Raw genomic sequence first — 121,298 nt, 5'->3', positions numbered from 1 at the left:
CATTGTAAGTAGTGTATCTAGCAGTGTAAGTCACCTTGGGAAATAAGGTGTGTGGGCTGGTAACACTACATACAGTAGTATCCATTGGAAGAAAAGTGTCTGTTAGATAAATAAATGTGAAGAATACATAAAGATAGGATAAAATAAAAATATACACACACACACACACACACACACACACACACACACACACACACACACACACACATCTTCAGAGCCGCTTGTCCCATATGGGGTCACGGGGAACCGGAGCCTACCCGGCACCACAGGAAGTAAGGCCGGAGGGGGAGGGGACACACCCAGGACGGGACACCAGTCCGCCGCAAGGCACCCCAAGCGGGACTTGAACCCCAGACCCACCGGACAGCAGGACCGTGGTCCAACCCACTGCACCACCGCACCCCCAATAAAAATACAGTGATCCAAAAATGTGGAATAACACAGAAATATAATATAATAAAAATCTATTTGAAATATATAGCAAAATAGAACATATTTGAGGAGAAAAATGCAATACAGTACAGATCTATTCAAGTGTATAAATGGAATGAATGTAAAGCCCAATATTAAAGCTTAAATAAGAAAAAAGTGCATGGTGCAAAGTTGTGCAAAAAAAATGCTGTGCAGTATTTGGCTGAGGTAGTGATTATTGTGCACACAAGTCCAGTCTTTACTCCATGGTGTTATCCTGGTTAAGAGCCCAAATAGCCTGTGGGAAGAAGCTCCTCTTCATTCTCTCCGTGTTGGCCTTCAAGGAGCGAAAACGCTTCCTGACCGCAGCAGGGAGAAAAGTGCGTTGTTTGGGTGGCTGAGGTCTTTCATTATCTTCCTGGCCTCGGTCCGGCACCACTTGCTGTAAATAGATTGCAGGTCAGGGAGCTCAGGGCGGATGATGTGCTCAGCTGTTCGCACCACCCTTTGGAGAGCCTGCCTGTCCTGCTTGGTGCTGTTCCCAAACTAGGCCGTGATATTTCCCGGCAGGATACTCTCGATGGTGCAGATGTTAAAATTCCTCAGCTCCTTAAAGGCCTGTTTGAATTCTCTTAATCGTCTAGATGATGAAGACGTTGATGGGCCTTCTTTGTCAGCGTGTTGATGTGAATGTGAGGTTACAGAAACTGTCCACCCTCTCCACTGGGGCCCTGTTTAACAGGGTGATGGCTCCTCTCCTGCTTCTTCATTTATTTAGCCTTTTATACAGCTGGATAATTTTACTGGTGTAATTGTGTGGTGTGTGCGTGCGTGTGTGTGAGATTTAGGGTAAGAACCTTGCTCAAGGCTACTGCAGTGAAAAGTGGGGTTCAAACCTATCATATTGATATTGGCATCCAAAGGCAGCAGCGCTAAGCATTATGCTACGAGCTGTCCCTACTCATTTTTTGCCTTATTTTTCAGCATTGCGAGCTGTGCCCTTTTGACCAAGGTATATTTGTTCTGAAGTGTGATCACAGTTGTACCACTGTACTGTTTCCATTGTCATACGTGTCCATGTAACACGCTCATTGTACTGTACTTTTCCTCAGAGATGTGCAGATGTATGTCGCTTTGGAAAACAGCATCTGCTAAATGAATACATATAGTTGTCCACTCACATTTGCATTTGCACTTGGAAAAGCTGCTATAGAAAACATTTGAAAGGGAATTTTCTAGGACATTTGATCACCAGCAGGGTTAAGGAATGATTTCCAATGGTAAACCAGGGTTCTCTCTTTTTAAAATGTCACTGTTATAAATGTTATTTTCAGCACGTTGGGCAATGTGGAAGAAAATTAATAGTACTTTATTGATTCTCAGTGAAGACTTGTCCAAGCCACTTACAGTAACAGTGAGCAATGGAAGTAATTTTGGACTGTATTACATTGCCTGAGGACATGACTATAATAGCGGAGCGATTCCGTTGAAATTATTAAGAATAAAAGTTGCTAGTGACCGGTGTTCGACTGCAAATTCGATTCTTGGGAACTTCTTGCTTACCGCCTGCGATTAAAACACGAGGTGAATTCGCAAGTATGACTGTAATGGCGAAGAGCAAACTACACTACAGTACTTTCGCCTCAGTTTCCACTCGCTTGTTTTACGTGTGAAGTGGAGCACCGAGCGAAGACACGCGGTGACTCCCGAGCTTAAGAAAAAGCAGAAGCGCCACGGCCCCAAAAGGCAAAACTTTTAAGTGCGGCTCGAAGCGCGCGACCACGCACGGGCACGCGCTCCGGAGTCTCCCTAGCGCTGCCGCCGCGCGTGTCGCGTTGTCGGATTCGCTGATTCGCGAGCACACGCCGCGGAGAAGCTGTGGCTGCCCGCTCGCGGAGGCTGGAACGAGAAGCGCGGCGAGCCCCACACGAGGCTGTTGCAATTCGGACATCATGGCGGCGGCTGGAAGCAGCGCCCACAGCGGCAGCAGCGACATGTCGAGCATCAGCGAAGAGGACAGGATGAAGCGGCTCTTCCAGAGCTGCGACGGGGACGGAGACGGGTACATCAGCAGGTAAATACACCGCCGAGGTTGGAGGGACGGGGGATATACATACACACAGTGCGCTCAGAAAAGAGCGGTAAAGCTCAGTTTTATTTAACTGGCTAGCTAGCCGTCCCGGTAGCCCCACAACTTGTTCTCCGTCCAGCGTGCGGGACTCTTGAGTCGCCCCACTCTCGCTTACTTAACTTTGCCCACTTACTGTGGACAGGAGCAGTTATGGAGCTGCGGGGCACGAGCGAGCTCATCAGTACGCGTCGCTCCCCTCGGCGCGCGCTTCCCAGTGCGTGGCGCCACTTTCCGCCTCTTCGGCCGCGCGACCCCTTCACGGCGGCACTGCGTGCGCGCGTACGCGCGCGCGAACAGGAGTTGCACCGAGCAGGGGACCGAATCGAGCCGTACCGAGGGAACGGACCTGTTGAACGCCGGACCTTGGAAGGGCACTTTAGCCAGTGTTCACTCGCTGCACGGCGGGGGCCCCACAGCCCTGTGGCCCCCGTGAAGTGGGGTCCCGGGCCGGCCTCACCTGCTCTCAGCTCCAGAAAGTGTCCACAAAGCCGCGCGCGTTGGGTGAGACACCAGCAACAACACAGCGCACACTGTGCACTTATTTACTGACACACACTTCAATTATCCTTACTTCATGCAAATGAGGCAGCATGGATCATTCATAAACCGTTTTGAATGCATTACAAATACATGGCTATGAAGACAAATGTAGCAGAATACATGAATTGTGATAGACTGTTGATGGTGTTTATTGAGGTGTGTGTTGTTTAGTTGGATGTGTCTGTGTGTTATTCTGTCTCTTTTTCTTGTTAATAAAGACAAACAATCCCAGTTGTGAAGTAACGTTAATAAACTTGGAACACTGTACTTACACACTCACATTGTCTGGGCTAGCTTTCTCTCTGAAACTGGCACCTTTATACGAAGGTGGCTGAATGTGTTCTTGTTCTCGTTGTAAGGAAAAGTGAGAGAAGCATGTTAAGATGGGATCATGGGTGTTTTTTTCTCAATCTCTCAAGGAAGACTGTTTTATCTAACCAGAACTGAATTCTGGTGTGGGCTCTACTGTTTAGATAAGATACTGTTAATGTTGCTTTCAGATCCAGCAAAATCCCAGGTTTTTTGTTTTTCTGAGCAGGAATGTGGGCTTCCTTATTTAATTCCCTTTACGTTTCTTTTTCAGCAGATTTTTTTCTCCAAAGCAACTTACAACTCAGAGTAAACAGATGTACATTTCACCTACAGATTGAGCGATACAGATGTAGACGCACAGTTCTCAAAATACAATTAATCATCCCAATTAATTTGTTTTCCCAGCATTCATTACTTGAGTAGTTTTTTAAATTCATACGGACATAAAAACATATAAACAGATAGACCAGGACGGAAGTGAGGCCAAAAGAGATGTTTTGAGATGCCTTTTTTTTTTTTTTTTTTTTTTTTTTTTTTTTTAAGTGTTGAGAGGGATTCAGCAGTTCTGAGTGAGAGCCAGAACCAAAATCCTTTTTGTTGTTGTTTTTTTTTTTGTCCTCTTATGTGTGCCACCACCAAGCAGGCAGAGGTGGAGGAGTGTATCAGTCTGATTGGGGAATAGCAAGTGATCAGATCCTGTAGATATTGGAGAGGAGATCTGTTGAGGGTTTTGTATGTTGTAACCAGAGTCTTGAAATTGGTATGTGAAGCCAATGCAGAGAGAGAAGGAGGGGAGATGTTTGACCTGTAAAGCGTTCCCATGCAACTCGTGCAACAGCGTTCTGTATCATCTGAAGAGGTTCAGTGGTAGAGGCCAGAAGGCCAGACAGGAGAGAGTTGCAGTAGTCCAGGAAGGATGTCACCATGGCCTGTAAAAGGAGTTGTGCAGAGTCTGTTGTTAGATAGGGCAGATCCCGTGGATGTTATGCAGGATGTGCCTACAGTTTCGATTTGTGGCTTTGATGTATTGAAAGAAAGGTAGACTTGAGTCGATTGTCACTCACAGACGCTCAGCTGAGGAGGTGGGTAAATTCAGTCAATTGTCCAGTTTTATCGAGAGATCATGACAGGAGGATGGCAGTTGGGATGTGTAGGATCTCTGTTTTGGAGAGGTTGAGTTGTAGGTGGTGATCAGACATCTATGCAGAGATGTCTGACAGGCAGGCAGCAATGCACGCAGAAATATCGGATGATCCAGGTGGAAATGAGAGGAAGAGCAGGGTATCATAAGTGTAGCAGGGGTTGTTGAATCCATGAGAGGCAATTTCAGGGCTGAGGGAAGAAGTGTAGATCGAAAAGAGCAGAGGGCCCAGTACTGACCCCTGTGGAACGCCAGTTGAGAGAGGCAGAGGAGAAGAACTGGAGTCCCTCCAAACCACTTGATAGTATCTGTCTGATAGGTAGGACTCAGACCATCTTAGTGCCGTTCCTTTGATGCCAAGCTGTTCAGTAGAGGAGAATAGAATCTGGTGGTTGACAGTGTCAAATGCTGCAGACAGGTCGAGGAGGATGAGGACCGACGAGAGGGAGGCTGCTCTAGCCGTCTGGAGAGCATGTGATACTGCCAGGAAGAGCTGTCTTGGTGGAATGTCCAGCTTTCAGTCCAGACTGATATCCGTGGAGGAGATCATTCTTAGTGAGGAATGCAGGTTGTTAATCACAGGTTCCCCATTCCAGAGTCTGTGACAGAGGGAGACAGGCCAGTGGCTCTTGACTGAGTCAGGATGCAGAGAGGTTGTCTTCAGCAGAGGTTGAATGAGGGCAGTTGTGAAGGCAATGAACAATGGCAGTGAGATGGATATGAACCTACAATTGAGGAGCCCTGTGCAGCTGCCCTCCCTGCCTAAAGCACAACCAGAGAATATCTCTGTACTGTTACTTTTGTGTTGCTGCTGTCTCGTCATGAAAACTGAATTTTATTCCATTGTTCGTTTAGTTGAGATATTTGCAACTTTATTTCCAGACGGGCATGAGCCCCTCCAAAAACTTTTTTGTTTGTACATGTTTGAAATATAAAGTTACTTGAAGCTAAATAAAAGCACTGATGCAGTAACATTGCCAATATTGTAATATTAAGGGAGAAGAAAAAGGTAGATAAATGCCGGAAATTTCTTGAAGCAATTTTGAAGGTCTGTCTTCAACTTAGATTAAAGGTCTGCAGAGCAGCTCTCACTTTTGAGATGCTATTTTGATTTAGATTTTCTCTATGTTGAAAAGATAAGACAGGAATTTTACATGTTTTGGGCTGTCTGTGTGCATGAGCTGTGAGACAAACTTTAGCATACTGGCACATTTTCAACAAATAAATAGTAATTGTATGTTAATGTGCAGAAATATTTCATGTATATTACCAGTCAAAAGTTTGTGTACACTACTTTCCAGCAGTTGAACTCAGATGTTTGACTGGTGCTTAAATTAGTGGTATCATGGTGGTATGGTCTGCAGCACTGCAAGTGGTGTATAACTTGAAAAGTAATACTGTAAAGTTTGCTTCTTTAGTTGACAGTTTTATCCAGTGTGATTTAGAATGTTAAGCTGCATGTGTTTATGGTGATGATGTTTAATAATAATTATTTCCACCCTTTAGAAATGATCTGCTGATGGTATGCCAACAGTTGAGGATGGAGGACTCTGTGACCGAGATCATGGACCAGATAGGAGCGGACAAATCGGGCAAAATCTCTTTTGAGGATTTCAAACGCTGCCACATGAAGCTGCATACTGAAATCCGCAAAGAGGAAGGAGAGCTTTCGCTTAAATCAGACAATTTGGATAAGAAGGCTCTCCAGGATAACACCTCTTGCTGGCCTGCAAGCAGCAACAACAGTTTGGGTGAGTGTTAAGTGAATGGTAAGGGGCGTAAATTTCACAAAATTACGTGTGTAAATGATATTGTTTTAAAATGTCTGTATGAAAAAATATTTTTATTAAATGAAGTTGCTTCAGAAAACTTCAAGATCCCTCCTCTTGTCCTGCAATCCTGTGTGTTGTGTTGTGGACTTATTGATACATATATTTTTTGTTATTAATCAGTATACAATACTCCATAATCACAAAATGGAAAAACACATTTTTAGAAATTTTTGCAAATTTATTAAAAACAAAACTGAAATCTCCTAGGGGCTTGGCCAGGCCCCACTCTCTTGTGGGTCTGGGGTTTGAGTCCTGCTTGGGATGTCTTGTGATGGACCGGCATCCCGTCCTGGGTGTGTCCTCTCCCTCTTCAGCCTTGCGCCCTATGTTGCTGGGTGAACCTCCGGTTTGCTGCATTCCCCTTGGGACAAGCGATTTCAGCCTCTCTCTGTGTGTGTGTGTGTGTGTGTGTGTGTGTGTGTGTGTGTGTGTGTGTGTGTGTGTGTGTGTGTGTGTGTGTGTGAGAGAAATCTCCCATTTATATAATAATATTCACTTCTTTGTGAGTCTTCTTGGATTTGCTTCTATCAGATATGCACACCTGGATTTGGGCACTCTCTCCCATTGTTCCTTGCACATTCTCTCAAGCTCTGTCAAGTAGGGTGGAGGTGTTGGTAAACCGCCCTCTCTATTTCTCTCCAGTTTTTCTTAAGGATTCATATCTGAAGTTTGGCTGAGCCACTCAATGACATTCAGAAATTTGTTTCGAAGCCACTACAGTGTTGTCTTGGCTGTATGCTTTGAATTGTCATACTGAAAGGTGAATTTTTACCTAGACCTAGGTTGTGTATTCTCTGGAGCAAGTTTTCTGCTACTGAGGCTTATCCCACAGCATGATTCTGCCACCACCATACTTTACCAGGTGATGAGTGGTTCCTGGTTTTTGACAGATGGCATTCAGGCCAAAGAGTTTAATTTTTATCTCATCAGATCAGTGAATTTTTTTCCTTGTGCTCTGAGTGCTTCACATGCCTTTTGGTAAACTTCAGGCAGGTTTTCATGTCAGTGATGGAGAGGTGGTTGTCCTTTTAAGTGGTTTTCTTATCTGTGCACAGGAAGTCTGAAGCTCTGTTATAGTGGTCATTGCATTGTTGGTTGCCTCCCTGACCAAGGCCTTTCTGTTTGAGTGCTTAATTTGGCCAATTTGGTGGTTCCATACTTTTCTCAGTTGACAATAATGGAGGCCAGATCTGTGTTTTTACTTTGTTGTACACTGTCAACTGTGGGACCTTATAAAGACAAGGGTGTGCGTTTCTAAATCATGTCCAGTTGGAGGAGTTTTTCACAGGTATGCTAAAGTCAATGACACAATAAATCAATCAATCAGTCAGTGACATGATGATTTTACAAATTAGTCCTGTGATCAATTCTCAAAAGGGTTCTGAAAATTGAGATACCCCCCTCCCAAGGTAAAACAAAGCAAAACCATTATTTTTCATATCTTTGATCTTTATCATAAATGGATTGGATGGTTATGCAAAACAACATTTATGTGAAAGTCAAAATAGCCTCTTTTTGATACCTACCCTTAGACATGCTGGGGCCACCACATTGGCTTGTTTTAAAAGTGCTTAGAAAGGAACTAGAAATATCTTTCTAATACATGTGCAAAGAAACAAAATCATGCTGTAGCCTGCCAGAGATTTTTTTATGTCTCACAATGAATAGAATTTGAAAAAATATTACTGAAGAAAAACACCTCTAGTTAGTATCTTTTATATAGGCAATAATTGTGTATAGAAGTATTATATTTCTTTTCTTTGCCAAAATATATCATTTATACAACCATATTGGCGTAAACAGTTCTAGACAATAAACATTAGTGTCCATGACTCAGGATAAAACTGCTTAGAACCCTTCTGGCTCTTTATAGTTTGGGGTAATAATGATTATGGCATCATAATTGCTTATTACATAATTGCTCATGCCTACTTCCTTATGCAGTCTTTCATATAGTGTCTATAAACAATGACTGCTGCTATTGTGGCTTCAAATGCCTCAGAACATTGACATGGTCTTGTTACAAAAGACAGGCAACCAATGAAATTAACAAGTCAGTATAACCAACAGCTTTATTTTATTACTGATTATTTGTAAAACTTCCAACATTCTACCATGTCTGTGTTACACTGGTATCAGTGCATAGTTTTCTTATCCTCTTTTTCCCCTTGGATATGTTTCTGTCTGCATGACATTTTAAAATTCTTTAAAATTCAGTGCTGCATTGCGGAGAAACTTGGAGATATGTGCCTTGGAGATAGTTTGCCTGCCTGTCATGTATTAACTGGATGCGATTCCACTAGCAGCCTCTATAAAATTGCAAAGAAGCAAGCTAGAAAAGAATGTAAAAGATTTCAAGGATTTGAAGGATCTTGGATTTTCTGGATCTCTTGAGGAAGTACTCCCCGTAGCCAGGAAATTTGCTCTCCTCTTGTATGGGAACAAGAGGAGAGATACCGAAACACTAGATGAACTCAGGTATATCCTTGCATCAACAACAGACACTTCTGTAACTAATCTGTCACCGACAGAAGATGCATTTGCACAGCATGTTCAGCGAGACATGAACCAAACTGCAGCTTGGTGTCACTGCCATCTTGCAAATCCTGTCCTGTGGAATCCAGTTGGAGAAAGGTGGAAACTGAATGATGATAATTGCCTGGAGCCTGTGACATATTGCAAGGATGCAGCATCCTTAGAAGTCAGAGACCTGACACACTTGTACTGCAAGGATGAACAATGCAAGGAAAGTGCAAAGTGTCAATATACGGTATGTCAGCAGGAGTTTTGTGTGTGTGACTTTCTGATCTGTACAAAAGTATCACATACTACAACACAGGAAAACACAGATGAGTGAATGTCCAACCAGCATATTGAACATTTCGCAGAGCACCATTCTAACAGTTTTCTGTGCCAAAGACTTTGTAGTGTTGTACTATTTTCAAGTATTTTGTAATGAATGAGGATTTTCACTTATACAACAAGGGTCTTTACAGCATAAAACTGCTACAGATCAGAAAAGGAAACAGAAAAAATGTAATTGATAGAAAAATAATAAAAATGTCAAACTGTGTATCTTGTATATTTATGGTCTTCAGATGTTACAAAGTAAAAGAAAGGTACTGAATAAAAGAGTAGTTTTGTAACCAGTAGGCTTAATTTCTTTTGTTTTGCCAAAAGATATCTCTTAATACCCACAGTGTTTGAAATAAACAAGTATTAAGTAGAATGCTGTTAATAACAGTTTGATTGGCATGTTTTTATAACAGTATTGCCTCTGTGGCTGCCCAAAAAGAGGCTATTTTGACTTTTGCATAAACTGTGTTACACAACCACAACCATCCAGTCCATTCCATTAATGATAAACATCAAAGATATAAAAGATAGCGTGGTTGTGCTTGTTCCATCTTGGTGGAAATAAAATAATTCAATCCATTTTGAAATAAGTCTATTGCAAAACAAAGTGAAAGAAGTGTAGTGCTCCGAATACTTTCTCAAAGCACTGTAGTTAAGTCACTTTGTGATGGACTGGCATCCCGTCCAGGGGTACCCTTCTTGCTGGTGCTTTATTACTAAACCTTCAAGTAGCTACTGTACAGCACATGACTTAATTATGTAGAATTTACTAATTCTCCATGCTAGAGAGTTTAAGATTTTGAATTACGGTGCATTCAGAAAGTATTCGGAGCACTTCACTTTTCACTTTATGTTGCAGCCTCATGCTAAAATTGTTTAAATTTTTTTTATCTCATCAATCTACAGTCAGTATCCCATAATGACAAAGCAAAAGCAGGATTAGAAATTTTAGCAAATTTATTAGAGTTAAAAAAACTGAAATATCACATTAATGCAAATATTCAGACCTCTTACTTTATGCTTGAGGGGGCGCAGTGGGTTGGACCGGGTCCTGCTCTCCAGCGGGTCTGGGGTTCGAGTCCCGCTTCGGGTGCCTTGCGACGACGGACTGATGTCCTGTCCTGGGTGTGTCCCCTCCCCCTCCGGCCTTACGCCCTGTGTTGCCGGGTAGACTCCGGTTCCCCGCGACCCTGTATGGGACAAGCGGTTCAGAAAATGTGTGTGTGTGTACTTTATGCTTAGTTTAAGCTCCTTTGGCAGCACTTACAGCCTTGATACTTCTTGGTTATGATGCAACAAGCTTTGTACACCTGGATTTGGGTTTCTGCCATTCTTCTCTGCAGGTCCTCTCCAGCTCTGTCAGGTTGGATAGGTGGACAGGTGTTTTCAGGTCTCTTCAGAGACATTCGATTGAATACAAGTCCGGGCTTTGGCTGGGCCACTCAAGAACATTCCCAGAATGGTCTCTGAGCCACTCCTGTGTTGTCTTTGCTTTGTGCTTAGGGTCATTGTCCTCTTGGAAGGTGTACCTTCAGCACAAAGCACTTTCATTAAGGATATCTGTATTTTGCTCCATTGCTCCATTCAGCTTTCTCTTCACCCTGAATAGGCTCCTAGTCCCTTGAAAACAACCCCACAGCATCATAGTGCCATCACCATGCTTCGCCACTGGGATGGTATTGCACAGGTGATGAGCAGTGCCTGGATTCCTCCATACATGACACTTACATTTGGTTTCATCAGACCAGAGAATCTTGTTTTTCATAGTCTGAGTGTCCTTCAGGTGCTTTTCTGCAAATTCCAAGCAGGCTCTCGTGTCTTACTGAAGAGAGGCTTCCGCGTAGGCACTCTGCCATATAGCCCAGTACGGTAGAGTGCTGCAGTGATGTTTGTCCTTCTGGAGGCCTCCCCCATCTCCTCATAGGACCTCTGAAGCTAAGCCAGAGTGACCATTGGGTTCTCCCTCAATTGCTCAGTTCCAAACATCTTCCGTTTAAGAATTTTGGAGGCTACTGTGCTCTTGCGAGCCTTCAGGACTACAGAAATTTTTTGTAGCCTTCTCCAGATCTGTGCCTCAACACAGTCCCGTGTCTAAGCTCTGCAGGCAGTTCCTTTGACCTCATGGCTTGGCTTTTGATCGAATACACATTGACAACTGTGGGGCCTTATATAAACAGATGTGTGCCTTTTCAAATCTATTAACTTTATCACAGGATAACTCCAAACAAGGTCTAGAACTGTCTTTAAGATGATCAGTAGGAATGTGATGCAACTGAGCTACATTTCAAGTGTCATAGCATAGGGTCTGAATATTTATATCAATGTGATAGTTCCATTTTTGTTTTTAATATTTTTTCAAAAAAATGCAGTTTTTACTTTGTTATTATGGGGTATTGAGTGTAGATTAGTCTTAGTCTTAGATCCTCCCATGCTGTTGGGCACATCGGGCGACGAGGTCTCTCCACTGCTGCCGGTCCTCTGGCAGCGCTTCAGCTTCGTTCCAGGATACGCCAGCGAACTTAAGATCGTTGACGAAGGTTTGACGCCAGGTGGTGCCGGGACGGCCCCGGCCACGCCTGGCCCCTGGGGGGCACCAGTGCATTGACACCCGGGGAATGCGATGTCGTTGCATTCGTAGAATATGCCCGGCTAGCCTGAGTCATCATTGCGTGATTGTTACTTGAAGGCTGCTGGAATTTCCCCGGCGCAAGGCTTCTTCGTTGGTAGTGCGGTCAATGTACTGGATATTGAGAATCTGCCAGAGACATCGTTGGTGGAATGCGTTTATCCTGCACACAGTGTTCGCTGTTAGCTTCCAAGTTTCGCATGCATAGATTGCAGTTGGGACGGCAATGGAGGCGTATAGTCGTAACTTAATCTTGAGGGAGATTGAAGCTGATGTCCAGATGTGCTGGAGGCGACGGAACACGGCCGAAGCTTTCCCGATCCGGCTCCGGACATCGGTCTCAGCATCACCATCGTGACAAACAATGCTCCCCAAGTAGGTGAATTTCTCTACCGTCTCCAGTCGTGTCGCGTCAATAGTGATGTTGGCTGGCACGCCTACGGGTCCAGTCTTCATGATCTTCGATTTTTTTTGAGCTGATACGCAGGCTGATCTTGCTGGCTTCGTGGCTGAGTCTCTCGGTTGCGTTTTGGAGCTGGGTTTCGTCTTCGGCGAGCAGGGCCACGTCAGCAAAATCTAGATCTGTCAAGTGATCTTGATCCGTCCAAGGGATGCCTGCTTCAGCATACGCAGTTGCCTTTTTCATGATGAAGTCAAGGGCAACAAGAAAGAGGATCGGTGAAAGGATACAGCCCTGGTGGATGCTGGTAGTGATCTCGAAAAAAGCTGTGTGCCCTGCGTCGGTCCTTACACGGCATGAGGAGTTTAGATATAGAGAGTGTAGATTAATGGGGGAAAATTGATTTAAAAGTTTTAGCAATAAGGCTGCAACACAAAATGAAAGGATCTAAATACTTGTCCAAATGCACTGTGTTCTTAAAGGTGGCACGATGGCACAGCTGAGAGTACTGCTATCTCCCAGCATCTACATTGTGAAAGAATTGTAGTTTGATAACCTCAGTCTATGTGGAGTTTGCATGTTATCCCATGTTTCTGTTCATGTAGGTTGTCTATGGGTGCTCTGGTTTCCTCCCGTAGACATGCATTTGGCACTGTCACAACGTATTGATGTTTTCTGTTTATTACTTTGTCTTGATATACACTAAACAGAGTGCACCTTCTTATCTAAAACATGTAATTTAATTACTGCTCTACAAGATTACACTGTGTCCTTAAGAAGAGGACACTGCCTTTGTCTTCTGCTGTCTGAACGCAAAACTGATTAGTTTTACCTTGCACTGTTCTGCGACTAATGCTAGGTCATTGATTTTTGTATTTTAAACGTGATTCGAATGGCAATTCAAGGAGGAGCTATCGAAACCCCATACTAACAAAGGGAAGACATTTATGCCTGTAAAAACGTCTGGTTCTTAATAATATTTTCTTCTTTTAACCTACGCCAAGAAAGCCTGCTTCAAACCATGGTTCTCATTTTGCAGAAGTGCTTCCCTCTTTTCATTTTTTTCAATTAAAAACAATTGACCGCCTAGAGGATCCTTTTCTGCTGAAGCTGTGGAGTACTATATTGGTTTCATCTGGTTTTAAGACGCACCCTCTTTCTTGCTTTGACACTTTCTTATTAGTACTATGGTCTCCATGGTAACAGTATGCCTCTTCTTACTGATACTTTACTAGAATATCTGACACTCGCAAACAGCAGGGTTGAACTGTCAATACTGATAGTGTGTTGAATTGGAATGTGTCTCATACTCCTGCTTTAGATGAGCTCTACTGCTTTCTGTTAGCTGCCCTGTACAGTACATGGTAAAACAGGTCACTATCGTTCTTCCATGTTTACAAAGAATGAACTGAAAAACATCTATCCATCCAATTTCAATAACTGCTTGTCCTGAACAGTGTGGCATTGAACCGGAGCCTGCCCTGGATAGGACGCCAGTCCATCGCAGGGTAGCCACAAACACAGTGACTCATGCACTAATGGCAGTTTCGAGTCACCAATTCACCTGAAATTCATGTCTTTGTACTGTGGAGGGGAACCCATGCAGACACAAGGAGAACATGCAAACTCCACACAGATGGAGCGGGGATCATCCAGCTCATGTTCTCCTGCACCACGCTGGCACTGAGAGGTGGAGGCACTACTCACTGCACCACCCTGAAAAACATTTATGTTTTCAAAAATTCAGAGTTTGATTATCACTGACTCGAGAAGGCATTGAATAAAGTTAGACACATCTTCCCAAAGATGTCTAGTGTTCAAAGCACAGCAGAGATCCATAAAATAAGATGGACTAAGGCTTAAATCTAGTCATATGTGAATTTCTGGCACATATAATATCAGTGCTGAAAATCAGGTTATAGAAATGACAGTGGTGTCATATAACATAGTGACCGCTGGCATCATTGTTTTTCTCTCCAGAAGTCAAGAATGTCTCAAAAAGTTCTTACTGCTGGGGGGGGGGGAGGAATGTGCTTAATGTTTTCCCTTTTCTTTTCCTGAATTGTATTTAGCATAGCATTCTTCTTAGTTTGAATCATTCAAGCGCTGGTAAATATTATTTTTGACAGAAATTTCAGCTTCAGTAAATAAAACCATCAGTTTGAGGCATCAGTTTGTTTTCATCTAACAAGTCACTCTGCTGCTGATGTGAAATTGAGTCAAAATTTTGGTAGAGAATCAGTACCTATTTCACTTAGTTGACAATGAACTGCACCAGTGCATTTTGCTGCTGACCATTTAATTTTAATAGAGAATTTCTTGTAAATATGTTGTAAAGAGTTTATTCTAATGTTGCAAAGAAAGCTTGAGGGGTACTGTAGTTTTTATAAAAATTCTAAATTTTAAACGTGTATTCAAAGTTCGAGCCCCCCAAAAGTTGCTCCTTTCTACAAGGAGATGTTTCTCTGATCATTTCCTCACTGTCTGCATGCTTTTGTGACGTATTGAACCTTTTCTTTTTGCCATCCACAGGAGTGTTGTCTGGGATGACTGACAGGTGGAAACATGATTTTGTCGCTCAAGACCTGCAGAGTCCAGACCTTCAACAGCAGCAGCTGTGGCCGCAGTCGAGCTTCCAGAAGTTGCTGGAACAACAGGGCCATGTACAGGAAGAACAGTGTGCCCTCCACAAGCTCTTGTCTCCTCCCAGCATCTGCTGCCCCTCTTTGGAGACTAACTACATGGAGCTAGGAAGCACCGTGAGTTCACTCTTCTAACTGGTCTTGCCAGATGCTGCTAGGGTTTTGGGTGCTTTTAAAGCACTCTGTCATGAAGAGTGACACTGACCTTTCCTAAGGTTTTAGGACTTATTTAGGACAGGGTTCTTGGATTCCATTTAAGGTGTTTTGAATGGTGGAGGAACCAGTTTCCTAGAATGTCTAAACACCTTAGCATCTTAGTGTCAGTAGATTGAAATGATGATCTGAAGATCCAGTTTTTTTTGTGTTATTGTGGGTCTCAGTTAGCATCCATGTGGTGAGTTTGGTGTTGATATGCTTGATGAAGGTACTATAATTAGCAGGATTGACGAAAATGCTGCAGCTTTTCTTTTTTGCATTATTGCATTAGCGTTTTTCTCATTGCTTTTCAAGAAGCAGAACACGGATTTTGAACTAATGGTAACTGCTGTATCCTATATCAAGTGTTGTGTTTCTTTTTCTTTAGCAGTTTTGCCTAAAGACAATTGCATTTATTCATCCAGGTGACACTTTTCTCCAAAGGGAAATACAATGTTAAGTTATTTTCACATTTATACAGCTGGGTAATTTTTACTTGAGCAAGTTAAGGTACTACAGCCAGAGGTGGGGATTGAACCTGTGACTTTTGGATCCAAAGGCAGCAGCTCTAACCATGACACTACCAGCTTTCCCCGTTTATATAATTTATGAATGATACAGTCACCATTGAAAAGCAACGTGTAGTCCTTATGGACAACATCAAAAATTTTCAGTTGTGCTTTTTTAGCTCAAAGCTCCCGTGCAATGTGAAAATGTTCTGGATAGCTAGCTGGTATTTTCTTTTTCTTATCTTTTACAAATGCTGATTTTCATAAGGTATATTTATAATGAAGTTTATAAATATATCTCTGTTGGTATTAATCTTAATTTTAAAGCATCTATAAAAAAAATCAATCTCTATAAATCTATAAAACATTTTAAGCCAGATTATCAAAAGTTCTCCATCCAGAGTGTACCATTTGCTTTCTGGGTAGACTCTGGACCATGCCTTTAGCCATGGCAGAGATGGAACTCCCAACCTAGGAGGTAGTAAGAGGATGAGGACTGCTCATTTAGTTGCCAGACACTCATTTTCGATCTCACTGTATCTCCTCTCGTTGGGAACCAGCTTCCTGCTGATACAGAGATTTGGACGATACACCCCCATCACGTCCTGGGAGAGAACTGCCTCCAAACCATGGTCTGATGCATCTGTCTGTAGGGAGAGGGAAAGTAGAACGTGCCAATGCAGGCCGCCTGCAGAGTGTTTTCTTAATCACCTAGAAAGCAGTCTGCCACTGCTCCATCTGCTACACCAGGTCTGGAGCCCCTTGTCAGGTGAGGTCTGACAGGGGGCCGTGAGAGTGGAAAACCCTGCAATAAACTGGCAGTAGTAATTCCCCAACTCCAGGAAGGACCTCAGATGTTTTTTTTTTTTTTTTTTTTTTAAATTATTTTTTGTCTTGGGGACTGGACAGATTGTGATAGCAGTTGTTTTGTCAGTCTGGGTGCCAAATGTGACCCTTTACCACGAAGTATGTAAATACTGTACCTTGCGCCTCACAGTGGCACACTTTGCTGAGTTCACCATGTGGCCCACTTGTTGTAGGAACTGCAGGACTGCCTGAAGGTGGACTAGATGTCATGCTCAGTCAGGGCTGTAAATAATAACATTGTTAAAGTAGGCCACAGTGTAACTGGCATTGGGCTTAAGGACTTTGTCCATGAGCCTCTGGAAGGTGGCCAGGGCCCCACGTAACACAAATGGAAGTGTGAAAATTTGATGTAAACCAAAAGGAGTTAAAAAAAAAAAAAAGCCCAGATTTCCTTGGACTCTGGAGACAAGGGAATCTACCAGTTGCCCTTGGTAAAATCTAGTGTCGATGTAACAAGGAGCTGTGCCAAACCGATCCAACAGTTCACTCACCTGTGGCATGGAATACGCATCAAATTTAGTGACTGCATTCACCTTCTGGTTATCCATCTGGTCTGATTTTGGTACAAAAACTGCTGGGGTACTCCAGTTGCTGTGAGATTCCTTGATGATCCTCATTTGCAGTATTTTGTCAGTCTCCTCACAGACCACATTGTGCTTGTGCACAGGAAGACAATATGGGCAGTTACGAACTACTTCACTCTTCACCGGCTGTAGTGTTGTACAAGCTGTGTATGTACCATAGTAGGGGAAAACACATAAGAAAAATCCTCATGAATGTGCCCTGTGTCCCATTGCTGGTCCTCCGAAATTCGAGAACCTTTGGAACCAGAAGGGCGTGGCACAGGCAAGGATCTCTGTCCCCAACTTGTTCTGCATAACATCCCGTGTACGTGGTGAAGCATCTGCCACGTTGCTCCACTGTCTGAGGGGACTGAGGTGGTAAATTTGCTGGGCATTACCCCTATCAGAGCGAACTACCTTGTAATCAACATCCTCCACCTGCCGTATGACCACAAACGACCCTTGCCACTTTGAACTTCGAAGTGAGGAGCAGCACCAGAACTTTTTCCCCAGGTTCAGAGTGTCACAGTTGGACACCCCTGTTGTTAGAGCAGGCTTGTTGTTCCAAGGCCTGGAGTAGGTATTCTTGTGACAGATGCCTCTACGCATGTAACCTCACTCTTAGGTCCAAGATATATTGGACTTCATGCTTCTTGGGGCTGGGACTGCTTCCCAGTTTTCCCTAATAATTTCCAACATGCCCCTTGGACCTCTACTGTATATTAATTCGGTTAGGAAAACCCTGTGGAGACCTGGTGCACCTCCCACACTAGAAACAACAAAGGGTCCCACGTCAAATCCCAGTGACAGCAGTCCTCTGCCATGAACTTACACATAATTTTCACAGTTTTAGTAAAGTGTTCCACCAGGCCATCCTTTTGCAAATCAAAGACACTAGTGTGAATAGAACTAACGTCCAACAGACCACAGAGTTCAGACGGTGTACGGGACAAGAACATTTTGCGTTGGTCTGTAAGGATTTCCTTAGGGATCCCCACTCTCGTGAACACCTGAAACAGTGCATCAGCCACAGGACTGCCTTGGGATGTCACGCGGCATAATCAATGATCACCAACATAAACTGATAACCCTGTGCACATGCAAGTTCGATTCACAGAACGAGATGCGCTGGCCCGCACGGGGCCACTAGCGGATTTACCCATTGACACTCGGGAGAGGCTGCCCACCACCTTCGAACATCCCCGCAACTGAGATTGCCATCTTGCAGATACAAAAAAAGTCAAGTCAAAGTCAACTTTATTGTCATTCCGCTATAGGTGAGTTTCCTGTACAGGGGAACGAATTTCATTTCTCTTGAACCTTTGTGCCACGTAAGACCTATAGTGCAAGACAGCAGATATGTTGATGTGGTTAGAGGCATGTGTTGCAGTGCAGTCACAGGTCAGAAATGTGAACAGGAGTGGACTGAGCACACAGCCCTGTGGGGTACCTTTGTTCAGTATGGCGATGCTGGAGGTGTGTCTGCTGATCTGGACTGACTGTTGCCTCCCAGTCAGGAAGTGAAGCACACAGTTGCACTCAGAGATGTTCAGGCCCAGCTGGCTCTGCTATGTTATTAGGTGCTGTGGGATCCAGTGCCCTGGTGGAACTAGGTGTTGTCAGACAATTGTCTTCTGACAGCCTGAGCCCAACAAAGCTCACCACAGAACCACCCACATCCTCACTGGAACATGGTATTTGTGGACGTTACACTTCTGGTGGACTAAGAGCGGCTCTACTGGCAGCATCCATAAGAGGGCACTGGCGGTGGAGATGGCCACATTCCCCGCACTGCTAGCACTCCCGTTATTGCTGCCCAGCCACCTGGGGAAGTTGTTGTGGCCTGGCAAATGTGGGGGCTGAGGGAACAGAAGGGGATTTCCAGGGCAGGGAGGAAGGGGAAAGGATGGGGCTGGACATGGAACGAAAGAGAGGGGTCGTTAGACGAAGCCCAGAAGGTGTCAGGGTCCAAGAGGAGGGACCACAGTACCCATAGTAGCTGTCAGGTTGTTTTTCACCTGCTGGATTGCTTCCCCAAGGGATTCCAAGCAGTGGCACTGCTGCCAGTTGGCAGTGGCTTGTGGCATTGCCAACGTGAACTGCTCCAGTGCAAACCACCTCTGCAGTCTTCTCCGGTTCCTGCCGATATGGCTGCAGCCACCACCAGGTGGAGCCAAGGACATGTTTGCGTGAATTGGAATGTTGGGTTGTTTTCTCAAAGCCCAGGCTGTGTGGCTGCTTCTGATGTCCCTCAGGAATGAGCCAGACCTTTTCCATAATGGTCTCTTTGAGGGCGCCATAGTCTGCTGTGGTGCTCCTCGCTGGTACTGGAAAAACAAGAAAATAAATATTGTTGACAGGTTGAGAGGTAAGCTGAAGGGCTGTAGGGTGTTTGCTATATGATGCACCTACCTCAGTTTAGCTTATAGGAAATGTAGATAATTACGTGACATCGGCATCACCTTGCCCTGTTCGCACTGGACTTCCCTCCCAAGATGTGCTCTCTGAATTCAAGCCGCTCTCAGAATCTGAAGTCTCCAACTTCCTGATATCACACAGACCCATCACCTGCCCGCTAGATTCGATCCTATCCTCACTCCTACAGACCGTCTCCCCGCAACTCTCCACCTTCATCGCTAAGATTATCAACTTCTTGCTCTCCTCTGGCTGTTTCCCACCTGCCTTCAAAACTTCTCTCATTTCACCACTGCTAAAGAAACCCTTTCTGGATCCTAACTTGGCCTATAATTATAGGCCGGTCTCCCTCCTCTCCTTTCTGTCTAAAAGTTTAGAACAAGTGGCCTGTGATCAACTCTGAATTCCTCACCCGGAACCATCTCTTCAATGGATATCGGTCTAGATTCAAAGTTGCTCACTTCACGGACACGGCGCTCCTGGGAGTGTCTGATGCTCTCCAGTTAGCCAGAGTGGCCTCCCTCTCCTCGGTCCTTATCCTCATCGATCTGTCTGCAGCGTTCGACAAGTTTTCCACAAGGAAGTAGAGTCCACATCAAACAATCCCTACGAAGTTAAGTCACTTTGTACACCTCAATATCTGCCCTCTAACACATCTGTCTCCTATCTTGCTGGTGAAGACTATGCCCCATTCTATAAAGGTCAGAGTCCATCACAAGATGATTTTTGACATGCACCTCACCCATCCATGCTTGGGCTCCCAGCAAATTTGTCTTACACTGATGGTTCATAATTGAATTGAGTTTAATTGAAATCAAGACTTTATTGTCATTGTACTGTTGTGCAATACAATGAAATTATAGTGGTACTCCCTGAGTTCTTTAGACAACAGTATAAAACACAAACACTTAAGTATAAAAACAGAAAATTAAACAGATAATACAGTAAATAAATTGATAATACAGTATAATACAGTAAAAATCAGGCAGTGTTCAGCTGTTTCGCAGGTCTGGGGAAGAATCTGTTTTTCATCTTTGCAGTGTGTGTGTGTGTGTGTGTATGAATTGTCCTGTATCACCTGACAGAGAGGAGAAGTTTAAAGAGGTGGTGTGCAGGGTGAGTGGAGCCCCTGATAATTTTGGAGGCTCTGCTCTGACATGTGGACAGATAAATGTCTTTGACTTCCGGTAGCTGTGTGCCGATGATATTTTGAGCCGTCCTGATGACCCGTTGCAGAGCCTTCTGTTCTTCTCTTGTGCAACTGACCTACCTTGCTATAATGCAGTACGTCAGTACACTCTCCACTGTACATCAATTGATTCTCACAGGAAGATCCTGGGGCAGTCTCGCTCTCCCCAGTCTTCTCAAGAAATAGAGCCGTTGTTGTGCCTTTCCAATGACAGTAGAGGTGTGTGTGGCCCAAGAGAGGTCTAATGTAGTGCTTACCCCTAGGAATTTGAAAGTGGGGACTCTCCACAGCCTTGCCATTTATGGGCACAGAAGTGAGGTCAGTTCTCTTTTTCTTCCTGAAGTCCACCACAATCTCCTTTGTCTTCCTGATGTTAAGAATGAGATGGTTAGCGGAGCGCCAGGCTGTCATGTTTCGTACCTTGTCCCCGTATGCAGTCTCATCATTGTTTGTAATCAAACCGACGACTGTCGGATCATCTGCGAATTTCACAATGGTGTCTGTTACATGGGCAGGTAGACAGTCATGGGTGAAGAGTATATACAGCACAGGACTCAACACACATCCCTGCGGAACACCAGTGTTCAGGATGAGAGTCGATGATGTGTGCTTTCCTAACCTAACGTTCTGGGGATGGTTGATCAACAAGTCCAGAGTCCACCTACAGACAGCTGTGCTTAGGCCTAGGTTGTGGAGTTTGGACACCAGTACATTTGGGATGACTGTGTAGAAGGCCGAACTGAAGTCAACAAAGAGCATTTTGACATATGTGTTTGGCCCATCCAGGTGCCCCAGGGCAGCGTGGAGGACGAGGCTGATTGCATCCTCTGTTGATCTGTTTGCCCGATAGGCAAACTGATGCTGATCCAGAGGGGCAGGGATGATGCTTTTAAAATGTGCCAGAATCAACTTCTCAAAGCACTTGGATATCAAGGGTGTAAGTGCAATCGGGCGATAGTCATTCAGGCAACTCACATTTTGCTGTTTGGGAATGGGGACAACCGTTGTAATTTTGAGAGAGGTAGGGACAACGATGCTGGTCAGGAAGAGGTTAAAAATGATGGCGGAAACCTCTGTCACCTGGTCAGAGCAAGTGTGAAGTACACGGCCTGAGACACCATCAGGACCAGCCGCTTTCCTCACATTGACACTGTCCAGAACCCTTCTAACCTCCTTTGTACCCAGTGTCGGCAGTTGATGTTGGTGAGGTGGCAGTGCAGGCTGAACTGTTTCCCTACTATAATTCTCTTTGTCAAAGTGGGCAAAGTGTGAATTAAGTTCCTCTGCTGTGGATAAATTACTATCTATAGGCAAATAGTTTAATTGAAAGGAATAACAATCATTCATGTGGTGGAATGTGATAAATTGTGTTGTAGAATCACGTGTCTGCATCCAAGTCTCTCTCTCTGTTGATGTAATGCACTCGTTTAATTTTTCTGTGATATGTACTGTACAGGCAGGTGCAGTGGGTTTGGCCGGCTCCTGCTCTCTGGTGGGTCTGGGGTTCGAGTCCTGCTTGGGGTGCCTTGCGGCGGACTGGCTTCCCGTCTGGGGGGTGTCCTCTCCCCCTCCAGCCTTGCGCCCTGTGCTGCCTGGTTAGGCTCCAGTTTGCTGCGACCCCCGCTTGGGACAAGCGGCTTCAGCCAGTGTGTGTGTGTGTTTGTGTGTGTATGTGTCTATGTAAATGTAAATCAGAACTGGGTTATGGGTTGCTGGGTCATGTCACCTGTTACATAATCATTAACATCTTGGAAAGTAAAGGAGGTAAAATGATCCTTCATAAGACACAAAACAGCATGAATTCAGCATTAATGAAACACAGGTTCCTTATTTCTGCTGTTTGTAGGGGGTGAGCTACACAGGGCCTTGGCTGGTGTGTTGCAGTGTTTGGTGTTGGGTCACTCACTCTTTGCCATGTACACTGCTTCACTGGGTCTGATATTACCTTTCACAGCTTCTCCTGTCTCTGCAACATGGATAATACACAGCTGTTTCTTTTCTCTTTCACCTTTACCAAAACAGATACAGTATGTTTTCGGTCATCTGATGTCTCCATTTGGAGACTTATTTTAAACTCCCTCTTTCTGGGATGGAGATCCTCCCATCTCCCTATAGGTCCATCCACCAATGCAGAGCCTCAAACAGCATAGTTTGTTTATCTCATCTACTGTGTGAATTGTACCTTGGAAGTACCTATGGACTAATGTCTCTACTTCGGGAACGCTGAAGCCCGTAACCCAATCTTGCAGATGCTGTACTTCTTCTAAATCATAGTCAGGGTCTGCCTGTATCTCAAAACACACTTTACATAACTTATTGTCTAGGTTACGGTGATGTCTCATCTGGAGTACTACCGTTCCCTCTTGTCTGGTCTTCAAACCTCTGCCTTCTAGCTTCTACATGTAATCCAGAATGCTGCAGCACGAGTTGTATTTGACTTGAAAAGGTATTCTCATGTGTCTTACCTCCTTGCATCTCTCCACTGACTCCAAATTCAAAACACTGGTTGTAACATAGGAATCTGTTAAGGGATCAGCATGAGTTGTGCAGCCAGCTAGTGTTCCCATTCATGTTAGGTCAAAGAAAAGGAAAAAGTTAGCCTGTTTTCAATTTTGGGTTTGTTGTGCTGAGGTGAGCTCTCTCCCCCATATCTCCCCCAGTCTTGTAGCATATACTGAGTAAAGCTGCATGATACAATATGTCATGATCATATGTGCAATATCTGCCTTACTCTGGTTTATACATGCAGCTGCTTGAGTGCATCAGAGCAGAGGTATCCAACAAGCTGCCCTTCGATGTCTGTCTGTATGTAAAGCTCTTTGTCTCTTGTGCAATGCAGTTGAGTACACCCTGAAAATACATCTTCTGAAAGAATGAATGAATGAATGTAAATTAATCCATCCGAGACCTTGCTTTCAATTAATTGAGCTCGCAGTCAAATATCCTGGCTCCTTGGATTACGAGTGGGTTCTTTGTTCTGTGTACAGAAATGCTCATTGTAGGGATAAGGGTTATAGAGCTGTGGCATCACAGATATGCCCAGAGATGAGGACTGGTGGGCTGCACAACTGACAACTGGAAAAGTTAATATTAAAATGTTAATGGTAACAATATTACCCATCATATTGGTTAATATTAAAAGGTTAAGGTAATAATACAATAAAAAGAGTAAATAACAGTAGTATCGTAAATAGCAATATTTATATAGTACAAATAAAAAGTTTATAGATGTTTCTCAATTTGTTTAGGTTTTGAGAAATTGTAAGGTATAGCTATAAAAAAAATTAAATTGACTTATTTTGCCTTAAACTACGCACGCACGCACGCACGCACACATTTTCAGAACCGCTTGTCCCAGACGGGGTCGCGGGGAACCGGAGCCTACCCGGCAACACAGGGCGTAAGGCCGGAGGGGGGACACCGAGGACGGGACGCCAGTCCGCCGCAAGGCACTCCAAGTGGGACTCGAACCCCAGACCCACTGGAGAGCAGGACCCGGTCCAACCCACTGCGCCACCGCCCCCCCATATGATAATATTATATGTAAATTAAATTTAAAATGACTGAAAATAGCAGTAAGTGGTCTCCCAATCCCCACAAACTGCTATGCCACGTGTTCACCGATGCATCCAGTAAACATTACATTTTTCACCCGGTTAATTAAGTTTACTCTGCTACTTGTGCTTAAGTTGCTTAAGTAACTGTAACCACATTGGAATGCTCAAGAGTGGTTGGCAACCCCAGAGGTTTACTTTTCTTCCCTTCATTGTGGAAGTTTCTTTTTTCCTCTGCTCAGTAGCCAGTCAGACCATCTCATCCATACATTGTTGTTGTTCACCCTGTTTGATCTTCTGTTTAACAGTCTACATCACTGTGCTAAGAACACTCTTTAAAAATAAATTAGAACATTGTACTAAGTAAAATTTTGGAGAAATTGTACTTTTTTGAGTAGTTTTTGGCACTTTTTACTGGAGTACTTCACTAAAGAAATTACACAAAATGTTTGAACTTTTTTTTATAATACACCTTTTTAAACCCAGAAGTACACTATGCCAGTGACATGCAGCTCTTCCTCTCCGTTCCAGGAAGTATAGACATTTCTTCTTGTATCGTTGCCACCTGCCTCTTAGACAACTCTGCTTGGATGTCTGGTTATCTTTTGATGATAAATGTACCTTTCCCACCTTACCTACCAGATAGATCCTACCAAGTGGAGTGGTGGGGCTCCTGATCATCCCTGCAGCCTCTCTCAACTGGTGTCCTACAGGGGTCAATACTGGGCCCCCTACTGTTCTCAATATACACCTCTTCCCTTGGCCCTGGCATCTCCTCCCATGGATTCTCCTACCACTGCTATGCTGACAGTACCCAGTTGTTCTTTCCTTTCCATCTAGCGCTACAGACATCTCCTTGCACATCGCCGCCTGCCTCTTGGACATCTCTGCCTAGATATCTGATCACCACCTACAACTCAGCTTCTCCAAAACAGATCCTTCATTTCCCAGCTGAACCAGCCTCCTTTCGAGAACGCTCTATCAAACTGGACAAGTCACTCATTTTGCCTTCCACTTTGCTTTAGAGCCTTGGAGTAATGATTGACTCAAGTCTGCATATACTGTATATCAACATACTGAAGCCACATCCTGGTCTTACAGACATATCCTGCGTAACATCTACAGAATCTGCCCTTATCTGACACAACTTTATGCAATTCCTGGTTCAGGTCTTGGTGATATCCCACTTTAGCAATTTGTTGCCTGGCTTTCCGGCCTCTAGCTGATACACAATGTTGCTTCAAGAGTCGTGTTCGACCTGCTGAAGCGTTCCCATGTGTCTCCCATCATCATCTCTTTGAACTGGCATCCTAGAGCTGCCCAGATCAAATTCAAGGTCCTGGTTGCGGCTTACAAAACCATCAATAGATCTGTTCGCCAATATCTACATTACCTGATCACTTGCTACACCCCAACCACACTGCCATGCTCCTCCACCTTGGTGGTCCCTCGTACTCACCTCTGGCGGACTCACTTCTCCCCTGATCTTATGAGTGCCCGAAAAATGTGTATGTGTTATGTTTAATAATAACTTGTTCATCAACCCATAACTACAAACATGTGCATTGCTCAGGATACATTGCTTCTCAAGTTTAACATCGTTTGTAATGCTATTTGCCATCTTTTTGCTGTAAGGTAAAGATCTCCATAGTTGTTAATTGTGTAGTTTTTTTTTTTTTTTTTTTGGGGATTTGTCTTAGTGTAGAAACCATCCTAGGAATTGTGTTGTCATTACTGATCTCCATATACTAGTATTTCTGTGTGTTCTGAAATTTTGCCTGGCATGTCTGTGCATGTTTTCAGGTGAAATTAAATAAGTCTTGATGGAGTCTTGTTTCTCAAACCCTTGATTAGTACTTAAACAGTGTGGTCAAGGTGGACTGTGCAGACTGTGTTTGTAACTCAGGTGAAGACCGGACAATTTCTTATGAATAATTAATTTAAAGATTCAGGCAGTTTCAAAGGTTTCTCAAGCTTTTTTCTTGCAGCTATGGTGGATATAGCCTTCATAACTTGGATATAGCCTTCATCACTCTGCTAGTCACCGTCTCTGTTGTCTCTGTGAGGCTGCAGCAGGCACCATTTCATTGGCAGGGAAAGAATGTGAGTTGAAATATGTTTTAATACATTAAGCATTTTTTTTTTTTCTGTGATGTAGGAGTTTAACTGTTGAAGACTTAAACAGGTTTTGAGCTGTTTTGTTAGTTGCTGCAGTTTTATTAATTTCTAAGTTTGGAATGACACTACATTTTTGCATACATGTTTTTAATAGTAAGTTAAATATTTCAAAAGAGCTCTATAAATTATACAGGTTAAGAGAATTGTTTTATTAATAAACTATGGTGTGATGGTCAGCAAGCACAACCCACAGGTATTTTTTTTTGAAAGTTAACTTGTCTGTTAAAGGCTAAATTCTTATGGAAAAGACTGGGGTCACCCGGGGTCATGTTATGACACATTTTCACCTATCATTATATAACAAACGTTTCAGTAATTGCTCTGTGAAGTTATTTGCCTTTTTGTTGTAATGCAGTGTTGAGCATAATTTTATTAATACAGTCATCCATTCACGTTCGCAAGGGTTAGGGGTGGAAGACCCCCAAGAATTTAAAAATTCGTGAATAATGCTTGGGCCCCCCAATCTCAATCCATAACAGTCTGCTAACCTGACCCACAACATAAAAAGTCTATTTCCAGTTTCTAAGCAAACAGTACTGTACTGTACACTTTGCATGTCAAATTGCTTTATTTCCTATCTATACCTTTTTATATAATATGCAAACCATCTAAATTATGCCCATGTATGTAAGTTACTACTGTACGCATAGATGTGTGTGTACTGTCCAGTACAGTATGATCTATAATTTATATATTGTATGATTATATGTGATACCAGTCATTTTCAGTATTGTTTGTATATTTTTGGGTTATGTGTTGTCTGGGAGGTTCTGCGATCTTTCCGCAAGCTCCGGAAATATTCCCATTTAATTGTTCATGGCTAACTTGCGAATAACTGAAACCGCGAATGTCAAATCTGCAAATCTGGAGGGGCGACTACTATAAAAAGATTTCAGGACTCTGAAAAAAATAAGATGCTGAATTTACTTTATTTTTATTATGTCAAAGGGTTGCACAAAATAAATTTATCTAAATCCAGACATTTTTTAAGTTTACTGTAATTAGTTAAGTAAGATCTTCTCTATTTTATTTGTATTTTTAGCTTAACTATTTTAAGTAGAGTTTACTCTAATTTCCTTAGTATTGCCAACTAAACCTATGTTTAGTATACTAAAATTCATTAGATTACGGTTATCCAGGGTTCTTTGGTACATTAAAATCAATTTAATACTTCTTTTAATACAGGAGCTGCATAGTAAGAGAGGCGATCAAAATAGAGAAGCACCCCGACAATTTCAATCGGGAGGAGGGCTTCAATTTTTCTAGAACCTTGACACCTCTCATCTCAAGTCTCTGCGCCAGTTCTGCAACAACCCGGCCGCCTCTCATTAAAACTCAGTTCAGAGAGCCAGCCTATAATGTGAAAGGAACAGCGCAAGTGGAAAACACAGCAGGGGCACCACCTATCAGGACCACCCGCTATGACCTCCGATCCCGTTCCCGCCCATGAATACACCCTCGTCAAACACTCCATTCCACATCTAAACTTTACAAGATGTTGCAGCTCCTTAACGATGCTTCCAACAGGAGAAGCGAAACGTTGGAACCAATGTCCCACATGACGCGGTTTAATCCAGGAGTACAAAACTCCCAGTCAGTTGACACCAACCGCGGAAGCCTACGGGTTTTAATATCAATTTAATAGTTACATTTTTACATACTACAATTACGTTTAATCTAATTAAACATTTTTAGGTATTAGTAGCTTAACTTTGACCACATTTAATATTCAGGCAAATAAAGCAAACAAAATACATTTAACAACTGTGACTTTATTGTGCCATCTCAATTAAGCAATTCAGAAACATCTGTCAGAGTGAAGTCTAATAAACCAAGACTGCAGAAAACATACAATTTCTTGTAGAAAGTACAACCTGCATTAACTGTAATAAAAATAGAGAGAATATACTACCCAATTTCTCAGAAAAACAAGTGCCTTTGTCAAGGGTTGCAATTTTCATTTCTAATGAATAGTCCACAAAATCCCTAGTACAGCTTTAAATGTTTTTTTTTTTTTTTTTTTTTAAATTGGTTCATGTTTACAAGATCTTCTGAAACTGCATTTCACCATTTCAAAGTATTGTACGTGTCCCCCCCCCCCCGAACAAAAAAACATAAATAGCAGTGCAGCTTTACAGGGTGCGGCTGACAAAATCTTACAGTCCAGTGCTGATTTTGCTCTTTAGTCCAAGGATTTTGGGGGACAGCCTTTCACTATCCAGCCAAAAGAGCACTTTCTGAATGAATTCATAGTAGTACTTCAGATGTTTGGGGTCAGCCATGTTCAGTGCATAGATGACTCTGAGCATCATTGCACAAGCTCGGGGTACAGATCCAGTGTCCTCCAGAATATCTGCTCCTTCAAGGTAAATGCCAATATCATCATAATGACCAGTTTCTGGACCCTGCTTGGTGATGACATATATGCCCATGGTAGATTTTTGCAGGTTTCTTAGGATGTCTTCTCCATTAATATCATGTATATTTAAAGATAATAGGAGAAAAAAGAAAGCATGTGTTTAATTTAATGTTAATGACATACACTTTCTTACATATCTATCAATCCCTAAAGATAAGTCTGAGGATATTGTGTATTTTTCTTATCAAATCTTCTGTGCAGAGCCAAACCGATGAAGAATGTCTCCTACTAACAAATGTTATGTGTGTTTTGTTCAAATTGTTTTAAAGAGGCGGTAATTCAACTGTATCATCATTTTGGAGGTGTAAGTTTGTGGTGCTGTTGAATTCTATTGATTTAACTTACAGGTGTTTCTATTATTTTGACCACTCCATTTATATCAGTGAAACTAGGCTACATTTGCATTTATTCACTTAGCAGACGCTTTTTCTCCAAAGCGACTTACAATGGATACTATGTAGTGTTGCTAGCCCACACACCTTATTCACCGCGGTGACTTACACTGCTAGATACACTACTTACACTGGGTCATTCATCCATACATCAGTGGAACACACTCTCTCTGTCACTCACACACTATGGGGGAACCTGAACAGCATGTGTTTGGACTGAGGTGTTCAATTGTTCACCGAGCTTGGCATTTAGGTTGCAAACATTTCATCACCAGTCAAGGTGACATAATCAGTGTACAAGTTGTGTGATTTGTGTTGGATGCTTCCTCCTTTATATGTTATTTGATGGGTGGGATTGCCTGAAGCTTGGACATGATTGGTTGGTTTCATGTGACCTTGAGCATGAGCGGTTCTTCTGATTTCTCATTGGTCGGTTGCTGGTTTCAAACCAGAACCGGTTCAATACCGGTTAGGTCCTCGTTGGTCCTTGCATCGTATTTTCTCATAGATGGGGTCCAGATCAATATGTTTGTTTATGGAACTGACTGAAGAGTACCAGGCCTCAAGGAACTCCCTCGAATGTTATGTATCTGCCTGGGATAAGATTTCGGCATTGTCCGTATTGAATGTATGTCCTTCTTGATCCTGGTGTACGGATATTATGAACAATGGGTCATGCCTCCTGGTGGCCAGCTTGTGTTCATGGAGCCGAGCTGATAATTTTCTTCCGGTTTGGCCGATGTAGTATTTGTTGCAGTTAATTTTGTAGATCACCTTCATTCTATCTTTGTTCTTGAGTTGTTCCTTTGGTTCTGAAATGATGCTTCACAGAGTGACTGTTGGCTTGTGTGCTACTGTAATTCCATGTGGATGGAATAATCTGGCTGTCAGTTCTGATACATTTCTTATATACAGAGAGCTACTCTTTTGTTAGACTGTTCGTTGGAGCTTGTTTGCTTGTCTTGGTGAAGTAAGCATCTTCTGATAAAGTTACATGGATAGCTGTTGCAAGTGAATAACTTGAAGAGGTAGTTTTCTTCTTTGGTTCTGAGGGCATTGCTGTTGCAGTGTGTTTTTGCTCTTCGAAATAGGGTTCGGATGCAGCTTTTCTTGTGACAGTTCGGGTGATTGCTGTGGCTGTCCCTACTGTACATCAGCCGAAAGTTAGTGTGTGTTTGTTTCCGGTAGACTGATGTTTCCAAAGTTCCTCCAGTTGTCCGTCTGACTAGTACATCGAGAACAGCCAGATTGTTATTTTCTTTCTCCATTGTGAACTTTATGTCCTCGAAGATGTTGTTGATTTTATTGTAGGCTTTGTCTATCGCAGCTTTTCTTAAAATTACTAAAGTGTTGTCGACATATCGTACCCATAGCTTCGGTTTGATCTTCGGTATGGCAGTTTTCTCCAGTTTTTACATGATGGCTTCTGCAATGAATCCAGATATAGGTGATCCCATCGGCGTTCCTTTCACACACACACACACACATTTTCAGAACCGCTTGTCCCATACGGGGTCACGGGGAACCGGAGCCTTCCCGGTAACACAGGGTGTAAGGCCGAAGGGGGAGGGGGACACACCCAGGACGGGACGCCAGTCCGCCGCAAGGCACCCCAAGCGGGACTCGAACCCCAGACCCACCGGAGAGCAGGACTGTGGTCCAACCCACTGCGCCACCGCGCCCCCCGCGTTCCTTTCAGTTGTTTGTAAATCTGTCCATTGAATTTGAAGTATGTGCGTAGACATAGGCACAGAATTTCGTATACACTCTTGGTTTGCAAATTCTGAATTGGTCCCGCCTGTTCCAGAAGGTCTTTCAGTGTTTCTTTGGCTAGATCCATATTGATGGATGTGAAATGCACTGTTACATCAAAGGAAACCATGATTTCATTTTCTTCCATTGTGATGTTTTTCAGTTTGTCCAAAAATTGTTGGGCATTGTTAATTGAGTGCTCTGCTCCCACATGAGGGTTTTCAGTCGTTTCCGTAGCTCTTTGGCGAGATTGTAGGTTGGTGTTCCTGGCAACGAAATTATTGGTCGTAAAGGAGCTCCTTCTTTGTGTACTTTTGGTAATCCATAGAATTGTGCAATATTCGAATCGTCGGTTCTCATTTTCCAGCGTTCTTGTTGACTTATTTCATGTGCGTCCCGAAGTTTCTTCAATGTAGTGTTGATTTTGTTCATCAGCTTAGAAGCTGGATCCGTATCAATGGGTCAGTATGCAGTAGTATCGCTGAGCAACTCCTTGGCCTTCTTGATGTAGTTATTCTTGTCCATGACCATAGTCATTCTTTTCCATGACCACAGTCATCCGTCCTTTGTTGGCTGGTAGAATGATGATATTGTTGTCCTGCTTCAGGGTTCTAAGCGCTTGCTGAGAAAGTGTTGAATGGTCTGTTGCGAAACATAGCCGGGACAATAGTTTGCCTCAGTTGTTCTCTCGTGTCTTCTGGAAATCCGGAAGATTAAAGAATGTGTGAAACCGGTTTGAAACCGGCAACCGACCAATCAGAAGAACCGCTCATGCTCAAGGTCACATGAAACCAACCAATCATGTCCAAGCTTCAGGCAATCCCACCCATCAAACTACTAATAAAGGAGGAAGCATCCAACACAAATCACACAACTTGTGTGCTGATGATGTCACCTCGACTGGTAATGAAACGTTTGCAGCCTAAATGCCAAGCTCGGTGAACAACCGAACACCTCAACCCGAGCTACGGGGACCACCAATATTCTCTATGATCTTCATGTCTTTGGACTGTGGGAGGAAACCAGAGCACCCTGAGGAAACCCACACAGACACGGGGAGAACATGCAAACTCCACACAGACTGAGCTTGGATCGAATCTACAATCTCTCGCACCACCCAGGTGCTGTGAGGCAGCAGTGCTACTCGCTGAGCCACCGTGCTGCCCAATAACAGGTTAAATAAAAGAAACACCTCTCTGTATCATACTGTGAAAGCTATTTTATCTTCCCATTCAACAGTTTTGAACCAAAGTATTTGGTGCTGATACAACAGCTTGTAACAACTAGTGGGCAAGTGACGTTAAATCATAAAATATTTTCTATAATAGAAGACGGTACATGTGACACTGACTTACCACATACTCCTGAACAAGATGTCTATCATCCTCACCAAAATAGATGCAAAGTGCTTTGAAGACTGCTGCCCTTTTACGGTTAACCTCACTTCTAGCCTGTGTAAAAGGATTACAATTATTGAAATATTCCTAAATACATAAAAAAAAAAAAAACTGTAGTTACCAGAAAAAACTGTACTTTGACTTCATTATACATGCTGCAAATGAACTGCCCTCCAAGTACAGCATGTTAGTGAACTGTGACTTAATTTTCACAAAATTTCAGAGGTCTGAATGTGTAGAGCAACAGACCTATTTTAACTTTTGTTTCTTCCACCTTGTAAATAATTAGACAGTTGAGGCAAAATGGGATCTATAACAGGGGTGTCCAAACTTTTTGCAAAGGGGGCCAGATTTGATGTGGTAAAATGTGGGGGGCCGACCTTGGCTGACGTTCTTTACATAGAACAACAATATACTTAAACAAATTTTAGCAAGCCATTCTGTGTTTCACATTTGCCTTTTTATTTTAATTTCAACAATCTTAAGCATGTCTTTTGGTTCATTTGAAACATGCATATCACATGCAATTGAATATTCACTTAACTTTTTTTTCTTAAACAGAAGTAATTGTACTCTTGAGTGCAAATTACATTTGAAACATGAAATATATCACCATGGCTGTTCAATGTTCACAGAACTTTTGAATAAAATAACAGAGAAATGAGCAAGCAATAGACATATCCACAAGTGCAGGGCTCATTTGAAATATGACATATCAGTAAATATAAATGTTGATTGAACTTTTAAAAATTTATTCTGGAGTGAAAACTGACAACTTGTCTGAATTTATGACTGATTTTGATCTTAACAAAAATTAATTCAGAGACTTATTGTAAATGACAAATGACTTGCCTGCATTAATGTGACGGGTGATACTGAGATCTGGACTGCAGCACAAAGGCCAGGTCTGGCTCAAAGGCAGTGGTATTGATGCGCAAGGTGTCTCGCAGGTGAGAGTCCGTTAGCCGTGTCCTCACACGGCTCTTATTTAAGTTCATAACCGAGAATGTCTTCTCACATAAATACGTCGACCCAAACAAGCTTAGCATTTTCTTAGCAAACGCTCGAATCTCTCGAAACCTGTCCTTATCCAGCTGTCGGTAAAAGTTGGCGAGAGAAAGCTGCTGGTGCCGACTGCGGCTCTCGGCGTCACACTGCAGCTCAATGAGCTCCAGCTGCAAATGGTCTGGAACATCATCTGTGTCCACGGAAAAAGGTGAGGGAAAAAAAAGCGATCTCCTTCTCGATAGCTGCAAAATCCCGAAAGCGTTGTCTGAACTCTTCAGCCAGAGATGAAATATCTGATGCGTACCTCCTCGTTTGCGCACTGACATTGCTCTGTGGGAATCTGGTCATGATTTCTTGCAGCGCTGAAAAGTGTGCAGTATTGGGTTGGGTCTGCGACAGGTGTCTTTCAAACAGTTTCAGCTTGGTTCTAAAGGCTTTGATGTGTGAATTTAGTTGGCTTATGACTGCGTCTGGTTCCTGGAGACTGGTGTTGAGGACATTAAGGTGCTTTGTAATATCAACTAGAAAACCCAAATCAGCCAGCCACATAGGGTCACTTAGTTCTTGCATAGGTTGTCCCTTTTCAGCCAAAAACTCACCGATTTGCTGCCTAAGAGAGTAGAAGCGCGACAGTGCAGAACCCCGACTGAGCCATCGCACGTCAGTGTAATAGACAACATCTCCATATTCCGCATGAATCTCGCTTAGAAACTGTTGAAACTGACAGTGGCATAGCGCTCTGGAGCGGATATAGTTAATGGTTTTTATCACCGGTTTCATAACATGTTCGTATTGGAGATGTTTGGCACACAGAACTTGCTGATGAATGATGCAATGGAGTTTTACAGCTTTACCCCCTTCTTCACTTACTTTGTTACTTATTAGTGTTGCTAATCCACTTCGTTCGCCAGTCATGGATGGTGCGCCATCCGTAATAATCCCAGAAATTTTATTCCACGGGAGTTTCATGTCATCCACGGCAGCGCAAACAGAAGAGAATAAGTCTGTTCCTCTCGTTTGGGTTTTCAGGCTCTGGAGGTCAAGTAGTTCTTCAGTAACGTTCATTTCATTGTCCACTCCCCTCAAAAAAATAAGTAACTGAGCAGTGTCCGAGGCGTCTGTGCTTTCGTCGCAAGCCAGCGAAAAAAAGTCAAACTCCTTTCCTCTGACTCTCAATTGTCTTTTGATGTCTGATGACACTTCTTCAATCCTGCGTGCCACAGTGTTACGTGCCAGGCAGACTTTGGCAAACTCTTGCTGCTTCTCAGGACAGATTTTCTTCACCATAGTCATCACGCAGTCTTTGATAAATTCACCCTCAGTGAAAGGTTTGGAATGCTTTGCGATCAGCGCTGCTACCTCGTAACTAGCCTTTGTGGCATTCTCATTTGACTCTCGGGCTCTTGCAAAATACTGCTGCTGTGAGATTAAACTAGCTTCAAGCTGCTTCAATTTCTCGCTGCGTTCCTTCCCTGTAATCTTGTCGTACATGTCAGCGTGTCTCGTTTGGTAATGTCGCTTGACATTGTACTCTTTAAAAACAGCCACTGTCTCTTTGCAAATGAGGCAGACACAGTTGTTGTGTATTTCAGTGAAGAAATAGTCCAATTTCCATCCATCCTTGAAGCGTCGACCCTCGCAGTCAACTTTCCTTTTTTTGTTGATTGTCGCCATTTTAGAAAATTGGCGGCAAAGGGTCACACGGGGTGATGTCGCGTAGAGTGCTGCTGCCCTACAGTGGGTAAATGAGGAACAGCATTTAGTGTGCAAGCTGCTTCATATGCTGGTAACAGTACTGCTGCCCAGTGTTCCCTCTAAGCTGCGCGCGTGCGCAATTGCGCACAACGTGCGGGCCAGACGTTACTGATTTTATGACAGAGGCCGAGGGCCGGATGAAATTTGACCACGGGCCGCATTTGGCCCCCGGGCCGGACTTTGGACATGTCTGATCTATAAGGTACGAGACAGGTACATTTCATGAAGTTACACAACAGTGTATGTGAAAATTTCTATACAGCAATGCATACACATACCTCTTGCAAGATCGCTAGATGTTTAGCTAGTTTCTGGCCAGAAACACCTCCCTTCTTCTGGAAAACAGATGTCAGCTGGGGTAAATGGCGGTCCAGCTGCTCCATGAATGTTGTTTCCAGAGGGACTGTTGTGATGTGTTGGAATTCAGCATTTATCTCATCAATAGAGAGAAATGCAGGCCATCTGGCTTGTAACTCTCCAGCACCTGGACTTTCCTTCACCACCTCTTTTCTTCTGTAGGAGAATGTTTTCGACATCTTTACGTGTGGTGCACTGTTTCTCCGTCTGAAATCATTTAACAGTTCAAGTCTTACATTTTCTAGGCTTTTATCTGTTTCTCTGGCAGGGAGTGAAGGACAATAGTTCACTTCAACCTTTTCAGGTTTCTTCACATTTTTTGCTGGGAGGCATTCATCACTAGATTTTTTTTTTCAAAGCGTTTATCGACACTTCTGGACAGTCAATGTTTCTCATCTTTGTCCTGTAATTAGCCATGTTCTATTTTAGGCTAATCATTCAGCCATAGTAACCAGTGGCAGATGTTTCTTTCAAACAGGGAATTTTTTTTAATGAGTGCCTCTTCTACCTCATTTATTTGGTAATTTTGTGATATGCTGTATACTGAAAGATCTCCTCTACGTACTTCTCCAAAATATCAGACTTCAGCCCTGGAGTAACCTTCAGGCGAGTGCCAGTTTCTCTGAAGCTCTCATTTCCACGTTGAAGCTGCACCTCTACATTGTATGGAAAGCGAGGAATAGGGAACTCACGTGGCCAAGCACAGGCTCTCAGTTTGGTCTCTGAATATGGCAGAATGATGTCTGGTGAAGACAATGCGGAGAATGAGGACACATTAGATGTTGGGCTGCCTTTTAGTGCTCCAGTGATCTTGAAATGCTGGGAGCATGTTGCAATGAAGGAAGATGGACTTACACCCAAATCATTCAGCATGTACACCAACATGATTGTACTTCTGTCCTGTATGTGTTGTACTGATGTAACATTCATGAATTCATTATTGAAGTCAGGATCCGTGAACTGAATACGAAAGTCTCTTTAAGTTCCAAATGGCGAATCAGCCTGTGAAACTCCTTAATGTTTCTGGCCTGCCCAAATGGAGATCAAGTCTTCTAAAGTCATCATCATCCACAATGACTCTAAGCATCATATGCTGTGCCATTCTTCAGCTAATTGTTGGAGTGTAACAGACGGGACGCCAGAGCCTGCTGATGCAGTGCTCGTCTGTTTTATTTGCGGTTCCCCTGTCACGGGGAAGGAAGGGGAGGAAAAGTGGAACAGGTAACAGGTAGAACGGGGCTTCTCCGGGATCATTCAGGACAGGGGCTGCGGACCGGTCGCTCTGACACCGTCCACGTACTCGTAGGCATGCTCGTGTGCGTGCTCTCCTCCTCCGTCTCTCTCTCTCTCTCACTGTTAGAGACAGGCGAAGAAATAGGGTGCGTGATTAGTCCCAGCTGTGGCGACTTTGTCCGTCTCTCCGCCCCCTTCCCTGGCCACCTTGGCGTGCTGCAGTTCTCCACCGCTGCTTTCAGGCCCCCAACAGGGGGGGGCCGCGGGTCGCACCGGGAGGGGAAGTTGGGGACCACCAGGTCCCGACCCAGTCGGTGGACTACCCGGAAGCGATAGGGTTACAAGGCCAAATACCACCGGGTGAGGCGGGGCTTGAAGTCCTTCATGGAGTGCAGCCGCTGCAAGGGGGCGTGGTCCGTGCACAGTTGGAATTCCTATCCCAGGAGGTAAAAGTGGAGGAAGTGGACAGCCCACTTAATCGCAAGGCACTCCTTTTCAATGGTGCTGTATTTGTGCCCCGGGGGAGTTAACTTGCGGCTGATGTACAGTAGGGACCGCCACTCCCCCTTTACTTCCTGGGAGAGGACCGGCCCTAAGCCTCGATTGGATGGCTCCGTCTGCAGGATGAAGGGGAGAGAAAAGTTTGGACAGGCAAGTACAGGGCCCCCACACAGCGTTTCTTTAATCTTCTGAAAAGCCCTCTGGCACTACTCCATTCACTGGACCGGAGGCAGGTGAGATGCATCAGGGGGGCGGCTAAGGCCGAGAACCCCAGGATAAACCGGCAATAGTAATTCGCCATCCCTAGAAAAGACCTCACCTCTTTTTTTTGTCTTGGGGACCGGGCAAGCCGCAGTAGTGGCCATTTGTTGATTTTGTTTTGTCTGTCTCCCAAGAGGAACCCCAGATACCATACTTCACTCCTTCCAGTTGCACACTTTGCCGGGTTTGCTGTGAGGCCTGCGCCCCTCAGAGACTGGAGGACCACCCTCAAGTGGGCCATGTGTCGCGGCCAGCCGGGGCTGTACACAATGACATCATCCAAATAGGCCACGGCATAACTGGTGTGGGGCTCAAGGACCCGGTCCATGAGCCTCTGAACGGTCGCTGGGGCCCCATGTAATCCAAACGGGAGTGAAACAAATTGGTAGAAGCTAAAAGGAGTGGAAAAAGCTGAGTTGTCCTTGGACTCTGGAGACGAGAGAATCTGCCAGTAGCCCTTGGTGAGATCCAGTGTCGAATAAAAGCGAGCAGACCCCAGTTGGTCCAGCAACTCATCCACCCGGGGCATGGGATAAGCATCAAACTTTGTGACTGCATTGACTTTTCGGTAATTCACACAAAAGCGGACAAAACCGTCCAACTTTGGTACCAACACCACCAGGCTGCTCCAGTCGCTCTGGGATTCCTCAATGATTCCCAGCTGCTGCATTTTTTCGAGTTCGTCCTGTATCATTTTGCGCTTATGGAGAGGAACACAATACGGTCAGCTACGCACTGCTTGAGGCACCTCTCGCACTGGTTGGTCCCAGTGTCTGGGATCTTCAGCAACGAATTTCGAAATCATGTTCCTTAAGGTCCTATTGAACCGCTCCAGCAAGCTGTCCATTTGGGGGTGAAAAATGCTGGAGCGAATGGGCTGAACTCCCAACAGTATGTACAAGTTCATGAGTGCACATGACATAAATGTGGTACCCTTATCCGCGAGAATTTCTTTTGGGACGCCCACCCTTGTGAATATTTTAAATAGTGCCTCTGCCACCGTGCGCGCTGACATACTCCGCAGGGGAACTGCCTTCGGGTACTGTGTGGCATAATAGACTATAATCAGCACAAAGCGAAAACCCTGTGTGCTCCGCTCCAAAGGGCCAACGAGGTCTATCCCCACCCTGTCGAATGTAATTTCCACAAGGGGAAGCGGACTCAGCAGTGTGCATGGGACAGCGGGTGGATTCACCCGCTGACACTCTGGGCATGTGGCACACCAGCAATGGACATCCCCGTGAATACCCAGCCAATGAAATCGAGCCTGGAGCCGCCATAGTGTTTTATCCTGCCCGAGGTGTCCTGCCATGGGGTTCAAATGGGTTGCGGGGAACTAACAGCTGGAGGCTGTCCTCCATAGTGTCCGGGTTGCAATGTACGTGGTAATACCTGTTGTTTGATACACAAAAATAAAGGTAGCCGAGCAGCTGTCCAGACCGACTGACACCCCAGCTTGCGTGCATGCCGAAACGTGTCGTCTCGTGACTGCTCAAGGGGGAGGTCACTTACCTCTGCAAACCGTGCGATGCCTGCCGGGGGGGCCAACGCCTCGGCCTCCGAAGCGCTGGATCTCGCAGTGGCCGGGAGGCAGTAGGCCTCTGCTTCCTCTTCGCTTCTGCTAGTACGAGAGCCCTGTTGAAACCCCCCAGTCCCCAATATTAGCAGAAAAGGGGCCCGCGCACTATGAGTTCAGCCTTCCACCCAGAACGTAATCCTCGTGGTGGGATAATGGTGTACATCCCCATGAACACACCGAACCTTCACTGTGCAACGCGTACGCCATGCCCCTGGCGGTACTAGGCTTTGATGGACCATTGTTTGCTGGCACTTGGAGTCCAACAAATCCCAGCAGATACCCCCTCATAACCTTACTGGGACTTGGTATTGAGGAGCCGGGAGCGGCTGCACCAGTGGCATCATCGGTGGCCTCCACCACGCCGACATCCCTAACGGGACAGTCCCGTTGGAGGTGGCCCTGGTCTCCGCACCGCCAGCACTCCGGTCTCTGCATTTCGGCCGCCCGAGGAGCCCCCCTGGGGAGAGGAAAAAGAAGGGGTAAAGGGATAGATGGGCGCCGATTGGGGTGGGGTGGGCCATGGAAACGGAAGGACGTATCGGGGTAGGGGCGGCAGGCCGGGACTCCAGTGGCCTCGGGCCGCAGGGAGGGAGCTGTGACAAATTGGGGGGAGGGGGCCTCATGGGCTGGGGCCAGCTGTGTCGACTTTTATTTAATTTTAATATTGTTAACCATTTGTCTTCACAAGTTAGCTAATTTAGCCGCTGTAATGCTAATGTTAACTAATGCTAGCTAACCTATCAAAAAAAATACACAACAGTGTTACTGTTAGCTAACTAATTTTTTTTTTAATCAGAAAAATATTTTGACGTGTAAACAGAAGCCTATTTAAGTAAAAAATATAACACACCCATGGATACAAAGTGCTTAATTACCAAAAATGAGGATCCTTGGATAGGCCTAAACCGAATTTAAGGAGTAGCCAGTACTGTTGAAAATCCTTGATAGTGGAAAAAGATCCCCACCTCCAAGACATAAGAAAGCGGGAACATGTGTAGACATGCGCAGAGAGGACAATGTGTGGAAAGTTCATTGTACATGTTTTTTTTTCTAATTTCCTTTTATTGAATGAAATTAACTTGTTTTATACATAGCCAGTACATTTTTAACTTTATTAAAAAACATTAGTATTAAATTACACATTAAACTCCATTAGTTTTTCCTCAATTGTTTTGACACATTTTTCCAAATGAATGTAATTGCTCTCAAAACAATTAACACAGCCAACTAAACACACTCTTACCTTGACCAAACAGTTCAATTCCACTGCATGAAGTACTGCCTTTTCTTCTACTAATGCATTTACTAAAATTAAATACTAACATCAAACGTACAATTGTGTGGTCTATTGATTGTATAACGTAGTCTGATGTACACACACAAATACATTAATGCAAATACACGTTTATCTTGAAGTTCTCCACTGATGAGTTCTGTTGTATAACAGAAGCTACTGCCTCAACATCTCCACAGGCCTCTTCCATTGCTTGAAGAAGACTGTAAGGGTTGCGATCATACACTTTCCATCTCCAACAAGAGAAGAACTCAGGAATTCAGGAAAGGAGAATATGGTGGAAGGAACACCATCCTGAAATGTGGGTGATGTTCAAACCACTCCCGCACCAGCGCCAAATGGTGGAACGGCACATTGTCCCAAACAACCACAAAATCTTGATTTATTTGCTTCTGGTCAACCTGCGGGAAGAGGATTTCATTGAGGGAGTTCAAAAAAATTTGTATCCTTTCGGTCTTGTATGGCTCCAAGACAGCATTGTGTGCCACAGCACCAGTAGTTGAAATTGCGGCAGACATGGTGATGTTGCCTCCCCACTATCCAAGGACATTGACTGGGGCACGATGGCCAATCACATTCCTCCCTCTTCTCCTTTCTTTGTTACAGATTGAAGCCAGCTTTATCAATATACTGGTACTCAAAATGAGTATCACTGCTACCCAACTCCAAACTCCTCTAGAGTAAGAACACAAAGTACAATAAGTAATGCCATTGATTGCAAAGTTTATACTGTAAGTGTTGTAGAACAGTCTGGGTTCCCCCTTTGACACAGCACTATGCCCAGAGACGCCTGAATTTTTCCACTTACAGTGGAATAATATATAGACAATATCTTTGTTTTTTTTCCCATTACATCTTCCTCCGCTATCCGGGGGCAGCAGTCCAAGCAGAGTTCTCCAGACTTCCCTCTCCCCGCACACCTCCTCCAGTTCCTCTGGGGAAACCCCAAGGCGTTCCCAGGCCAGCCGGGAGACATAGTCTCTCCAACGTGTCCTGGGTCTGCCCCGAGGCCTCCTCCCAGTGGGACATGTGCGGAACACCTCCCCAGGGAGGCGTCCAGGAGGCATCCGGAACAGATGCCCAAGCCACCTCAGCTGGCTCCTCTCGATGCAGAGGAGCAGCGGCTCTACTCCATGCTCCTCCCGGGTGACTGAGCTCCTCACCCTATCCCTAAGGGTGCGCCCAGCCACCCTGCGGAGGAAACTCATTTCTGCCGCTTGTATCCGCGATCTCATTCTTTCGGTCATGATCCAGAGTTCATGACCATCGGTGAGGGTAGGAATGTAGATCGACCGGTAAATTGAGAGCTTTGCCTTACGACTCAGCTCCTTCTTCACCACAATAGACGGGTACAATGACCGCATTACTGCGGACGCCACACCGATCCATCCATCAACCTGCCGCTCCATTTTTCCCTCACTCGTGAACAAGACCCCGAGATACTTAAACTCCTCCACTTGAGGGAGCAACTCCCCCCAAACCCGGAGGAGGCAATCCACCTTTTTCTGACTGAGGACCATGGCCTCGGATTTGGAGGTGCTGATTCTCATCCCCGCCGCTTCGCACTCGGCTGCAAACCTCCCCAGTGCACACTGTAAGTCTTGATCCGATGAAGTCAACAGGACCACATCGTCCGCAAAAAGCAGAGACGAGATCCTGCGGCCACCAAAACAGACACCCTCCGCTCTCTGGCTGCGCCTAGAAATTCTGTCCATGAAGATAATGAACAGAATCGGTGACAAAGGGCAGCCCTGGCGGAGTCCAACATGCACCGGGAACAGGTCTGACTTACTGCAATGCGACCCAAGCTCCTACTCCGGTCATACAGGGAACGAACAGCCTGTAGCAGTGAGCCCCGAACCCCATAATCCCGAAGCACCCCCCCACAAGATGCCACGAGGGACACAGTCGAATGCCTTCTCCAGGTCCACAAAACACATATGGACTGGTTGGGCAAACTCCCACAAACCCTCCAACACCCTTGCGAGGGTATAGAGCTGATCCAGTGTTCCACGGCCATGGCGAAAACCGCATTGCTCCTCCTGAATCCGAGGTTCGACTATCGGTTGGATTCTCCTCTCCAGTACCCCGGCATAGACTTTCCCAGGGAGGCTAAGGAGTGTGATCCCCCTGTAGTTGGAACACAATCTCCGGTCCCCCTTCTTAAAAAGAGGGACCACCACCCCGGTCTGCCAGTCCAGAGGCACCGTTCTCAAGCTCCACGCAATGCTGCAGAGGCGTGTCAGCCAAGACAGCCCCACAACATCCAGAGACTTGAGAAACTCGGGGCGGATCTCATCCACCCCCGGAGCCTTGCCACCGAGGAGTTTTTTGACTACTTCAGCAACTTCAGCCAGGGTAATGGACGAGTCCCCCTCCAAGTCCCCAGCCTCAGCTTCCTCTACGGAAGGCGTGTCGGAGGGATTGAGGAGATCCTCGAAGTACTCCTTCCACCGCCCGAGGACATCCTCAGTTGAGGTCAGCAGCGCACCACTTCCACTGTAAACGGTGTTGGCGGAACACCGCTTCCCCCTTCTGAGTCGCCGGACGGTTTGCCAGAATCTCTTTGAGGCTGACCGAAAGTCTTCCTCCATGGCCTCACCAAACTCCTTCCAGGCCCAAGTTTTTGCCGCGGCGACTACCAGAGCCGCGCTCCGTCTGGCCCACCGGTACCCGTCAGCTGCTTCAGGGGTCCCATGAGCCAGCCAGGCCCGATAGAATTTCTTCTTCAGCTTGACGGCATCCTTTACTTCTGGTGTCCACCACCATGTTCGGGGATTGCCGCTGCGACAGGCGCCGAAGACTTTATGGCCGCAGCTCCGAACCGCCGCCCCGACAATGGAGGTGTGGAACATAGTCCATTCGGACTCAGTGTCCCCAGTCTCCCTCGGGACCTGGTTGAAGCTCTGTCGGAGGTGGGAGTTGAAGACCTCTCTGACAGGGGCCTTCGCCAAACGTTCCCAACAGACCCTCACTATGCGTTTGGGCCTGCCAGGTCTGTCCAGCTTTTTCCCCCGCCATCGAATCCAACTCACCACCAGGTGGTGATCAGTTGACAGCTCAGCCCCTCTCTTCACCCGAGTGTCCAAGACATATGGCCGAAGATCAGAAGAAACGACTACAAAGTCGATCATCAACCTCCGACCTAGGGCGTCCTGGTGCCAAGTGCACTGATGGACACCCTTATGCATGAACATGGTGTTCGTTATGGACAAACCGTGACTAGCACAGAAATCCAATAACAACTCACCACTCGGGTTCAGATCAGGGAGGCCGTTCCTCCCAATCACACCCCTCCAGGTGTCACTGTCGCTGCCCACGTGAGTGTTAAAGTCCCCCAGTAGAACGACAGAGTCCCCAGTGGGAGCGCTTTCCAGCACGCCCTCTAAAAAGGCCGGGTACTCTACACTGCCGCTAGGCGCATAAGCACAAACGACAGTGAGAGACCGTTCCCTGACCCGAAGGCGCAGGGAGATGACCCTCTCATTCACCGGGATAGACTCCAACACATGGCGGCTGAACTGGGGGGCTATTAATAAGTCCACACCCGCCCGCCGCCTCTCACCCTGGGCAACGCCAGAATAGTGGAGAGTCCACCCTTGGTCGAGAAGAGTGGTTCTAGAACCCAAGCTGTGAGTGGAAGTGAGCCCGACTATATCTAGACGGTGTATCTCAACCTCCCGCACCAGCTCAGGCTCCTTCCCCACCAGTGAGGTGACATTCCAAGTCCACAATATCTTTGTATTTACGGTAAAAGTGCAGTAACTGTGTGGCTTACATGTACTTGAACAAACTGGAATCGCAACTCCTTCACTCTGATGAAGTTCCTCTCAAAGGGTACTTTGTATACTTGCTTCATTCGGATGGCATTTCTCCTTACAACACGATCAATTGTAGCAAGACTGCATTGCTGAATATTCTGGAATACTTGGTTGTCCTGTATTACTGTTTGCTTTGAGGTGGATGGTGTTGTTTTGGACCACCATGTCAACAATGGCATGCTCTTGTTCAATTGAAAAGAGTCTTTTGTCCACCTGAATGTTGTCGAACTTCCATTCTGACAAATGTTTGGATGAGTACGAACATTTATAGTAGAGAACTAGAGTACTAGAGTCTAACCATAGCAGTACAATGGTATGGTTACTTACCAGTTTTCACTCTGAAATGTGCGGATAATTGAAGTAACTGTGTATCTGTTTATGTTGGGCTGAACTCTCTGCCCAGCTTCTCTGAAGGTGAGACCATGATTTATGACATGGTCAATTAGGGTGGCCCTCATTTCATTTGAAACCTGTCTGTACCCAATCCTTCAGCCTCTCGTCCTTCCTCTTCCACCCTGTCCTCTTCATCTTTGCTCATATCTTGTTACATTTTCTTTTCTTGCTTTTTCCACTACACCATTGCCCTCCACACTACCCATCTCTCCTCTTTCTATTCCTTTCCCTTCTCCTCTTCCTCCATCCTCACCTCCTCTTCCCTCATTTCTCTCTACCTCTTCTACTCTTCATCTTCCTCTACCCTCTCCACCACCTCTCACTCCTACATGTCTTCCTTTTCCCCTTCTCATTCTTGTTCTTATTCTTTGTCTTTTTTCTTTTCCCCTTTTATAGCTGTAGGTATTGTGATAACTGTAATCAATTTGGAAATTTACATTTCCTGTGTTGTGTATTACTAAATCAGCAGATATCAATTTGGGGCTCATTGAGAACATATCATGTGTAACTGAGAATTGAACAAATGGCAGAGTTTTGCTTGTTGTGTTTGGCAAAATGGTACATAAATGTTTGTGATTTGTGTTAAACCAAGACATGCAATTGCTTTTTTCCTCATATAGTACAGTTCTGGTTGGCTGTATGAACTGTTGTGCAAACATTGCAGAATTTTGTGCACAGTGTTTTGGGAAAAGTATGCATGTCATTTGAAAGTAGTATGAGATAGATAAGAACTTACAATCTATTTAGGACAATGAATGAAGTATTCAGATGGCTGTGTTAATTGTTTTGAGAGCAGTGACCAGAGTTTGGAGTAATGTGTCAAATCGATCGAGAAAAACTGTAAATGAGGTAGATTATAACATGTACCATTTACAAGGGGTCAGAATCATTTTTTTCAGTGTAGTTTTACTTTAACGAACGAACGAACGAACGAGCTTTATTGCCAAGTATGTTCGCACATACAAGGAATTTGTCTTGGTGACAGGAACTACCACAGCACAGACAGAATGACAGTGACAAGACAGGTGAGAAGATAGAGTATGTGAGCAAGGGATAAAAAATATTTAAAAAAATATAAAGTACCCGGGGGTGCGGTGGCGCAGTGGGTTGGACCGCAGTCCTGCTCTCCGGTGGGTCTGGGGTTCGAGTCCCGCTTGGGGTGCCTTGCGACGGACTGGCGTCCCGTCCTGGGTGTGTCCCCTCCCCCTCTAGCCTTACGCCCTGTGCTGCCGGGTAGGCTCCGGTTCCCCGTGACCCCATATGGGACAAGCGGTTCTGAAAATGTGTGTGTGTGTGTGTGTGTGTGTGTGTGTGTGTGTGTGTGTGTGTGTGTGTGTGTATGAAGTACCCAATATACAAAAATAGTCACTAGATACAAATGCAAGGGAGTGTGGGTAAGAGATATGTGATAAATAGTTATAAATATAAATAGCATTATGTATTGCACGGTTTACTCTCTAGGGGAGAGATTTAGGTGTTCATGAGGTAGATGGCCTGAGGAAAGAAACTTTTCTTATACCTGGCTGTCCTGGTGCTCAGTGCTCTGTAGCGCCGCCCAGATGGCAAGGGTTCGAAGAGGAAGTGGCCTGGATGTGAGGGGTCTAGAATGATTTTGCTCGCCCTTTTACTGACTCTGGACGAGTGCAGTTCTTGGAGAGCTGGGGGGGATGTGCCGATGATTCTTCCAGCAGTCCGAACTATCCGCTGCAGTCTTCCGATGTCTGACTTCGTAGCTGAGCCGAACCAGACAGTTATAGAGGTGCAGAAGACGGACTCAATGACTGCAGAGTAGAATTGCATCAGTAGCTCCTGTGGCAGGTTGAACTTCCTCAGCTGACGAAGGAAGTACAACCTCTGCTGGGCCTTCTTCACAATGGAGTCTACGTGGGGCTCCCACTTCAGGTCCTGTGAGATGGTGGTGCCCAGGAACCTGAATGATTCCACTGTTGCCACAGTGTTGTTCATGATGGTGAGTGGGGATAATGCTGAGGTGTTTCTCCTGAAGTCTACGATCATCTCCACTGTTTTGAGCATGTTCAGCTCCAGGTTGTTATGACTGCACCAGACAGCCAGCTCTTGGACCTCCTGTCTGTAAGCAGACTCGTCGCCATCCCGGATGAGGCCGATGAGTGTGGTGTCGTCTGCAAACTTCAGGAGTTTGACAGAGGGGTCTTTTGCGGTGCAGTCGTTGGTGTACAGGGAGAAGAGCAGTGGGGAGAGCACACATCCCTGGGGGGCTCCAGTACTGATTGTGCGAGTTTTGGATGAGAATTTTCCTAGCCTCACTATCTGCTGCCTGTCTGTCAGAAAGTTGGTGATCCACTGACAGATGGAGGTGGGCACAGAGAGTTGGGTTAATTTGGACAGGAGGAGGTGTGGGATGATGGTGTTGAAGGCCGAACTGAAGTCCACGAACAGGATCCTCACATAAGTCCCTGGTTTGTCCAGATGTTGTAGAATGTAGTGCAGTCCCATGTTGACTGCATCATCCACAGACCTGTTTGCTCGATAAGCAAACTGCAGGGGGTCCAGCAAGGGTCCAGTGATGTCCTTCAGCTACACTTTAGTCCTTTACTTTTGCACAGCGCTCCATTACAGTACATCCCTTTGGAAGCAGCAGGGTTACCTGTGAACTGTCCAGCCTAAAAGTGATATTGACTACACGCCTAACACGTGTGCTGTCTTCCTTGTCTGATACCGGATGTAAATCTCGGTGTACTTGAATGTCACATCGACTCTGAACAAAAGCTACGGTGATTTCTCTTCACCTGTTGTGTAGATGGCTTGCACATTATTCACTGACTGGGTAACAGGTTCTGCTTGTTTTCTGGTCAAAAAGTCAGTGTCCTTGTTAGCAGTGGAATATCATTTAAATAACTGAGTTTAGCTGCCTGCAATAAAGTTGCTGTATCAAAATACAGACTGACTGACTAAAGTGGGTTCACAGAATGTAACTAATCCTATCTGTCTTTACCTTATTTTCGGTTTTGAACACCTGGACTGATTGGATATTTGGATAGTGCTTCCTTATTATGGACAACAGAAAATGTAGTGGTTAGATCTGCTGCCTTTGGACCCAAAGGTCACTAATCAAACCCCATCTCTTGCTGTAGTACCCTTGATCAAGGTACTTACCCTTCAGTTTCACCAGTAAAATTATTTAGCTGTCTAAATGGGTAAAGAATTGTAAATATCTTAACACTGGAAGTGGCCTTGGAAAAAAAAAAGTGTTGGCTGAATGAATAAATGTAATTGTAAGTAGTGTATCTAGCATTGTAAGTCACCTTGATGAATAAGGTGTGTGGCCTGATAGCACTACATAGAGTTCATTGAAAGTCGCTTTTGAAAACAACGTCTGCTAAATGAATAAATGTAATTGTATTGAGATAGTGAGCAGTGTAGCAGTTATAGTGATGACTTGTAACAATTCTTGGTTCAAATCTTGCTCCTGCCACAGCGGTTCTGCCCTTGAACAATCCATTGGCACAGAGCTGCTCCAGCTCCAACCCAGTTTTTTTTTTCTTTTTTTTTGGCCATTTTCATCAAACACTATGTTGTGTGGGTACCTCACAGCGCCTGGGCTGTGAGTTTCGATGTCAGTTCACATCTGACTCTGTCTGAACTTTGCTTCTCCTTCCTGTTTTCACATGCTTTTTTTTTTTTTTCCCCCCACCATGTTCTCTTGTTTCCTCCCACAATTCGAAGAGACATGTTTCAGGTGATCTGGCTACGCTGAATTGCGTGTAGTCTATCTGGATATGTAGACTAAAGTGAAACTACAGGCTACGTGCATCCTGTACATGGTTACATGTAATTTATGGCTTTTTATCACTTGATCAAGCAGCACATTTGTACTGCTATGAAATACTCATTTGGATATGACTCTGTGTGGTGAAATGAGTACAAAGGAGTGCACGTTGTTTAATATATAAGTAATTTTTCATCTCAGTGAAGAGCTTGTTTTCCAGCTTTGCGATGTCGCTCCTCGAGAAGTTATCATGCACGTCTCAGACTAGAGCTCAGCTTTGTAAACACTGGGTGGGGAACTGTTTCCTGCAGGAAATCTGGAAAGAGCAGCAGTTCTTGTCAGAGTGTTTCTTTCAGACACACAGTCCTCCTATGTGGCTGGAAAGATAAATAGTAGCTGAATGTCAAGGTAAGGTTCAAAATTGCAATTTGAATTGCTATTCCTCCGTTAAGTAGCTAAATGTTACTCTAATTTGCCATACGTCCTAGGGGGAGAAAGAAACATTTTAAAACTTTATGCTAGCCTTTGTTTGAGAATGGCTCTGCACCAGTTTGTTGAGAAGAATGCATTATAAAAATAAATTGAATTGAAAGGAAATTTGTACAGTGTGTTCTTGTTCAGTACTTTAAGTAATGGTAGATGTATGCTTTTAAGGATGTTTTGATAATCCTTAACATTTAAATCTAAACCACTTTTCTTTCTAACATTGGAATCATGGATGGATGAGGTCAGCTCCATAACATCTAATATGTGAATTGTTTAACTTATAATATGCTGTGTACAGTAACATGTACATTTTAACCAAGAATCGTAGCCTTGACTGCCTTAATGCAATTTTTTTAGTTCCACAATTGATTTTGTTCATCTTTGTTTCCAGAAACTGCTGGAAGTGCACTTAGAAGTACATTTACGCTGCCCTGTAGAGTTTCACGATAAAATATTTAACCTTTGCACTATAGATGTTCAATGCTCTTATGATCCATAATGCTACATTCCATCAGAGGTTTTGCCCACCGCGAGTTGGCTGCTGGCACTGTCTATGATAGGATGCATTGTACCTAGGAGCCCACATAAAGGTACAAAGGCATTTTGCACATGGTGGAGTTTTTTAATTGACATTTCAAACATATTCTCATCTTGGATTTTGGCTCCATTTTTTAGGCTAGAAGTTTCATTTTTTAAAAAGTATGCGTTGATAACTTGATAAGATAGACTGTAAGGTCTTGTTTTGTGTCATAACAGCAGTACGCCATGTAATTTGTTAAACTTTGTCAACTCTTAGTTGACTCCCACAGTATGTTCTTGTCACATCGTGGAGAATTGCATTGTGGAAAAAATTTTGATCATATTGGGGCTTTGTGCGTGAAAAATTTTTGTCAAGCCGTTGGTTTGTGTGTTTAAGTTCATACCATTCTGTTCAAATCATTTTGCATTTCTCAGCTTCAAACAGTGATCAGAAAAGTTCTCACAGGTTGAGACTTGGATGGAAAGTGCAAATATTTTACTCAAGAAGGTTGTGCTTGATCATGTTTTATGTCAGTTGATTTTTTGCTTGTGAAATAAACAATCAAGTTAAATGTTAATTCATATTCAAAGGAAGAAATACTGCGAGGCATTTCTCTGGTAGGGTGAGTTCGCTTGGCTGTGCCATGGAGTGCACATATCGCTTCATACTCCTAGACTGTTTTTTCACGACGAAAACAGTAACGTACTTCTCCAAGGGCGTTTTCCACCTGAATTTTCCAGTCTTAGCATACTACCACTAGCAAGATAAGTTAGGTCACTTGTAGCAGAAGCGCACGCGGTCAGGGCTGTTGGCATTCATTCTGGAGGAAGGACACTGTTGTAGTGTCACATGACAGCACATGCTGAGTTCAGCTACTAAATGAAGGTGCTAACAAGTGCCAAGAATCAACAGGTGGAAGATGGCTGGACACTGGATCTTACTCAGTCGCTTCCTGTGTGGCTGTCAGTGTGTGTTGAGAGTGAGTGGCTGTCTGTGGAGTGGAGACTGCCACATGAGCAAGGCTGTCTGCTGCAGCAGGGGCATGCTGTGGGCCAGGCTGTGGGGGTTCACTCACACAGAATTCACTCTGAGACAGGGTCAAGGAGATCAGGAGCATGAGAAACCATCAGCGTCGTTCGGTTGGGCTGGGGCAGGATCAGGTTTGGGCGATCACCAGGTTTGGGCCCGGGACCTGCTCTGGCTCCACCTCTGGCTCTCGGATCTGCTCTGATTGCTCAGGTGACCCCTCTTCACCACAAAACACAGAACAATCTCAAAGCTTGAACCTTTACAGTAGCCTGGTTTAGAAGCTGGGGAGACAGCTCTCTCAGTTTACTGGAGTCTCATGGAAAACAAGCTTCTCAAGACCCAGGAGTTCAACTACAAAGTTGGATTCAGATGCTCATGGTGGTGAATCCTAGTTCTGAGATGTGAAGACTTGGATTCAGTAGATTTTATTGTACTCTTGCACCCTGAATCATATAGTTATCTCGCGTTGCAGCCGCAGTATAGCCCAAACCTTCAGCAGTCCCTGTCCATTCCAGAAAACACTCTCACCCCCCTGCACACGTTCTTCGAAGTCCTGTCCCCTGTGACACACAGTACACATACAGTACAGTACCATCATAACTGTCAGCATATTGGAAGAATATGTTGTGTATCAAATAGGAAATTCAGAAGTAAAAAGAAAAGTAAATCTATTTTCTCATCTTCTTTATGTAGAAATAGACAGTATAAAAGTCCAGAAAAGGTGTGTAAAAGTGTCGACATGGTTTGAGAAGGATGTAGAAGGAGGACAACGAAAACTACGTAGGAGGTGTGTGAGATCTCAGTCTTGGGTGTGTGTAGGTCCCACAAAGACGAGCGCATCAGAAGTTTGGAAAGATCACACATTTTACAATTCATCTGTGTGTGTGTGTGTGTGTGTGTGTGTGTGTGTGTGTGTGTATTTTAGCATTTAGTAATAAGTGCTCTATTCCTAGAGATGTTTGGTTTGTTATAAGCACTAGAACCTGGAATATTTTGCCTGAACTTTTAAACATTTTATTTATTGGTCTGTTTGGCTTGTTTTTATTATTACATGTGTTGTTTACTTTGCATGAGGGAGGGTGCAGTTACGGAAGTGGCTTTTGGATGCCTTAGCAAACTTTATGGTGACATATGAGGAGAAAAAAATGTCGCACGGGTTGTTCTTAGCAACTTGAGGTCAGTAGGTGAACCCATTGAGGACGCAGTGCCTTCAGCTTGTGAAGTGTCAGCGTCCGTCTCTTCGGCCGAAGTTGCTGTGGCAGTGACACAGGGACACAGTTCCTCAGCACGACTGCTTTTGTTTCATACCATCATGGTTGTAACACACGACTTTAATACTTGCTTGTACAAGGGACAAACACTAATAAATGTGTAGACAAAAGGAACTGATGGTATACTCATTTACAAAGGTTTCGGGAGACTGTAGTCAGTTCTGATGGAGAGAAGGATTTCTTTCCATTATTTATTTATTGCTTTGTGTGTTTCTTTGTTTCTTGCAGATGCACTTGTAGCTCAGCCTATTAACACAATTGGGAAGTCACCGTGCTGCCCTTTACTACTGTCTAATGTCGCTGAAGAAATATTTTAATTCTTCTCCAGGGTTGTTAAGGTTTATTCTCTTTAACTAAATCTATCAACTTAACTAAATGCTGCATTGTGTTCATTCTGAGTTGCTGTGGGAAAAAAAATGTGATAAATGAATATAGTATAGTATAGTTCCCTTTTTGTGGCAAAGGTCAAGAAGTGAAAGACTGCTCCTAACAAGAAAACTCTTATGTATGTCTATTGTATGAAAGCAGCTATTATGGCAAAGTATGACATGAAAACTGACCATTTCAAACTGAACTCAAAAATGGAAAGACACTGAAAGAGCTCACATATGTCTTAAAGCACAATCTTAGAAATAAATTCATTTGTACTGTATAGTATTTTAGATATTACTGTATTTTTATCATAAATTAGTTTAAAAATTTAATGCAGCTTAAAGGTAATAAAATGTTAAATCAAAGTATTTCAAACTGTTTTCTTTCCTGTATGTAGAAATATCCAACATTTTTCACATCCTAACCAAATAAATCCAGGGACGTGTGTATTATTAGACTTTTATTTATTTTGTGTGAAGTGGATGAACACAATGTTCTTATCTCTTGAGTCAGCCGTAAATCTGGGATTTGGTGGGTTTTTATTTTCAGTAATACTGAATGAGTTTAATTTAATCTACACTTGTAACCCAAAATCTTAATTCCGCTAAATACTACATAGTGCTCAGTCTAAGTTGTTGTGGAGAGAAGCATCTGCTAAATGAATAAAGTAAGCAAAGTATATGTATTTATGAGGACTGAATTTGGATTTCATGAACCTCTGGAGAGCTGAAGTGTAAGAAGCAAACAGATGGTGAACAAGCTGTAAGTGATCCTGTCCTCCTGTATCTTCCTTGTTTTGGGCCAATGAGTGAAGTGCTGCCTCTCCATCATCCTTTACTTCAATGTAATACTCCTTCCTCTGAGTAGATGTGCAGTTGTCTGTGCTTCAGGGTCAGCATCATACAACCTACATTATTTTTAAATATCTTATAATTCCACTTTTTTTCTGATTGATTATACTTTTGTTGGGTGTTTGTGAACTTTGTGTGATGTGTGGGGTAAAGCAAGGGATCATGGTGCTGCAGAGCAGCAATAGCCTGGTCTAAGTCTGAGCTGCGGTTATTTCTTGGGCTTTGTTATTTACAACGTGCTGTAAATACTTCTTCCAGGGGACTTAAAAAAGCAGAAATAAAAACACACTGACTCTGAAAGGAACAGCAAGACAGTCCATTGAGCCACTGTGCTCATGTCCGGAAAACCCTTGTGTTTCCTTCCCCTATACCGTTTATGCTTTGGGTTAATGAGGAAATCCATCTCAGACACAGCACTCCAACTCAACCCTTGTGCTGGACATTGCACCCCTGAAGCTTTCTGGTTGCTGACATTTACTGTGTTACATTTATTCACTTACCAGCAGAATTTCACAACAGGTGAAAAGGTACAGGTGCAGATGTGTGATTCTGGAAGTACAGTCACTTAGTCCCATTCCACAGGTTTTGCTGGCCCACATTACACAAAAAACTCTACTTAAAAATTAGTCCTTTGCCTGCTTCATGTCACATTGGACTTGTAAACCTTCTAGTAACTTACCAACTCAATGTCCCATTAAGTTGGGGAGCAACTGTAGTGTGATGTGGATGATTCTTCCAGAAGGAAAGTTGTGCATTCAGGGAGAAGAAGGTGAAAATTATTCCCTTTCATTCCACAGAAAGGTCTGATTATGTTTCAGTCTGCTGGTAATGGAGAGCCATGATATTTCTCTGTTATCATCCTGGTGTTCACGAAACAGCTAGAGCAATGGCTTTTGTACTTCATGGTGTTTGTCAGCAGTACAAGGGTACGTTGTTTGCACCATGTGTTCTTGCACCAAAGATGACCTTAATTCTTTTGCTGTTATGCCACTGTGCATAGCAATCATCATAACTCCAATGACTTGACTGCATACCATGAGAGGTTCTCCAGTGAGGCATAAACATGCGCTGGTCTGTGAGGGAAAAAAAGACTGAAACATGACCATGTTGCTTATTCTGCTGGTCAGGGTTCTGGTATGGTAGGCTCTCTGCTGGGCTTACCTGGTCTCCCATGTTGACAGCCACATTACTTCATTAAAGGGTAAATGAGTACCAGGTGCAGCCAGTCAACTAATGAAAAGCTGTCTGTCAAGGGCTAGGCTGTAGGAGTCTGAAGAAAAGCTGCTGGAGTATGCAATTTTGAATTTAGAAGACTTTAGAGAATTTAGAGGGTTTTACAGAAGTTTTGGGCATAGGTTTCTTTTTATATCTGCAGTAAAAACACTTGAGAGTTTGGGTTTGTCTACCTCTACAGCTAAAAGGCACTTTCCTTTTTGTTTTCATAATTTCATAACAGTTTTCTCTTTGTGTTTTACAAAAATGGATGCTATTAATAAAATTTATGAGAATTCCATTTCTTGTTACTCTTTGGATGTGACATGCCCTAATGTGCCACACCAAGGTTACGTCATTTTGTGGCCTTGGATAAAAGCATTTTCTGAATACCACATATACCATATATACCATTTTTTGAATCTCATGAAATACAGTTATTGCATTACAGAGGTGTTGAATCTGATGTTCTTGCATTTTTTTACCCTTTGTGCATTTTCAACTGACCTATTAAGGGCTTGCATACCACAGTTTTTTCCTTACAATAAGCTATCACTGTGCTCAGCACCATTCTTCTTGTCAAATTAAATAATTTCCAACATAAGTATCCCTTTCCCAGTCAACTAATTGTAATCTTTTTTGGTTCTAGAGCAATCATTTGATCCATCTCATGGCTGAACTGTATCAGCTGTTGAAGTGGCAAAATGTTAGAAGAGATTCCACAAGCAGAATGACCTGCTTGATCTGGGTAGGAAAAGGCAGAGTGAGCGCTCACTGCTTGTTTATTCAATTAGGTACTGTGTCCTTGTAGATACACCTGGCAGCCCTTGCTGTACTGAAGGGGGATGCTGTGGACCTGAACAAGCGTCTTTTGCAGAGCGACAGGGAGCGGGTCCTACTTCGAAAAAAGCTGGCTAAGTCGCAGGTAAAAGTCACGATGAAAAACCTGCCCAGCAATCAATCCACTGAATTTTCTCGTAAAGATTAAAAAAAAAAAAAATTTAATACTGTTCACGTGTGGCAGAAAATAGGCATCGTTAATTGTTAAATTATAATTACTATGTGAAATTAATAGTACCAGTCTTTGGTGCTAGATTGGTCTACAATACATTCACACAGTATTATATCTCTCAGTGTAGAGATGCTACGTGTCTATCCCTTTCTTGTAAATAAAAGCAATAGAACACAATATCATATAAATGTTAATGTTTAAAATCATGGTTGTGTTCTGTTTTAACCTGCTATGGTGTAAAACAGTGGTAGTGTTGTGGAAATTGCTGGTACCTCACAGTCCTGTGTGGAATTCATGCTTGCAGTCATGGACATAAGGAAGCAGTGGTAAACCATTTCCATACCCTCTTTTACCATGAAAACCATTTGAGTGGGTCCCATGTGTTGAGTTTGACTATATGATATTTACCCCACCCCTACCCTGCATGCATAACAATGGTCATCCATTTGCAACACACAAGCCAGCTCTGGCTTCTGAATCCCCGGGGTACCTGTATTTAAATTATGAAATTCAATTCAATTTAGCTGAACAAAGGATCAAAGCCATCATACAAATAAATAGTTGACTATACAGTAAATTACTACAAAAACTCTGTGATTATTAAAGCTTTAAGTAAGCCAACTGGCTACGGAGAAAAGGAACAAAAAAACTACCAACCAGAAAGCAAGGAAGAGAACAAACCTCTGGGGATCCAAGTCCCAGTGGCTGCCCATCCTTCCTGGGAATTCTAGTTTAAAAATAAGACTTTTAAGTCAATTCACAGTTATTCATGACATTGCCGCTAGATGCTAATAAATCGATGTCTTGATTTACATCGGCAGATCTTGTCCACAGTGACATGCAGCCATAGGCTTCTGTCAACATGGAGTGCTCATTTCATGGCTGACCTCCTCAGGTCTGCTCATGGGGAATGCTCAACAAAAAAGAAAGGGTTAGTAACTTATAACAAAAGTAGAGTTTTTATACCGAAACAACAAAGCTAACAGGAATCATATCAGCCATGGACACACTAGAGTGAACGTATAAGTCTTAAGCCTGGATTGAAAGGCTGACATGGACGGGGCATTTCTAATAATATAACTGGCTGACTATTTTAAAGCTTAGGTGTTCCATAGCCACAGTGCTGTGGAAAAAGTATTTGCCCCCATCCTGATTTGTTCTGTTTCTGTGTATATCTCATACTAAATTGTTTCAGAAATTACAACAAAGGCAACCTGAGTAAACACAAAATACAGTTTTTAAATGATAATGTTATTTATTGAAGCACAAAAGTTATCCAATACCAACCAGGCCTATGTGAAAATGTATTTTCCCCATAGTAGATTTCCCCAAATCTATGAAATTGCATTCATAATGGGGTTCAGCTGGACTACACGCAACCAGGCCTGATTATTGCCAGCCCTGTTCCATCAAATCAACATTTAAGTACAACTTTTTCAACAGCATGAAGCTGGTTGAAAGATCTTAGACAAGAATTGATGAGGAAGAAGGTGCTTCAAATACATCAGTCTGAGAAGGGTTACGAAGCTATTTCAAAGGCTGTGGGACACCAAAGAACCACAGTGAGAGCCATTATCTCCAAATGGAAAAAACTTGGCACAGTAGTGAACCTTCCTGGAAGTTGCCGACCTTCCAAAATTCTACCAAGAGCACAGCGACGACTCATCCAGGAAGTCACAAAAGAGCCAAGGACAACATCAAAGGAGTTACAGGGCTCTCTTGCATCAATAAAAGTCTTTATTCATGAGTCCACTGTCAGAAAGACACTGGGCAAAAATGGTATCCATGGATGAGTGGTGAGGCGAAAACCACTGCTAACCCAGAAGAACATTACAGCTCATCTGAATTTTGCCAAAACACACCTTGATGATCCTCAAACCTTTTGGGAGAATGTTCTGTGGACTGATGAGTCGAAAGTGGAACTGTTTGGAGGGCAGGGGTCCTGTTACATCTGGCAAAAACCGAATTCCACAAAAAAACATCATACCTACGGTCAAGCATGGCAGTGTGATGATTTGTGGTTGCTGCTTCAGGGCCTGGGCAGCTTGCAATAATTGAGGGAAATATGAATTCTGCTCTCTACCTGAAAATCTTAAAGGAAAGGACTTCAGTCCATAAGTTAAACGAACTGAACAGGTAGTTCATGCTCGAAAACCCTCCAATGTGGTTGAACTAAAGCAATTCTGCAAACAAGAGTGAACCAAAATTCCACCACAGCGCTGTGAAAGACTGACCTCCAGTTATTGCAAGCATTTGGTTGCAGTTATTGCTGCTAAAGGTGGCACCACCAGATTTTAAGTTTAAGGGGGCAATTAATTTGATGATAGGTGTTGCATAACTTTTTTTGCTTCAATAAAAAAAAAAAAAAAAAAAATTCAAAACTGTTGCCTTTGTTTTATGTTGTATTTCCTTTGAAGATCTAAAACTATTTAGTATGAGATATACACAAAGCAGAAGAAATCAGGATTGGGGAAATACTTTTTCACAGCACTGTAAAGGCATGCCCTCCTTCTGAGCTCATACTGATCACCAGTACTTTAAGGTTACCCGCATCCAGTGAATGAAGACAATATTCTAGAACAGGGGTCACCAACATGGTGCCCGTGGGCACCAGGTCGCCCGCAAGGATCACATGAGTCGCCCGCGGGCCTGTTCTAAAAATAGCTCACCATAGCGCCACTTACCAGTAAACTGCATCTAATTTTTTTTGTTGCTATTCTTTTTAAATCACACTTGCATTGGTGTAAATTTGAAAATGACAATATTAAAAAAAAAAACTTTAAAAAATATTTCATATTAGATTAGAGCTAGCTGGTCTCCACGGCAACCGTTGCCGTAGAGAGCAGCTAGCGGGCGCAGTGAAGGGGAGGAGATGATTTACCCCCGAAAACATGGCAGAAAAAAGAAAGAAAACATATCATTTTCACAGTGAATGGGAGGAAGAGTTCTTTTTTACCACTGTGAAAGATTCCTGCGTGTGTCTCATTTGCGGGGCGACTGTGGCGACGGCAAAGCGGCACAATGTTGAGAGACATTTCAGAACGTGTCACGCAAGCTACCATGCTAACTACCCACCGGGCAGCGCATTACGAGTGGAAATACTTGTAGAGGTTTATAGAAATAAAGTGTTGCATATTGATATTTATCTGTTTCCTACCTTGTTAAATCATTGTTGATAATTATTGAGAAATCATTAACATGATCAGTCTTCACATAGGTGAATATCATTAATTATTAATAACATATAATTAAAGGTAAATTGAGCAAATTTGTTATTTGAGAAGTGTGTATCAAACTGGTAGCCCTTCACATTAATCGGTACCCAAGAAGTAGCTCTCAGTTTCAAAAAGGTTGGTGACCCCTGTTCTAGAACATAAAAATTAATTATCTCACTAAGGTAAGCCAGAGGAATGCCATTTTTGTCTTTTAGGTCAAGAGCCAATGCAGCATTAAAGAAACTGATGTTTTATGGTCATACTCCCTAGTTCTTCTAACAATTCTGGAAGCAGCGTTCTATACTAAATGTAACCTGGATACAGTTTGGTATGGACAGCCTATCAACAGAGCAATATAGTAGTCCAACCTACTCAAAACAAAAGCATTAACCTCCTTCTCAGCATCCTGGCCACATAGACATTGCTTTCATTTAGCTATTTTTCTCAGTTGAAGGAAGCACGACCTCATCAGTGTAGTAACATAAGTCACAAATGACAGGTTTCTGTCCAACAAAACACCCAAGCTCTTAACACATTGCCTGCATTTGATTCTTAATCCATGAGTTTTAAAGATTGACGTGACTGTTTCAAGGGTTTCGGCATCACAACCTGCCATAAGTACCTCTGTTTTCCTGGTATTAAGAGAGAAAAAACTATTACTCATCAACAGTTTTGTATTAGTAAAATATTTTGTTAAAGACACAATATGTAATGAGTCATCAGGCTTAAACAAAACATATAGTTGAGTGTCATCAGCATATGAGTGAAAACTAGCATCATGCTTATGAATAATGTCACCCAATGGTAACATATAGAGTTTCAATAATAATATACTGAGCACAGAGCCCTGAGACACACCGTACTGAAACACAAACGAGAACGAAGGGATGCAGTCATCAACTGTTTACAGAATCAGAATCAGAACGAGCTTTATTGCCAAGTATGTTCGCACATACAAGGAATTTGTCTTGGTGACAGGAACTACCACAGCACAGACAGAATGACAGTGACAAGACAGGTGAGAAGATAGAGTATGTGAGCAAGGGATAAAAAATATTTAAAAATATAAAGTACCGAATATACAAAAATAGTCACTAGATACAAATGCAAGGGAGTGTGAGTAAGAGAAATGTGATAAATAGTTATAAATATAAATAGCATTATGTATTGCACGGTTTACTCTCTAGGGGAGAGATTTAGGTGTTCATGAGGTAGATGGCCTGAGGAAAGAAACTTTTCTTATGCCTGGCTGTCCTGGTGCAGTGCTCTGTAGCGCCGGCCAGATGGCAAGGGTTCGAAGAGGAAGTGGCCTGGATGTGAGGGGTCTAGAATGATTTTGCTCGCCCTTTTACTGACTCTGGACGAGTGCAGTTTTTGGAGAGCTGGGGGGGATGTGCCGACGATTCTTCCAGCAGTCCGAACTATCCGCTGCAGTCTTCTGATGTCTGACTTCGTAGCTGAGCCGAACCAGACAGTTATAGAGGTGCAGAGGACGGACTCAATGACTGCAGAGTAGAATTGCAGCAGTAGCTCCTGTGGCAGGTTGAACTTCCTCAGCTGACGAAGGAAGTACAACCTCTGCTGGGCCTTCTTCACAATGGAGTCTATGTGGGGCTCCCACTTCAGGTCCTGTGAGATGGTGGTGCCCAGGAACCTGAATGACTCCACTGTTGCCACAGTGCTGTTCATGATGGTGAGTGGGGATAATGCTGAGGTGTTTCTCCTGAAGTCTACGATCATCTCCACTGTTTTGAGCGTGTTCAGCTCCAGGTTGTTATGACTGCACCAGACAGCCAGCTCTTGGACCTCCTGTCTGTAAGCAGACTCGTCGCCATCCCGGATGAGGCCGATGAGTGTGGTGTCGTCTGCAAACTTCAGGAGTTTGACAGAGGGGTCTTTTGCGGTGCAGTCGTTGGTGTACAGGGAGAAGAGCAGTGGGGAGAGCACACATCCCTGGGGGGCTCCAGTACTGATTGTGCGAGTTTTGGATGAGAATTTTCCCAGCCTCACTATCTGCTGCCTGTCTGTCAGAAAGTTGGTGATCCACTGACAGATGGAGGTGGCCACAGAGAGTTGGGTTAATTTGGACAGGAGGAGGTGTGGGATGATGGTGTTGAAGGCTGAGCTGAAGTCCACGAACAGGATCCTCGCATAAGTCCCTGGTTTGTCCAGATGTTGTAGAATGTAGTGCAGTCCCATGTTGACTGCATCATCCACAGACCTGTTTGCTCGGTAAGCAAACTGCAGGGGGTCCAGCAAGGGTCCAGTGATGTCTTTCAGGTAGTCCAACACGAGTTTTTCAAGTGACTTCATGACCACTGACGTTAGGGCGACAGGTCTGTAGTCATTAAGTCCTGTGATTTTGGGTTTCTTTGGGATGGGGATGATGGTGGAGCATTTGAAGCAGGAAGGAACTTCGCACATCTCCAGTGATCTGTTGAAGATCTTTGTGAAGATAGGGGCCAGCTGGTCAGCGCAGGTTTTTAGGCAGGCCGGTGAGACGCCGTCTGGGCCTGGTGCTTTCCTTGTCTTCTGTTTGACGAAGACCCGACGCACCTCCTCTTCGCAGATCAAAGGTGCAGGAGGGGGGAAGGTGGGGGTTACTGGAGGTGTTAATTGATTCGTGGAGAGAGGGTCTGAATGGGTGTGGGGTGTGAGACAGGGTTTATCAAACCTGCAATAAAACTCATTCAAATCGTCGGCTAGTTGTTGAGTTGACACGGTGCCGGGGGGTGGTGTCTTGTAATTTGTGATGTCTTTCATGCCTTTCCACACCGACGCAGGATCAGTTAGATATATGAACAGTTAGATATATGAACAGAACCACTTCAGAACAGTGCCCCTTAGTCTAACCAGGGATTCAAGTTTACTGAGTAGGATACTATGGTCAAAAATATCAAATGCACCACTCAGGTTCAGTAACGTAACAACTAAGGTATGACCAGCATCAGACGAGATGAGAATATCATTAACTACACGGATGAGGGCCATTTCAGTACTATGACCACAATGGAAACCAAACTGAAAATTTTCAAATATGTTATGATAATTTAGGTACAGTATTTTACAATTTAGTAAGCTATATTATTTTCTAAAAATTTGGGTTAAAAAATGGCAGATTAGACATAGGTCTATAATTTAGTCTTTGCTTGCAAGAGCCGATTCCTTTTCTTGCAGTCTAATAACGGCAACTTTAGAAACGTTTGGAACACAGCCATTAAGTAACAAAGTATTAACATATCATAATAAGCTCCATGGGAACAGAAGTAGCAGCTTTAAGTAATTTTGTAGGGATTAGCACAATGTTTATTTTGATATCTTCGCATTCTACCTTATTTCAAAGCTGGTTTGTTGGTTTTAGAGGTGGAGATTTTACAGACCACTGGAGTAAAGGCACTGGTATGTTTCTTGGACCATCCTCAGGTGGTGTGTGCTTTATGGTATGACGTATTCTCCTACTGGAAATATTCATTTGACAAAGGTAGTCTGGCCAGAAAATGTTGCACCTGTTCAGTAACAGGCTTTCCAGCTGTGCTAAATGTTTTCATCTGATGTGTTCCAAGTGGTCAACCCTTCAGAGCACAATACAGTTTTTGAGTGTAGCAAATGATCAGGTATCATAGATATTGGTTAGCAGGTCCGTTCATGGTTTTGTAGGCCATCACCAGGGTCTTGAATTTGATTTGGGCGGCTATAGGAAGCCAGTGCAGAGAAACGAGTAAAGGAGATACATGGGAACGCTTCGGCAAGTAAAACACAATTCGTGCAGCAGCGTTCTGTATCAGCTGCAGAGGTTTGATGGCAGTAACAGTAAGGCCAGACAGAAGAGAGTTGCAATAGTCCACATGGGATGTCACCATGGCCTGGACAAGTAGTTGAGCAGAGTCTATTGTGAGATAAGGGGAGATCCTGCAGATGTTGTCTAGGATGTATCTGCAGATCCAAGTTGTGACTTTGATGTGCTGTGAGAAAGATACACTCACCAACCACTTTATTAGGTACACCTTGCTAGTACCAGGTTGGACCCCCTTTTGCCTTCAGAACTGCCTTAATTCTTCATGACATAGATTCAACAAGGTGCTGGAAACATTCCTCAGAGATTTTGGTCCATATTGACATGGTAGCATCATGCAGTTGCTGCAGATTTGTCAGCTGTACATCCATGATGCGAATCTCCCGTTCCACCACATTCCAAAGGTGCTCCATTGGATTGAGATCTGGTGACTGTGGAGGCCATTTGAGTATAGTGAACTCATTGTCATGTTCAAGGAACCAGTTTGAGATGATTTGAGCTTTGTGACATGGCACGTTATCCTGCTGGAAGTAGCCATCAGAAAATGTGGGTACACTATGGTCATAAAGGGATGGACATGGTCAGCAACAATACTCAGGTAGGCCGTGGCGTTTAAACAATGCTCATTTGGTAGTAAGGGGCCCAAAGTGTGCCGAGAAAATATCCCCCACACTGTTACACCACCACCACCAGCCTGAACCGTTGATACAAGGCAGGATGGATCCATGCTTTCATGTTGTTTATGCCAAATTCTCACGCTACCATCTGAATGTCGCAGCAGAAATCGAGACTCATCAGACCGGGCAACGGTTTTCCAATCTTCTGTTGTCCAATTTTGGTGAGACCGTGCGAATTGTAGCCTCAGTTTCCTGTTCTTAGCTGACAGGAGTGGCACCCGGTGTGGTCTTCTGCTGCTGTAGCCCATCTGCTTCAGGGTTCAACATTTTGTGTGTTCAGATATGCTCTTCTGCATACCTTGGTTGTAACGAGTGGTTATTTGAGTTACTGTTCCTTTCTGTCAGCTCGAACCAGTCTGGCCATTCTCCTCTGACCTCTGGCATCAACAAGGCATTTTCGCCCACAGAACTGCCGCTTGTTGGATATTTTCTCTTTTTCTCACCATTCTCTGTAAACCCTAGAGATGATTGTGCGTGAAAATGCCAGTAGATCAGCAGTTTCTGAAATTCTCAGACCAGCCCGTCTGGCACCAACAAGCATGCCATGTTCAAAGTCACTTAAATCACCTTTCTTCCTCATTCTGATGCTCAGTTTGACCTTCACCAGATCATCTTGACCATGTCTAAATGCCTAAATGCATTGAGATGCTGCCATGTGATTGGCCGATTAGATATTTGTGTTAATGAGCAGTTGAACAAGTCTACCTAATAAAGTGGCCAGTGAGTGTAGACTTGAGTCAATCATCACTCCCAGACTCTTAGTCAAGAAGGTAGGCAAAATAAGTGAGCTGTCCAGTTTGATAGAGTTCTCAACAGGAAGACAGGCTAGCTGGGAGGTGAAGAATCTCTGTTTTTCAGAAGGTCACTTGTAGGTGGTAATCAGACATCCAGACAGAGATGTCCGAGAAGCAGGTGGCATTGTTCAAGGAAATGTCTGTAGCTTCAGATGGAAAGAAGAGGAAGAGCTGGGTATCATTGGACATAGCAGTGGTAGGAGAATCCGTGGGAGGAGATGTCAGGGCCGAGGGAAGAGGTGTATATTGAGATGAGTAGGGGGCCCAGTACTGACCCCTGTAGGACGCCAGTTGAGAGAAGCTGAGGGGATGGTCTGGAGTACCCCAGACCACTTGGTAGGATCTCTCTGATAGGCATATTATTTAAATAAATTTAAATATGTGCTGACCAAAATACATTACAACAAACACAATGAAGACATTTAAAGCTGCCGTTCTTACAGATACGGGGAATTTGCTGTAAGGAAGGTTACGTTTCAAAGACGGCAATTTTAGACGTCTTAATTGTTTTTGTTCAAACGCTATGGTGACGGGGGACACCAATAAACACCCTCATACTGATCACCTCCTCAAATTCATGGACAGGATCACCTTCCTCACCATATACTATGCAACATTTTTGCTATTATTCGGCAAGACAAAAGGGCCCCTCCAAACAAGAATTACGAATGTATCATAAGGAATAATGACCTCAAATCCCCGGTAGCAAAACATTTCAGTAATTGTTAAGCAGCAGTTGTCTTAATGTGTTTCATGAGAATTGAGGCTGTAGCCAGTCACAGGCGAGGCGGTGTTGGAGAATTAATTATGCTGCCTGTTGCACGCTACATAGGTCCCATACACAGGGCCACTGTGTCCACCCTGCTACCAGACACTCTGGCTCTATCTTGTCTTGTATCGTGTGTCCCTGTCCTGTACAAGATGTTCATCTTTGGATGTTTTGTCTTCATTATGTCTTTAGAAACACAATATGTCCTCATCCTAAGTATCATGTTTTGCAAATTGTTATATTTGTTTTAATAACTAAATTTATGTCACCAATGATAAGTTGTTAGTAAATGACAGCCACCCTAACTGTTTTTAAGGAGTGTTTTGTTTTTGTTCGGGGAGCCCTGCCTCTGGTTTGAGTGCTGAACTGCTATCCAGTGGTCTGCTGAATGAAACTCTACTACTGTTTTTGCTGAGTGGTGTTAAGTGTTCATGGAATTCCCCGACCGGGTGGCAGAGACATATGCCTCCTCCAACAAGAGGAATGGTGTATAACGATATGGTATGAATATGGTTTCCCCACTGGGAATCACCAAGGATGTCTCTTTCACTTCTTTTCTGTCATAAACACTTCCAATGTTTAAATGTTTTATTTCTCTATTGTTTTTTTTTATATATGTTTCACTGAGGCTTACAATTAATATCTTTTTTTCTGTGTTTGGATTGGTTCTTATGGGCACTTACATGGTGTATTGTGTAAGTTATCGATGGTGCATGTTTTTGTTTTTCTCTTCCTCAGTTTTGTAGTTCACGTATACAATATTGCAAAGGTTACCTCCAGCATCAGTCCCAAGAGTCTGTGTCCTGCCATGTAAGGGACGACAGTGTTATTCCAAGTGGTTCCTCCATTCCAGGGGTGTCAAGCTCAATCACAAAAGGGGCCAAAATTTAAAACATGGTCTAAGTTGCGGGCCAAACAGGATTAACATTAATTCAACAGTTTAAAACTGACTATGATTTAAACAGAAATGTGAATTTGAACAGCCAGGCTACAATAACTTTTCTCAAAAAATAAATAAAATTTAAAATAATTGTGTTTTTCATTAACAGTTCCTTCAAGCAAAATAAGAATATTTCAAATATGAACAAGCTGATGAAAATTTGAAAATCTTTCAAATAAAAACTGTGTTTTGATTTCAGGAAAAGTGCAAAAAAAATTAAAACAACAAACATTGCACACTTTAATCATGCAGCGCTTCAAAAACTCCCCCTCGGTAAATGGCCGGGCTGATTTGGCTATCTCTTCTGCCACTATAAAACTAGCTTTCACAGCAGCTTCACTTTGTGATTTTGCTTTTGTGAACATATTCTGTCATGACATCAGACTCTTTTTAAACTCTTCTACGTTCTGTAGCTTCTGCTGTGTGTCCAGGTTTTTGTACTTGTCCTGATGTTTCGTCTCATAGTGCCGTCTTATGTTATATTCTTTAATTACAGCCACATAAGCTCCGCAAACAAGGCACACAGGTTTACCTCCAATGTCAACAAACAGGTACTCTGCCTCCCATCTCTTTTGAAAACCCCTGTTTTCAAAGTCCACTTTTCGTTTGGCCATTTTTTGGGGGGCGGCTAGCTCAAATGTCACTGTAGGCGCTGACCCACGCATTCACCGCTGACCACTGATGAGTGTGTCATTAAAGCAGCAGGGAGGAGGGGCTGGCGCTCATAGCTCTTTGCTGCATGGCAGATGTTGCAGTGTATTGTGGGATTTGTAGTATGAGTGGTGTGAGTGCGATTTACCGGCGGGCCATTAATAATAGACATATGAAATTATCTCGTCCGCGGACCTTGAGTTTGACATGTCTGCTCCAGTCTCATTGATTGTTGTTACCTGAGACTCTTTATTTATTTGTCGGTCTTACTAAGCTTTTTACATGTCCATGGCTGAAATGCGTTTGCTATTTCGTCACTTTTGTGTTTATGTTTAATAAAAAGTGTGTGTGTGCACGTGTGTGTGTGTACTTATAAAACTAAAACAGTAAACTAAACACTATACCAAAACCACAAGCCTCATTGAACCAGTGAAACATTTAAAACTTTGACATTAACTCCGAGAGGTGTGTTTCTAGTGACACAGCAGGATTGATTCCTGCCTATCTGCTCATGTCGCCAGTCACCTGGGTGGCTCTTCGTGAAAAGTGTTCGCTAGTACTTCTTGTTTTGTGAGCACCCTGGTCAATCTGAATATGTTTTACTACCCTAGGCACCTGACTCAAGGGGCAGCTGGTAATGTAGTGGTTAGAGCTACTGCCTTTGGACCTACAGGTTACAGGTTTGATTCCCCCCTCAGGCTGTACTGCTCTTGGGCAGGGTACTTACCCTGAATGGCCCCTGTAAAATTTCCCAGCTGTATACATGGGTTGTAATGTAATAAATGGGTAAGAAAGAAGCATGCAGTGAATGTCCACCTTATCCCAGTTCCTCTGTAGTAGTTCTGCATGAGAACAGTACATGACATAATAATAGATATTACAATTCTGATTTTCAGTAATTAAGACTAATTATAAATCAGTGCAAGAAATAATGTGAAAATGAATGTGTCAGTAGGGGGTGCGGTGGCGCAGTGGGTTGGACCACGGTCCTGCTGTCCGGTGGGTCTAGGGTTCGAGTCTCGCTTGGGGTGCCTTGCGACGGACTGGCGTCCCGTCCTGGGTGTGTCCCCTCCCCCTCCGGCCTTACGCCCTGTGTTGCCGGGTAGGCTCCGGTTCCCCGTGACCCTGTATGGGACAAGCGGTTCTGAAAATGTGTGTGTGTGTGTGTGTGAATGTGTCAGTGATTTTTAAAATAAAGACCATAGTCATTTTTATTAGATTTTTTTTCCTTCATTTTTTAAACTTCCCTGCGGTTAAAATCTACTGACTAATGTGATGGTTGTAAATGCTGGTTAATGACCAGCAAAAGTGAGGATTGTACTGACTGCTTTCAGGAACAGGGTGAGATAAAGGAGTTCAAGCATCAGAGAAGGGGGGGAAATTGTATGTATGTCATAATTGTTTATCCCTTCATTAAGTCATTCAGTGTTGTAACCACTTGCCTTAGTTATGGTGGCAGTGGTGCGAAGGCTGTCCTGGAAGCACAGAGTGCAAAGCTCATCAAATGTACACTGTAGTTGGGATCCCAGTTTGTTTTTACCATCGACTGATCCCTTCATTCACTGCCAGTAAGACTTGTCCAATGCTGTATTGTCCTTGAGCAAGATATTTACCCTGAATTGCCGTAGTAAAATTACCTAGCTGCTGGTGAGCGGTTAGTCAGGTGCGTGATTGGAATCAGGTGCTGTCGACTGAGGTGCAAGCGTGGACGTGACAGTACGCCCCAGCCTACGAGCGGCTCCAGCCTGCCTGCAGTGCCTGGAAGGACAGCAGCCCCTGGGACGGGGTGCCGGCTTGTCCATATGGTCCTGGTGGAAATCAGCAACGAGAAACGGGTCGAGGACGTCGCGAGCTGGCACCTAGCTGCGTTTCTCAGGACCATACCCCTCCCAGTCCACCAGATAGTACAACTCCCCACATTGGCGCTTTGAATCCAGGAGGCCGTGAACGGTGTAGACCTCGTCCCCATCCACATCTGGTGGAAGGGGTGTCGGTTCACCCCGGGCAGCTTGGAGCATGGAAGTACTGTAGGGCCCCCCTAACGGCCCTCTCCGGGCAGGCTGCTAAATAATTTCCGGCTCTTCCACAGTAAAGGCAAAGGTCTTCTTGGAGGCGTCGCTGCCTTTCAATGGGAGTCAGGTGTCCTCATCCGACCCGTAATGGCACTGTGGTTTTTCTGGTGGCCAGTGGAGACTGTGGCAAACGCTCATGGAACAGATTGTCTAGGGCGATCGCCCATTGTATGTATTGATCTAACTCCTGGTCTTCGGCTTGTGAGGCGGGCGAAGGATTCACCGGTGGAGCCATCCAGTGTATTGCAGGGAGGTTTGCGTCTTTTCGGGCTTTGGTTTTGCTTCCGGGTGTAACGCACACTGGAGTGCATCCAGGGCATTTTGCAGATGTTCGAACGCTGCTGGGTCCATGTGTCGTAAGGCAGAATCTTCTGTCACGTGGAACCGAGGAATCCGGGACGGTTGTACCCAAGTGCAGGATCGTTCGTCTGGAACTAAGGGGTCCGGCGAATTCTCGGTGTCGGGGACAGGCGAAGGGTCGTCGATCGGTAGTCAGAGTGAGAGCAAGGATCCAAGGACGTGGTCAGGGGACGAAGCGAAGGGTTGAAAACCGGAGAACGGAGGCTGGGGTGAAGAAGAGCAGGACATGGCGCAGGAGGACAGTTGTCTCAGACGAGATTCCGCAAAGGTATGGTATCTGAGGAGGGTCTTTTGAATAGTGAGCGGTTAGTCAGGTGTTTGATTGGAGTCAGGTCCTGTCGATTGAGGTGCGGGCGTGGATGTGACAGCTGCATGAATGGGTGAATAATTGTGACCTTAACATTATAAGTCGCTTTGGAGAAAAGCATAAGCTAAATGAATAAATGTAATGTATGTAAATGTATGATACTTAATTTAAGTGCATATTGAACAGGGGTTTCCCATGACCCCTCTGCCCACACCGTGCAAAGTCTAAGCCTGTGTGGCTTTTCTTTTGGCTGCTTATTCCCAGTCCAGTCATACATTTTCAGCTTTCTTTGTTAGCTTTTTGTTATCAAGTGGTCTGTTTTAGGTATAGGGTGCAGCATGACATCTGTATGCTCGTGCAGTGTTGCATCATGTCTTCTTCGTGTGCCACAACATGTGGTCTTCAAAAGTGTAGCATAGCTACTAGACTTCCCCTTAACTGCTAAAATACATACCTCTCAGTTGTTTAAAAGGCACTCTGAAATGCTTTCACCTCACAGTACAACGTATACACCCACACATACACATTGGCTGAATCTGCTTATCCCAAGTGGGGTCTCAATGAGCTGGAGCTTAACCCGGCAACACAGGACGCAGGGCTGGAGGGGGAGGGAACACACCCAGGATGGGATGCCAATCCATCACAAGGCACCCCAAGCGGGACTCGAATCCCAGACCCACTGGCAAGCAGGACCTGGCCAAGCCCGCTGCACCACCACACCCCACCAGTACATTGTAGTGCTTTTCAAATATGATAATTTTTTGAAACTGAAAGGTGTCTCACATAACGGGTGCCCATTTCTGCACAATTCTCAATTACAAGCACAAGTTATTTGTACATAAAAATGTGCATAACAAGCTATGAACTCCTATTCATGAGAGCTATGTAAGAAAAAGAGACCTTCCTATTTGAAAACAATGTCTGCGCCTTCCTTGAGTCTCCTAGTGCTTTGTGGTCCCTTCTCTTGGGTTCACGTTTGTGTGAAAACTCTACACTTGAGTGCGCAGTCGCTGTCCCTGTCCCAGTGTTTGTAACCAGTTGCCAGCTCAAGACAAATCTGTTCTGTACTGGTCAGTTACTGTACGATTGCATACAAAGAACTGCGCTTTAAAGGTGTCCAGAGCAGCTTGAACATTGTGCACTTACATTTACAGTTATTTATTTGTTTCTCTCAATGTTGTGTAAAGGTGTCCCAGTGCTCCTGGGGGCCTGCGAATTTAACTACAGTACAGGCAAATGTTCTTCAATTTCCAACTGAAAATTTGTTTGTTTCCAACTATCACTCTTTCATGCCTTTCCAAGTTAAAGCACTTAATTGTGTTTACTTGTTTCTCAATTCCTAGCTGCATACCTGGAATATTTGTCTTTCTAAATTTGTATGTGCTGTGTTTAAGTCATTAACCTAGAAACAGTACAAGAAAAGGAGTTTCCATAACAGGTTCTACTTTTTGTCAACAAATCAAGTGTTGTGTAATTTCTTTCTAGCAGGGCTTTCAAAGTTAAAAACATGAAAGATTCATCAAACATTTCTTTTATTTAAGTAAAAAAATGCGATTACCACAAGCGCTGGGGGGGCAGTAGCAACTACATGTGATGAAATAAGGGATGAGAGAATGAAAGGTTGGGAAACACATAATGTTTGGCCCATTTCATCTTTGAAAGGCTCCTTCCTTTATGCCCATATCATCGTTGAGAGGCGTGTCACGAAGAAACAAGCGAACCACTTGCTCAAACCCATGTCCACTTTCTTCACTGAGTGTCAGTTCATTTCAGTTGTTTTCACACATTTCTTTTCTTTACTCTTGTTTTGTTTTTTTCCTCATTAAAGGCTGAATTGATATATAAACACTGAATATCATATGCATGTTTGTTGTGTTTGTGATTAAGTGTAAACAATAATAATAATAATAATAATAATGTCGTACGGTGTTATGCACTAATTAATGCATTGAAATTGCCCTGTTGTGTTATGATGTTAATTATTGAAGTAAATCTCATAAATGGATGTCAATATGGGGGCTCAGCAACACAGAAACTTTTACCAGTGAGACTAATTTAAATTCATAAATTGGAAGAGCCCTGTATTTCTACATTTTTCTCCAAAGCAACTTACCATGCTGACTTTCTACAATTAGATTACCCACTAGAGTAATTCAAAATACTTTGTTCATGGGTATTAGAGCAGTAGGTGGGATCTGAACCCACAACCTTTGTATCCAAAGGCTACAGCACTAACCACTACACTAGGAGCTGCTCTCTATGAATGTTTATACCAAAATAAATTTTGAGTGAAATTTGGGCTGTGTCATCATCATCCTTTGCCTGCTTTTTTTTTTTGTGTTTCTGTGTGTTTTGTCTGATTTTGTGTTTTATTTTTTATAGAAAACACTCTCAGATGTATTTGATGTTGTCCCACGAGATTTATGCCCTATCTCAGTTGACACAGTCCCACCTGCTGCATTTGTTTGTTTATTTCAGAGCAGGCAGTCCCACATGACAGCTCTACTATATATTTCATTTTTTGTATAAAATGTTCATGTGCACCTGACCCTGTTTGTGTGTCCCACCCATCATTTCAGTGTGAGCACTCTCACCTGATGCACACGCATAAGGAGGTGCAGGAACAAATGACGATGCGCTATGAGGAGAGGATCACAGAGCTGCACAGTATCATTGCTGAACTCAACAAGAAGATCGACTTGCTGCAGGGTGCTGCTATCAGGTCAGTCGGGGGACCAAACTCCCCTGTTAAACCTATGGCAGAGAACACTACAGCCGCTTGCGGGAGGACCAAGTGCTTCAGGCCCTTTGTGTTGCGTAGGATCCATGTTCAGCTGTTTCAAACACCTCGCTGTTGCCTTTTACATTCCTGGTTTTAAAAAAATTGCCATTTCAGCACATTTCACAGCTTAGTACATGTTAGTGCAGTTATCTGTTGATCAAAAGTTTATTAACACTCAAACATATAACAAATAAACTGAGGACTGATGATGACATAAAAACCTGTGTAATAATATTCTGTGCTCTCACACACATACGCACACGCATGCGCGCCACTTGTCCCAAGTGGGATTGCAGCAAACCGGCGCCTTACTTGGCAGCACAGGGTATAGGGACACGCTCAGGATGGGATGCCAGTCTATGGCAAGGCACCCCAAGCTGGACTCAAACCCCAGACCTGCCAGAGAGCAGGAGCCAGCCAAACCTGCTACACCACTGTCCCCGCCCCCCAAAGTGTTAATAATAAACTAAAAATAATAAATTAATGAGGCCTAGGATTATCACACATTTTATGTAAATTTTTCATGTGGGCTCATGAAACAGGGGGTTGCAGTGACCCAGTGGGTTGGACCAGGTCCTGCTCTCTGGTGGGTCTGGGGTTCGAGTCCTGCTTGGGGTGCCTTGCGACGGACTGGCGTCCCGTCCTCAGTCTGTCCCTTTCTCCCTGTGTTGCCGGGTTAGGCTCCGGCTCCCCGCAACCCCACATGGGATAAGCAGTTTCCAATGGTGTGTGTGGATCATGAAACATTTACTATATACCTGAAATTCATATTATCATAGGTTGATATTTTCTTAAAGTTATGTTAATGTACTGTCTTGTGCGATTACAATTCAAAGTGCAATGTACAGTGAAAGTAACAGTCTTTTGCTGCTACGCATTTAGGGAAAAAAACGTGTTCCGTCGCTCAGTTCTGGGATGGTCACATAAAGATCCGGAAACCTGCTGTGTGGTCGGCAGGTGAATTCACACACACACACACACACACACACACACACACACACACACACACACACACACACACACACACACACACACTGTCTGAAACCGCTTGTCCCATGTGGGGTTGTGGGGAGCCGGAGCCTAACCCGACAACACAGGCCACAAGGCTGGAGGGGGAGGGGACACAACCAGGACAGGACGCTAGTCCATCGCAAGGCACCCCAAGCAAGACTCAAACCTCAGACCCACCAGAGAGCAGGACCCAGTCAAACCCGCTGCGTCACCGCGCCCCCCACAGGTGAATTTATGAAATTAATCAGTACAAATATTCCTCTTGAAAGGTTTACCACCCACAGTTACATTTTAAATGTACGTTTAATGTACTTTTTCTGCAGCCCTGGTGTATTCTGCATTAAAAAGTACATTAAAAAGAAAAGTACAGCAACTGTGCACAGCGCAATCAAAAAGGTAATATTTCTACATAATCTATTTTACATAATCATTTTACATGAAAGGCAGCTAACAGACTGAAATGGTTTCAAAAGTTTCATTTTTGGTGATGGAGGACGGAAATCATAGGTCTCTTTCAATGCAAACTTTAATGTACAGTATGCTTCTTCATGTCTACATGTGACTGATAATAATAATATACAGTAAGATGTCTGAAGTGGTGTTACTTATTTTTTATTGTTGCTACACGGACAGGACAGGCTTCTCTTTCTAACAGCCTAGAATGTATTCCTGACAAACAGGCCATTAGCTGAGAAAGACCTAAATGAGAAAGAAAGAAATTATTTTGTATTGCCAGTCAGTCACACCTAATACACCTGTTCCTCTGTGTCAACAAACACCAGTGAACTACGTAAAAAGCACGTAAGCTGCTATTGACAGTAATTACGCAATTATTGGTGATCATTTACTTGTGCAGCTGTGTAGTCATTTTACCTAACAATGAATATGGAAAGCAGCCTAGCGACACAGAGAGAGGAAATCACGTTGAAAATGACGGATTGCAATTTACTTTGGTACCCAACATTAAAGCGAATGAAAGAGATGTTGAGTAACAATAGCAGGATTCGCAGTATGAAAGAAAAGAGAAGTGATAATAGTCGAAAGACGTCGAAATATGACAGCGAACATGAAGGTAGCCACACGTGCTGTGTACACAACGACCAGCCCATAATAGTCCATCTCCCATGCACTTCCTCCCACCACTTTTTTGGAAGGGCACTTGACAGGAGTGTGTTACCATGAAAAAGTAAAAAAATGTGTGAAAGCAGAACATGTTGTGGGTGTAATGGTAAAAAAAAAGGTAAATAGTGAAGACATGAGGTCAGGGAAACCAGTATGAATAAGTGAAACACGTACATACCTGTGCATAGTAAAAAGAGAAAACACCTCGGTCAGGTGCTTAACTGCGTTCTGTGACATGATTCACCTATATCCTGAAGAGATGAAGTACAGTCGAGTGGTTGTTTTTGTCTACATCTGCGAACACTGTGCTGCACACGTAGATAATGAAAGTTATGTTGAGACTGCTGTTGTTCTCTTCGATCGCCCTTAAAGACACTTTGACTCTGTGTGTGTCTTGCTGGGATTTTTTTCCACGGGACGTTTGGTTTGACAACCATGATCTCTTGACCTTTTTTGTTCTTTTGCTCAGGGAGGAGGATGAACTTTCTGAGCTTCGCTCTGAGCTCAGCCACAGCCAGCAGGAGATGAACGAGGATGAGCTGAGTGTAGATCATGGCCAGAACTCGTCTTCCATGCATGAGGACCAAACTTCTCGGATTGCTGCAGACATGGGTGAAATTCAAGTCTTTCAAGTTCTGACGCCTTTCTTTGTTCAAACTACTTTGTGGAATGACTGTACAGGCCGTCCTTAGAGCAGATGACACTTATCGGACAGAGCTCATGTTAACGTTCAGTATTGCTAGTGAAAATATTCCCGTTGATGCGCCGTTTACCATCAGTAATAGCAGTGGAGACAGGCACTGTGTTGTACCCATTTCTCTTCCAAATGTTTAAAAGTAATGTTTCTTGTGTTGTGCTTCTAAAGACTTTGAAAAAGGAGGATGCGTGTGCATACCGTATGCTTAATCCTGCGTGCATGCATGCATCTTTTTCTAAAGCATCTCACTTGAATCAGTGGGCTGAATCCAGCAGAAATGTACAGTGGATCATTTGGGCCACAGGGCTCTTCATAAAGCGCCGTGGTTTGAGGCTGTTTCAGATTGTCTCTGCTGGGCTGGGGGCTAAGTACAGTGCTCACAAGAGCAGTCGATAGCGAAGTTTGACTTCACTCTCAGCTACAACATGATTGCTACTCCAGCAAGAAGGCATTTGGTTATTTTTATTACTTGACCTTTTGTCTTCATCGATATGACCCGATCGCCTTTCGTTCATACATGAAGGAGCTGTATGTGTAACAAAACAGGGGCACCAATTCCAACATGTCATGGAGGTAGTTAATTACCACATATTCTTTACGTCATTATGTTTGTTTGCATTTATTTCAAAGGCCGTTGGACTAGAATGTATATATATATATGTATATATATATATATAATGAGGGGGGTGCGGTGGCGCAGTGGGTTGGACCACAGTCCTGCTCTCCGGTGGGTCTGGGGTTCGAGTCCCGCTTGGGGTGCCTTGCGACGGACTGGCGTCCCGTCCTGGGTGTGTCCCCTCCCCCTCCAGCCTTGCGCCCTGAGTTGCCGGGTTAGGCTCCGGTTCCCCGTGACCCCGTATGGGACAAGCGGTTCTGAAAATGTGTGTGTGTGTGTGTATATATATAATGAACTACTGGGTACGACTACAGTCTGCTGATGCGTTCTGTTGCGTCCAGCCTTCTTCTGAAAAAAGTGAGTGTACTTGCAGGGCAGGATTTTGTTGTGCTGAAGCAGTCGAAAAATCCGTTTCCTGTAAGCATGTGAAGTAACCCTTGGAAATGTTAGATGTTTTTCTTTCCACAGATAACTGCAGCGACCTGAACTCTGAGCTGCACAGAGTTCTGACTGGCCTAGAAAGCGTGTTGTGTGGCCGCAAGGAGAGAGTGTGCAGCCTTTCTGTGGCCGAGGTGGACCGTCATATCGAGCAGCTCACCACTGCCAGTGAACACTGTGACCTGGCCATCAAGGTACCCTAATAATGTTTTTCCACATTTGGTCAATTAATCACAGTGCAAATAGCCAACAGTAGGCAAACCGCCACATAATCACCTTATAATTACCAGCATTTCATCTCATGGTGCCATAACCTAGAGAAATGTACTTTGTGTTGTCATTGTCTGTGCTCAGAATCAAGCTCAAGTTATCGACCTGGAATCTTATGAATGAGGGTGTCACTGACTTTGTCACTGCTAAATTCATCACACTTTCTGGACTGCTGTTACTGCAGTGGTTACAGCTACTGCTTTTGGACCCAAAGGTTGCAGTTCTATTTCCACCTCCAGCTGTAGTAGCCTTGAGCAAGGTACTTACCTTGCTTTACTCCAGTAAAATTGCCCAGCTGTATAAATGGGTAAATAATTGTAAGTCACTTTGAGGAAAAGCATCAGTTCAATGAATGAATGCAGAATTTACTAAAGAAAAGACAGATATGACCAGCAGTTAACAAAGACGTGTATGTTGTCAACACGTCAGGCGTATTCCCTTAGTAAACAAATAACAGCAACAACAACTACAACATTTAAAGCAGTACAAACATCTCGACTCTAACCAACGGTTCAGGTCTACCAGGAAGACACACAAACAATGCTAATAAAAATAAAAAGGGGTGATATGAAAATTTACTTTGACTTGTAAGCAAGCAAAAACAGTATAAAGACAAGGTATTTCATGTTAACCTGATCAGCTGCATTGTTTTTGAAGATATATGTTTCTTCTGAAATTGATGACCATAACATGCTCCAAAAAAGTTGGGACAGTCAAGTGTTTACCACTGTGTAACATCAGCATGTCTTTTAGTAACATTTATTAAGTGTTTGGGCACTGAAGACACCAGATGGTTCAGTTTAGCAAATGGAATTTCCTCATTCATCTATTGTACAGTTGTTGGTCTTTGTTGCTGTATTTTGCACTTCACAATGTAACACTTTTCTTCAGAGTGACTTCCAGTGAACTCTATGTAATGTTACCAGCCAACACACCTTATTCACCAAGGTGACTTACACTGCTAGATACACTACTTACAATGGGTCACTCATCCATACATCAGTGGAACACACTCTCTGTGTCACTCACATACTATAGGGGAACCTGAACAGCATGTCTTTGGACTGTGGGAGGAAACAAGAGCATCCAAAGGAAACCCACAGAGACATGGGGAGAACATGCAAACTCTACACAGGCTGAGTGGGATTTGAACCCACATCCTCTCACACAACCCAGGCACTGTGAGACAGCAGTGCTACTCACTGTCCCACCGTGTAGCCCATTTGTAATTGTAACTTATCACAGGTATAATCATGTAGCACTTTCCAGTAACTTCCAGAAGGGTGACCACATATTCCACAATTCATTACAGTTGTTATGCAAGTCAAATGTCAGTTTTTCAAGTGGGAGAAGTTGAAACACTTCAGTCATCCACAAGCAGTGCCTTGCAAAGGTTAGCACTGAAAACTAACTCACACACACATTGTCTGTTACCACTTGTGGTGAGCCAAACCCAGCAACACAAGGTGCAAGGCTGGAGGGGGAGGGGACACACCCAGGACAGGACACCAGTCCATCGCAAAGCACCTCAAGCAGGACTCAAACCCCAGACCCACCAGAGAGTAGGCACAGGCCAAACCTGCTGTGCCACCGGATTAAAACTAACTAGCAGCAGTATTTTAATACATTTTTGCTTCTCAGCCTTTTGGCTTAGCTCAAAATGTAGTATCTATTAAACCATTTTTTGGAACGAGGAAGCAGATGCGGCGCTCGCTCCGACCACTCACACATTGCCTCTGGGAATGGTGACCCCCCACAGAAGTTGGAAAAAATTGCTTAATTTTAGGTGACACATTTCTTGACGCATTATTTTCTTCCCTTAAGAAATAATGGTAATGTGACCCCTTCACAACAGGAATTTGCTGTGATTTCCCTGAACAAATAAACCTTATAATGTGAGGAATGGGTGCACTTTTCCTTACAGTGTAATGGACTATAGATGTCCGAACCCAGTTGCCAGCCTTATTTTATTTTCTTTGCATGAAATCACTATACAAAACAAACAGAGAAGGACAAATCTGTATGAGATGACATAACACAAAATTTGACATATAACACAGCCATCAGCCAGTCTGTATAAGAAAGGATTTTTAATACACAAGAAAGACAGCAAAAGGAAAATTTATGACACCCCAAAAGATGTGTACTCTCTGAGTAACTCACTCGCTGTCTATAACTGCACATCCTATAGAGGATTGCAGTGAAGGTATTTTCCTTTCTTGTTATAACCATAAAAGCATGACCTATTTGTTTTTGGATGGTGCCATACAGTTTTGTTCAAGCACCATTTGCTGATAAATCTTTCGGACTACACTATAATATAGAAGTGTGGCTATGCTCTGCCCTCATGTTACAATAAATTTAAAGTAATATTTGGAGTTTTATTGTTATACGTGCAAGACAGTGCCATACAATACTTTCATGCAGCTATTCGTGTGATGTAAATGTTTAATAACAATAATAAAAAAACATTTATGCAGCTACTCGTGATGTACGTTGGTTTATATGGTGGAAAGAAACAAACTGTATTTTACATTTATTATATTACATTTACACACACACACACACACATTTATTTTATATTTTTCGTGGGGGCGCAGTGGTGCAGTGGGTTGGACCGGATCCTGCTCTGCGGTGGGTCTGGGATTCGAGTCCCGCTTGGGGTGCCTTGCGACGGACTGGCGTCCCGTCCTGGGTGTGTCCCCTCCCCCTCCAGCCTTACGCCCTGAGTTGCCGGGTTAGGCTCCGGTTCCTTGCGACCCTGTATGGGACAAGCGGTTCAGAAAGTGTGTGTGTGTGTGTGTGTGTGTGTGTGTGTGTATTTTATATTTTATATAGAAATTATATTTATACATATATATAATTTATATTTATATATATTTTAGAATCACATGTTTGCATCCAGGTGTCTCTTTCTGCTGATGTAATGTGCTCATTGTATTTTCTATGAGGCAGATGTCACTTTGGAGAAAAACATCTGATAAATGAATAAAGATGAATGCAAATGTAGTTCCATCATGCAGCAGTCAAGTGGATTCTTCACTGTCAGCAGGAGAGTCTAACTGAGCCTCCATGTCATAAACCTAGGCACGTGGGAGATGTTTCTCTGTAACTGAGTTGGTAATATACTGTATTTCTCTCATTATTTCTTTCACTATGTGGGACCTTTTTGTTTTCACTCACTCTTTCTATTGTCGATGTAGAACACCAACAATGTGTCCCATTGTCCACCAGCCATTTTTTCAGTCTGGTTGCTATGAGGCACTTCTCTTTCAGTGTATTGCTGCTGTGTTGAATGAGCTTCACCAAGACCTTGCTGTTGTGTGAAATGACAGAAATTTGTGCAATACACACACATTATCAGAACCACTCGTCCCATACGGGGAACCGGAGCCTACCCGGTAACACAGGGCGTAAGGCCGGAGGGGGAGGGGATACACCCAGGACGGGACACCAGTCCGTCGCAAGGCACCCCAAGCGGGACTCGAACCCCAGACCCACCGGAGAGCAGGACTGCGGTCCAACCCACTGTGCCACCACACTGCCTTTGTGCAATATATTTACATGTATTCATTTATCAGATGCTTTTCTCCAAAGTGATGTACATCTCATAGAAAATACAATGTGTCCATTACATTAGCAGAAAGAGACACATAGATGCTGATGCGCGATTCTTAAGAACAGTTAGTTTCTTTCACCATATGAACTAATGTTCATGGCACGAGTAGCTGCATAAAACTTTATCAGAAAGTGATAGACATAGTGTCATGTCTCTTGTCTTTTGAACTGAAATTTAAATGGTTTTCTCCAGCCTTCGGCCTGCTATGTGCTTCTCCAGTTTCTCCATAATTAGGTAAACACCTTGACTGATTCTTCCTCCCTTACTAAAAACATCACTGCAACAGTCCTGTCTGTTCTGTCAGCAGTTATTCTTTTTCGTCACTTCAGTGCTGATTTTATTATCTGTTCATTATCGGTTGTCAAGGACAGCTGTTTACGTGCTCCTTGTAAGTTTTAGGATTATTTTCAAGATCATATTTTGGAAGCTGTATTTATTTGCACTTCCTCTTCAGTTTGATTTTGACCTTCCACATCAGTACTTTGCAGTCCGTGCCACAGTCTGCTGTTAAAAGATGAACTCTTTCAATCTTTCTGCCAAGGATGTAATCAGTGTGGTTTTTGTGTGTGCTAATGGGCAATGTGCAGGTGTACAAATGGTATTTGGAACAATAAGTACCACGCTGTGTAAATGTGGGGCCACCCTGGGTTAACTGGTATCCCATGTAGAGTGTACCCCGACTTATCTCGAGCCTCGTGCTTCTGCGCTCTCTTCTGCAGCCTCTGGACTGTGTCGACCATGACTTCGACAAGCACTTAACAACAATCACCGGGGTACTTCTCATGTCCTGAAGGATGCTGTGTGGGAGCATCATCTTTCCTTTTTTTTCCCCCCACACACACACACATTTTCTGAACTGCTTGTCCCATACGGGGTCGCGGGGAACCGGAGCCTACCCGGCAACACAGGGCGTAAGGCCGGAGGGGGAGGGGACACACCCAGGACGGGACGCCAGTCCGTCGCAAGGCACCCCAAGCAGGACTCAAACCCCAAACACACCGGAGAGCAGGACGGAGGTCCAACCCACTGCGCCACCACACCCCTGCATTACTTTTTTTTCAGTTATGATTAATTATTTTTAACATTTTCCAAGGTCTTCCCCGTCTGCACTTTTCTTAGTATTCAGGAACAAAACTTTAAGCTTGTTCACAGAATCTGTTTTATTTCAGCACATCTTCATGGGGTATTTTCTGGGATATCTCAGATATGCTTTGTAGAGTTTGTAATGTAACGACATTCCTGACACTTTGCTACATTTACTCTGGGTGAGGGATAAGATATAAGCTTACTGGAATGAGCTTCATTCAGCAAGTCAAAAGCTTGATGACAAGAAGTTTGATTTATCCCTCTTTGTTAAAGCACTGTCCAGTTTTTGTTTTTATTTATTCAACAGTGTATTGCGCCAACATATGGTAATGATTCCCACATATCGGGCAAGAAAGTGTTATTGCCATGGTTTACAGAAGAAACTGCCTTCACAGTGACACAGAGCGCTGAACAGAGGCATAAGACAAATATATAGTTGGCTATATGTTAAATTACTACAATATCTCTGCAGTTACTAAAGCTGTAAGTAAGCCTACTGGCCACGGCAGAAAGGAACAAGTAACTCCCTGTCAAAAAGCAAGAGAGAAAAAACTTCAGGTGGTCCAAGTGCCAGTGGCTGCCCCTGCCCCATCCTCCTGTGCATTCTAGATTAAATAGAGTCAAAGTTTCAAGTCAATTTACAGCTATTAATAACACTGTCGGTGAGTGCTAATAACTTGATGTCCCAGTTCACATAGGCACGTTATGTCCACCATGGTTGGCAGTCATCAGCTTCAGTCAGCAATGGGTGCTGGTATCATGGCCAGCCAGTCTTCTAAGGTCTCATCATAGGGATACAATGCTTCACAAGAAAGAAATGGTTAGTAACTGAAGATTTTATAAGATTATAGAGTTTTATACAGAAAGAAGAAAAAACAACATAGGAAACAGGAATTACATTAATCATTGATACATGAGTGAATTTATAAGTCTTAAGGCTGGATTTAAAGGTTGACTGTGACAGGACATTCCTGACAGTACCTGGTAGACTGTTCCATAGTTTGGATGCGTATAGCTAAAGGCACACTCTCCTGCTGAGATCTTATTGATCCCAGGTATTTTAAGGTAGTCCACATCCAATGAACAATGACACTGTCTTGGAATATAATAATAATCTCACAAAGGTAAGCCGGAGCAATGCCATTTACTGCCTTATAGGTTAAAAGTGAGATGTAATAATCAACTCTAAACTTAACTGGAAGCCAATGCAGTGATTTCAGTATCGGTGTTATATGGTCGTACTTCCTAGTTTTAGCATTCTGTATTAACTGTAACCTGGGTGCAGTCTGGTATGGACAGCCCAATAATACAGCAGGACAATAGTCCAGCCTATTTGAAACAAAATCATGAACCACCGCAAAAATTAACATTTGACCTACATTATAATTCTGATTACTTTAGGAACATTTTGTCACCTTTTTGAAACTTCTCAGTGCTGATTACCCTTGTCAAGTACTATATCTTTTTGCTTTGGTACGGTATTACATATTCAGTTCAATTGTTGTCATAAAGAGCTCTGGTGACACAGAGTGCTGAATGGAGGATCAAGAGATATACCAGAAACAGATAAATCAGATGAGTAAGTGTAAAAGTTTCACTCTACTATACATTTAATGACTTTACTAGAAGAAAGAAGCTATAGTGTAAGCCAGCTGGCAACTCCTGCCAAGAGGCAAGGATTGAAAAATTATATTTTCTTTGAAAATGGCTTTTGTTGCTGTGTTAAGACCAAATTTTGTTCTGTTGTTGATAACAGAAATGAAAGAAACAAATGCATTTAACGTAGCTTGCATTGTATGTACTGTATGTTAGTGTTTAAATTTTGAACTTTTTTGCAGACTGTGGAGGAAATCGAGGGTGCGCTGGGCCAGGACTTCTACCCAAGCATTTCAGAGGAGCACCTTCGCTGGGAGAAAGAGCTTGCAGGACTACGGGAGGAGAATGACAGGTTGACTGCCATGCTGCTTAGCAAGGAGGAGGACCTGAAAGTCATCAAAGTGACCTTAAATTCCACCCGTGAAGAGTGTGAGCACCTGAGGAGACGGGTGAGACACGTCATCCACAAAGTGTAATATCGGTGCAGTACTTTAACTAAATTTGTAAAAATATTTATATATTTGTTGTGTACACAGGACTCTGGAAACATTGCAATGAATTTGTACATGTTTTGAGTTCTGTTGTTCATAAAAAAAACCCTCAACGTTAACTTTAATGTTTTTTTCACTTGTGTCGAGCTGGGTGAATCAATACTGTTCACTGAACAACAGCATTTTTTCCATCATGTTTGACCACAACATGGACCGGTGAATGAAGTGGGACAGGTAAAAGGCAATAGTGTTACACAGACTGGAAGTCATAATATCCTTATTATGAATGTTGCTAGAAACAGTGTGTCATATAATCACTAATACGTGAAATCTGAAATACCGAAGTGATGTCGTGTAATATATCCCTTTACGTTTATAAAAAGTAACAGAGGTACAACCGCAGTTCGAACGGCACAAATCGGCGTAAATGTAGCGCTAAAGAATGACCCTGAATTCGAGTGTCTGGAGCATTGTAGTGGGGCTGAGTGACGTCACTTCTGGGAAAAAATAAATGTTAATATCTCAAAAACAGCAACAGCACAAATTCTAATTTTTATACCACAAAACAGCACAAATGAGCACTAACAAATCATGAGGTTTTCTTCATTTGTTCTGTTTGTAGGGCGGTACCTTCACAGAGCTGAGATCAATACTTTGGTGGGTCACACACAACTTGTGGAGCAGCTTTCTGTATCAACTGCTAGGGTTTGATGGCAGAGCCTGGAAGGCCAGACAGAACAGAGTTGCAGTAGTCCAGATGGGATGTCACCATGGCCTGGACAAGTAGTTTCGCAGAGTTTATTGTGAGATAAGGGTGGATCCTGCGAATGTTATGCAAGATGTACCTCCAGGACCGGGTTGTGGCTTTGATATGTTGAGACGAAGACAGACTTGAGTCAGTCATCACTCCCAGGCTCTTAGTCCATGAAGCAGGTGACATTAGTGATTGTCCAGTTTGGATTCAACAGTTTAGTTTTGCCCAGTCGGGATAAAAGTCCATTTCAACAATAAATTTTATACATGTTGTTTCAGGATTGGTGGGGGGCGCAGTGGCACAGCAGGTTTGGACGGGTCCTACTCTCTGGTGGGTCGGGGGTTCGCGTCCTCCTTAGGGTGCCTTGTGACGGACTGCCGTCCTGTCCAGAGTGTGTCCCCTCTCCCTCCAGCCCCACGCCCTGTGTTGCTGGGCTAGGCTCCAGTTTGCTGCGACCCCGCTTGGGACAAGTGGTTTCAGCCAGTGTGTGTGTTTCAGTGTTAAAGGAATTTTCTTTGGCTTTATACTCCAATTTAGTAGTTAAACATTTATGAAAGCTATGAAATTCTTACCTCCTCCTTTTGAAACTTGACACCTATGCTGAGATAGGAGGGATGAACACATATGGACCAACCTTTTATTTTATAGACTGCTGCTTTCATTGACTGGAGGAGAGCATTTTTCACCATCCCACCTGTAGTTTTGTAGGTTCCTGGCCATTGTATCCAACAAAGGGTCAGAAGAGAACCTGTTTAACACTGCTGTTATGGGGGCTGCTGCAGGGGGCTGTGCTTGGAGGGTAGTTGGTGCCAGTCATTGCAGTAGAGCAAGAGTTCTTTGTCTGACAGAGAAGCCATTGGGTGAGAGAAGCCGTTATGGGACAGGAAACCATGAATTTTACCGTGTGGTATTGACAGGCTGAAAGAAACACACAGCTGCTGCAGTTGCAGAAATAAAAGCCTTGATGGTGGAGGAGTTTGGAGAGACTGTAGAGAAGGATTTTTCGATATCCTTGTAAAATGTGCCGGTAAACTAGCCAGTGAAACGGAATGATGAAGTTAAATTTTGCCTAGGCTCAGCAAGAGGTGGGGCAGCAGTGACTTCAACTAGGGATATCATCAGGAACTAGGGGGACATTGAGCAGACAATGGGCAGAGGCAAATGCCCACCTCTGGCTAAGGATACTACTGCAGTGAGATGACTCTACAGCAGGGGTCACCAACCTTTTTGAAACTGAGAGCTACTTCTTGGGTACCGATTAATGTGAAGGGCTACCAGTTTGCTTTTTGGGGGTTTTTCACCGGTCTCGTGAAAAAAGACTGCTGTTTGCACAAACCTGCCTTTAACTCGCGGGCTTTTTCCACTCGTAATGCGCTGCCCGGTGGGTAGTTAGCATGGTAGCTTGCGTGACACGTTCTGAAATGTCTCTCAACATTGTGCCGCTTTGCCGTCGCCACAGTCGCCCCGCAAATGAGACACACGCAGGAATCTTTCACAGTGGTAAAAAAGAACTCTTCCTCCCATTCACTGTGAAAGTGATATGTTTTCTTTCTTTTTTCTGCCATGTTTTCGGGGGTAAATCATCTCCTCCCCTTCACTGCGCCCGCTAGCTGCTCTCTACGGCAACGGTTGCCGTGGAGACCAGCTAGCTCTAATCTAATATGAAATATTTTTTAAAGTTTTTTTTTAATATTGTCATTTTCAAATTTACACCAATGCAAGTGTGATTTAAAAAGAATAGCAACAAAAAAAATTAGATGCAGTTTACTGGTAAGTGGCGCTATGGTGAGCTATTTTTAGAACAGGCCCGCGGGCGACTCATGTGATCCTTGCGGGCGACCTGGTGCCCGCGGGCACCATGTTGGTGACCCCTGCTCTTACAGAGTTAGAGCTGCAGGAGTTAAGGCAATCCACCCAGAAATGCTCAATGTGCTGCATGTTGTTGGGGTGTCTTGCATCACTTGGTTCTTTTGCATTGCTTTCAAAACCTCTTGTTGTTTTTTTCTTCAGCAGCATCTGTTAAATCCACTCCTTCATCTGGGACAGTACTACCCAGTTCTTTGTCCAAGCTCTTATTCTTTCCACACTTGATTAGTGCAATTCCCTTCTGATAGCTCTTCCTGTGTCTGCCATCTGCCTTCTCCAGTTTGTACAAAAAGCTGTTGCTCATTTATTACACAATTTTCCGCGTTGTACACAAGCCACTTGTCTGCACTCGTGCCTGTTCTGCCTCCTCTTCACAGCTAGGATCCATTGAATGACCCTCATCCTGAATGCATCGCTCCACCACACTTGGCTCCTTCCTACCTCCTGTCTCTCAATTCTGACTCCTGTCCTCAAGAAATGCTCCGCTCAGCCTCTGCTTGCCTTCTTCCTCTTTCCAGGTGTACAAAGGACAACTGGTCATTCTCTCCCACTGGGGAACTGGGGAATGGACCTACTTAAACACCTTCTCCGACTTTTCCCATAGTACTTCATTGTTTTACTCTTGTACTTTCTGTAAATGTGTGAATAACCTCTAAGCTTATTATTTTCTTGTTCATAGAACTATTTGTTCTGATTTTTTGCCCCCCTTTACTGGTGATAATTTCTGTCTGTCTTTCTTTCTCTCTTTCTTTCTTTCTTTCTTTCTTGCTCTGTCTTCCTGGGCTGTCACAGTACCTTCGGGATCATAAGATGAGGCACCTGGGAAGCCCCTGGCAGTGACAGCACACTGATGCATGCTGGGTTGAGTTGCCTGACATCACTGGATTATGGACCCTGCCTGCACTCATGCCAGTTCAGCATCAGCTGCTTGAAATGTACCTCTCATCTATAGTGACACAGGCATGTTATAATTCACTACAGTCCCAAAAAAGCTGGGCAGTCATTGGTGTCTGGATTCTCAGAGGTTTATCTTTTGTTTTCCTTTCCTCTGTTTCTAAATGGCTTTTCTCAGTAATAATTCATTAACAATTGTTTTCATGGCTCATTTTTGCTCTTTTTCAAATGTTGTGTTAACTGTACATGCTATGATACTTTTTATAAATAACGTTATATGAAGAATTACCTGAATTGCGATCGTTTCTGTGCTTGGTTGATATTGTGTTGGTCACAACACAGTATCTCAACACAGTATTTCATCATAGACTGCAGCAGGCGGTTTTTTTTTTTTTTGCCTTGCATGAGCTATCCTATCCGTTGCTTTGGACAAAGGCATCAGCAAAGTTAACAAACAAATAATGAATAACCGTTGAGGCCATTGCAGGGTCACAGTGGCAAGAGCCTTTCCCAGCAGCACAGAGCACAAGGCAGGGTGCACAATACCAGTTGCAGTGTCAAAAATTCACCTCACATGCCTGTGTTTGTACCATGGGAGGACACGAGAGCATGGAGAGAAAGCAACAGCAGCACAGGGAGGACAGGTGCACTCCCCACAGAACCACATTCAATTTAAATTCAGTTTTCATCCAGGTTTAGTTCAATTTAACCATATTGAAATCCACAGCAGAGAATCTGTGAAGCACCAGCATTACCTGCTGCACCATCCTGTCAGTCACTAACCCACTCTTTTTTGTCAAGCACCTGTCAGGGTGGCAGTGATCCAGAGTCTGTCCCAGAATTACTGGGCACTGGGCTGAGAGTGCTGCATCCTGGATGGGATGCCAGTCTGTTGTAGGGAAGCCACACACTCACACAGGGACACAGTACAGGCCGTTTAGAATCACTAAAATTAAAGGTGATAAAATGTCAAAGTAAAAAGTGGTCATTTTTCATTATATTCTATTTATTATTGCTATCTTTGAGATTTTCACAAAACCCATCCTGTGTTCACTTGGCTTTGAATAGGGGGCTGTTGACATTATATTTTTCCATTTACATGTCATGGTTGGGCTTCGCGAGGATGGACTCAAGTGCAGAGTTTCGTAAACAGACGTTTAATAAATAAAACCAAAATGGAATCCAGAAGCAAAGTCTTGGGACAGGCGTTGGTCAGGCGATCAGCAAACGTAGTACAGAGGGCTAGACAAAGAATGAGGTCAGGAATGTACAGGCAAAGGTCGATGTCAGAAGAGGTTCACTGTGGCACGGCTCGAGAGGAAACAAAGGAGGCAAAACAAGGTTCCGCATCTAGGCTCCTCGGCGTCCCTCTTTATAGCCGTTTCTATTAGGAAACAGCAGGTGTCGCCGATGTGCCGGCTGCGGGGGATGTGACATTACATCTGTTTCACTATATGGAAGAACAAGTCAACAAACTCTTGACAAATCAAACATTTTTTCAAGTAATTATTCTATTCAGCCATGCAGCATTATTGCATTCAATAAGGAAGTTCAAGTAACTTCTGAAAAATTGCGTACATTTCTCAAGCTTATATAATATAGCAAAAGCATGATCTTGGATGTGTACAGGTATCATGTCCAATAAAACTGCTCAGTTTGAAAGTGCTCTGCACATGTAGCTGAAGTATGCAATTTGAAAGCTTTAAGAGAAGAAAAGAGGAACATGTCTTGGGTGTTCACAGTACACCAGGAACAGCATGACCGCATGGATGGATGTCATACCTCAGTTTGGGACACTCTGTCCAAAACAGATTCCAGAGTGGACAAACAATTGTGCAGTGACATGACCAGTATAGTTTCCCCTCCCCCTCCAGCCCTATGCCCTGCGTTGCCACGACCCCGCGTGGGACAAGCAGATTCATTCCGTGTGTGTGTGTGTGTGTATGTGTGTGTGTGTGTGTGTGTGTATAAATAAAAACTCTTGCATTATTCCACGAATACAATTAAGTTTGTTTGAAATGTGTTATTGTTTGCAGGTAAAACTGTCTTCTGGAGTATTTTTATTTGTTGTAGGTTTTTCTGAGATTTCTGCAGAAATTAAGCCATGAATACATTGTTTATAAATGAATTACTATTGAGTTACCAACATATTCCCAGTGTTAACTTTGTTCTTAAGGTGAGGATCCAATGTATCCCTAGACCCTTGAAAAAGAACTATAAGGGTCAAAGATAGTGTGCTCATGTTAGCCTTTTTGGAGTATCATGCTCAAAGTACAGGAATATAATTTATTACTGAGTGTGATGCAGTCGGGATGAAGATTCAGGATTCAAGAGTTTATTGTCATGTATACAGTAAACAGTTCGTTACACCATACAATGAAATTCTTACTCTGTGAATCCTCTCAGCAGCTAATGACATAAATTGTAAGGACATAAGGAAAGAAAAACACAAGGCGTAAATCACAAATTACAAAAATTACAATGAGTGCAAAAATCACAAATTTACAAAAATTACTATTAGTGCAAAATTCCAAGAAACAAAGTTATATACGTATATAAACTGTGCAGTGCGCGATGTAAACATGGAAGTCGTACATGTGCAACGTCCTGCAGAGGTAGATTGGGTCAATTTGCAGTTGAAAGGAGGTCTGTATTTGTGTGCGCAACGTATGCGGAGGTAGTCTGTGGTCTCTGATGTTATTGGCGTTGTGGATGTGTGTGTGTGTGTGTGTGTGTGTGTGTGTGTAGGAGGGATGGGGGGTAGTTGATACCTTTCAGGCTCAGAGGGTAATCTGTGTCTGCCATGATGGGTGGAGAGACAGTGGATAGGTATCTTTCACAAGCCTGATGGCCTGTGGGTAAAAACTGTTTCTCAGCCTTGAAGTTCTGGCTTTAACACTTCTGTAGCGTCTGCCTGATGGTAGGGGTGTGAAAAGGCTGTGCTGGGGATGACTATTGTCCTTGATGATGTTCATGGCTCTCCTGATGGTTCTGGCCTTGTATAGGCTCTCCAGTGATGGTAAGGACGTTCCAGAGATGGTTTGGGCAGCTTTCACCACTTGCTGTAGCGCCTTACGGTCCTGTACTGTGCAGCTTCCAAACCAGACTGTGATAGAGCTGGTGAGGTCGCTCTCGATTGTACACCTATAGAAGCTTCTGAGGATTCGGCTTGGCATGCCAAATTTCCTCAGCCTTCTCAAGAAATGCAGACGCTGATGTGATTTCTTGACCAGATGTGTTGTATTGTGAGACCAGGTGAGATCTTCAGTAATGTGAACACTCAGGAATCTGAAGCTGCTCACCCTCTCCACCACTGTCTCACCAATATGCAGTGATGAATGTTGCTCCCTCCTTCTCCGTGGATCGACTATCAACTCCTTTGTTTTGCTGACACTGAGCGAGAGATTGTTGTCGTGGCACCACTTCACTAGGTCAGCCACTTCCCTACTGTATGCCAACTCATCTCCTCCCGTTATCAGTCCAATGACTGTCGTGTCGTCAGCAAATTTGATGATGCTGGTGTTGTTCTGAGAAGCCACACAATCATGGGTGAAGAGTGCATAGAGCATGGGGCTGAGCACGCAGCCCTGTGGAGTTCCTGTGTTTATGGTAATTGACCTGGACGTGTGGTTCCCAATTTTCACGGATTGGGGTCTGCCCATTAGAAAGTCCAGAACCCAGTTGCAGAGGGTGGGTGGCACACCAAGATTGTGAAGCTTGTTGATGAGCTTCGAAGGTATCACTGTGTTGAATGCTGAACTGTAATCAATGAACAACATTCGAACATAGCTGTCTTTGTTCTCCAGATGGGTGAGGGCAGTGTGTATTGTTGTGCTGATGGTGTCCTCTGTGGATCTGTTCCGTCTGTATGTGAACTGGAGAGGGTCCAGAGTGTTCAGAGTGATGGTCTGGATGTACCTCATGATGATTCTCTCGAAGCACTTCATCACTATTGGAGTCAGTGCAATGGGTCGGTAGTCATTGAGGCAGGATGCTTTGTTGTTTTTTGGCAGCAGCAGGATAGTGGTCCCCTTTAAGCAGGTGGGAATTGAGGCTCATGCAAAGGACAGATTGAATATATCGGTAAAGACATCAACTAGTACCGATGAGCAGGTTCTAAGTACGCGTTAAGGGATGTTTTCTGGGCCGGCTGATTTCCATCGGTTTGTTTCCCCAAAAGTCTTTGCCACATCTGCAGATGTGACCATGAATGGTGGGTTCTGTGTGTTCGCACCCGTCAGTTTAATACCCAGTGGTTCGTTGTTGAAGACCTTGAAACGGGCAAAGAATTTGTTGTTTGTCAGGTGTGATGCAGCGGTCAGTGATCTCACACCTGCTTCTTCTCCAATAGTCCGTGATGTTCTGTAATCCCTGCCACATGCGCCGGGTGTCAGCCATAGTGTAATGACACTCCAGTCTCAGTCTGTATTCCCTCTTGGCAGCCTTAATGGCTCTTCGAAGATCGTACCTGGCCTTCTTGTAGTCACTGGCATTGCCTGAAACAAATGCAGTAGAGTGGGCACGCAACATGAATCGAACTTCACAGTTTATCCACGACTTTTGGTGGGGGTATGTCTGGATCTGTTTGGTGGGCACAGTGTTCTCGACGCAGGTGCTAATGTAGCTGGTTACTGCTGACGTGTAGTCATCAAAGTCAACAGTACAGTCCTCGCGCAGTCCTCAAAAATAAAGCACCTCCATTTATGGGCTGGTGGCTCTTGCCAGGGATAAAACCAATTTGTTCCTCGATGTAAGAGTGCAGCTGCTTCAGATCAAGCAATTTAAGTTTACTGGGGTTCTTCTCATAATGGCAAGAGCTACCAGAGATTTGAGGAAGTGGCTTAGTGCAGCAACTTTGGTATTGTAAACGCTGTGTAGAACTGTGATGGTGGAGCAGGTGTTGAGTTCTCCAACAGTGTTTGTGTTTTTCCATTTGGTCATCCTCATCCTCAAGGTCTCTGGTCTTGAGTCTTAGCTTGTAAACAAAAGAAAACCAGGTAAAAGGTAAAAGTGGCACAAAGGAGGTTCCGCCCAGGGTGCCAGGGCTCACACTCAAGGCTCACACTTGGCTAACCTTAGTGACAGGGTGAGGAGCTCAGCAGTCATGGAAGCCCTTGAAGTCACTGCTCCTCCATGTTATGAAGAGCCAGTCAAGGCTGTGTAGTTTGAATGCCTTCTAGGTGTCTCCCTTGAAGGATCTGTCTCCTGTCAACCTGGACAGATTAGATGGTCTCAGATCTGGTCTGGAAATACTTGGAAGTTCATGAGGAGACTTCCTGCAGAAAGGGAGGTATTGTGTGCCCTGTTCAGCCTAGTGCAAAGAGGAATCTCACTAAGATGAGTAGTTTGAAAGTATCTATGGAAGAATTAAGAGTCTCTCCCTGTTTGTTAAATTTATACTTGACATCATAGAATTACAGACTGAATCTGGCATACAGATGGTGCAAAACTAGGTGCTCTGTATAGCGTTTTATAAACAGATGAGAGAAAAAGGATTTAATGGCATTTGTGCAGCGGTACGAACCAGGTGTAGATATAATCAGAGCTTGGGCTGAAAACTGAAAGTGTTAGTGTACACAGGAACTCTGTGGATGTTTGAGGAAAGGACAATTAAACATGTAAGTGTATGAGCAGAGAGATGGCTCCATTGGTATGCACTTATTCCTGTCCTTGTTTTCTGGGTAAGTCGCAGTTTCCTGCACGCTTATTCATATTTTTAACTGTAGTCAAATTTTTAATGGCCCAGTGTGTCTGTATATGTCCTATTGACGATATGAAAAGTTGGCTTGAGGGCAAGGATTTAACATGGTCCTGGGATACAGCACTGCGTCTTGGGTGACAGTACCTGTCTTGATAGGTTCGAGAGCTGCAGATGCGCTTCCATAATGTCCAAGTGGACAGTCACTGTAGTCCCAGTCGGCCATCCCTGCTCAGCCGTCCCATGAACCCTAGTGCTGGTGAGATCACAGGCAACAGCAGCGATGTTCCAGTTGCAAAGGTGAGTACCAGGCAGGGAAACATGAGCTAGAAAGAGACACGTTTTTTATTTTGTACTCTTAATTTTTTTGTCACATTTATTAGTCACAGTTTTGTTGTTTTTAACGAAGATGTGACTGTGAAGCAGAGGTCTGTATATGGCATGTGTCTTTTTTTTTTTTTTACATTTTTTTCAGCTTGCAGAACGTGTAAAGATTTCCAAAACTCGATCTGACACAACATCCAATGAGAAGGCCGTTCTAGGCTCAGAAATAAGCAGCGTTGGGGTGAGAAACAACAGTACATTTATATTTATTCATTTAGTAGTGTCTGTACTTTCCACAACATTTTTTCCCACTCAACACACAATGTTAGTATTTAGCCATCACTCCCTAAAACCTTTCATATATTTATACAGCAGAGCAGTGTAACACATTCTGTTATGCTCAAGCTGTTCAGTTTCTTCCGTTCATTTGAAACTCATTTATGGACTGTGGGAGGAAACCGGAGCACCCAGAAGAAACCCACACAAATATGGGGGGGGGCATACAATCTGCACACCTATACACTGGACTGAAACACATCTGAACCCTGAAGCCAGGACCCAGAGACTGTGAGGCACCAGTGATACACGTTGCCTCGGCGTGCATTAAGGAGAGAAAACTGTTTGCTATTCATGCATTTATCGAACTCCAGCGTCTGTTCAGCAAAGAACATTTTATAGAGACACAGGCTGGGGACTGTAAATAGGGATCAAAAATATTATCAGTCAGCGGTATGACAAAAACATATTTTAGATACATCTCCACCCTGTTATGGCTATGGCCAAAATATATTTGTTTGTTAATGACACCTTAACCTGTTAATACATCTGAATATCCTTTAGCATGATCATCTGTGCACTAAGCCATCACTGGAACCACAGACTTGACAAGGAAAAAGTGAATAGTCATTTTCAACTGATATCCTGAGTGAGAAATGTTCGGAAGAACGTTTATTTCATACTGCACATTTTTTTCATCAACACTGACCAACAGCACACATGAGCTGTACGCGTAGCAGAAACAATGTGAATCAATTCAGTCTCACACTCATATTCAGTTTGTTTACTCTGCGACAGATGTTTTGGAAAACACAATTAAAAATGAATACATAGCAAAATGCTTAACTTGCATGTTTTTTGCATGAAGAGCCACTGCAGTTTCCTCTGTTCTCAGGTTTCATAAGACACTCATATCAGTGTAGTTGGATACATATTATGAAGCATGTATGTTATGGACACTCCACTAATTTCATGGCAGCTTTCATAGATACCGCAGCACTGGGCTAATTTTTTGAGCTTATTTGTCTGTTTTTTGAGGAATGTTTAAGTATATTTTTTTAAAGAAAACATCAAATTGGAAATCATTAATGCAAAATGAGCAAATGGCGTGTGAAAATGGGACCTACAGCACTTTGTGTGGTACATTATAGCCAGTATCTCAGCTTTGCTTGAGTGCTGAAGATAAGTGTTTCGTACTAGTTGGTGACCATATTGAACATGTGACAGTGCTTGGTCCACATCAGTGTTTCCAGTTGTGTCTTATGGGGGTAAAAATAGCGCTACTTCACAGTCTTTTCATTTATGAAGCACTTTCATATTAATGTCTTCAATCAGAGACCACTTTATTCAGAGACAGCACAATATTTCACTGAAAGAACTCTTAAATTTCACAGCATGTCTTGTTTAGTACAGTAATTCTAAACCAAGAACGGATCAGCGGATGTGTGATAAGATGCGTTGAAGCTCAAGTGTGATTTGCTCACATGGTGTGATAACAGTGTGGTAACCCTTGCAATTATTTCAACAGGTGTCCAGTAATGTTGCAGAGCATTTAGCCCATTCGTTGCAAGACTGTTCAAACATACAGGAAATCTTCCATACACTCCACGCTCATGGATCTGCTCTTTCTGAGAACCAGATCAGGGAGTTTGAGGTGGAGACTGAACGACTGAACAGGTGAGGCCTGCCGCAAACAGGGCCTGTTAACTGAAACGTCTGCATTGTACGGTTTCCCTGCGTTGGGCACGTGCAAAAGGTACTGATGTCCAACTTCTTCGGTACGACTCACTCTATCACAAAGGTTTTGAGAACGAGAAAATACCACTCAACTTACAGGTTATTGTTCCAGCATGGATTTGGGCATTGGCTCTAAAATAAACAAATCAAACTATTGTTTTGCTTCCAAACAGAGCAGAACTGGGTCAACAGCAAAGTGACAGAATCAACTTACTGCGGAAGTTCTGGTTTATACAGGGAGTTAAAACAAATGAAACGCAAGTATTGCAGTCTTTCACAGGAGTTGTCATTACGGCCCAATTCAAGAAGATCCAAAAAGGTGACCTGATCTTGCAGAGTTAATTTAGCATCACTTGAATCAGCCACATTTTTACAGAGGTAGCTTCTACAGTGAATCGGATGGAGGCAAATCAACCTTTAAAAAATATATATTTTAAATAGATCAATGAATGAACAATGCTTGAGTAAGTCTGCATCCTGTCACTTTCATAAAATAAATACAGGCATACCCCCCGCTGCCTGCCCTTAACTTTTCCTGAACATGGGGTGGATAATGAAAGGCGAATAGCGGGACCCCATTTACTGTTATTCTTTATAGGAAAAATGAAATTCGTTTCCCAGCCCATCCCAAAAACCCCAAGTAACTTTGATAAATGTCTTTAAAAATCATATAAAACATTTCAAGTAGTAATAAATTTAAATAGTCATAATAATAAAGTACAGTAGTACACTCACAGTAAATTGTATGTTTTATGTTGTATGCTACAGCAATCAAATAGAATTTATCTCTTGTAACTTTCATTCATTCATTGATTAAAGAAACCTGTAAAGTAGAGCTGATTATCAATTTGTCTTACCTAACATGTTTATGGATAGAAGTTTGTGTACCCTTTGCAATTACCTGGATTTATGCATTAATTACTAATAAAATGTGCTCTGATCTTCAACTAAGTCACAATAATAGACACTGAATCTGTTTAAACTAACAGCACAAAAACAATTTCTCAGATTTTTATCGCACGACTCGCCACAATGGGAAGTAGTGGGGACTTTTTGTTTGTGAAGAGTTGAATGTTGAGTGGATTTTGTTGTTAAACAATGGACAGCTTTCATTCAACATCTTTTTGTACAATTTACAAATACAAGTCTAAATACCCAAGTGCTTCAAACTGTATTTGTGAAAAAGACTTTAGGCAGGTAATTTGCTTGGCATTTTCCTGTTTTACTATAATATTTATTAATATTTTTACAATAAAGTAAGGGTGGATGTAGCATTTTTAACAGAACATGCAGGAAATTGTATGTTTTTACATTTGTATGTCTTGTTTTATTTTTATAAAATTTTTTTCGTTCGTTCTAGTCGAATTGATCACTTAAAGTCCCAAAACGACTTGCTGGCCATCACACTGGAAGAATGCAAAAGCAATGCAGAGAGGATGAGTATGCTGGTGGGAAAGTACGAGTCTAACGCAACAGCTTTACGTCTTGCCCTCCAGTACAGGTTAGTATTCCACACCTTTCCATCCAGCTTTCTGCTACTGCTCTTGAAAGATTGTTGCACCACTTTTTAGTTGATCTAAAATCTCAGTTATCTTAAATAATAACAATAAACTAATGCACTAAGGATGATTCATAATGTTTCCTATTCATGTTTCAAAGGGATTTCAAATTCATTAAACCTCGAAAGGTTTTGTCAGAGACAGTGCCTTGTAAAAGTATTCAAGCCCCTTAAAAGCTCCATTTCCTAGATTTGAAAAGCAGGGTCGCTGTGAACCGGAGCCTAACCCAGCAATGCAGGGCACATGGCTGGAATGGTAGGGGACACGCTCGGGACAGGATACCAGCACTTCAAGCAGGACTTGAACCCCACACTCACCACAGAGCGGGCACCGCTCAAAACCACTGCACCACCACCCCTCTGCATACATACACATATTCTTCCAATAAGTATTTTTATTGTAAACCTAAGTGTTCTAATAGTTTATTTTCAATGCCAATAATTTGTCAAAAGATTTAAAAAAAAAAAAAACTTGAAAAAACTCTGCTTGCATGAGTTTAAATAGCAGCTGGTGACTCGTATCGGCAGCCTCTTGGTGGGAAGACTCGGGGTGCAAAGACAAAGGAGTCTACCTGCAAGAGTCCACCAAGGAAGTCCACCGTCACTATGTGAACTCTGCCGTCGCCAACCAGTTCTTCGTGGGATCATGAGTCATACATGTCAATCATCAAATTTGTCTACAGATACTGAACTGTGTGACACCACCACCAGAGACTCAGACGCTCCTGCTGCTACAGTAACCTGGTTTATCCTCGTCTGTCAAACCCTCCATCCTGCTTCAGTGTCTCCATGGGACTCTGGAACTGCTGATCTGCTATGAGGAAGGCTGACTTCATACCTGCCTACACCTCCCATCTCTCACTGGACCTCCTGGCCTTAACTGAAACCTGGATCATAACTGCCTTCATAACTGCTCTCATTCCACCGCTGTTGAAGAAACCCACTCTGGATCCTAATCCTCTGGTGACAGATAAATCCCATGCTGACTGAAGGTGATGACCAACTGCCATGATGGACGAGACGTCTGGGGATCCAAGATACTATATAGCAACAATATCATTATTACTTGTTAACTGACTTAGAATTGTTACTTACTCTAGAATGCCCAGGAGGAGTGGGCAATCACTGACCCTTGGACCCCCAGAGGTTTTTTTCTCCCTCGATTTTAAGTTGGGAGTTTTTGTTCCTTTCCTCCGTGGCCAGTAGGCATACGTATAGCTCTATAAAAGTACTATATTATGGTAGTAAGTAGTCAATTGTCTTCTTTGTTTCATATCTGATGTATTTGTTTTTCTTGCCTTATGCCTGTGTTAAAGTGCTCTGTGTCACTGCGTGAGAAGAGTGTTCTATAAAAATAAATTGAATTCAATTCAATTGAATTAACTCAGTCCAAAACTCCAGGCTGGTCTCCCTCCTGTCCTTCCTGTCTAAAACTCTGAAACGGGTGACCTGTGATCAACTATCTGAATTCCTCACCTGGAACCATCCCCTCGATGGATATAAGTCAGTCACTCCACGGAGACGGCACTCCTGGCGGTGTCTGATGCTCTCCAGTCGGCTAGAACCGCCTCCCTCTCCTCGGTCCTCATCCTTCTCGACCTGTCTGCAGCATTCATCACTGTCAACCACCAGGTTCTACTCTCCTCTCTTAGTCAGCTTAGGATCAAAGGAATGGCACTAAGATGGTTTGAGTCCTACCTATCTCACACATTATACCAAATGGTCTGGCGGAGCTCCCGTTCTTCTTCTCTGCCTCTCTCAACCGGTGTCCCGCAGGCTTGGTACTGGGTCCTCTTCTCTTCTCGATCTACACCTCCTCCCTTGGCCCTGTCATTGCCTCCCATGGATTCAAATACCACTGCTACGCTGATGATACCCAGCTCTTCCTCTCCTTTCCACGTGGAGCATCAGACATTCCCGTGCGCATCGCTGCCTGTCGGTCATCTCTGCATGGATGTCTGATCACCCCCACCAACTCAACCTCTCCAAAACTGAGAACCTACACCTCTCAGCTGGCTTGGCTTCCTGTCACAATCTATTGATCAAACTGGACAACTCACTCATTGTGCCTACCTCCTCGGCTAAGAGTCTGGGAGTGATGGTGAGTAACTCAAGTCTATCTTTCTCTCAGCACATTGAAGACACAACCTGATGCAGATACATCCTGAATAACATCCGCAGGCTTTGTCCTTACCTCACAACTGACTCTACCCAACTTCTTGTCCAGGCCATGGTGACATCCCGTCTGGACTACTGCAGCTCTCTCTTGTCTTGCATCCCACTACTGCTATCAAACCTCTACAGCTGATACAGAACGCTGCTGCATGAATTGTGTTTGACTTGCCGAAGCGTTCCCATGTATCTCTTCTACTTGTTTCTCTGCACTGGCTTCCTTTAGCTGCCCGGATCAGATTTAAGACCCTGGTTATTGCCTAAAAATGCATCAATAGAACTGCTCCTTGCTATTTACAAGACTTGATCAACCACTACATCTCAACCAAACTGCTTCACACTTCTGCCTGCTTGGTGGTCCCGCACACGAAAAGCAAAGCACGGAGGTTCTCAGTTCTGGATCCGTTGTTGTGGAACGACCTCCCCCTCTCACTCAGAACTGCTGAAACTCTGTCCACACTTAAAAAGGATCTGAAAACTCACCTCTTCCAGATTCACTTCGCCCACCATCTCTTAAGCTCATGTAAGGTGTAAATGTTCATGCACCATAACTTTATGATCATGCCCGGATAAGCCTTCACACAGCCACTGCTCCTGTATTGTACGTAAATGTTTGTCTATCTGGGGAAAAAAAAACATAAATTGTAGGAAGGTGATCAGTATTCGTCTGTTTTGAGTTTTATGCCATTACTCGTGTGATGAGCATTGGTACATATAGTGGAAAGAAACAAAATATCTTTTCTTAAGAATCAAGCATCTGTAACTGTGTTTGTCTTTCTCCTAATGTAATGCAACAAATTGTATTCTCTGAGATATATGTTGCATTGGAGAAAAGCATCTGCTAAATTAATAAATGTAAACATTATACACACACACACACACACACACACACACACTGTTTGAAACCGCTTGTCTTGAAACCCGGAGCCTAACCCAGCAACACAGGGCTCAAGGCCGGAAGGGGAGGGGACACACCAGGATGGAGGATGGAACGCCAGTCCGTCGCAAAGCACCCCAAGCAGGACTCGAACCCCAGACCCACCAGAGAGCAAGATCCTTCCAAACCCACTGTGCCTAAACATTATATTAAATGTAAATTAAATTATTTGTTTGAACTGGAATTAAAACATTGGTAAATATGGTCACCAATTAAACATTCAATTTCATAGCATACCTTTATTTGCCAGAGCGAATAATAGAGTACGTCAAATATACATGTCTACCTGCAAATGCTACAAGGTTTTTGCAAATTTCAAATTTTTCAACATACAGTGAAATAATTGCTTTTGAAAAATATCCCCTAACTCCACGTCTCTAGATGTACGCAACCTCATTACCATTTTTCCGTCTTCCTGCTTTGGTTTCGTACACAGTACGTATACTGTAAGATCACACTTTGTTGCTTTAAATGCTGGCGGACAGTTCCTCAAGCTGTTTACGTTTATTCCTCTTTCACGTGCACATGTGTGTCGTTGCTGTTGAGAAGAGTCCTGTGTTTTTTCCACAGTGAGCAGTGCCTCGAGGCCTACGAGATGCTGCTCACGCTGGCAGAGACCGAGCAAAGCCTGGTGTATAAGCAGTTCCAAGCAGCACATCTGGGGACTCCAGGTGCGTTTCACTGGGATTGGATATTCTGTACCACCAACATTTTTACGAGCCAAATTATGCATGTTTTTTCAACACTTAACAAAGGTGGAAACTGGGGAAACTGATATCTGTAGTAAAATGTTACGTGTTTTATTTAAGATCCATTAATCCCTTGAAATTTTTTGTTCCATTCAAAAAACTTTTAGTTTTTTTTTCATGCGTTTATGCATTATTGCATAGGTAAACATGAGCCGTTTTAGTAAAAGTTTTAATTAGAAAGTAATTTGTTTAAATTTCTCACATATAATTGCTTTATTAGGCGTAGAATATAATTGTCATTCTCGCCTTACATTTGACTATATTTTAAAATGTACCTCATGAGTTTTTATTTCACGTGAAATGAATTGCACCTTTTTTAATTTACTCGGAGTTGATTATCTCTTTCTGAATGAGTTATTTAAAGAGTTTACAGCCATGCAGCAAAACTGCTTGAAAAATTTGAGGAAATGCCATTCAACTACCTACATTCTTCAGACTAATAAAATTATTTTAGACAGTACTCTTCTCATACTTTTGCTTAGACCTTTGGTGTCCCTGTGGTAAGTTTATTAGACATTTTTTTTGCACTTAGACTTTTGAAAATTATTGGTTGATGCTCTGAATGAAGACAAAGCTCCCAGTAAATGTCTATTCCTTGTGATTCCATGTCTTGTTTTTGTTATGTTTTAACTGAAATCACTATGACTATGAAGCCAGCAAGCCAGCTGTCTGTGTTCTGTGGCACAGTCTTCCTTTTGCTCCTGGTTTGACAAATACCACTTTCTTTAAAACTACACTAATTGTAACCCTCATCAAACTGACCTGAGACCTCAGCAGAATGGTTCCTTTGTGTTCATAATTCTTTGTGTGCTGTCTTTTCTGTTTTGACACAATTTACCTAGGAGAAGAGTCACATGAAAACAGTGTCCCTCAGATCCTCAAACAGGCCCATGTGTGCCGTAAAATGGCAGAGAACGCTGCCAAAGACTTGCTGTCCAGGCTGGATGGAAGCTGTGGGGGAACATTTGCTATGTCAGGTTGCAGTGTTCAGCCTTGGGAGAGTCTGTCGTCCAACAGCCACACCAGGTCAGTCTGTTCATGCTATGCTCTCACCAGTAAATAGTATTGCTTCAACAAATGGAACCAAAAGTGAAAGTAGAATTCATCTGTATTCTTTCTTCTGTGCTATGTGTCTGTTGTGTAAAGCATCATTCTTACTCAGAAATCAGGGTCACTAATTAACAGTGTCTTTTATTAGCTGGACACAGAGATTAGCATTCACATGCTGTGTTTTTTATTCCAGACATTTTTACGATGAAGCTGAATGTCATCAACTGTATGTTCATAGCTTTTTTATGTTGGAAGGGTAAATGATAGAATTATTCAATGTTGTATACTGTCATCTTGAATTTCCAGAATGAACATTTGAAATGGCTCTGAGGTCTAGTAGATTTCTAACCACATTAGATATACAGTTAATGGGTGAATCTAGGTGCAGAGTTTATCTACAGGCATACAGACCTGAGACAAATGTTTAGGCAATACATAAGAAGAGAGTCAAGAGCAGGAATAGAAATGATAAGATAACAGTAGGAAAAGCAAGACTGATGTGGTTCTCTCACGTTTACCAGTTTATTTTTTACACAGTTCTGATTGGCAGGTGCAGATCGAACGTGCTGAAAGGTTCCTAGAATTCTGGCAATGATCACGCAAGATATTGTTACCCAGGGTCATGACAGGATTAAAGAATGTTTTCATAGTAATAATGATATAGAAGGATAATATTCTATGGGAGAATAGTCTATGGAAAATGCCTAGTTTATTGAAAATTCCATACAGTAGGCTGTCGTACAGAAATTATAAATCATGACCACCTGTTTAGACAGGACAGGATATTTCACTTAGCAGATGCTTTTCTCCAACCTGTAAAATACAAGTGTATTATTTTTAGCTAACCAATTTGGATTCATCAAAGCTACAATGTATAATATACAAACATTAAACATTAAATTGTACACACAGTACAAAAAAAGTTGTAATGCCAAATGCCAACACATTACCTGGCGTTGGTAACTGTCGAGTACAGCCAGTAGGGAGGAACATGGTTGTTGCAGAGACTGAAGGGTCTGCTCAGGAGGTCATACTGCAGGGGGAAGTACGCTCATTGGATTGCCAGGCCTGCTTTTTAAGTGGTGCTCTAGAACTTACCGGCTGATGAAGACAACAGAACAGTCCTCACCCCAGCCTCCTAGGAGAGAAATGCCCCAGACCCTTGCGCATAGCACCAGTTGCAAAACAAAAAAGGAGAGAAAAGACAGAACAGGCTTTCATTGTTCTCATGTGTTTGCCACTCATGGTCCTGCAGAAAATGGCCCTGTGAATGGTTCACTCTTACTGGGCCTTGGACTTTGTTCTCAGCTTTCCTTCATGTTGTTCAGCATACCCTGGGGTTCACACCCATACAATAAGTAAAAGAGGGGAAACCCCATGGAGTCCTGGGGTACTTTTTTTTTACTGCTTTAATTTTTTAGGTACTTCCCTAAATGCAAACATGTAAGGGTTCTGCATTTATTGTGAAACTGGAACAGCAAAAGATTGTGTTGACAATTGCTTATATTGATACTATGCAGAATAGTGTCACTCCATCAACATGCAAAGTATGAAGTAATATGCAAAAGATACTGATTTTAAATGTGAAAAAATGTCTTTTTATCTTCAGCACCACCAGTTCAACCACCAGCAGCTGTGACACAGACTTTACAAAGGAGGATGAGCAACGTCTGAAGGACTACATCCAACAGCTCAAGAATGACCGGGCAGCAGTAAAGCTCACTATGCTTGAGCTTGAGAGCATCTACTTTGACCCCGTCAGCTATGATGTTAAGACACGTAGTGACTGCCAGCGGCTGGACCTGGAAAATGCCGTTCTAATGCAAGAGCTTATGGCCATGAAGGTCAGACTTCAGGTGCCTCCTATGCAGTGTCAGATGTGTTCTGTTATGTGATTGTTTGCTAAGATCTTTTTAATGTCTAGATATTTAACATTTCACATGAAGGAACAAAATGTGTTTGCATAATGAACATAAAATTACATATAGCCAGAACAGACTTAAATGAGACAGGAAAAGAACAAGGTTCAGTATTACTCTATATTTTATCTGTACAACAGGGAGATGATAAAAATATCTGGTAGAAGAGACACACCTGAGTGAAGAAAAAGCACATTTTCCAAACTTAATTAATTTACAAAGTTATCCAACACCAACTGGTGCTGTGTGAAAACATAATTAAACATGACAAGTTTAGCACCAGCAGCAGGAAAACTCACACCCTTCACCAAAGGATCAGCCAACAGCAGGACGTATTCCCTGGACAATCCCCATTAATGTCATGGTTTGGGAGTGTGACATTAGAGTTTTGCAAAGTTTGACATTTGCAAAGTCACTGTCATATTTAGGTAAAGAGGTTGGGCAAGGTCAAGTTCATCCTGTTAAGGTGAACATCTCAGTTATTGCAGAAATCCCTACCTCCACACCACTGGGTGTGAGCTGTGCACATTTTTAGGAGTGGCTGGGTACGGCTGCAGTTTTCCTAACAAAGTTCTTTACTTTCCTCAGCCCATCTAAATCTTTTACATGCTCCAATGAATGCCAGCAGGCTTTAGAGAGTGTTAAAACTTGCAGCGCCAAACTGGAGCACCGGTGTCGGTAACGCAGACAGGCAGTCTGTCTGTAACACTGGCATAGTGTTGCTTCCAGAAGAGAACAGCCTTGATTACCCAGAATGCTGTTTTTCCTGTAAATTCAGTAAACATCCGGTAAACTATTCCACTGACCTTTCTCTCTCGCATCTACAACCAGAATAAGTGCGTCATGTTCACTGTACATGTTAGTCACTTGTTTTGTGGCTCTAATGTTTTTTCTGTTTACTATGACTTTGTGCGTCTTCAGGGAACAGGTAAGATTGTCACGACACACACCTTGCACACACAACATGCGTTTGTTTCAGTTGTCTAGACACGCTATGTTTGAGGCAAGTGCCACCCTTACATTTTGATTTGGGTAGTTAGTGTACGTTAGTTAGGGTACACCAAACAGTTTTAATGTTACACCTGTAACCCCTAGACAACCCTGGGTTCTAACAGAGGGGAAAGACTATATTTTCGTAAAGCATTTTTATGGTTTTGTATTGTATAGGGGGGGTGCGGTGGTGCAGTGGGTTGGACCGCAGTCCTGCTCTCCGGTGGGTCTGGGGTTCAAGTCCCGCTTGGGGTGCCTTGTGGCGGACTGGCGTCCCGTCCTGGGTGTGTCCCCTTCCCCCTCTGGCCTTGCGCCCTGTGTTGCCGGGTAGGCTCCGGTTCCCTGTGACCCCGTAAGGGACAAGCGGTTCTGAAAATGTGTGTGTATTGTATAGGACCTTATAAAAAGGAAGGATCACTTGAGCTTTGTAAAAACCATATATTTGCACAGTGAAAAAAGCAATAGGAAATTAGTCAATCACTGCATTTTCTCTGGTTGCCAGGAGGAAATGGCAGAGTTGAAATCACAGCTGTACCTCCTAGAAAAAGAAAAGAAAGCCCTGGAGCTGAAGCTCAACACGCGAGAGGCCCAGGAACAGGCTTACTTGGTGCACATTGAGCACCTCAAATCTGAAGTTGAGGAACACCAGGAGCAGTGCAAGTGGCCACTCACCTCAACAGACAGCACCACGGTAAGTACAGTACTCACAAGTTCTGTCTCCCAAAGACAAAAACAGGCAAAAATTCCAGATTGAACTCAAATCTATCAGAGACTCCCTGATGAGAATATGGTATGGTCACCTCATAGGCTGTGGTCATTTGGCCTTCTGGCTGCTGTCAGTTGGCTCCCAGGTTTTGGTCAGCTGGCTTGCTGGTAAGCGCTTGATGCTCCGCTCTGATGTGACTCTGACCAAACACTAAGGTGAAAACACTGAAGTCTGAACAGAACAGACAGACAAGAAGTGGTTTGCTCACTAGAAAACACATTACTAAGGAGATTAACTGGTAACTTTTTGTTTAAAAAATAGATTTGACAGTTGATTTGTAAGGAGTCTTTCATCCTTGGCTTTGATTGTCACTTTGGTGTAGTGTATACATACTCTGTGGCTTTGGTGTTCGTACTTGCATCAGTTATCATTTTATAGGAGCACAATCTAAACAGGAATGTGATAGATGTTGTAAATTATTGTGGTCTTTCAATCAACCACAGTTCCTGGTGACCCCACAGAGTGATCACTTCTTCATTTACTTCCAGCCCTGCCTCACCACTAGTCCCTCTTCTTCTTCTGTATCCCATTGTCACCTTTTGCTGCAACCTAAAATCTCTCTCACCCTCCTCCCTCTCTGCTACACTATCCTCTTTCTCTTCTGCTGCACAATTCTCACAGCTGTCCACAGACACTGCCCTGTCCTCTTCTCTAGACTCTCTGTCCTCTGACATCCAGAGCAGCTCGCCCCAGTCTCTCCCTATGGCTGTCTGATATACTTCGTGCCAACAAGATGAAACTCGGAGCAACAATGGTGAAAATCAAATACTCCCATGGACCTGGATGTTTACAAGGATCTACTAGCATCCTTTCACTCTGCTGTTTCCTCACCTAAAACCACAAATAACTGCAGTCTGCAATCAACCAACCACATAAACTCTTTGCCCCCTTCTCACCCCTACTCTGTCCTCCTCCTTCCTCCTCCCTGCTCTCTCACTGAGAAGAAACCCTCTCAGGATCCAGGCTCAGTACAAAGTTACAGGCTAGTCTCCTTCATCCCTTTTCTGTCACAAACTCTGGAATGGGCAACCTGTTATTAACAATGTGCATTCCTCACCCAGAATGATCTCCTCCACGGATATCAGTCTGGATTCAAAGCTGGACATTCCACCGAGACAGTTCTTCCTGGCAGTATCACATGCTCTCCAGTCAGTTAGAGTAACCTCCCTCTCCTCGGTCCTCGTCCTCCTCGACCTGTCTGCATCATTCAACACTCTCAACCACCAGATTCTACTCTCCTCTATTAAACAGCACTAAGATGGTTTGAGTCCTGCCTATCAGACAGATCCTACCAAGTGGTTTGGTGGGACTCCAGTTCTTCTCATCTGCCTCTCTCAACTGTCGTCCCACAGGGGTCAGTACTGGGTCCTCTTCTCTTCTTGATTTACACCTCCTCCCTCGGCCCTGAAATTGCCTCCCATGGGTTCAAATACCACTTCTATGCCGATGATACCCAGCTCTTCCTCTCCTTTCCACGTGGAGGATCATACATTTCCGTGCGGATCGCTGCCTGCCCATCTCTGCATGATTGTTTGATCACCACCTCCATCTGAACCTCTTCAAAACAGAGATCCTACACCTCCCAGCTGGCCTGTCTTGCTCTCATAGCCTCTCTAAAAAATTGGACAACTCACTCATTTTGCCTACCTCTTCAGCTAAGAGTCTTGGAGTGATGATTGAATCAAGGCTGTCTTTCTCTCAGCACATCGAAGCCACGACTCGGACCTGCAGATACATCCTCCACAGCATCCTATCTCTCAATAGACTCTATGCAACTACTTGTCCAGGCCATGTTGACATCCCATCTGGACTACTGCAACTCGTTCCCCTCTGGCCTAGCAGCTACTGCCATTCAACCTCTACAGCTGATGCACAAGTTGTGTTTAACTTGCTGAAACATTCCCACATACCTCCCCTCTTCGTGTCTCTGCATGGGCTTCCTATAGCTGCCTACAACAAATTCAAGACTCTGGTTATAGCCTATGAAACTATAAATGGATCTGCTTCCTGATGAAAAACATGAAAGAGTCTGAAAACCTTCTGAATGCACTGTAGACTAAGTGTGTCTGTTTTATTGTCTATGAGAATGCCATTTGCAAGGACAACCTTACTACTCACAGAATGAATATTCAGTGGGCTACATTTGGAGACAGGTAACAATATTAACATGTAAACATTTTAATGGAATGATTGAATGAATTCAGGAACATCTGGTCACCCTTTACCCTTTTGGAACTTCTTCGATATTACCTTATGACCATGCTGATGATGATCATTTGCTACACCCCACCCAGACTGCTATGCTCCTCCAGCTCTTCCCGCATGGTCATCTCACGCAGCAAAGGTCCAAAATCAAAAGCAAAAAGTTTTTAGGTTCTGATGTGGTGGAATGACCTCCCCCTCTCACTCAGAACTGCTGAATCCCTCTCTACATTTATGAAGGGTCTCAAAACTCACCTCTTTTGGACTCACTTCTCTCATGATATCTTAAGTAGATGTTAAACATGTAAATATTCATGTTCAGTAATTTTGTGATTATAAGTGTAAACTGTTGAATAATGGATAAACTGTTATGCAGCTACCCGCATGATGTAAATGTTTCTCATAATTTTGTGATTAGAAATTCTCAAAGTATGGCTAAACCTTTATACAGTTACTTGTGTAATGTACGTTGATTTATATGCTGAAATGTGACGAATTTAGATACACGTGTCTGGATCATGTCTCTCTCTGTGGATGTAATGCACTGCATTTTTTCTGCAAAATGATTGTTGTTTTGGAGAAAACAAAGTACTAAATGAATAAATGTAATCATTGTTATTGTTTAGTCATTCAGTCAGGTTCAGTTCTTTGTGACCTGATGGTCTTTACCACACAAGTCCTGCTTGTCAGTAGCTGTTTCCCTGAGCCCTTTCAAGTTCATATTCATTTCTTTAGCAATACTGTCTCTCCATCTTAGCCTATTTTTTCCCCTTATCCTTCTGCCTTCAGTCTCTCCCAGTAGCAGAATCTTGTCCAGTGAGTTCTGCCATTTTTTTTGCAATGTCTACAACCGCTCGTCCCAAGTGGGGTCACGGCGAGCTGAAGCCTAACCCAGCAACACAAGGCGCAAGGCTGAAGGGGGAAGGGTGGAAGATACTTACCTGAAATTGCTCCAGTAAATTACCTAGCTGTACAAATGGGTAACTAATTATCAGTACCTTAGCATTACAAGTTGCTTTGGTGAAAGCTGTTCACTAAATGAATCAATGTAAATGTGATGGAGGCTGAGGACTTAATGTAGCATTAGCCAAACTATAACTGCAAAGAGAGTGCATAGTGATTCATGTTCTCAGCTGTTCGGAGGCATGAGAAACCTAAATACGATATTCGTAAATGTGAGGAAGAGTCTTGTAAGCTACGGTAGGGGATATCAATAAAACTCCTTTGGTTTCCAAATGGGCATATGTTGTGGCATTCGGACTGTGTTTGCCTTTAGCTAAACTGAGAATAATCAAAGTGAAGAAGAATTTTAGTCACACAAAACTTTCAGTATTGCTCAGCATAATTCACCTTTAACATTTCTCAAAGTACTGGTGCTGCAGGTAACATTGGTGCCTCACAGCTGCTGAGCTTCTTGTTCCAGCGAATGTGCTGTCACCATATCTCGGTGTGGGGAGAATGTGCTTTCTTCGTGTCTTAAACCCGTGGTCAGTCACAAGAGACTGTGTTAGTGCTACAGGTTCTTATTAACATGCCCAATTTAGTGAGAAATGAGAACTATAGACAATATTTACAAAAGTCCACAATTCTTCCAATTTGCCATCAGTAGCACTGAGGAAAAGGGCTTCTGGGATCGAGAGCATTATTCAAGTTCAAGTTCAAGGTTTATTGTCATAAGCACCGTGTACAAGTACCATGAAATTTTTGTTTGAGTGCTTCTCCACAGACTATGAACAAAAAAACAATAGGTAGTACTGCACAAAAACAAAACAATAAATAATGCCAATAACAATAACAAGAAATAATAGTAACAATAAATAACAATAGACAGCCAGGGTACTTAAAACTGGAGAATACTTAAAGTGATAATGCAAGTAATGTGCCGATGTGCTTGGAGGGAACAGACCAACTGTAGTTATTTTCTTATGTGCCAGTTTTCCGATAAGGTTCTGAACTAATGCTATCCATGCGTCCTTCTTCGCCCCTCCAAACCAGGAGCGCAACGCATTGCAATACACTAGACATAAACTGCATATAAGTGATCTGCAAATATCCAGTTACAGTGAAGCATGAATACAGTTATTACTTACATTACCCTTGTCATTTTTATAAAATGTAATGATTAATGAAAAGCACACGCGCGCGCACACACACACACACAGTCTGAGGTTGCTTGTCCCCGGGGTGGGGGGGGCACCTAACTTGATGATACAGGGTGCAGGGCCAGAGGGGGGAGGGGAGAGGGACACACCCAGGACAGGACGCCAGTCCACCACCAGGCACCCGAAGCGGGACTCGAACCCCAGACCCACCAGAGAGCAGGACCTAGCCAAACCCATTGTACCACCACACCCCCCCAATGAAAAACAGTTCATAGCAAAGTTCCACTATAATTTGTTTTTCCATTTTCACAAGCAAGGACCACCCTAGTACAGACAGTATTTAACGCCACCTAAAACCTTTCTTGTGTTTTTGCCATGCATAAAAACAACACTTTTGGGTATTGTATCAGTGAAACACAGACATACCATGTATGGCAGGCATAGCAGTGAGAGCTGAGTATTTCTGTTGTGTGTTTATATGTGTTGGCTGTTTGTTTATGATACAAAGAATATAGCCAACTCGGTGTGTGCACCCACTAAGTTAGTTTACCTGTACAATGAAAGAGTGATGGGTGGGTGTGTTAGCGTGGTGGGTTTGGCCAGTACTTGTTGTGTGGCGGGTCTGGGGTTTGAGCCCTGCTTGGGATGCCCTCCGATGGCGTGGCATCCTGTCCCATCCTGGGTGTGTTCCCTCCCCCTTTGGACTTGCACCCTGTGTTGCAGGGTTAGGCTCCGGCTCGCTGCGACCCCGCTTGAAACAAGTGGTTGTTCATGTTGGTTGAAAGAGTAATTTTTCTCCTGAGCCCTAAGTGAGACAGAGCTGCTTCGTCACATGAACATTCAGCTCATGGTGTGCTGAGTTCCGTATTCCATTCAGTTTGTTTCTATAGAGCACTCTTCTCATGCAGTGACACATATTGTCTCTGTGTTCACAGTTGACACACAGACATGGAGGAAAGCAATAGTGAACTAGTTACGTGCTTTCCTTACCTAGGAAGTGCACAGTTGCTACTCCACAGCACTAACCCTAACCCCTATAGTTCTCAGTGATGGCTGGAATAACGGCTTCTCCAAAAACAAGCTCTTTACATTATTTATTAGTGGACACCTTTACCCAAAACTTGGTATAATACAATACAAAGGTACATACAGTTATACATTTATATACTGTAGCTAGGTCATTTGTACTGGAATATCTCAGGGTAAGTACCTTACTCAATGATACTGCATCAGAAGAAGAGGTTTGAATCCAGGTCTTTTGTTAAGTTGGTTCTACTATTCAGTACATTGTCCACTGCCCCTGTTTAAAAGAAACATATAAAACCAAATGGACTTGGTTGTTTTGGGATGGGATTGTTTTAAAACTCGTTTTTTCAGCTCTCGAGTTATTTTCTTTCCTTCTAGGACTCTGGGAAGGGAGGTTTGCCTGCTGTCAAACTGGATGATCTGCAAATACTCAATGAAAGCAGTTTGACTACAGACCTCACTAATGCACTCCAGCGGTATGTAGAACATCTTGAATTTGCTCCTTCTGTCTAGTTGCTTGGAACAACTGCACATGCATCAGGAAAATATTGAAACTTGAAGTCCTTGCTGCATAATATTCCTCAGTTTATGGAAAAATAATTTTTGGTAACTTTATCAATTTCGTATTTGAAAGTTTCCCTGCTTTTCCTCCTTCTGTTGCTCTCATTGTGGATTGATGAGTTTTACACTATTACTTCTTTACTGACCTCAGGGAGAAAAAAATCAAAAGTCGGGTCCAGGAACTAGTTGCGGCTTTGGAGAAACTGACCAAGAGCAGTGAGATTCGACACCAGCAGTCTGCAGAGTATGTCAATGACCTGAAGAGAGCAAACAGGTACTGTCTGTTTGATATTGCTTTTGTTTGGACAGGAGAAACATTTATAATAGCTACTGAAATTGTTTTCAGTTTGACACCTTTTTTTTTTTTTGTATTTCCAGTATTTGAAAAACGTTAAATAGTGGAAAATGACTGCGTTTGAGACACTCTTGCGGTTGTATAGGCTACATTTACATTTACATGTAAATTTAGCAGACACTTTTCTCCAAGCACCCCCACATGCATCTCATAGAAAATACAATTTGTACATTACATTAGGAGAAAGAGACATAGTTGCAGACATGTGATTCTTAAGTACAGTTAGTTTGTTTCTTTCACCATATGCACCCATGTTCATCACACGAGTAGCTGCATAAAACTTTCAGAATATCGACGATTTCTGATAAGCTTCCTATTATTTTTTTTTGGAGATACATATGAACATTTACGTACATTACAGGAGTAGCTGCATAAAAGCTTATCTGGGGGTGATCTTAAAGTTATAGTGCATGAACAAGTACATCTTACATGAACTTGAGAGGTCGTGGGCAAATTGAGTCTGGAAGAGGTGAGTTTTCAGACTCTTTTTATTGTGGACAGGGTTTCAGCAGTTCTGAGTGAGAGGGGGAGGTCGTTCCACCACAACGGAGCCAGAACCAAAAACCTCTGTGCTTTCCCTGGCAAATGTTGAAGAGCGTGGTCTCGTTGGGGTGTAGCGGTTGATCAAGTCTTCTAGGTAGCTGGGAGAAGTTCTGTTGATGGATTTGTAGGCGATAACCAGGATCTCAGATCTGATCTGTACAGCTATTGGAAGCCAGTGAAGAGAAACGAGTAGAGGAAATACTGTGGCAAGAAAAAGTATGTGAACCCTTTGGCATTAGTTGGTTTTCTGCATTAATTGGTCATAAAATGTCATCTCATCTTCATCAAAGTCACAAGTATAGACAAACACCATGTGCTTAATCTAGCAACACACAAACAATTATCTTTCATGGGTTTATTCTAGGGGGGATGCGGTGGTGCAGTGGGTTGGACCACGGTCCTGCTTTCCGGTGGGTCTGGGGTTCGAGTCCTGCTTGGGGTGCCTTGCCATGGACTGGCGTCCTGTCCTGGGTGCATCCCCTCCAGCCTTATGCCCTGTGTTACTGGGTAGGCTCTGGTTCCCCGTGACCCTGTATGAGACAAGTGGTTCTGAAGATGTGTGTGTGTGTGGGTTTATTCTATTAAAGTGTACCCTAATAATAAATTCTACATTACCAAAGACATTAAACATATAGTGAATCAGAGGAAAATAGCCTTTAAAAATAAGGATAAATAGGAGCTGCAAAAGAGGGACAAGGAGGTGAGAGATAAAATCAGGAAGGCAAAGGCTATTCATAAGAGATATCTAGAAGAGTCTTTTAAGGCTAATAATCCCAGAAAAATGTGGGAGACCATGAAAAGCATGGCAGGTATGCCCAGTAAACAACAGAAGTCATTGGTAACAAATGATGAGATGGCCTTTGCTGTAGAGTTCAATACTTTTTTTACCAGGTTTGAGACCTCTGGGACTGTAGAGAGTTGCAGTGATGTGCTGAGATCAGTACTTATAAGGCCTGATGATAGAGTGGAAATTTCAGTAGGACAGGTGGTTGACGTATTTAGACGTCTTAATGCACTTAAGTCCACCGGCCCCGACAACATCAGTGCCTCTGTTTTGAAGAACTACAGTGAAGAGCTCGCCCCTGTTTGGCAGCCCATCTTCCAGCAATCGCTGGATACATATACGGTCCCCACAGCCTGGAAAACTTCTACATAATCCCACTTCCTAAGAAGACATGTCCCAAAGAGGGTAATGATTATCGACCTGTAGCACTTACCCCTTTATTAATGAAATCTTTGGAAAAAATCATTTCTCATTTGCTTTTTCAGTCTATTCAGGATAAATTAGATTCATACCAGTTTGCTTATAAGCGTGAGTGCAGCACTGAAGATGCAGTAGCTACTCTTATGCATTTTGTTTTAAAGCACCTGGATACACCAAAAAGCAAACCTTATGCTAGAGTATTGTTTATTGATTTTTCTTCGGCATTTAATGCAATCAAACCAGACTTGTTGCTTTCCAAAATGTATCAGCTGGAGATAAATTCATGTCTCATTCATTGGTAAAGTTCTTTCCTCACTAACAGACAACAGTTGGTTAAAATTAACAACACATATTCCCCTCTGCTTATAAGTACTGGCGCTCCTCAAAGTTGTGTCAGCTCACCATTGTTATTCACTATTTACACTAATGATTGCGTCATTAGTACGCCTAATCATTATCTCATTAAATTTTCTGATGACACAGCACTGGTAGCATTGATGACTGAGGGGGAGAAGCCAGATTCCTATTTTGACAGTGTGAACACAGTGGTCCAATGGTGTAATCAGAACGCCCTCATTTTAAATCCCATTAAAACAGAGGAAATTATTTTTGGATCCACACAGCTCACACCAGCCCCAGTCATCATTTACAATAAATCTATAAAGCAGTCCTCATCCTTCAAATATTTGGGAGTGTATGTGGATAATGCTTTATCCTGGTCATATCATGTGGATCATATATGTAATAAGGTCCAACAGAGAATCTACTTTCTGAGAAGACTTAGATGTTTTGGAGTCAGTAGGGAGATTCTTTATTTATTCTTCTGCTCCACAATTCGCAGCATTCTGCTATATGGAGGCCCAGTTTGGTTCTGTGGCTTCTCGGCTCAGCTGAAAAGCAGAATTTTAAGACTGCTGAATATCTGTTCAAAGATGGTGGGTCATTCTGTGGAAAATTCTTTCCTAGATGGTTGCATCAAGCACACCTTTAGACTGGCGGAGAAGATCAGTTCAGATCATTCTCATGTTTTACATGAGAAGTACCAGCTTCTGCCCTCTGGGAGGCGCTTTAGGGTGCCAGATTGCAAGAGGAACAAGTACAAACACTCCTTTATTCCTCACTCCATCACACTACTGAACCAGCAGGGCAGGTTAAGAAGGTGACTTTCCTTTTTCTTCATGCACACATACACATATGTATACACATATACACACATACATACATACACACAGGCACACATACATCCCATGGACTGTTTATATACGGACTGATGCACCTGCACTAAAAATGCAAATGCAGATTTATCCATGTTGCTTTTGAGGATTTGTATTTGATTTTATGTAATGGCTTTTTACTGTGTTTTGGGATTATGACAAGTTGTTTTTGTCTTATTTGTGTTTTTGTGATGTAATAAGGTGGATGGATTGCTGAGCTGGAGAAACAAAACAAATTTCTGTTTATACAGACGATAAAGTGTTATTTTATCTTATCTTATCATATTGAACACATCCCATTAAGCATTCACAGTGCTGTGGAAAAAGTAAGTGAACACTTGGATTTAGTAGCTAGTTGATCCTCCTTTGGCAACAATAACCTCAACCAAGCATTTCCGTTAGCTGCGGATTAGACCTGCACAATGTCCATGAGGAATTTTGGATCACTCTTCCTTACAGAACTGCTTCAGCTCAGCCATATTTTTAGGATGTCTGGTATGAACAGCTCTCTTGAGGTTGTTCCACAGCATCTCTGTGGGGTTAAGGTCTGGGCTCTGACTGGGCCACTCAAAAAGGTGGACTTTCTTTTTTTGAAGCCATTCTGTAGTGGATTTACTTTGATGTTTAGGATCATTGTCCTACTGCATCACCCAACTTCTACTGAGCTTCAGCTGGCGCACAGCCACCCTGATATTATCCTGTAGGATATGTTGATAAACTTGGGAATTAATTTTTCCATCAATGATGGCAAGTGTTCCGGCAAAGCAGCCCCAAATCATGATGCTCTCTCCACCGTACTTAACCATAATGTTTTCATGTTGGTATGCAGTGCCCTTTTTACACCATACATAGTGCTGCATGTTTTTCCCACACAACTCAACCTTAGTTTCATCAGTCCACAAAACATTTTCCTAGTAGCGTTGTGGAGTGTCAAGGTGGTCTTTGGCAAAGGTGGGGCGCACAGCAGTGTTTTTTTGGAAAGCAGCGGCTTTCTTCGTGGTGTCCTGCCATGGACACTATGCCTGTTCAGTGTTTTCCATAGACTCATGAAAACAGATGTTAACCAGTTCCGATGATTTATTCAAGCTTTTAGCTGTCACTCTATGGTTATTTTTTACTTCATTGTGAATTGTGCAGCATGCCCTTTCAGTCATCTTGGCTGGACAGCCACTTATAGGGACAGTAGCCACAGTACTACATCGTCTCCATTTATAGACAATTTATCTAACAGTGGACGGATGAATATCTAAGCTCTTTGAGATAACTTTGTAACCCTTTCCATCTTTATGCAACACAACAATTCTCACAGGTCGTCCTAGAGCTCTTTTTTTCAAGGCATAGTTCACATCAGCCAATGTTTTTTGTGAACAGCAAACTCAAAATGTTTGAGTACTTTTTATAATGCAAGTAGCTCTAAACCACACCTCAAGTCTCGTTTCCTTAACTGGACCCCAGGTTTGCCAATTTCTAGCTCTAATTAGCATTTATTGAAGTCATTAGCCTTGGGTTTCACATACTTTTTCCAACCTGTACTGTGAATATTTGAATGATATCTTCAATATTTATAAGAACAATACAATAATTTGTGTGTTATTAGTTAAAACAGATTGTGCTTATTGATTACTGTAACTTAGATGAACATAAAACCAGATTTTAAGACAAATTTATACATGAATGCAGTAATTTTCAATGGGTTCACATACTTTTTCTTGCCACATGTCCTTGTAGACATATAATGGTTTAATTCTGCTTTTCTTTAACAAATAAGCCATTTTAAGTGCTGTACTGAAGAAACATGGTAACACTTGAAACTGATGTGTTGTTCCCTGGTTTTCTTCTTCATAAGTTTGTTTACTTTCCGTGGATCTGATATTGTTTTCTTGTTTCCTTCTCTGCTTTCCATCTCACTTGATGATACATTTGTTTGCATAGTTTCTGTTAATATGAGAGATGGTGTTACTGGAATTACATTATTTTATGGCAAAGTTCTGTGAGATGTCCACTTACTATTATACCCTGGAACATCAAAAGTTATGGTATTAAAAAAGAATACTTTAATATCCTTAAAAAAAGAACAAAGTAGCTATCAAAGAAAGACATGAATGCTTAAGAGTTTTTAAAACTTACAAGGAACTGGGTTGGCTAGGGTTACTTTTTCTCTTTTAGCTCTAACTGAGGACGTACTGCCATTTTATTTCTATAAATATGCACGATTGTAACATTTTGTAGTATCTCGATAAAAAGAGACTACAGTATGAGTAGAAAAACAACTCACCTCTCAGGATAGTTCCATGAGTACAGCCTCTACACTATATACAGGTGGCACGGTGGCACAGGAAGTAGTGCTGCTGTCTCACAGCGCCTGAATGGTGTGAGAGAACGTGGGTTTGATCCATACTCACTCTGTGTGGATTTTGCATGTTCTCCCCGTGTCTGCATGGGTTTCCTCCCACAGTCCAAAGACATGCTGTTCAGGTTCTATAGTGTGTGAGAGACAGAAAGAGTGTGTTCCACTGATGTACAGATGAGTGACCCAGTGTAAGTAGTGTATCTAGCAGTGTAAATAACCTTGGTGAATATGGTGTGTGGGCTTGTAACACTACATAGTTCGTTGGAAGTTGCTTTGGAGAAAAGCGTCTGCTAAGTGAAATATCCTGTCTAAACAAACATTGGTACTTATGATACATTGTATTAGTTAATGTTATGACCCCAGGCGTCTCGGAACAACTGGGATCTAACATCAGATGAGTGGCAACGAGTGTAACAAGGGGCCAACAAAAGCACACGTACAACAAGGAAGTGCTTAAGTACGAGTTCTTTTTACTGTGCGAATAGGTGCAGATATTCAGGTGACTATTTACAATATTTCCAGAATGCAAAGACACTGGTCGGGGGAAAAGGGAGCTAAGATGGTTCCAAAGCAAAGAAGGTGGGAAAACCAAGCGAAATTAACTCAAGCTGGTAGACTACCCTAACCATGAAACAAAACAAAACAAGAAAGGGTCTTCAATATCTAGGATGCCCTAACTAACCTACTCTAGCTACCAAAAACCACAAGTACAAGGGGTGGCACCTGCCTCTTCCCTAATGTATCTAGACAGACAGCTGAAACTGCTGGATATGTAGGTCACGTGATGTGTTTACCTGTCCGCTTTTCCCCAAGACAACAACACAAAGTCAATAGACAGCAAATCATAACAACAAACCAAACATAGAACGACTACACAAACACACAAAGCAACAGCATCAATAAGCCAAACAAGCCTCATGAGACAATAGTCTGAATCTTTTGGCAAATGGTGGGGTTTTTAAGACGGCCTAGTGTGGAAGTGATTGGTCAAATGGAGAAACTGAGAACAGGAGCAATGATGATGGGCTGGGATGGAACCAGTGGTCCACAACAAACCTGTATAGGGAGGAAAAATGCACAGAGACACACACACACAGAAAATCCATACAGCGAGGTAACACATGAGTACAGTCTCTGCTCTGTATTCTGTTCTAACAAGCATTGGTACTTATGCATTGAGGGAGAAGTGGGAATTGGCTTTCACGTGTGATGTAATGATGAAGAATGGCTTTTATTTGTGCCCCTCTCTCAGCAGAATGTAATGTCTGCTACTCAAGGGATTCCCTAGAGGTAGAAACAAGGAATGAAGTGTAAATAGTTGTGTAACTTGTCAAGAGGGCTGTGTGTGATGATACAGGTGTGAGCAACGTCCTGTGGTTTGGTGCCTGGGTGGGGCTGCTGCCCTTGTTACAGGAAGGTATTTTCTCGTGCTGAAAGAGCAATATTTCCATTCATCCTTCTTGGCTATAACTTCTTGCTGCCTTGCTATTCTAATAAATGCTGCTTCATGGCAACCACCCTGGTGTCTTTGTTCCCCCTATCAATACCCATCACTCCATCACTGGTGTCACAGTGGGGTGGGAGAAGATCACGAGAGGCTGGATCCAGCAGCAGTGGAAATGTTATTAGGAAGGAGGAAACCAGTATGGCAGTGGCAGAGGAGCCTGGTGTAAGTCGAGCCAAGGCTGAGAAGGAGTCAGGGGGTTGTGGCATCCAGGGAATTGTGGACTGCCTTTGGTCTCTGGGTACAGAGTGGAGTTTCCTTGGACCTCGGAATCAGGCAGTGAAGGGAACCAGCCAACTGCCACAGACCAGAAGTGTCTGTGGAGATCAGTCTCATAAATTGCAATACCATATGCCAAACTGTACTGGCAAAGAAGAAGATGGGTCACAAGTTGAAGCTGACTGAGAGATAGACACTTCATAGGATAGTTGCTAAATGCCCCAAAGGTATAGCCCCAAGAACTGAATCAGCATCTCTGTGACCCAGTCTCAACAATAACTGTGCGTGAGCTCTACAAAGCTGTAATTTATGGCAGGACTGTAATTCAGAAATGGCTTGTATCCAAGACATAATCTGGAGTAAGGAGCTCAGAACCTGGATCCCTGAGCAATGGAAAAAGTAGTATGATCTGATGAGACATTTTTCACCCTTCCTCCTACATCCAGATCAGTTTACATGTGGACAAAACCAAAGGATGCCTTCAAACCACAACATCTGTTGCAAACTTTTAAAGATGGTGGGGGATCTGTGATGGTTTGGCCAGTCATCTTATGGGAGTCATTAGCTCCAATGATTTCTCCGCTTTGTCAGCCGAGGGACGTGAGGCCTTTTGGCAGAACCAGGTGCACACCATAGTGCAAACATTGTTCCCTCGTGATATTCTCATATTCCAGGATAATGAACACCAAGATGAAGTCAAACACCTTCCATGGTCTCTCCACTCACCAGATCTCAGCGTCACTAAACCTTTATGGGAAGCTTTAGAGGCCAGAGTGCAAAGTAGATTTCTACCTCTTTCATCCCTCAAGGAACTACTCTGTCCTGCCACACACAATATGGGACTTTTATGGCAGCATTCTGAGAAGGACTAAAGCTGTTCTGAAGGCAAGCAGTGATCATACTCCTTGTTAGCTCTTTGGTTATATTCTTGGATGTTTCTGTTATTTTGTTCACCCCACTGTAAATTTTATTAATTACATCATACACACGGTTGCGCAGTGGGTTGGACCGGGTCCTGCTCTCCAGTGGGTCTGGGGTTCGAGTCCTGCTTGGGGTGCCTTGCGGCGGACTGGCGTCCCGTCCTGGGTGTGTCCCCTCCCCTTCTGGCCTTACGCCCTGTGTTACCGGGTAGGCTCCGGTTCCCCGCGACCCTGTATGGGACAAGCGGTTCCGATTACATCACACGTGCCTAAAAGATCAAAAATGTGTATTAAATGTTTTAAAAATGCATTTTTTTTAATATTTCAGGTGTATTTATTTATTTGTGATTCTGTATCTTTGTGTCTCCCATTATGAAGAATACCAATACAAACCATCATCTCATTTCTTTGCTTTCTTTTTCCTCTATTGCCTGCAAAATGTATTTGGCAGCAACCTTGCGGCAGCATATGAAAAAGCTAAGAAAAAGCATCAGAACAAGCTGAAAAAGGTGGAATCGCAGATGATAGCCATGGTGGAGCGACATGAAACCCAAGTTCGAATGCTGAAACAGAGGATTGCCCTACTGGAGGAGGAGAATTCACGACCTCAGACGAATGAAACCTCACTTTGAAATGGCATCTGACAATTGTCACTTCAGGAATCTCCCATGTTTCTCTCACCAGCTTGTGTCGTCTGGGACACTGCCCTGTATTTGAAGGTCACATCATTAATGCATTGTCTTCATGAGCCAAATGTCCTTTCTTTTGCTCAGACCAAAGGAAACTTGTTTTTTACATGGAATTTTCAAATGTACAAAAAATAGTTTATATAGCTCACAAAATTTAAACAGCTTAAGCATTTATGCATAACAGTTTATGCATTAACATCTCGTATTTTTGCTATTTTACAGAAAGCTCTACCGTTTCAAAATTTAGCAGTGATCTTTTCCCTTACTTTTCACAAAGTACCCCATTATGTCTGCTGGAGTATCCAAATACAGGCAGTCCCCGAATTACGAACCAGTTCCATGTCCTCAGTCCATCTTTTAAGCCGGTTTTTAACGCAAGTCGGAACAGTTAAGTGTGGTGGGTATCTAATGTCAGTTTGTCAAATGTTTGTCGTAGTATATCGTATATTATATATTTATACATATTGTGTATCTTTCTGGGAGGGGGTGCGGTGGCGCAGTGGGTTGGACCAGGTCCTGCTCTCCGGTGGGTCTGGGGTTCGAGTCCCGCTTGGGGTGCCTTGTGACGGACTGGCATCCCGTCCTGGGTGTGTCCCCTCCCCCTCTGGCCTTACGCCCTGTATTACCGGGTAGGCTCCAGTTCCCTGCGACCCTGTATGGGATGAGCGATTTTGAAAATGTGTGTGTGTGTCTTTCTATGCATAAATACACTAAACATCTTTAACAATACAGTAATAATAATACAATGTAATGATAATATAATGAGCTATATGTCGCTTTGGAGAAAAATGTCTGCTAAATGAATAAATGTAAATGCAATAATAATAAATGTAACTACAGTATTTTTAATAGAGAGAAACATAGCTACTACTGTCTTAATGAACAGAGGACACGGAGGAGGCTGGACCCAAGTGCAGGATCATTTATTCAGATCAAAGGACTAGACATGTTCTCGGGGACGGGCGAATGGTCAGTCGATCGGCAAACTGGACAGAGGTGAGGATCCGAAATCGTAGTCGTGGGACAAGGCGGGTGGTCGTTATCAAAGAGATGTTTGCTTTTTCCATTGTTCATTGGCATTTCACCTTTAGCTTTATTATTTACTCTTCAGTTTCAATCGTAATCGTTTCCTTTTTCTTGGATGCATCACCATCTCTTGCATCACATTTACGCTTTGGTGCCATGCCCATGGTTAAGAGGGTAAAAACAAAAAAATTAAAGCCAAATACAGTAACACGAGACACTGTTAACGGGAAAAGAAGGAAATCTGTCCTACCTCGGGCTCACTTGCCCCTCCCACGAGTCGACAAACCGCTGTAGACGCGCAATGTTTTGATATGTTTTGGAAAGTAGCGCCCGTTTATTATTATGAACCATTGTATATACAGTAGCTCGAATTTTTAATATAATAGGCCTAATTATGAAGTTTTAATTTGATTGTTACTTAAGTGTGCCAAAAAAAAATCAACTTCCGGTCAGTAAGGGGTGGTTCGTAAGTATGGGCTGTACATAAGTCGGATGTTTGTAACTCGGGGAATGCCTGTATTCTTTGTCCACCCTTTATTAGGTGGACAAACGAGAAAACTGAACTTTTCATCTGAATGTTTTCATCTGCAGGTTTAGAATTTCAATGCAGGAATGAATTCAGTGCATTATTTTAAAAGTCAATGAAGTCAACTTTGTATACTTGGAACTGGAACTCGTAGAGCAGGTGGCACAGTGGCACAGTGGGTAGTACTGTTGCCTCACAGTGCCAGGGCTGTTTGGGTATAGATTTGAATCCTGTGTGGAGTCTGATCACCCTGTGTCTGCATAGGTTTCCTCCCACATTCCAAACACATTCGGTTCATGTGAAAGGAATACTCTATATGGTCCAGAATCTGTGTGGCTACCCTGCAATGACTGATGCTCTTTGAAGGATTCTACTCCCCAGCCTTGTGTCCAGTGATTCCACACTAGGCTGCAAACCCCTGCAGCCCTGACAAGGACAAGCAAGTAACAAAAGTTTGTCGTTGCGCATGTAGAGCATTTCAGAGCAATACATCACAAGTACAAGTTCTCAGGTCTCTGGATGTTGTGGGGCTGTCTTGGCTGACACGCCTCTGCAGCATTGCGTGGAGTTCGGGAATGGTGCCTCTGGACTGGCAGACCGGGGTGGTGGTCCCTCTTTTTAAGAAGGGGGACCGGAGAGTGTGTTCCAACTATAGGGGGATCACACTCCTCAACCTCCCTGGGAAAGTCTATGCCAGGGTACTGGAGAGGAGAATTTGACCGATAGTCGAACCTCGGATTCAGGAGGAGCAATGCGGTTTTCGCCCTGGCCGTGAACACTGGACCAGCTCTATACCCTCACTAGGGTGTTGGAGGGTTCATGGGAGTTTGCCCAACC

The 121,298-nt window shown here is 43.3% G+C and overlaps 1 protein-coding gene across 1 annotated transcript; it reads left to right on the top strand.

Annotated features, from left to right (window-relative positions):
• Positions 1-2,257: 2,257 nt before the first annotated feature.
• Positions 2,258-119,255, top strand: mcc (MCC regulator of WNT signaling pathway). Its single transcript, XM_018734391.2, has 18 exons — positions 2,258-2,485; positions 6,042-6,286; positions 14,782-15,008; positions 71,182-71,324; positions 73,987-74,129; positions 75,299-75,462; positions 82,082-82,288; positions 91,702-91,842; positions 92,018-92,107; positions 93,671-93,819; positions 95,240-95,380; positions 99,117-99,217; positions 100,138-100,321; positions 101,955-102,189; positions 103,757-103,945; positions 109,729-109,826; positions 110,063-110,185; positions 118,672-119,255. The coding sequence occupies exons 1-18, from the start codon at positions 2,364-2,366 to the stop codon at positions 118,850-118,852; spliced, it is 2,883 nt and encodes a 960-aa protein (XP_018589907.2). The 5' UTR covers positions 2,258-2,363; the 3' UTR covers positions 118,853-119,255.
• Positions 119,256-121,298: the final 2,043 nt, after the last annotated feature.

Source organism: Scleropages formosus, chromosome 5 (assembly GCF_900964775.1).
Source record: "Scleropages formosus chromosome 5, fSclFor1.1, whole genome shotgun sequence".
In the NCBI taxonomy this organism is placed as follows: Eukaryota; Metazoa; Chordata; class Actinopteri; order Osteoglossiformes; family Osteoglossidae; genus Scleropages; species Scleropages formosus.
Note: the sequence above shows the minus strand (reverse complement) of the source record. Positions and strands in the feature narration are given on the sequence as shown.

Excerpts from the sequence above, each read along its gene's own strand:
- mcc (XM_018734391.2), top strand. The coding sequence starts at position 2,364 with ATGGCGGCGGCTGGAAGCAGCGCCCACAGCGGCAGCAGCGACATGTCG. Across the intron at positions 82,289-91,701 it reads GTGAGCACCTGAGGAGACGG|GTTCGAGAGCTGCAGATGCG; the intron begins GTGAGACACGTC and ends CTGTCTTGATAG. Across the intron at positions 102,190-103,756 it reads AAGAGCTTATGGCCATGAAG|GAGGAAATGGCAGAGTTGAA; the intron begins GTCAGACTTCAG and ends TCTGGTTGCCAG.